At 40.8% G+C, this 144,179-nt stretch overlaps 4 protein-coding genes across 4 annotated transcripts in view; 3 read left to right on the plus strand and 1 right to left on the minus strand.

Annotated features, from left to right (window-relative positions):
• The first annotated feature begins 24,197 nt into the window (after positions 1–24,197).
• On the plus strand, positions 24,198–48,944 carry LOC142099000 (cytochrome P450 4B1-like). Its single transcript, XM_075182033.1, has 12 exons — positions 24,198–24,496; positions 24,590–24,734; positions 30,495–30,539; positions 32,879–33,006; positions 33,413–33,537; positions 33,864–34,015; positions 35,659–35,765; positions 36,759–36,949; positions 38,952–39,085; positions 42,732–42,796; positions 45,407–45,489; positions 48,584–48,944. The coding sequence occupies exons 1-12, from the start codon at positions 24,299–24,301 to the stop codon at positions 48,753–48,755; spliced, it is 1,545 nt and encodes a 514-aa protein (XP_075038134.1). The 5' UTR covers positions 24,198–24,298; the 3' UTR covers positions 48,756–48,944.
• Positions 48,945–56,838: 7,894 nt separating this feature from the next.
• Positions 56,839–92,233, plus strand: LOC142099983 (cytochrome P450 4B1-like). Its single transcript, XM_075183991.1, has 12 exons — positions 56,839–57,036; positions 57,134–57,278; positions 61,291–61,335; positions 63,626–63,753; positions 64,020–64,144; positions 64,562–64,713; positions 66,265–66,371; positions 67,508–67,698; positions 73,795–73,928; positions 78,369–78,433; positions 85,591–85,673; positions 91,974–92,233. Exons 1-12 carry the CDS (start codon positions 56,839–56,841, stop codon positions 92,143–92,145), a joined length of 1,545 nt encoding a protein of 514 aa, XP_075040092.1. The 3' UTR covers positions 92,146–92,233.
• A 13,686-nt stretch (positions 92,234–105,919) lies between these two features.
• Positions 105,920–125,548, plus strand: LOC142100013 (cytochrome P450 4B1-like). Its single transcript, XM_075184014.1, has 12 exons — positions 105,920–106,208; positions 106,312–106,456; positions 107,315–107,359; positions 110,358–110,485; positions 111,282–111,406; positions 113,195–113,346; positions 114,465–114,571; positions 117,188–117,378; positions 118,113–118,246; positions 120,622–120,686; positions 122,661–122,743; positions 124,285–125,548. Exons 1-12 carry the CDS (start codon positions 106,011–106,013, stop codon positions 124,454–124,456), a joined length of 1,545 nt encoding a protein of 514 aa, XP_075040115.1. The 5' UTR covers positions 105,920–106,010; the 3' UTR covers positions 124,457–125,548.
• A 15,923-nt stretch (positions 125,549–141,471) lies between these two features.
• LOC142100015 (proximal tubules-expressed gene protein-like) overlaps positions 141,472–144,179 on the minus strand; it is a 9,438-nt gene continuing 6,730 nt past the window's right edge. Inside the window, exons 3-4 of the mRNA XM_075184015.1 lie at positions 143,889–143,963; positions 141,472–142,605 (exon numbers count right to left, since the gene is read on the minus strand). Of these exons, the coding sequence (XP_075040116.1) occupies positions 142,527–142,605; positions 143,889–143,963 (154 nt within the window). The 3' untranslated portion in view covers positions 141,472–142,526. The remainder of the gene's footprint in view (positions 142,606–143,888; positions 143,964–144,179) is intronic.

Here is a 144,179-nt window from a genome sequence, read left to right on the forward strand (position 1 = left end):
GCAGCCAATAAGAGAACAGCAGTTACCTGCTGTTCCTGACATGGACAGGGGACAACAAATTGGTATTGTTTGGTCTTAATTCACAATGTAATGTTTGGCAAAAAATCAAACACAGCATATCATCATAAGAACCTCAAACCAACCAGCAAGCACGATGGTGGAAGGGTGAGGATTTGAGGTTGTTTTGCAGCCACAGGACCAAGAAACCTTCCAATCATTGAGTCCAAAGTGAACTTTTCTTTATACCAAAGTAGTTTAAAGGAAAATGTGAGACCACCTATCAGACAGCTGGACCTTCCAGAACTCTGTACCATCTAGGTCCCTTCACCATCTTGGCCCTATCTAAGCCTATGCACCATCCTAACCTCAGCATCTTACAGATGGCAGCACCATAGTGATCATCACTGTGCTATTCTCTTATGTTCTCCTATTGTCTCTTATTACCTCCTCCCTTTACAATGTAAGTTCTTAAGGGACTGTTCTAATGTTTGTATTTGAGCTAACAGTGAGTTAACTTCAACACCATGCCTTGTATAGCTTGCAACTATCTAGACGACCCCTTGACTTTTACAAGTTGTCCACTAGAGGTCAGCAAATATACGTGACAAGTTATATGGTTTTAAACATTGTGTTTAGAGTAGTCCTTGGCAGTAGATGTAAATCATTCCTGTATGAATAACAGATAAGTAATTATATAATGATAGCAGGTCAGCCTAGGCTGTAGTTTAATTAATGTTTTGGTCAATCTTCTTAGATATTTAATCTTATATTTAAAAACCCAGATGTTTTGAAATATCTCTGTGGGTGTTGCTATAATAAGGTCAGTGAGCCACACTGCATTCCTCAATGACTGCCATGTGTCCCCTACCAGTCCAGCCACAATAAAGTCTCATATAAAGTTAGACACAATAGCAATGGGGATTGTCGTTTCTGCTAGTGATTGTAATGATAACATCTCAGCCAGTGAGGAGGCAACGTGTTATGGTTCTTCTGTTAGTCTCCGAATTACAACTGCACGTATTTGTACTTTGAGCCAGGTTGAAGAGGCTCAGTAGAGAAGGAGAGGAGTGTTTTCATGGCCTTTACTGCTCTTCCACTTAGGCCGGGACTACACCGGATTATTTTATTTTTTTAACTTTATGCAAAACAGGTTGAACGTTAAGGTTCTTTACCAACAATAAAATAATATAAATAATAGCAAAGAGTGGTCTAATTAGAGATGCTTGGGCTCGGTTTTCTGAAAACCGAGTTTGACATGCCTGTTCTAAAACATCAAGAACAAAAAACAAAAACAAAACAACAAAACACAACAAGGTAACTTACAAATCTGGAAGGCATATATCCTCCTATATGATTATAAATGTGAGCAGGAGGTCCCGGAGACAGCGTCTGGAAATATCCATGATGAGATACTCATGGATGCCTCAGGGAGGATCTGGCTCTCCTGGCCGGTGCCGCCTAATATGGCTTTCTCTGATGTATGGGAGTTCCATATGGCATTAAATTTAGGCTGTTTGTTGTGGGGGTGATAGACATATAGTGGTCTCCATGTATGTGATATGCCAAATTAAGTTTTGAAGTGCTGAAATCGAGGGGAGTTTTTGTCACTTTCACAGGCCCACGATTTTAACATTCTGCATAATGCTGGTCCAAAGTATGAAGGACACTCAGCAGATTTCTCTGCTTTTTATCTGGGCCTCAGATTGCTTTTCCTCAGCCGGCCTCAGATGCTGATGCTTCGCTTTGTCAACTTTTGTCCAATTCCTGGTTGGCCAAGTTGAACGAGCAGGCTATGGAACTATTGCCTCTGGGCCAGCTATTTTTCTGTTTCTTTAACCTTTTTTAAATGGATATTTAATTTATTAGAATCTGGTGAATCCCCAAACTGTGATCATTTCGCTTTGCTATTTTCAAGGGCAGCAGCTGTCACCAGGAGCGTTACCACTGGGCGCAATATGTGTTCTACTGCTCTGGAGTCTGCCTTGGACTGTTATTAACAGGCTGCTCTGTCGTGATGTGGGTGATAGGTGCAGAGCTCTCGTGATATCATCCGTGGAAGCCACCAGGGCCGGCACCCCACTTCTTGCTTAGTGTGCAGTGTTGAGTGGGATGGACAGCATACATCTGCTACTCTGAGTGGGAGTGTGGTGCTGGACTGTGACGTCATAGCCCAGCACCACACGCTCAGCCCATTACCAAGCCCTTCAATGTCAGCGGCTCAGTGTGAGGGCACCATGTAGATATGTACACTGAATAAGTGACATTATGCCCCGAATGTGACACAACACGCCCTACATTAGAGGAGATGTGGCCGTGTGCCAATTTAGGGACTTTATACGTTGTGATGTCATATGCACCTGAGATGTGACCCCGGGACTTAGCAATGATGACAAGGCTAATGGAAAAAGGATGGGGACCGTCCACCTTCAGTCTGTTGGGTTTGATAAATTGCAATACTCGGGTAAAAGATTAAACTCCTCATATTAATTTGTCATTTGAACTACAGTTAGTTGCTCATCTATACTTCTATTTGATTACAGTTGAAATCAACTGTATGTCTCTGTTCACAAACCTAGAATCTGTAGTAAAGCAGGTTCTGAACTCTTTCTCTTCAGTAATGTCTCCTAGAGAGCAGATAATTTATTACTGTATAACTCCAAATCAAATAGTTAAGCACAATGGCAAATACAACACGTAGGTAATAGGTCAAAATCTAAAGATTGGTTCTGATCTACAATCTATAATCAGCAGATAGCAAAGATAGTTTCACCTGTTTAACTATATTTGGAGTCTTTTTTCCTTTATCTTTTTTTTTTTTTTTTTTTTTAAACGTAGATACATGCTGATGGTCATCTTTATCAGCACTTATGTTGCCCCTTAATTGCACGAGTCGCTGAGAAAGATATATCGCAGACATATCTGGAGATGTGGCATGCTATGAGTAGGCCGTATCTCCAGGGGTCTCTGGCCACCATTGGCAGCCATGGTCATGCTAGGTCTTGCAGCTATATAACCACTAGGATGCCTAAAAAGTCAATGACTATCAGGGATTGCTGGAACTTGTTGTTCCATGCACTAAACTCATGATCATCTTACTTTAACTTACTCTGCAACACCCAACAATTTAGGTGGGTCAGGATGAGCACCAGTGCTAGCATAGAATACCTCTATGGAATCCTGGTTTACATTATGACAGATGGACCTCAATCTATGCTGGTTACACTTTAGGAGGGGGGTTTGTTGTTTTTTTAAAATGTATTTATACTTTTCATTAACTAAAGGTAAGTGCTGACATTCATCATCACCAGCATGTATCTTTACACCACGGTAGCCTCAATTTTATAGCTCATCATTTCTGTATTTCAGTTGCGCTCTTCAGGCATTGGGTTGGACCTTATAACTATATAATAATAATTATATAATAAAATAAGATAAACTAAGACCTCAAAGAAACAAAGTCAAAGGGGTAGATCTATCAAGCCTTTTAAAAAGGAAAAGCGGAGGTGTTGCCTATAGCAACTAACCAGATTCTAGCTATCATTTCTATAATATATTAGATAAATGATAGCTAGAATCTGATTGGTTGCTATGGACAAATAACTTCATTTTTTAAGTCACTGGTACAAGAAAACACTCCTCACCCAACTCATTCAACAAAAAGTATTTCAGGATCAAGAATTTCAGGTTAAAACCCAGTTGAAAGTGAAACCAGTCAAACCACCGCAAATGCAAAAGATGACAATTCTGTTCCAAATTCGATGCCTGTGGCTGAAGTTCAACATGTGAATGAAGACATTTGTAGAGAAGGAAATGTGCCAACAGCGATACCTCTGAGTCCACCAGGACACCGAGAGAAGCAGCAGAAGATCCAGCTTACAATCCAGAAACTCTACAGCAAGAATGCTAAGACCCAGAAGAGCAAGAATTCATTTCTGCTGAAAGATTTAACATGATCGATATTAGTATTATCAACAAAGTGATGCTGCCCAAATTAAGTCCCTTCTTAAGATTCCTTGTTTTCCCTTATCTTCTACTTAGGATAAACCTTCCGATTGGTGAGATCTGCCCACGAGACTGGTTATGCTGGAATGTAGCAAAATAATCTTTCCACTGTGCGCCTTGCTTCATTATTAATGAAAGGGCAGCAAATTTTATCTATTCAATCCTGGTGGACCTTGAGGAGAGGTTAGAAGAAATTGTGCGACCGAATAAGAAAAAGAAAATGATGTGGCATGGAAGTCAGCCTTCAGAGCAATATTATCTGAAACTTCAATGGACAGTTTGCTCTTCGCCGAAGTCGCTACAGAAGTTAATTATTGGAAACGAATTCTTGAGCGCATCCGTCATGTTGTTCTTTATATTGTCTGAGCAGGGATTAGGTTTCTTTGCTTCCAGTTCTCACATTGGTGACTATAATATCGGAAACTTTCCAGGTATAATCGAGCTTATCAGCTTTTATGACTGGATTTTATCAAGGCATGTTAAACTTGGACGTGTCACAATAAAGAGTCTGAGGAGTCCCCCTGTTGGCTGCCCATGTTGGCACCACCCACCTAGAGGTGGAGAGTCTAACAGAAAAGGAGGTATTCACCAGGGAGCCACGCAAGAAAGTTTGGACTTCACGGCTCCCTAACTGCAAGTCGTGGCCCTCAAGGAAGGTAACGAGCGAACCCGAGGTGACAGTCAGGGAACAGGAAACAGGAACAGCTGATAGAACAGCTATACATCCAGAAAGCTGTGGATTTAGCAGATTGGGATGCACTGCAACAGCGGTGCTGACAGCGATGATCTGCAGGTACTCGAACATGTGTGTGGCCAGGAAGCTGTGGATTTAGCAGATTGGGATGCACTGCAACAGCGGTGCTGACAGCGATGATCTGCAGGTACTCGAACATGTGTGTGGCCAGGAAGCTGTGGATTTAGCAGATAGTGATGCTCTGCAACAGCGGTGCAGACAGCGATGATCTGCAGGTAATAGAACAGGTGTGCATCTAGTAAGCTGTGGATTTAGCAGATAGTGATGCTCTGTATCAGCGGTGCTGACAGCGATGATCTGCAGGTACTCAAAGAGGTGTGCGTCCAGGAAGCTGTGGATTTAGCAGATAGTGATGCTCTGCAACAGCAGTGCGGACAGCGATGATCTGCAGGTAATAGAACAGGTGTGCATCTAGTAAGCTGTGGATTTAGCAGCCAGGATGCTCTGCAACAGAGGTGTGGACAGCGATAATCTACAGGTACTAGAAGAGGTGTGCGTCCAGGAAGCTGTGGATTTAGCAGTTAGTGATGCTCTGCAACTCCAGTGCGGACAGCGATGATCTGCAGGTGCTAGAACAGGAGCCTGTTTTTACAGGTCTGATCAGGGAACAAGTCTTGAAGATCTGGCACCCTAGGAGTGTAGGAGGAGCTTTAAATAGTCAGTGAGGGGAACTGATTGGTCCACAGAGAGCAACTGACATGAATGAATGAAAAGTACTGACAGCTTCCGTGTCCGCGCATGCGCAGATGCAGCAAGATGGCGCCGGAGAGAAGACCGCTGCGTCTGAGATTGGGGAGCCTGCCGGGGGTTATCGGGAGCATGCCGTGACAGTACGTGAGTCGCAAGATAGCCAAAAACTCCTGCAAGCTCATTACCTATGAATATGTATACTAAAAACTAACTTACTGAGCTGTGTGGGTCATTCGTATAAGAAACAATTCATGATGAAGTTAGAAATGCAAACTACTTTGCTATCATAATTGATGCCACTCCTGATAGTTCTCAAGAGACAGACCACTCTAGTGATTCGTCATGTAAAGATTGTAGAATACTCTTCAATTGAAGCATGGTTTGTCGTGTTTGATAAATAATGACAAAAATAATGGAAAAGAAATTGCTGATCGAGTATTGATAAATTTGGCAGGATTAAAGTTGGATTTTCAATCATGCATTGGCTAAACCTCCGACAATAGATCGAACATAGCGGGGAAATACAATGGAGTACAAGCAATTCTGCTTGAGCAAAACCTTGTGGGTTTTGACTGTGCTGAATCCTGTAATGAGGCAATTACTTTCTTAGGAGTTGTGCAACAAATGTACAATATCTTCAGTTCCTCTCCACAAAGGTGTGAAATCTCCTGCTTCCCTGCTTCACTTCAGAATATATCCATAACTAAACTAGTCTGCACGCATTGATTCCCTTAAACCAGTTGCACATCATTTGCATTCTTTGGGAACAGCTTTCTCAATCTCACTGCACAAACTCAATCAGTCCATTAAGAAGTACTTGTCGAAATTTGAATTTGTTCTAATGTCATCTTTGTGGATAATACTATTACAATGATTGACCAAACTACCCTCCTTATTGAGGCACGCAATGCTACATTGGACGTTGAGCTGGACAATATCAAATGTATTATCAAAGACATTGAACAGATGCGCAATAAATGGGATGAGATTGTCATAAAGTGCAAAACTGTAGCAAGATTCCAAAACTGTTCTCCGCCAGTCGCCAAATACCTACTCAATCCAATGCCAAAAAACACTATAAGGTCAACGTTTTCTATGTAGTCGTAGACTCCGTTCTGCCTGGTCTTCATCACTGATTTACTTCATTGGAAGTAATTTTTAACTTGTATAAGTTTCTTTGGGAGATCAACAAAATGAGCAATGAAGACCTATGCTCTGCAGCTGAAAACTTTCAGCAACAATACAAGAAAGATATTGCCCAAGATTTCAGTGATGAAGTAATTTTATAGTACAAACTTTAAGTTGGAAAGCAAGCTAAAGGAACAACTTTACAATTGCTTAGTGCATTTTGCTCAGTTTGCCAGCATCAGTTGGTTCTGCTGAACGAACGTTCAGTGTGCTGAAGAACGTAACAAACTATCAATGCTCAACTATGGGGGAAGAGCAATTGAATGGGCTGGCCGTGCTCAATATTAACTGTGATGTGGCATGAGAGTTGGATTTTTTCAAATTGATTCAGAATTTGCAGAAAAAAAAGCTAGAAAGTGTCACGAGCCGCGGCGGTATGCCGCATCCTGGCGTGAGGTAGCAGCCGAGCACGTTACAATCAGGGCCGGATTAAGGGAAGGGAGAGCCCCCGGGCTAAGTGTACTGTGAGGGTCCCCCCATGAGGACCCCCAGCCATGAGTTTCCCCCCCCCATGAGCTTATCTCCTTTCGTTGTTTCACTCCCTGTAGCACTTACGCGGTGCGCAGTAATCTCCTTACTCACGAGATCTCCTCAGTTAGGAGATTACTGCGCACCGTGTAAGTCCTAGAGTGACAGCAGACAGCTAACAGCATAACATTTGCTGTTAGCTGCCTGCCATTCTTCTTGAACAGGTGACAGTCGGAGCCAGGGGCGGGGCCGCACCCGACCCGTTGAATGCCGGCAGGCCCCCCAGCTGCCCGAGGCCCCTGGGCTGTAGCCCCTTTAGCCCTATTGTTAATCCGGCTCTGGCTACAATGCACTGTTATCTTTGTGGCATAGAGCAGGAGGGTGTAGCGACATCCTCCAACTCCCGGGGGAGCTCTCGCATGATTCTAATCTGTCATTTATATTTTCATACCTGTTCCTGGTTTGTGATATGACCTAAGCTAGTTCTAAGCTAGTAATTAATTAGCAGCCTCCTGAGGCTGATTGTCAGCCCTGTCCTCCTCCTTTCTGATTTGTCCATCAAAGTATTTAACGCAGTGAGGACTGGGCCTCACTGCCGGTTATAGTCCCTGCTTGCTAGCATACTTCTCCTACTGTTGTTGTACTTGCTGTCTTCTGTGTTACCGTTGCTGACCCCTGGCCTGGATTTTGACGTTGCTGATTTGTCTGTGACCCTGACCCCTTGCTTGGATATTGACGCTGCTGATTCGCCTGTGACCCTGACCCCTGGCTTGAATACTGACTTTGCTGATTTGCTCGTGACCCTGAAACCTTTGCCTGGATACCTGATTCCTCCTCTTTGTAATACCTGCGCTACGATATCAGGTTATCAGCTCCTACTACTAGAGAACAAGACCTGGGGGCATCCGAGTACCTGTGAGTGTGTCTAGCTCTGCGGGAAAGGCGGCTGCTATAGGCGAAGAACTCTTAAGCGGTTCTAGGATTTTATACCTGGGGCGTGAGCCATAACAGAAAGGCACTTCTATTTTGAAATCTCCAATAATCCAGTACATCATAATATGTATATTATATAATATTTTATTTGTATATTTTAATAAAGTTGAGCATTAAACTCAATGTAAAATACATTTTGAATGTATTTTCAATATTTTTATTTTTTTTAAGAAAGAAGGGGAGGGGGCATCTTTATTTGGGTTTCCCTGGGCCTCTATGAACCTCTGACATGTCCTGGCTACTATATTTTATGAAGTATATTTGTATTACTTAATTGATATTTCCATTTGGACTGTAACAGGAGAGAAGATTACTATTTGATTTTTAAAGTGGACAACAACCTATCTTTGTGTTTAATTTAATTTGTATTTTTGTGTTTGCATGTAATTACATTTTATATTGAAAATGTGACTTTAGCATTTCTTAATAACTGTTCAGTCACTATTCTCTCTTGTGTACTTGACTCTTCATTACATTATTATATTGTGTAACATAATGCGACCTTTGCATTTTCTGCTAGCACTCAAGCCACATCTACACACTATAATGGAGCGTAAGTATAAACACTTGTTACTCCAAACATACAGCTGGAAACATCAAGCAATGTATCCAACTGAACATATGCACGTAAATGCGCTTTAACTTGTGTGCGTGTTTTCTTGAGTAGGTTTGGGGTGCAAAGGCATTTAACTTTACATGAGCGTCTTTTGTTCCCAAAATCTTGTCTTGCAGCTGTATGGTTACAAACTGATTATGACTGAACTAAGCTATTGATACTATAAAACGTGTTTGAATTTGACTGTCTGGTCTAAGGTTCAGTTTCATGGGTGTCCTCCGTCTGATCATTTTGAGCACTAAGCTGCTTTGCTATCTGTATAGATTGTAGAGTTGTGAGTGAACCTGTCTCTTAGCTATGATCACTTTACTGATAATGATAAACAAATCTGCAAGGTCAGCAGGTGACATGCTGCATGTGGAACGTTTTTTGAACTGGTGAACTGGGTAATAGGTGACAGAAATAAACTTCCATTAGTGTCTCAGGAGAACTGTAACCTCCGATTAATGAGTCATAGTTAAAATAATATCACATAATTTTTCTATGATTTAATAGAATATCTATATAACATACTGAGCGTTTTTTTCCATTAATGTGCAGATTTTAATATTTATTTTATTCAAGCTCTTTCTTTACCAGTGATGCTGAATGCAAAATAAACATGGGGAAGGATAAAACAGACTTTCTTTGTAAGAGACATGTCCCCCACTGTAGACTTAGGAAGAGAGATGAAATGATAACCAAAAAAAATTCTCATAAACGCATAACCCCAGGGCCAAAGCTGAGCTCTCCAGCGCCCCCTGCTGGAGTGTGCTCATGTGCCACTAAACTAACACATACCCTTGCGGTTATTCCAATCTCTGCTCTGTTCAGAGTCAGGACGGCACATTAGGGAACATGTTGCCCATGCCAAAAGAAATATATTTTTTTTTATGCAGGTGGGCAGGCAGGGTGCTCCGGTAAACACGGCGCCCTACTGCCGCATTGACTGTGCGCCGTTGGACCTGCAAAACAATCCCCCCAATATTGTCCCTGTGTAAATCTGGACAAAGTGTAAGGGCTACTGCACATACATGAAAGAGTCATATTACATTGGATGTATGGTTGCACTAAATTAGGACTTAGATCACGAGGGGCACGTCTACCAGGGATCATCATCATCATTTATTTATATAGCGCCACTAATTCCGCAGCGCTGTACAGAGAACTCATTCACATCAGTCCCTGCCCCATTGGAGCTTACAGTCTAAATTCCCTAATATAGACACACACTCACACATAGACACAGACAGACAGAGAGGGAGAGACTAGGGTCAATTTTGATAGCAGCCAATTAACCTAGCAGTATGTTTTTGGAGTGTGGGAGGAAACCGGAGCACCCGGAGGAAACCTACGCAAACACAGGAAGAATGTTTCCAACAGTTTCAAAGCACGAGGCTACTTGCAACTTCACTCCCCTAGAAAGCCCCCTGCATTGCCACGCTGTGATACTGACACCCGGCGGATGACAGACATAAACAATTTCTTGCTTGGAAAAACGGTGCTTTTTATTGTTCAAGTCCCAAATAACTCAGCAGACTTTTGCCAGGGTGACACCAGGGAACCCTCGCTCTAGCCAGACACATTTCAGCTGCCTAGTCGCTAGCCAACTAGCTGGCGTCAGTCGCCCTGCCCACAAAAACAGACAGTGTTTTATCCTCCAACCAAACAATATAAACCAATCACAAAAAACAACAAATCAATAACACCCATGTGGTGCACCTGTGTGTATGTGTGCTGCAAGGGAAACCAGAGGGAATTTAACACTGTCCTCAGCCTGTTCCTGCAGACTCATGGGATTTTACTTATCCCTCTGCAAGAGAGGTGTTTCAAATAAGTGTCTTATAACAGTGGCATGTACATGTAGTACAGGGGCCTCGGGCATCCAGGGGGCCATTGAAAGTGCTCAGCAGCATTATTGATTGGTCGGGGGCGCCCCCGGCCCGATCAATGCTGCTGAGCACTTTTACTGCGGTTCTTCCCCGGCGCGCTGTAGTCTCCTTACTGAGGAGATCTCGTGAGTCTCACTCTCACAAGATCTCCTCAGTAAGGAGCGTACAGCGTGCCGGGGAAGGACTGCAATGCCAGGAGAAGGAAGGAAGGAGATAAGTGCCTTGGGGGGTGGGGGCGGCTCGGCTCACAGGGGGGGCCTCACCGGGGGGGGGCTATTCGGATTATGGGGGGGGGGGCCCTCTCCGGGAGGGGGGCCTCACGGGGGAATGGCCTCCATTCCCTTTATCCAGCCCTGAACACGATACCCCTGAAAATCTTCGGACAGTTTAGATCCCTTCTATACACTGGAATTGTCAGGAATACGTAGAAGACAATTTATGAAGCACAAACTGTGTGTTGTGCTGGGCAAAAGCAGCTTTGGGCCCGCTGTGCAGTGGCTTTACAGGTGAGGTGCATGAATTTACAGAGCAATATGGTACTGTTTGCGGAGGAGCAGGAGATTGCACAGACAGAGGGGTGAAGCTGGGTGGATTAGATGTAGCGCTCTGCCATGTGTTTCAGTGCAATAAATTAAATTTCCTTTTGTGGAGTTAGATCATTTGAATGAGCTAGATAAGTAGAGAGGGTGTTTGTAGGGGCGCTCCCTGCTGTTCAGAGGAGCACATGACAATTTCCATTCTGTAAAAGGACTTTTGCACTAGTTCAGAGCTGGCAATCTATAAGTCTCCTACTTTGCCCTTAATGGGTTCTGTTTTTTTACTCCATGTTACACTTTGGTGAAGAAGCACAGTTTAGAGACTCTACACACAGAGTCATTAAGGCAAAAAAGGAGTAAATGTTCTCCGGGACAAACCATGCTACAATGAAAGGGGTGCAAATTAGTTTATTATTTTGCACATAAGTTAAATACTGGCTGTTTTTTTTATCTAACACACAAATACTTAATAACTTTATTATTACACTGAAATTTAATGTTGATCTAGGACATGCCCTGCCCCAACTATAAATCTGTCCCCACATTTTAAGTTTACCTCCCCCTCCAATGCAACATGGTTTTGCCCAGGTGCAAATGTTACTCCTTTTTTATGCTTTGCTCTCCTTAAAGACTAAGGCCCAGAGAGTGCAACTCGAAGGGCGGTGCACAGACCATCCAGGTGCATTGAGTGTAACTTTTAAATGTCCTCCATATTGCTTTCATAATTCTCTAAAGTGAACCTGTCATTCCTGCTTTGTTGTGTTATCTGGCCTTGACATTGTAAATATAGTTTTGAACTCATGCCAAGTGTACATAACTACTCTGTACTAATATTCTGTTGTCTTACGTTACACAATAACTGCGTCATACTTTTCCTTGACAGATGAAGCAATTAACAGAGAAAAGAGGCTCCTAAACAAAAGACTAAGCTTGAGAAGATCAAGCAGAAGAGACACTTGGGGTATATTTACTAAACCGAGGGTTTGAAAAAGTGGTGACGTTGCCAACCAATCAGATTCTAGTTATTATTTATTTAGTACATTCTACAAAATGACAGCTAGAATCCGATTGGTTGCTATAGGCAACATCTCCACTTTTTCAAACCCGTAGTTTACTAAATATACCCCTTGGACTCTCTTTATATTTTTTATGTGCCAAGGTTAGTTTTGAGTGACAGCTCAATTACCTTTCTTCTGCACTAATACAACAGACCACAACATGGCGCCATTTAGTTTATGGAAATGTCTTAGTATGAGTAGTTTTTTAAGTGGTTGACTGCTGGGGCGCTGAGGGGGAGCACAAACAAAGTAGGCGACTAGGTGGATTCAGATGGTGCTCCAGCCCATCTGCCACCACGTTAGAGTCAGAATGTGGGTGGGAGTGAATGACTGCAAGAAAAATTAGCTTCCTATTGATCTGCGTGGCCACACCCACCTAGCCGGTTAATCTCTGAATAATGCCATTATGCAATAATTATTTTTTGCTGTATTTAAGTAATGTTTATGGAATTGAATTTATCAGTTCTTGAATGCCGCGGTGGTCTCTTCGCCGATGCTGATAAATCCGGCGCTGAGGACACCTACAAAAGAAAACCGATTTCAGAAGAAAACGACAAGAATATACACAGACTTACCTGATCAGCGATTGTCCACATATCCGATCCTAGCAAAACACTGACAGGAGCTTCTTCTGAATGCACAGGTGTTCGGCAAAAGTGTCTGACATCAGCGCGCCCTCAATGAATTTTTATTTAAAGCGGCAATTTCGGGACCACGCAGGTTAAGAGAGGGATTCCGTAAATTGCCGCTTTAAATAAAAATTGGGGTGGCCATACTCCCCAACACTACAAGAATGTAAAGAACCCATTCTCACTGGCTCAGTACTAGAACCACCGCAAGAATGGTGTCCAGGATTCCCCACAAATTTTGTGGTGTCATAACTTACAGTCGCTCTTTGAAGGAGAGCGCTCCATGACTGCCTCTTGCACCAAACCAAGACCGCTGACCGCAATGCTTTCCCGTATGAAAATAAAGATGTTAGTGTAAAAAAAAAATAACATTTCATAACTATGAAACACTGATATTTCACATCAGGTCCTGCTCCATTGAGGCATACAGTCTAATTCTCTATGCACACACAAACACACAGATTGGTGTTCATTTTGTCAGCAGCCAATTAACCTACTAGGATGGTATGTTATGCATATTTGAGAACTCCCTACAAGTGTATAAAAAAAAATAATATTTTTTTTATTTGAAATCTATGTATATAAAAGAAGTTTGTTTCTTGGCGAATATCTTCGACACCCCTGCACCGATTGGGACGACACCAACGCAAGGTGGTCCAGTTGGATCCTGGCCAGGTTTTAGGGGGTTAGGCTCCTGATTCAACCTCTCATTGGTGTATGCTGGGCAGAACTTTGACCCGGAGAGTCTGTTCTGGGCCTTCCAATGGATGAATTTGGCTTGTTTGTCTGTCAGTTATGCATTCGGGCACCCCTGCGCCGACTGGGATGAAATCAATGCAAGGTAGTCCAGTTCGATACTGAACAGGTTTTAGGAAGGTTAGCATTCCGTTCGCACCTCCCATTGGTGTATGCTGGGCATAGCTTTACCTAACTTGTGGAGCTTGTTCTGGGCCTTCTACTAGATGGATTTGGATGACATATAAAAATAAATATGACACTGGGCAACCACCTCATGGATGTGTTGGAAGAGCTGCTAAGCTGCTAATTATTTTTAAAATGTTGACAGTTACATCAAACTCATTGATAACTTAATAACTTGAGGATTTAAACCCGAGCATATAACTGATATGCATTTATACATATAGGGGCATATTCAATTGTCCACGGTTTCCGCCATGGAAAAACTATTACCGGTATTACGGTAATAGTAAGCCCGGATTTCAGCTCGCAGCTCCCTGAGCCGCGAGCTGAAATCCAGCGAGAAAAGTACCGAAATACCGGTATTTACGCGCACTATTACCGTAATGACGGTAATAGTGCGCGGGACGCGTTACTTTTGGCTGTAACGCCAACAATTGAATATGCCCCATATAATATTATACTGTACATAAATCATTTGATTGGTGTAAAAGAGATTTAATTAACAGGAGAGCGCTATTAGAGCACTTGTCCCCTAGGAATTGTAAATGGAAGGATGCGACGGAAAGTGACAGCTAAAAATGTTCGTCAAATGTCAGCGTTTGCAACCAGATATATATGGCTCTTGGATGTTATTAGGTTAATTGTCTATGTAGAAACCTTCTAGGCGTATCTGTTCTAAGATAATTCATGTGGTTGCTGCATTTAAATGCATTGGAAAGCATGCTAATCCTTACAATGGTACTGTCGACCTGGAGGGGGAGGTCAATTTCAAGGCTAAGGGGCATATTCAATTAGGGTTCAGGTCCGCGGTAACGCGCATTACCGTGGAAAGTGCGCACTATTGCCGGTAATACGGTATCGCAATAACGCGGATTTTCGTACGCAGCCCTATGGGCTGCGAACGAAAATCCATGTTATTGCGGTACCATGAATTAGCTTCGCGGGCCGTTCCGGCGCGTTACCGCGGACTGGAATCGTAATTGAATATGCCCCTAAATTAGTCTCATCTGTTCTAAATTACAGTGAGTCATGTTCTCTCTTCAGGGTTACAGATCTTGGCAAGGTCTACTAGGGGTTGATTCGGGGAAAACCCAAGACTAACTCACAATAATTAACTGATGAAGACTAATATAAATAGGATGGTAACTGAAAAGCTAGCCGTAAGAACAAAGGTCTCTGTCCTTGACAAGAATTAAGAGTCTGAGATAACTGTAACCATGAAATGCAAACAACGGGATGAGACAATAAAACAATATCAATGTGAAGGATTAGCTGGACAATAACACAATAATATAGCATTCAACATGTCAATCAGGACAGTGATAACCAATGTGCTTCCACTCTTGACATAAACCACTCAACGTAGGGCATGGGTGTTATGGAGCCCCTTTGAAATATCAGCAATGGTGAATATGACTCTCTCTGGAAGTAGGTGATGCTGGGGGTTGTAGACTCCATAATAAAGCTTATAGTTAGTAAGAAGAAGACATTAATGTGGCTAGTTGCCCTTGACAAGAATAAGCATAGATATCTGCAGAGGATGAGGGGAGGAGTAATTCCGGCTGTGTCTGGCTATTCAAAGCCAGAACGCTAACTGAGGCAGGCTGCAGTACTGGTGAATAGACCTGTGTATGGACCCTGACCAGTTCTGGAAACTTGGTGGGATGATGAAATACAGATCAAAGGCCTGGATGGGTCCCTAGTGGCTCCCTAGGTACAACAACTGGGCGCAACGCTGAAGGGGGGCACAATTTAGGAATATTTTAGGTTAATTTCTTTAAAATTGAGGGCTAGGGGGGCGGCATTTGTCTTTCTCGCCCAGGGCACTAGAATTCTAAGTTACGGCTTGGACTGTATCTGAACTCCTGCTTGACCTCTCTACTGGACCTGGAAACACTGGAATGGACTCCTCTGGACCCTCTGAACTGGAAATAATTACAAATATTTTTTCTCCTGTTGATTCTCTCCTGCTGTATTCTATGGTTTGTGTAATGTGATTTATCTAATGTGGACATGGCTTTAAACAGCTATTGCCATTTATGAAATGTTTTTATTTTAAAGAGCAATAAACATATTCAACACAGTACCATCTGACCAGTATTCAATGCAGAGCCTATTCTAGTGACCAATATACAATACTGTGAACATGCCACTTACAGATATACAGTACAGACACCCCATTTAACCAGTCTGTTGCATGTGCATCACAAAATCATCATAATTTATTTATATAGTTCCAGCAACATTGGGGACAAACACAGTTATAAACAATACTGGGTAATACAGACAATGAGGTAAGAAGCCACTGCTCGCAAGCTTACAATCTATAGGACAATGAGCTTAAGTCTACATATTGCATTTTGGTCCAGCCAGATTGCAAAGGTAAAAAGTGAATCATATGCTATATGATCCAGTCACTCAGCAATGTTAGTCAGGGGTCAGAGGGTTGTTGTCTTGTGTGAATTGTGTAAAGGGTAACCTAGGATAACCTAGTGAGGTTAAGAGGGTGGTTGAAGAATATTATAAGCGTGTCTGAAAACGTGGATTTCCAGAGAACGTTTGAAGATCTGCAAGAGGGTGCATCTCGAAAGAGTGGGTGTATCCCCAAAAAAGTCCTGTAACTGGGAATGGGAGCATGTGATGAGAGTGGAAAAGAAGCGCAGATCTTGTGCAGAACGGAGGTGTCGAGTTGGTAGATATTTTGAAACAACTGAGGAGATGTATGTTGGTGCAGATTTGTTGATGGCCTTTTAGGTTAGAAGTATTTTATATTCTGTAAAAAAAACAGGCAACCATTGTAGAGATTGAAGGAGTGATTCAGTAGAAGAAGAACGATTTTCAAGGAAATCTATCTAGCCGCTGCCTGCAAAATCGATTGTAGGGTTGAGGTAGAGAGCCATATAGTGAGGAATACTGCTGCAAAGGGGGATCCCCACCTTTAGGGGTACCCCAGATGTGGCACCCATGTAGAATGAGAGAGAGCAGGGAGAGGTGCAGCACTGGTATGACAGTAGACGAGAGGGGAGAGTCCCCTACTACAAAAGGATTTAAAGATGGTAGTACCTTTGGCTGAAACGCTACTGGAGAAGTGTGCCCGGAAGAGAGAGGCATGGATGATTTTCAGCCAGAGATCCTGGATAGAGGTGAATGAGTGGCAGCTGAAACAGAGAAAACATTTGTGTTATAACAGGGAGTGAAAAGAGTCCCTGAATATAGTCCCGAGGAGAGTCAGCACCTGATGAGAGAGTTATGTGTCCCTAAGCCGGAGGGAACGTGCCATGAGTAGCAGTGCGGCTGGATCCTGCAGTCAGGGGAGTACTGTGATTCTGCGCATGACTACATGTATGTAGAGCAGAAATTACTGATAATCGGGATGTGCAACATCTGTAAAATAAGCCAAAAGTGTTCCCCCGAATAGTTAAATGCAGCTTCAGCAGAGAGTTGAAGGGAGGTCCCTGGATAGTGACTCAGATTTCTTTGCATTCACTTTGCATTTTGTTAATTGATAAAAATAAACTATTAACACTTCTATTTTTGAAAGCGTTCTTACTTTGCAGCATTTTGCAGCAACTTTTGCACATTATTGTGTGTTTGTGTACATATATATATATATATATATATATATATATATATATTTACATATAGTGTATTTAAATAGAATCGGTTCAGTATGGATTCAGTGAGTAATCTCTCTCCACAAGATCTTTTGGAACACTTATCGGGCGATGTGGAGATGTGGAGGAGAAGGAAATGAATCAAGCCAAGCTGCAGCAATTCTTACAGAAGCTTACGGCTCACCTGGACACGTTCCAAAACACTGATGGCTCCACTGGTCCCTCCAACTTCTGCCCCAGCCCTTCCAGTCTTTCCAGGAACTGCATCTCAGCTTTGTATTCCAAATCCACCTAAATTAGATGAAGACCCTAAAGCTTGCAGAGGTTTCCTAAACCAATGCCCTATACAATTTGAGCTTCAACCTGCAAATTTTCCCACTGACAAAACTAAGGTGGATTATATTATTTCCCTCTTGTTCAGCATGGCGCTGTCCTGGGCTTCTCCATTATGAGAGCGCAATGATCCAATATTGCACAATAGCTCTTCTTCCTTGGAAACATGACATTTTTGATGAACCCGGGATGGTCTCCACTGCTGTCTCTGGCATTCTGTATCTCCATCAAGGTGCACAACTACTGGGACAATATGCTGTCCAGTTCCGGACCATGGCATCAGAGCTACAGTGGAATAATGAGGCATTTGTAGCCACCTTTTTGCAAGGGCTCTCTGAAGGGATCAAGGATAAACTGGTTGCCCGGGAACATCTATCCACATTAGACAATCTTATCTCTCTTTGCAACCAAATTGATATCCGCTTTAGGGAGAGAACTAAGGAAAGAGAGCAGTCGCAACGTTCTGGTAATCGTTTGGCTCCCCACTTCCAAACACCAGTATTAGCCTCCGAAGAGCCAATGCAACTGAGGTGCACTTCCCTCACTCCCAAAGAGAGAGGAAGATGGTTCAAGAATAAATTAATACTTTTATTGTGCTGAGTCTAGCCATCTTCTGGACAATTGCCCCAAGTTCCTTGGAAATGGCAAAGCCTAGCCAGTTCTGGAGAGGCCATGTTAGGCACCACTTGTGGCTCTCCTTCTGAACCCACTTTTGTCATAAAAGTGATACTCCATTTCCCGTCAGGCCAAGCTTCTCTTTCGGCCTACATTGATTCTGGTGTTACGGGGAGTTTCATTTCCACCGTTGCCAAGTTACGGCTAACCACAGTCTCCCTTTCATGCCCCATTTCCATCACCACCATAGACAACAGCAAAATGGAAGGGGAAATTACTCAACTTCGTACCTCCGCTTTTTCTTTGCAAATTGGCATTTTACATATGGAATCCATTTCCTTTTTAGTTACTCCCAAAGCTGTCAGCCCTGGAGCAGGGTTTTTCTTTATCAAGAAGAAGGATGGTGGGCTTTGTTCATGCGTAGATTTTAGGGGTCTTAATGCCATCACGGTGAAGAATAGATATCCCATAACTCTAATTTCTGAATTGTTTTCGACTGGATAAAGGCAGATGTCCTGCTCATCATGTTAGACCTCAGAGGGGACTATAATTTAATTCTTATCATAAGGGGTGATGAATGGAAACCCCTCTCAATACCTGGGAACATCTGTTCATGCCCTTCGGATTATGCAATGCTCTAGCTATCTTTCAAAATTTTATCAATTAAATATTCCGAGTCCTTTATCTATATGTGGTGATATATCTAGATGATATTCTTATTTTCTCCCGTGATCTTCCTACCCATCAGACACATGTAGCCCAAGTACTCTCTTGCCTATGCTACCATCATTTGTACTGCAAGTTAGAAAAATGCATCTTTGAGAAACCATAAATTAATTTCCTTGGTTACGAAGTATCGGGTACCGGACACTAAATGGATCCCAAGAAACTTAAAGCCATCTTGGATTGGCCTCAACTCACTGATATGAAGGTCATACAACATTATAGGCTTTACCAATTACTATTGGCAATTTATCAAAGGCTTTTCTTCCATACTAGCTCTGATTACAACATTCACCAGGAAGAATATTGTCTCCAAACATTGGTCATTTGAGGCAACAATTCAGCTTGCTCCTCTGCTCTGGTTCTTAAACATCCCTTAACTGGCCAATCTTTCTTTTTAGAAGTGGACGATTCTTCCTATGGGGCTGGGGAAATATTGTCGCAATAAGCCCCCTCAGGGAAATTATCCCTGTGTGGGTTTTTCTCCTGGAAATTCACTTCCACTGAGAAAAACTACGCTACTAGGAATAAGGAAATCCTAGCCATCAAGTTAGCCTCGGAGGAATGGAGACATCTGTTGGAGGAGGCTCAATTCCCTGTGACTATTTATATGGACTACCAGAATTTCCTTTATTTACATACTGCATTATGTTTCAATGCACGTCAAAAGAGATGGTTATTATTTTTCTTCCGCTTCGATCATCTCATCACCTTCCGTCCGGGTTCTAAAAACCAGAAAGCTGATGCACTGTCTCGATTCTTTGCTCCTTCAGATATGGAACCTCAGATAAGAGAAAAATTAATTTTAGAACCTAGATGAATTCTGGCAGTCTCCACCTCTTTCAGTCCTAAGGTTCCTCCAGGGAAAATCTTTATCCCTGCTCATCATTACACCAAAATTCTTAAGTGGGCTCATGCGTCATGGTTCTCTGGACATGATGGCTTTAGGAAGACCAAAGAGCTCATCACTCGCTGCTATTGTTGGCCCTCCTTACACTTTGATGTAAAGGAATTTGTCGCTACTTGCTCCATTTGTGCTCAAAACAATGTACCCCAACAGGCACCTTTTGGGCTATAGAATCCTTTACCCACTCCCCAACACCCATGGACTCATCTGTCAATGGATTTTATTACTGACTAACTTGTAAGTTAACTCCAACTTGCTGTAGGAGACGAGGCAGTTTGATTTTACTCAGGTTGGCAGTGTCTGAACTTGCCTCATTTGTTACAATTTCAAATGGTTTTGTGTAGTTTGCATAAAAAAAGGAAATGATTCTCCAGTGTGCTAGAGTAAGGTAACACATTTCCCCTTTCCCCAACCCATGGCTTGATGTGTAGTTCTTGATAGCTTTTTGCTGTTCCAGTATAAAGTGTGAAATTCCACCTCCGTACTATCTTTTGATTCAGTTGGTGGCATGGCAGAAGATTTATTTTTTGCAGCTGCTGAAATGTTCTACATACGGTCATTGAATGCTGAAGATGCCCAGAAATTTTCTGGGCCACAGACAGCATCTCCTGCACTGACCTTCTGAATTCTGAAACACACTTATTGTGAGTGTAAAGCATGGTACGTGTTGAAATCCACCCAATTGTAATGCATACACAATCATGAGCAATGAGGGACCCTAATGAGAGTCTTAGGGCTAGATTTACTAAGCTGCGGGTTTGAAAAAGTGGGGATGTTGCATATAGCAACCAATCAGATTCTAGCTTTCATTTATTTAGTACCTTCTACAAAATGATAGCTAGAATCCGATTGGTTGCTATTGGCAACATCCCCACTTTTTCAAACCCGCAGCTTAGTAAATCTAGCCCTTAGTGTGGTAGGCCATTTTATTATGACATTACTGAGTTTTTCCAACATTTTGACATTGTTATGTTTCTTAGTGTAGCTTGCCTGTAGAATGACCTGGTATTGTGTGCTAGCACTATTATGCTGAAATGATGAGGCGTAGGATGATGATGATGCTACAGGTGCTGCTGCTGCTACTGAAGGTGATACACCTACCCAAACTACCGTCACGGCCATGTAATTGCTGTTCAGGAGCAATGGAATTGAGATTACATTTGGTAGCATGGACACATGACTTCAACGAGTCTGCTAAAACCTGATACATTGATGGCAGAATTTGGATGCACATCCAATGCTAACATAGCTGTCATGGCATTAGTGATCTGCTGTGCTACAAGATGCTGATTGTCATACTTGGCTTCTCTGGCAAATACTTGCTTCACAGACAATTGTTGTTACAAAACTATGTATACCCTTCTTGGTACACTTCTGTATAGAAGTTTCATCCACAGTAGCAGCAGCAGCCATAGCGCACAAGGATGCCTCTTGGGAACCATGGATTGCATTAGGGGGGAGTCAATTTGCATTTGAAAACTGGATGCTGGGCTAAGTACTAATAATGAAGAGGTTGATGATGAAGGTGTTGACAGTGAAGATTGCAAAGGTGTTTATCCATTCATGCTCGCTGATGCCGGACTGCTTGTTACTATACATGAGTTTCCACCTTTTGGTAAACCATTTGAATGAACTTTCTGCAAATGACGGCACAGGGAGGAGGTGCCTAGGGCAACATCCCTACCTCTACTTATAGTATTCTCACAAAAGCTACAGATGCCTTGACAAATGTTGTCTGGGTTGGGATAAAAATATTTCTACATGCAAAAGATGTATTTTTGGTCTTTCACACAGGTATAGCAATGCACTTATCATGGACATGAGGTGGTACCATTGGTGGCTGCCTAATTGGACACAATCAACATCATTGTCAAATCAACAATTATACTCTAATCCTCTTGCACATTAGCATGTTCTAAAGTAGCATCCTCACATTTCCAAATGGTTGAGAAATTTTGGAAGGAGGCTGCTTAAAACTTGTCAGACTCACACTTAGCTTAGACTCTCCTCAGGATTCTGTGAGAACCCAATTTGTTCTTCAGCCTCAGCATTCTTTTCATGCACTGGCTGTTTTGGTGACAGTCCTGCACTGAGAGAAGGTGGTCCATGAGAAGAAAGATACATGGGAAGTTAGAGGTGCAAGGACAAATGGGAGGAGACTTCTGTCAAATCTCCACTGCAAAGTGTCTCGCGGTCGTTCCAGAGACACTTCCCAGCTAATTGAATTCCCCAATTATGTATCAAAATGGTGTTACTCTCACCTACCTGTTATTGCAGCTTTCACAACCTGGCAATGGATTCTTGCATTAATCCTGGAATGTTGGGACCTGTTTGAAACGTAAATATGGAAAACTGAGCAATAAGTTGTTATGATCGCAGCTATTAGAACCGGACTAGTAGAGGTCTTCACCTATAGCAGCCGCCTTTCCCAAAGAACTTTATATGTTTGATGGTTCTCGGATGCCCCCAGAACTTATCTCTATGGTAGTAGAGGCTTATCATGATAACCGCGGCGCAGGCCAGGGTAACTGGAAGACTGGAGGCAGAGGCGGAGGCCAGGCCTGGGAAGCAGGTCCAAAGCCAGAGGTCAGGGCTGGTAGCAATCAAGCAGGTTCAAAATTCAAGCGAAGTTCATAAGCAGAGAAGCGAGATCCAATATCTAGGCAAAAGGTCAGGGCAACAGGCAATCAGGCACGGTCTAAAAGTTCAGTCAAGGTCACAACAGAAAATCAATCAGGAATGTCAGAAGACAAGCAGGTCAGCCATACACACAGGCAGTGAACGCTATAACCGACAGGGAGGCTAAGCCCTCCCTGCCTTAAATACATGGAAGGGCCAATCACAGATAGGGAGCTCAGCAGGAGGAAATTATCCCCAGGAGAAATACATTTAATTTAATGAAGTAGTGCACACGTTCGGCTGCCCAGCTGGTCGGGTCGCAGAGGTGAAATGAAGCGCGTCCCGGCCATTACCATGGTGAAGACCGGGATGAGAACCAGAAGTGACGTACTGGTCATTGTGACAATGGCCGGAAAGCAGCCAGGGAGCAGGGGTGCTTCGGCCACACCCAAGCCACCGCGGCTCTTGACATAAGTGACCACCGTACATAACACAGATCGTGCAGTATATAATACATACATTACAATAAAATATTACATTTATCAGACCCTTCCCAGACACATCACGCCACCCCCCAGCCACATCACGTCACCCCTCAGCCACATCATGCATTACGCCATTCCCTGCCACATCACTCATCACGCCTCTCCCTACAACATCACTCATCACGCCACCCACCAGACATACCATGTCAACCCCCAGACACACCATGTCACCCCCCAGACATATCATGCAACCCTCCAGTTATATTATCATGCGACTCCCAGACACATTATGACCCCACCCAAGACATATTATAACACTAGACACATTATAACCCCCAGACACATTATAACCCCCCAGACACATTATGCCCCCCCAAACACATTTTGACACCCCCAAGACATATTATGACTCCCCCCAAGACATATTATGACTCCCCCCAAGACATATTATAACCTTCCATGACACATTATGACACTCCCCCAGCCCACTATACTTACCAATGCTGCTGACAGAAAACTTTCTGCAGAGTGAGCATAGAAGCTCCTGACTTGCTCTGGAGGCTGCTGGACAGTGTGTGATACTGTTATCTCACACCCTCCGTGGACGGCTCCCTCCCTCCCTAATTGAGGGTGGCGCACACAAAAAAAGTACTTTAAGATATATACATTTAACTATAGTGCTCCAGTGGGGCCTCAGGCGGGCCTGGGCCCGGGTAGTTTGTACCCCGCTCTCCTCTCTGGCCGCCCCTGCCAGCACTTTACAACTTACTTTACGAGCACAGAATTGCAGCAAACGTCCTCCCCACATGCTATCACTTTTAAAATGGCAGCTGAGAAGAGAAAGGAGGAGCTCAGGATCATGCTCTTAATGTATATGATTCCATTCTTCTGAATGTTGTCAGGGCCCTTAAAATTTGCTTATGTATATATATATATATATACACACGTATATCTATATTGACACACATACTTCCATTCTGCCCCAAATTACAGCAATGATTAAAAATACAAGAGCTCAATGCCCAGCTACACAATCAAACACAAAAAAAGGTTGAAGTTTTAAAGCCGAACTTCTCTTATAATAATACAAAAGATTCCCTTCTGCCAGTTCTCCTGCCCCCCTTCCTTCCTTTCCTCCCTGTAGATCCTCCTCCATTAGCACATATAGAATTGGCTATTCCCATCCCACTAATTCCTTCCCACTCCTCTCCTGACAGCCAGCTTGCACCAGCTCTAACTGTGTCTCTGTTTACAGTCAGTGTGCATTATCCTCATCATGGGTTTGTCTGATCTACTACCTGTTCCTTTCCTCTCCCTGAGTGTCCCTGAGGTCTGTCGCTGGGCTGCCTGGCTCTTTCTCCTGACTTTGCTGTTTAAAGGCTTTCAGTTGTATCTGAACTGGAGAGAACTGGACAAAACGTACAACATTTTCCCAGGTCCTAAGTGTCACTGGCTGTATGGCAATGCCCGTGAGGTAAGAGGTTCCGTTTAGTATCACATGTCTATCCTGTAGTATTATATTATTTACCTTACCGCTGATCCTGGACAATGTTTTTATTGCTTATAGTTCCTGAAGGCTGGAAAGAATATGGAGATCTTTGTAGAATGGGCTCAGACTTATAAGTATGGCATGTCCATGTGGCTCGGAAAATTCTTTGCAGCACTTCTAATCACACACCCTGATTATGCAAAGGCTATTCTTGTCAGGCACGGTAAGAGATTTGATTGAACCCCTTAGGCTATGTCCAGATGTATGTTTATTGTTTGCAGTCTGAAGGTTCAGAGTTTGGTGTTTCAGACAAACTCATAAAACACTTATAAAATGTTTCTCCACTCACTTGAAAAAAAAAAAGTTCAGAAATGCCTGTGCATGTCTTTCTTTATGTACTGCGGAAACAGATGGAAGTAAATTAATTGTCTCATCTTCCACAACAGCAGAAACAACATTAGGGGAAAAAAAGCCTTTGGCATTTATAAGGGAATAAAAATTCAAGGACATAGCCGTAATCTTTATATTGCTGTTGATTACTTTCTTGAAACCCCTGTTTCCTACATATCTTTTAAGTAGTAAACTGTTTGAGCAGCCTTTTTATTCATATTATCTCATGTTTGTGCATATGATAAAAATCATGTAATTGTTATAATGTCCTGTATGAATTATTTATTATGTACTGGTCTGCATTATAATAATAATATTATATAATAATAATATTGCTTGCTGAGTAAGCAGAGGGTGTGTCTCCGATAGTGGATGGGGGCGCGTTTGCCAGCTCTGATTGGTACATGCGTCTAGCACATCAGGGGGTAAATGTAAGAATCTCCGGATTCTTCATCTCCGGCGAGTTCAGCCTCTTCAGCGCTTAAATTTAAAGCGGTGCTGCCTTGTAAAGGGAAGTTTCCCTTTACAAGACAGCGCTGCTTTAAATTTAAGCGCTGAAGAGGCTGAACTCGCTGGAGATGAAGAATCCGGAGATTCATACATTTACCCCCAGAACCCTTAACTCCCCAACACCTCTCCTAAAAAAATAGAAAAGGACATGTGCCCCAGTGGAAGGTGTACAGAGCACCTGCTCACCATCACTTTATGATGCACAGCAGCAGTGAGCAGACACACCTCCTAACAATTTTGGCAGTTGGGACAAAAGTCCCAGGTGTCGGTACGTTGGTCATGTTCCTTAGAATCATACTTGCCCACTCTCTCGGAATGTCCGAGAGACTCCCGAATACTGGGTAGGTCTCCTGGACTCCCGGGAGAGCAGGCCATTCTGCCGCCCTAATGAAGTGGGCAGGATGGGAGTCTCCATGATGCGATTCAGGGTGAATCGCGTTTTTTTGGCTCCACCCCTACTGAAAAATGCAGATTTCACATCATTGCGTCGTGGGGCCAAAATGAAGCGATTCATCGCGTCCCGCCCCCTCCGTCCTCACAGTTCACGTGTCCTCTGGGATCTCCCGGAGGGAAAGATAAAAGAGTTGACAAGTATGCCAAAAACCAGGGCAGTCCTCACTAAATCAGTTAGGTAGTATGCTATTGTGAATGAATGCATCTATAAATAAATAGATGATGATGATGATGATGAATACATCCTAATTAGTAATTAGGGGAAACAGATGGTTATTAAAGTAGCAAAAAAAAAAATTTGAAAGGAAAAAATAAAATGAACATAAAGGGCCTGAGTCATTAAGGAGAGCAAAGCATAAAAAGGGAGTAACTTTCCACTTAGGTAAAACCATGTTGTATTGGAGGGGGAGGTAAATTTAAAATATTGGGACAGAATTATAGTTGGGGTAGGGCATGTCCTAGATCAACTTTAAATTTCAGTGTAAAAATAAAACTATCAAGTATTTTTGTGCTACATGAAAAAACAGCCAGTATTTAACTCGGTGGTTGTCAGCATATCGATGCTGACTACACCGACACCACTTACCACGACGTGTACACCGAAACGCTGCTTGACCGACGTGGATCGATGACGACTGGTGTTGGTCGCGACTTCAACCAATGGCGATTAACAATAATCCGACGCGACTTCATGACGTCACTTACGTCCGCGGCTCTGTTACCGCTGCTGTTAAGGGGGCCATGTAAGTATGCACCCGTATACAATGTGCAATGCTTTGTAAAGTCATCAGATGTGGCCGCCGGGGAAATTGTTGGATATTGCATCCGAGGGGCAGCTGGCCTACCCCCCGGCCCTAATAGCGGTCTGACTGAGCGGCCCGGGGGGCCGCTGCCCCCCTGCCCCCCGGGCCAGCCCGCCCCTGATTGTAAGCTTTCATCAGTAGGCACCTGAACGCAACAGGGGAGAGGGACTTTGTCTCGTATGCAGGGCACTCGTTTTGCTGTAAAGGGGGTGGGGTGAAATACGAGGAGGGCAGTTCTGTAAGGTGAGTGCACCACGGGGAACAGCCCTCGCCAGACTATACTCACAGAAAGGGGTACAGTATACAACACAATACGGCGATAAGATATACTCACTACGGCCGTTAGGCTAGGGGTGACCTACTCAGCTATTCACAGGGGTAGGTGATACAGTCTGGTGGCCTAGCGGAGCCTAGGGATTGCCTGGGGCTCGGTGAATCCTAGCTGCTGCCTGGGGCTGGGAAAGGCCTAACTGCCGCCTGGGGCTGGATGAGGACTAGCTGCTATCTGGGGCTGAGTGAGGCCTAGCTGCTGCCTGCGGCTGGAAGAACGCTGGTCCCGGCTCTCACATGCCCCTGCTTTATCCTTTGTAGTCCCTACAAAGAGAGGGTACGAACACACATAATCCGCATACCGATTGCTGGGGCAGCCCAAGTTCGCCCTCTGGGACCTTCTGGGAAGCTTGGTGGTAGGAAGGGGGCAGGTGGGACTGTCTCCTACTGGGACTGGGAGAGAGGCCTAGGTGACTGCATTCTAGGGAGGGAGAGGAATAAGCACATCCTCGATGGGTGGGGGAACGAACCAGAAGTCCGCCATCTCCACACGTGCGTCGACCCTCCACTGTTGGTACCACAGAGTATGGTTTCCTGAATAAACAGCATGCATGTTCCTGTGTATTGCCCTCACCCGTCCATCTCCATGTTCCGGCACCACCTCGTACACTGGTCCATCTGGATACACGCGCCTCCGGACTACCTGTGGTGTCACCTCCCAGCGCTCACTCAACTTGTTGCCTGGCCTCTTCATCCGGACCAGCACCCGCTGACCCACGTGGAGTAGGACTGCTTTGGCAGCCGTCTAACCTGGGTGCACACGTGACTGATTCTGATTCTTAACCACATTGTGGGCTATCCCCAATCGCTGTCACTGCTCTTCCACGAAACTGGCCGGGTTCCATCCTTATTCATATTCCGGGGGATCGAGTGACAGTTCCTGCATCTCCCTGCCCGGGCGATCGAACAGTAAGAAGTATGTAGTGTACCCAGTGGTAGGGTACACAGAGTTGTTGTAAATCCACACCATCTCTTGTACGAAGTCTGGCCACCGTTGTCGCTGATCCACTTCCAAGGTCCGCAACATCTGCAGCAGGGTCCGGTTAAACCTCCCGCATGCTCCATTCCTTTGTGGATGATATGGGGTAGTCCAAGACTGTTTGATGCCATAAATCCAACATAGCTCCTTTATCATCCGTCCTTGGAAGCAGGCGCCTTGATCGGAGTGGATCCGCTCCGGGCACCCATACCGCCTAAGGAACTGCTGCGTGATGGCTTTGGCAGCAGACTCCGCAGTCTGATCACGTGTGGGCACTACCACCATGAACCTTGTGAAGTGGTCTGTCCTCACCAGGGAGTATTGGTGACTGCTGACGGACTCCCCGATTGATACATAATCTATCATCAGAATCTCCAGGTGTCGGCTGGACACAGTGGTCTGCACGGGCGCTCTTTGTTTGCGGGGCGTTGCTAGGCCGCAGGGCCGGCATTGCCTGCAGACCTCCTCTACCACATCCTGCAATCCAGGCATAAAGAATTGCCTCTGGAGCCAGTGGTACGTCTTGCCAGATGTGCTCCTTGCGTGTGGGCCTCCACAACCAGCTGTTTCGCTGCGCTCTACGGGACCATGATTTTCCACACCAGGCGTCACTCCTGTTCTAGATATGCACACCGGTATACTACTCCTTCCTGCACTTCGAACCAGCCCCAGTTGTGCAACAGTCTCCTACCCATTGAATTCAAACGACTCCGCTCACTCGTATAAGGCCAATGCCCCTCCAGCCTCCATTGTCTGATGATCTCGACACTGGCATCCTTTTTTTGTTCTTGAGCTCACTCCATGACAGACTTCCTCGCTGTGATGGCATGTACCATGTTAGCGGCCTCTCCCTCAGCTATTCACGGGGTTAGGTGATACAGTCCGGCAGCCTAGCAGAGGCCTAGCTATTGCCTGGGGCTGGGAGAGGTCTAGCTGCGGCCTAGGGCTGGATGAAGCCTAGCTGCGGTCTGGGAATGGGAGATGTGTTGCCCGATGATGTCACCATGGCATCACCCCTCAACTGGGAATGCAACCTAGCAACACTAGTCCCGATTTGGGAGTGTTTACGGTATGGGGTTACACACGATCCCAGCACTTAATCTCATTCTCACAGGTTACAGATTTGCTGGATCGCCCCCAAACAGAGCTCACACAACCACACCCACTTCAGTCTTGCCACCACCTATTGAATAGAGCAATAGGACCCTACTATCCTGTCCTACACTGGCACGCAATGAGCACTCCTTGTAACACACAGTTATCAAGGCACCAATGATCAAAGGGTTAACCCTTAACCCCTCAAGACACTATGACACAAATGTACATGCAGGCACACACTAGGCTTGGTATACAAGTGAATTTGCAATTCACACCTCAGCAATGAAAGGTTTTAGCATGGTCAAGCAATCTTATCTCTTCTACAGAGACAATGAATTTGTTAAGAGCAATAAGAAGATGAACTATTACATTTTTAGATTTAATATACAAAAAGTACAATGCTTATAGGTTAATTAAAAAAAGCAATTTAATAAACAATTGACATAACATACACAAGCAAAACAGTTTAAAATAAAGGGATCCCAAAACCCATCTGATCCCACCCCCTCCTGCGCCCTTTCCCAGTAACTGAATATATTTTATTTATCCTTTCTGTGTGGAACTGAGACAACCCCATAGGGTTTGGGGCAGCATCCTTATACCCCTCCCCTTCCAATCGGTTCCAATCTTGTCTACCTATCAGGGGGTGAAAAGGAGGAGCGGAGCCTCCGGAGGTATAATGGGGGGGGGGGGGGGACATGTGTCATTTTGAGGAGGGGGAGAGGATGTGTTCTTTTTTGCTTTTTGAAAATACAGGGTAGGTACATTAACATAAACATTTGTCACGCGACGTATGCCCAATTCGATATTACTGGGGGACTCACGGTACTCATAGCCCAGGGGCCTGCAGTGTCTTAATCCGACCCTGTACCTATTGAAAGGAAGTCAATTAGGAAGTGGAATACATGCTCAAACCAATAGATGTCTAGGATATGCATATCTTAAGCTGGTCACAAAGGGTCTGCTCAACCTAATTACCTCCTACTGAGCTAAATGACCACATTTTTAAAAAGGAATCAAACATTTATCTGAGAGGAAAATCATGTTCATTTCTATGTAGCAATGCAAGATTTTATTTTGGGCCCTGACATTTAATATTCTATTTCATCCTATTGTATTTATGCTCTCATCCTGACATCATCCATTGTCTTAATTGATCCTTGTTAATGTGTATATTTTATATGTTTAGCCTTTATACTTGCAATGTGTAGTAGATATAGTTTTCTGCTGTTGGGAATTGATTACTAATACAGATTCCTGTCTCAATAGGCTGTTAAATAGTCACTTGCTTTTTTTTTTTTTTTGTTCATCCATGTTTGGTACGTACAATGTTATGCAGATTGAGACTGAGTTTTGCATTCTCTATTCCAAATTGTATTTATTAGAAAATAACCTTGTCTTCTCTCTTGCATCTTTTCAGATCCTAAGGATGACGTAGGCTATAGATTTATAATACCTTGGGTTGGTATGTAATACATTAAATTCTATTTTTAGATCTTTCGATTAGGCATATAACTAAGAGGATAATATAAATCAAATATCCAACCAATTCTATAAATAAGTATATTCTAATAGTGACACAGAATTGACAATTGCAGGAGCCCTGTGACCTTTGCACATGCTGATTTGCTTGCTGTGCGTGATGTACAATTATACCAAATGCCCTAGATGTTATGGATAGAGCACGTCTTCTAATTGCCTTCCCTAATTCTTACCATGTTTGTTAATGTTATACAAAACATTGCATTGTGCTTTAAAGAGTTATAATCATTTGTCAGCGTCAGGCAAGTGTGACTTCACCGCATCATGTTTTGCAGATGACTTGGCGTTTTATAAATTAATTCACAGTCAGACAGAGGGTGCTGATTGCTGCTGATACTCACATATTACTCTTTCACCCTACACCATACATTGTATTGCAGAACCTTCTATTGGACAACCATGAGCTTCATTCTGCGGAATGTATTGCATTGTATTTTTAGCAGTGCCCTCTTGACAATTAATGAATTTCATCCTGCAGAATGTCAATGCCTATAAATTTCTTCTTAAAAATATTCAGTGCACTGTGCTGCAGGGAAGTTTCTTCAGCACATCAGTTTTCATTTACAATTGTTTATTTAAAAAGCTGAAGGTGAAACATGATGAAATGAAGGGTCATCAAATGACACTTCTCACACTCCTCTCACTTGTTCAAAATTATAATAATTCTAGCAAACTATAATGTCTAGTGGGCTTCTGGTGAATGAATCTGAGAAATGATGATGTCCCCAAATGTTAGCCATATTCTTTACATATGTAATCAAACACGTGCCAAATGTTATATTGATCCAGGATCCTCACATTTTGTAGACTGGTTTTCTTTATAATTTTTCTAAAGCTACCACTCCCACAAACATAGTGCCCTCTAGTTACTCTGTCTTGTGTCTCATTTGTACTTTGTACTGTGTTATCCGCTGATCTAGTTACACAAAAGAGGAGAGATAATGTTCTCTTTTTTGTGGGTCACAGGTTATTTTTTTAGTTTTCTTTACTCTGGGATCCGTGCCTCCTGATTTTTGGCCATCTGACCGGAATAGAATGGTCTGAAATGTTAAAGTGCATTTTAACTTAAGATAAGGAATTTTCCAGAGCTGCTCTTCTTCTCTGTAATTCTCTCCCATGCTCTATTAATTTCCCAGTTTCACAATCTAAAGGAGGTCACTGAAAATGTATCTTTTTCAGAGAAACTTACCCTGACTCTGCTATGACCATCAATGTCACACTTACCATTCATCACTTGTTCCACTTTTACCCTATTGAGTGTAAACTATAAGATGGAGAGTCCTCTTCATCCTTTTGTATCTGATTGTTCTTCTAATGTAATGTATGTGTTTCTCTTAGAAATTGTACACTATTGGCACTTTATAGATACTGAATAATATTATTATTATTATTAATAATAATAATAATAATAATAATAATAATAATAATAATAATAATATAAGATAAATGAAAAAAGTAATCAGTATGGAGGTAATTTATGAAACACACCCAAACTTGGTTTTGCACCTGCACACTTGGATAATCCACTTAGAATTTGAACTAAGACTATATATTTACGAAACTGCTGGTTGAAGAAGTGGAGGTTGCTACAGCAACCAATCAAATTCTAGCTGTAATTTTGTAGAATATACTAAATAAATGATGACTAGAATCTGATTGGTTGCTATTGCCCACATCTCCACTTTTTCAAACCCGCAAATCTAGCCCAAGGTCTTCGTTCACAGTGGCCAGTGTGGGAAAAAGCTTGTGATTGGCCAGTCAGTGGAGCTCTGGTGATCCTTGCTATAATTATTTTGCATCGACCGGCTGTAGTCTGGTGGTCGGTCATATTTTTAATGGGAATTTTTCAAGTGTTTGGATTTTTTCCCCAGCTTATTATCTATCTCAGGAAAATAAAATCTAGTTTCTGCATATCTCCACAAAATAAAGTGTACCGCTGTGCCAACTCTGTACTTAATTAACTCCATCACCCCACCCAACTTCTGCAGGGATCTTGCTTCACAAACCTATGCGAGATGCAAATTGAGGCATACGGCGGATCCAAAGCTGTATTTACACTGCATTCATAAATGACCCCCTTAGTGTCACTGTCCCTTCATCACTGACATTGCGGACAATGACATTTTGGACATTGTGGCGGGGCCCATTGATCCGTTGAATAAATATGGTGATTTCATAAGCACAAATATCAAGATGAAGACTGCTTTTGCATTCTTATTAACTTACTTGTTCTTACTATAATATTTATGTAAATTACATTAGGTGATGGATTATTGGTCACCTCTGGCAAAAGGTGGTTCCATCGCCGGCGATTGCTGACTCCTGCCTTTCACTATGATGTCCTAAAACCGTATTTGGCGATAATGGGTGACTGCACGAAAACCATGCTGGTAAAGGCCTGTTTCTACAATTCTCACATAATATTAGTGTGAAGCTGTGGGAAGCACAGATTCAGTGTACACAGCCATTTGCAAATCGATAATATAAATCCTGATAATTTGTTCTATAACCCTCCAGCCAATGAAGGTTCTCAACTATGTTATACACAGGTGCTGGTCATGCAAATGCCTGTAAGAGCAATCGCAGAGTCACAGACAGGGGGTAACTAAGCAGCTACTAACACGGAACTCTGCTACCCATGCAGGTGTACCAACAGCTCCCTATAGGTTTATGTGGATGTCCAAATGGGGGGAATCCCATTGACAGGTTATGTTTGAGGAGGGGTAAAAGCTACCTAACTAGAGGAGTTGTGTAAAAGTGGATTACCCCTTTAATGAACATGTTATCATGTTTCAGGACAAATGGGAACGGCTCATCCCAGATAAAAAACCAATAGAGGTTTCCAATGATATCAGCCTCATGGCACTAGACACCATCATGAAATGCGCCTTCAGTTACGATAGCAACTGCCAGACGGAAAGGTAATCGTTGTCAATGTGCTACATTTCAAATCCTAATTCATTCAGATTAACAGAATTTGTGGGACTATACACTGAACATATATGATCTCTGTGGTACAAAGTAGGGTTAACTTTCTCTCATGTTCATTTCAAAATGATAAACCTTAGCGCCATCTCTGGGAACATATTTGTGTTTTCTATACATATTACAAACAAATATCCTGCATACTCCACATTTGAAAAGTAAAGTGATGCTTTATGATGCATAACATGTAGTATGGTTCAGCGGAGTGATATGCAGTCTATCAGCTGTTACACCTTCCATCTTGCCTTTTTTTTGTTTGCAGTGAAAATGCCTATATTAAAGCTATATATGATGTTTCTTACTCGGTAGACCAGAGGTTCCGTAACTTTATGCATCATAGTGACTTTTTGTACTACCTGAGTCCGCAAGGAACCAATTTCCGTAAAGCAGTGACCATTGCACATGACCATACAGGTGAGTTTGCTGTTAAAACATAATTTATAATCAATCCATAACCTTCAATGATGGCACTGCATCCAAACTTGTAGCTATTTTAAATTTATTCATATTAAAAATACCTTACATGCACTGATATAATTCATACTTCCAAACTTTGGCAAGTTGGCCTCTGGGAGATCTGGGGGGGGGGCATGTGAGGGCAGGGCTCGGTGAATTGCGTCATTTGGCCCTGCCCCCTAAACTGACATCACAATTTATAGCCTATTACAGCAGAGGGCGGGGCCAGGAATGTGGAGCTTGTCTTGCTCTCCCGGGAGTCTGGGAGAACTTCCAGAAATTTGTGAGTCTTCCTGACATTCCTTGAGAGTAGGCAACTACGGTTTAATTAGAAGACTACTGTATACTAGTCAATAAGGTAAAGTTAATATGGCACACAAAGCAGTAATTCTATAGCTCAATAATAATAATAATATAGCAAAATAATGGGCGTGGTTATGCTTATTAGTGGGTGTGGTTTACTTGCGAGTAAGGCTGGCTAGTCTGAAAATGATCATGTAAAAAAATGTTACATATGCAGGTTTGTAAATGGGCTTAATTCCTGCTGCAGTATATAGGCAGCAGCACAGCAATCGGCTCCCAGCACTGTAGCAGCTGGTCAAAGTTCCTTCACCAGCTGAGACACCATGATAGTTCCTAGTTACGCGATTCACAGCAACCACAGTAAAAGTTTGTTTGTATAGTGCTTTTTGCTGTGAGAGAAAGAGAGGCAGAAGAACATGGTAGTGTATAACAAATAAATATACAATGGAGGTTATTTTTATGAAGCGTGCCTGATGCACCAGTACACCTGTATGGTCAGCTCAGTACACTTCAAGGTGCGTGCCTACCGTGCTCTCTGAGGCTCCATAACACGCAGTAGCCCAAACAGATATTGGCAAATAAGTCATTCAAATGGACGGCAGCGTCTTGATATAATATAGCCGCAGCGCTAATGACTTATACTACATATTAAATAATTCATTCATTCATTCATTCATAGATTAACGTGCCGCATGCTCGTGAACATTAGTACAGTCCACAAAACGAATGCCTCTACTATGCGAGCACTTTCGTCTCTTAAGATGATCCTGCTCAGTAAATGGACCGACCAGTCTACCAATATTTTACACTTTTTCATGTCTTTTTTTATTTTCCTTGCTACCTTTCTACTTTCATGTATTATTTTCCTATGGTTGCTCCTACATTGTGTGTGTGTGTGTGTGTGTGTGTGTGTGTCAGGGGCGGATCTAGATAATTGGTGTACCGGGGGCGATTTAGGGGGGCGATTTAGGCCCCGCCCCCTTTCTGCCTTCTGATGCGGCCGGCGGCTGCACACTATGTGCAGGTCCGTTCTGCAGTGACAGTGTGCTGCCCGAATCCTCTGATTGTTTAAAACACAATCAGAGCAGCCGGGCAGCACACTGTCACTGCAGAACGGACCTGCACATAGTGTGCAGCCGTCGGCAGCAAGCCCCTGCTAGGGGGGGGCGATCGCCCCGATCGCCCCCCCCTGGATCCGCCACTGGTGTGTGTGTGTGTGTGTGTGTGTATGTGTGTACATATATATATATATATATATATATATATATAAAACATTTATGTTTTCTTTCTTGAGCTAGATAAAGTAATAAAACAGAGGAAAGAGTCACTGAAATGTGAGAAAGAGGTGGGAAAAATCAATCAAAAGAGACATTTGGATTTTCTTGATATTCTACTACAAGCAAAGGTAAGAGATCGTGTTCTAAGTTACTACTACATCATATACTGCTGCTTCCTGTAAGCTCGTAAGCTCCAGCATGACCCAAGGTCAGCTTCTGGTCTCGTTACTTATTTAGCAGTTGCAGTAACTGGTTTTAGATTAATTAACTACTGTTTTTAAAATAAATAAACCATCCTAAAAATGATGTATAATTTATATTAAGCTATATAAATATAATTTATATTATTTATGCTCTGCTCACAGGGGTGGATCCATTTCGATGGTGTTATTGTTGTGACAGGGATTTGGGATACTCTGCTGAGAGTTGGTCTGCATATCAGTCTGGGCACCAGTTAAGGATCTGTATATCAGACTATGCAAATATGCATTTTAGGCAACACATCAGATATGGTTTTCTGTATTAGACTGGGCACCATCAGATTTGACACCAGATAATGGTCAGCATATCAGATTTGACACTAGATAATGGTCAGCATATCAGATTTGGCACCGGATAATGGTCAGCATAATGGTCAGCAAATCAGGCTTGACACCAGATAATGGTCAGCATATCAGACTTGGCACCAAATAATGGTCAGCATATGAGACTTGGCACCAGATATAGGTCCACATATTAGACTGGGCACCAAATATGGAATACTAGACTGGGCAACTCTCTGCATTTACTGTAGGTTTCTTCACCAGATAGGGCTTAACATATCAGACTGGGCACCAGATATTGGTGTGACATATTATACTGGGAACCAGTATCACAGACAACCTTTTATTCATAAATTGGTGTGAAACTAGACTTTCTATTACTGATAGCATTAAAGAAGAATTCCACTCATATATTTTTATAGTAAACCCACCTCTCTCAACTAGCAAGTTGGGGTTGGGTCATATGCCCAGGAGCCCAACTCACCTCTGCTACAGCACGCAGTCCTCAGATGCTCATTGACTCATAACCTGAAGTTTAAATGCAACTCTATTTATACCTTGTATAATGTGTCTTTTTAGGATGAATTTGGTGAGATTCTTCCTGATAAAGACCTGCGTTCAGAGGTAGACACATTCATGTTTGCGGGACATGATACGACGAGCGCTGGAATCAGCTGGATATCATACTGCATGGGCAAATATCCTGAGCACCAGGAGAAATGTTATGAGGAGATCAGTGAGGTCATGGGAGATCGGGACACGGTGGAATGGTGGGAATCTAATGACTATTTCTATTAGTTTCACACCGTAAAATTATGTAAAAAATGTATACAGGTACGGAATATGTTTAGGACTTAAATACGTCCTAAATATATATTTACTTTGGAGCAACATGCCTAATATATACTAAATTACATTAAAAATAACTCCTTTCCCCTTCGCATTTCGCTCCATATTATTAGCAGTGCTCCTAGCAGTGTTTCTAGGAAGAAACACTCAGGGACTGTTGCTGAGTTGACATCCAAAATTTAAGCGCTAATAAGGTTCACATAAAAATATTGTATTTTATGCTACGCAAACAGGTGTATGTCCAATTCGGCACCAGGCCCTTAAGCTGAAACGACTGAAAGTCCAGATGAGCCTGCAGATTTATGTGTATATACCTACACGATTTACCGCCAGATCTGTGATCTTCATCTGTCATAACCATCTGCTGAAAATATCATGACTCAGTAAACTCTATGGAGATCTATGGACACTGCTGGTTGTGAGTGCGTACACACTTCCACAATTACCCGACATCGTTCCAGCGTTGATAGTGATTTTTAGGAAGTTAATCAAATCAAACGATTTGGTACGATAAAACATGATCGTGGGAGCGTAGACACTAATGGGCTATCTGCCCTAATAGTCATTTATCGTGTGATTGGCCCAATGGTTGGTTGAAAAACCTGTAGTGACATGACATTATTACCAAAGAGAGGAAATTATTAATCTTTTACTGCAGTTTTTTGCCATTATTATTATTATTATTATCGTTTATTTGTAGGGCGCCACAAGGTTTCCGCAGCGCCGCACATAGTACAAACAGTAGACTATACAGTAGACTATACAGGGTAGAACAGTACAGAACAATGAACACACAGTACCAGTACTTCAGAAACTCCGGGAGGGCAGATACAGTAAAGACGGAGCAGAAGAACAGGTATGGAGACTGGAGGGAAGAGGGCCCTGCTCATTCGAGCATACATCCTAAGGGAGGGTAAACAAAGTCAGGCACAAAAGGGAGCCAGTGAATCAAAGGGGAGAGAGATGAGGGGTCAAGGGAGGATGAGCAGAGGAGATGAGAGGTTAAATTGATGGTTGGTAGGCATTGAGGAACAGGTGAGTTTTAAGTGCCCGTTTGAAGGAGCACAGATTGGGAGAGAGACGGATGGAGCGAGGGAGGTCGTTCCAGTGAAGGGGGGCAGCACGGGAGAAGTCTTGGATTCGAGAGTGGGAAGAGGTGATCAGTGTGGAGGAGAGGCAGCGATCATTGGCTGAGCGCAGGGAGCGGACAGGAGTGTGAATGGAGAGGAGGTTAGAGATATAAGGGGCAGTAGACTGGGAGAGAGCCTTGTAAGTGGTGGTAAGGAGTTAAAAAAGGATTCTGTAGGGGAAGGGGAGCCAGATAAAAAGATCTTGTACCTATAATTAGTATCGTTGAGATGTGGTACCTGTTGCCACTCTTTTTTAGCTAGATTACAGACACAGTACTCAATGACTGATTGCATTTATTTGTAATAATACTTGTTATGTTTTCATAGGATTGAGACTATTTTATTCTTAAGCAACATACGTTTTATGGGAAATAGTTTTTTGCTCAGGGCACCTTTGTGTCTCACTTTGTTCTGCTGTTATGACATCTAGGACCACTCTATTTTATTATGTATTATAGTTTATTTTGTAATATACAGGTCATTTTTTCACATTTCCTTTTTACAGACTATATGCAATTTAATTTAGATATTTAGAATTAGGATAGAAAAGTAGGTGTAGCTCACAGCTTTTCAACACTGCACTGGAATAATTACCAATGATCGCTATGGGTTACAGCACTTTTTTTTCTGTCTACTTGTTTTCATAAATGACCCCCTACTCCCCATTTTCATTGATCTAGTAAAATTACATTGGGAAACTACACATTTAGCAGCATTATGGAATTATCAGGTAATTATTGTGCATTAAAGGTAACAGGCTTCATAAGTGTTCTTGCTCGATATGTGTCACTAGGGAAGACCTTGGAAAGATGCCGTACACCACAATGTTCATAAAGGAGTCTTTGAGACTTTATCCCCCGATTCCTGGAGTCGCCCGAAAGCTCAGCCAACCAGTCACTTTCTTCGATGGGCGGAGTCTTCCTGAGGGTTAGTTCATCATTTCCTGTATGTAACAAAATACATTTCTCCCATAATGTGACAGTAGAGACATTTACTAAGAGCAGAATTGTTACAAGCAGTGGTGCAAAGGCAAAGATGTGTGGGAATGCCTATGATTCCTGTGGTAAAATAAATGCAGGAACCTCATTCCTTAAAAATGCAGATATTCAGGAATTAAAGGATATATCCACTTTCAATCGAGTGACTGATATTAAATATTTTAGTCCCAATCATATTTAGAGTATGTTTAGTTTGGTTGCTCTGAATAACAGAAGTATTTGCAGCCTTTGAGACAGTCTGACTGCCCTCTTGCACTTCAAACTCAGTTTTGTGTTACGTTCTCTGCAGGTGTTAGTTCTGTGCATAATTTAAATTAGCTGCTGTATCCAGGCTACAGAAAGTTTGGTGTTGCTGATGGTATCACAGGGTAGAGACAGATACTGTTTAGTGCTACTACTGGATTCATGCATGTAATGTATGATGGGAGTTGTAGTTTATTGTCACAATCGCTACACTCAGTGTTGTCACCTTACGCTACCTTTTTACCACTGGGTTACAGTTTTAAAGAATACAAAGCCAGAAGACTGCAACTAGGATCAACTAAAGCTCCAATGAAATGTATTCACCCTTTCCTCATCTCCTTTATCTCTCTCCCCCCACCCCCCTCCCAAACACACTCTCACTCAGTGTAATCTTGACACTCTGGATCCGGCGCTCTTTCCCTCCTCCCTTAAAACTCTTCTCCCCCCTTAACCAATCTGACTTATCCCAACCTGGTGACCTCACTGCTGTTTCCCTCTGTTGTTCCAACCGCCAACCTTCGCACTTTACAGGGGCGGACCTAGACTTCAATTTTAGGGGATGCAATCTAGCATAGTCATGGCCCCTTCATTCTGATTGGCTGGTCCTGGTTGACCCCACCCATTGTCCCTATTGTCCCCTTCCATTTTTATCAGCGTCTTGGCAATTTAAAATGTATGCTTGTGCTGCTAGAGGGGGTGATTGTCCCGATTGCCCCCTTTCCCTCCTGGATACACAACTTGCACTCTAAACTCACACATTTCATTAAATTATGTTCACGTACTGCTGAACGCCACTGGATGAAATCCCATTCCCTTGCATATTTTCTTCACTTCAAGTTCAACCTCTCCTCCTATTGCTCTGCCCTCGCTGTAGCCAAACGATCTTTCTTTAAATCCCTCATTATTTCCACATCATCCAACCGCCGTCGCCTCTTTGCCACTTTCAGCTCCTTACTTTCCCCTCCTCCCCCCATTTCTGCCTCTAAATTTTCTATGTTCTTCTCCACCAAAATGTATGCCATCAGAACTGTGATCTCCTTCCACTTCTCTCATATCCCCCAACATTGCCCTCCAACCATCATCCTATGTGCCCCTTCCACCCCACTTCGGGTGAGGAAGTCCCTTCTCTACTTTTATCCTCTCCCCCTTCTACCTGCCACCACTTCCACCTCACCAGATACCTCTCACCTACTGCCTGCTCTCTACTCAACTTATTCCGCTCCTCTGAAATTCTCCTATCATCCTTCAAAGATGCTCTAGTCTCGCCCATTCTAAAAAAAGCTAATCTTGATCACACCACCCTGTCCCATTACCACCCCATCTCTCTCTCCTCCCTTTCACCTCTGAATTGCTTGAATAGCTAGGCTACAGCCTTCTCACTAACTACCTCGATCCTTTCCAGTCTGGTTTCCGCACTTCCATTCCACAGAAACTGCCCTAGCTAAAGTCATTAGCAAACTTTTATCCGCCAAATCTAAAGGCCACAACTCCATTCTCATATCTACAGCCTTCAGTACAGTCGATCACTGTCTCCTGCTGCACACCCTTAGCTCCATGGGCCTTTCTGAGACTGTGTTGTCTCTTGGTTCACCTCCTATGTCTCTAATCGCTTTTTCTCTATTTCTACCTCTGGTTCCTTCTCCCCATCTTCCCCACTTTCTGTAGGAGTCCCTCAGGGCTCCGTCTTTGGGCCGCTGCTCTTTTTTCTCCACACCTCTTCACTGGGTGATCTTATCAGTTCATTCAGCCTCTAGGACCACCTCTACGACAATGACACACAAATCTACCTCTCTTCTCCTGTCCTCTCCCCTTTCCTCCTCACTAAGGTGTCCTGCTGCTTCTTTGCCATTTCTCCCTGGATGTCCTAACATTTCATCAAACTCAATATGGCCAAATCTGAATTTATAGTTTTCCCTCCCTCAAGAGACTCTTCCCCTCCCATCCTCTCCATCACTATTGGTAATACCAAGATCTCCTCTTCTCCCCAAGCTCAATGCCTGGGTGTCATGCTTGACTCCCCCCACCCCACCTCCCACATACAATCCTTTACCCAATCCTGCTGCTTCCTTGTCTGCAATATAGCCAAGATCAGAGCTTTCCTCTCCATTGATGCCACCAAAACTCTCATCTACTCTCTGATCATTTCCCACAGTGATTACTGTAATCACTGTAACCTCATCACTGGCCTCCCCTGGCACCCGACTTGCTCCTCTTCAGTTCATACTCAGTTCAGCAGCCTAACTAATCTTCCTCTCTCGCTGGTTTTTATCTGCCTCCCCTCTCTGTCAAGCTCTACACTGGCTCCCCCTCCGTTACAGAATCCTATGCAAACTCCTCACCCTCACCTATAATGCCCTCTCTAACTGCACTGTTCATTACCTCTCCAACCTCATCTCGATTCATACTCCTTCTCGCCTTCTACAGTCAGCCAACGACTGCTGCCTCAACACCCATCTGGTCACCACGTCTCACTCCCACATTCAAAATTTCTCCCATGCTGCCCACCTTCCTTGAAATGACCTCCCTTGTTCTATCAGGCTATCCCCTAGCCTGCAAGTCTTTTAAATGCTCCCTTAAAACCCATATGTTCAGGGAATCCTACCCTTCCTCTCTCTAACCTCTCCCCTGCCCTCCTTTTCCTCTCATTATTCTTCCGCTCCTACTTTCTCTTGAGTTCTAATCCCCTCACCTTATCTCCCAACTCTGTTTCTCATGTCAGTCTCCCCCTCCCCTCTAGATTGTAAGCTCCCTTGAGTAGGGCCCTCTTATCTTTATGTCCTCTTCCTCCTGTTTGTCTTTGGCTCCCCAGCCTCTTCTCTACACCTCCACACTTCACTCCTGCCCCTGTCTCTCCTCTTCTCCCTTGCCTTTGCCTTTGATCACTGCCCTGATCCTGTTAGTGGCGCCCACACTGTTGATCTGCCTCCTTTAGTTCACTCACCACCTCCCTCCACCCCTTTCCCATTTTCTCTTTGTTCTGGAACTCACGTTGACCTCTTTGCTCTGTGCACCTGTTATCAGCTGAATTTGTATTTATTGCACTTTGTTTTTGTACTGCCCTGTATACTGTGTTCTGGTTTATCTCCTGCGCTATGTATGGCACTACGGAGCCTTTGTAACGCCTCATAAATTAAAAATTATAATAATAATAATTTTCTAGGGTCATAATAAAACAAAAATATACATTTCCAGCAAATATTAGCTTTTTTAGATTTTGTAACTGGGCAATATTATAAGGCTTCCTAGAAAAGTTAATAGTGACAGGAGTATTGAGCAATAAACTGTTGTTCAAATTGATATCCCCTGTTTTTATGTTTTCTTATTTCTGGCAGGTTCGTTGGTTATAATAAGCCTCTACTGTATAAATAGAAGCGCCGATATCTGGAATGACCCAGAGGTGATGTAATGTACAATTATCAATTATCAATTACTATTATGTCTAGGGCATCAACTTAGGGACCTGGGGGTAAATGTATCAAGCTGAGAGTTTTCCGGCAGGTTTGAAAAGTGGAAATGTTGCCTTTAGCAACCAATCAGATTCTAGCTATCATTTTGTAAAATGTACTAAATAAATGATAGCTAGAACCGGATTGGTTTTTCAAACCCGCCAGAAAACTCTCTGCCCCTGGTCTAAGATGATCATCGGGTCGTGTCATTAGGTAAAAATGTTTCCTAGGTAGTAATGTGGCTTTAAGTAAAAACTGTTTGCTCAAGTTCTTCTTGACTCATTTACCTGTTTCTTTTAAGTTGCATATATCATAAAATACTTGTAATTCAAAACAGTATATTAAAGATGTGTAAATTGCATCAAGATAAACTTAAAGTGGCCACATACTAGACACCAGTCATTACCATCAATTGATGATGAGGGGACCCAGGACATGTCCTGACCCCCCCCCCCCCCCCTCTTAATCCAACTCTTCATGTCTCCAGACAGGCATATCTGTGGCTGTATCCACCTTTAATTACAAAGGCAATTATGTACTCGGCCTACACGTGCACACCCCCATCCCCTATTCCAGTGTTGACTAACCTGTGACACTCCAGGTGGCTCAGTGGTTAGCACTTCTGCCTTACAGCACTGGGGTCATGAGCTCAATTCCCGACCATGGCCTTACCTGTGTGGAGTTTGTATGTTCTCCCCATGTTTGCGTGGGTTTCCTCCGGGTGCTCCGGTTTCCCCCCACACTCCAAAAAAACATACTGGTGGGTTAATTGGCTGCTAACAAAAATTTACCCTAGTGTGCATGTTTGGGAATTTAGAGAGAGAGAGAGAGAGGTATAGGTATGTGTGTGTGTGTGTGTGGCAGTGTGTGTATAGGTATATATATATATATATATATATATATATATATATATATATATATATATATTTTGTGAATATAGGGAACTTACAGTTATTTATAAGGGATAAATCATAACTGCAATGTAAATATGTTATATCAAATTAATCCATTGATAAGTTTAGCACTAAAGTGTAAAATGTGAGGACAGAAAGTGTGATGTAAATGAACTGGAGGGCGTTGCACATTCCAGTGTGAGAAGATAACAGTGCCACCTATGGCAGCTTCAAATGGCTCTTGCCTTGAGATATATCCTGACACAAGTTAGTTTTTGGACTCCTGAATAGACTTTGTGGGGCCAATCACAGCTGGACATCCTTGCAGCCCAAGGCAGCATTTTGAAGGCCTATACAGGTATATAGAAATATGAGCTTCCAAGGAAAATGCCTTCATAGTTCATATTTTGGGAAATCCGGGTGCAACTCAATACTGAGGAGCAGAAATCACACCAGGGTTGTGAATGACAGGTACTGGTGGTATCTGGGAACAGCTAAAATCACATATCTTTGGAAAAGGTATGTCACATTGTCAAGATTTCATCATATTTGGTATCAAAAGATGGACATATTTATAAGGGATTTATTAATGATAAAATTGTTTCTGTGTGACGCTACACAGAAAAGTTAGGTCACATAGTAGAATTGGGTAGTAAATCAGGCAACATGCAAATGGTGATTGAAAAAAGTATCACCAACACAACTCCTGGGGGCGGGGACAGGTGGGGAAGTGTCTTTAAGAAACTGAGACCAGTTACTACAAATTGTCAGACTTCACATTGATAAGCTGTCCATCTTCCCTACCAATTTCCCATGGCACAGAGTATGCAATTCATGTGACACTCTGAAGGTAACCCCTTTTATTTTAAACTTTTGTTTGTGTATGTTATCTCAATCTATTACCGTAATTGTCTATTAATTATTTTTTATATCTGAATGCCCTGTACTTTTGTATATTAAATCGATAATTTAATATGTTGTGTCCTTGATACTCTAACTAATCCATTAGCCTGTTAAGAAGAAAATAGCTCGACCAAGTTAACCCTTTGAATGCCAGTGTGTGATTTGTTGATACATTTGATTAACAAGCTTAGTGTGTGCTTGTATTTACATTTATGTAACAGTCTGGAGGTGTGAGGAGTTAGCCCTTTGCTTGCTGGTGTGGGTCTTCCTAGTCTGTGGATAGCTAGAAGCCTGTGTGCCAGTGTGGGACAGTATATTAGGGTCCTATTGCCCGTATTCAATAGGTGGTGGCAAACCTGAAGTGTGTGAGGTGTGAGCGCTGTTTGGGGGCAATTCAGTAGGTCTATAACCTGTGTGATAGGTAGAGAGAGACTGCGGGCTGGAATCGTGTGACCTCATATAGCAAAAACCCCAAAGTCACGGCAGCTGGGAGCGTGTTTGTGACATATATGTATATATATATATATATATATATATATATGTAGAATGTGATGTCCATGTGTTTTACCAAACATTTACAAAGAAATACAACTTTAATAAACCTTATTTATAAACCCATTTAAATAATAGCATGCATAGTTATCTGGATATTACTGTAATTAGGCCATATTTTTTTAATTCTGCTTGTATGTAATACTATACTTAGTGCCACAAAACTGCTACTTGTTATGAGAAAGTTATCTCTAGTTGTTCTTTATATGTTAGGTGTTTGACCCGTTACGGTTTTCCATGGAGAATACATCAGATCGACACCCCCACGGCTTCCTTCCTTTCTCAGCTGGCCCAAGGTAGGACAATACCACAACTACAATCTTTACATATTATGGGGTAGATTTATCAAACTTTCTAAAAAGGAAAAGTGGAGGTGTTGCCTATAGCAACCAATCAAATTCTAATTATCATCTAGTACAGTGATGGACAACCCTAAACACTTCGGGGGCCCCATGGTGAGGCCCTTTAACTTTCAAAAGAGCCGCACATTACCCGTAATCTCAGTAATAAATCAGAATAGTACATTTCATAAAAGAAAGAGACACTTATCTGTAAAAACATACTAACAGGTATTTTAAACACGTGTTACAAGCTATATCAAACAAATCTAACAATAAAGCACGGAGTAGCTGGGGTCACAGGTGAAGGCTCGGAGGGCCTGGTGCCCACCACTGTTCTAATACATTCTAGAAAATGTTTTAGAAACATTTAGAAGGTTTGATAAATCTACCCCTATATGAAAAAGTGCTTCATAGTATTGGGTGAACAAGTTGGATGTATAGGATTTGTTTCACATATTTTCACATACCGGTGTATTTCATATATTTCTTAAGCTGGATTCATATTTTTATGTATGGTTATAATGATCATTGCCAGAACATAAAAGTTTTCTAAACAGAGTACAGCACATTATTGGGAATGCTTTAAAGAGTTTATACACACTTTTTTCTTGGTGCTTTTTCACATTGAAACGTTGACTGATACAGAAACATTTTACCCAAAAATGAGAATGTTGTTTTGGGTGGAATTTAATAAGTTTTGCTGTAATACATAAGGCAACATAACTGGGGTCTGGTGTTCCCTAAATCTGATGGGTGTCCCAATGATCCAGCTCTTCTCTCCTACTACCATTTGCCTGTTTCATTCCATGGGAGGTGAGAGTCGATAACACTGATATAAATTACAAGATGGAGCAATGAGTGGAGTGCTGGGCAATTGATATCCTGGTGGGACCAGCCTAATCGGATGGAAAGCCGGAACCCAGGTAAGTATCATTTTGTATTATAGCATCACGTGAACTCCACCCAAAACTACAGTCACCCTTTATATTAAGGGCCTGATACTCTAACTGGCTACAGGTTGATCATATCCTAAATTCTTGGCACAACAAACGGTAACTAAAGTAGGGTGTGTGTATATCTCTCCACAATCATCATTCTTCCTGATCACCAAATAGCTAGATCAACCCAGTTTGACTACCTGCATGAGTAGCCATAATGATAGATTGATCAAACCTTCTAAAAAGGAAAAGTGGAGGTGTTGCCCATAGTAACCAGTCAGATTCTTGCTATCATTTTCTAGAATGTACTAGATAAATGATACCTAGAATCTGATTGTCTGCTATGGGCAACACCTCCACTTATCCTTTTTATGTGTGATAAATCTAAACATATATGACCAGCTTTACACGCAGAATTCCAGAATCACATGCTGCTTACATTCTGGTGAAACATGCCTAAAATTACTTACTGAAACGGGATCAACCCTGAAGTAGTAAGCAATTATTTTTTTTCTATCACAATTAAAACAATATATATATTTATTTAGGCTTATTTATGTAGTGCCTACATAATATGCCTCAAACACATTAATCCTTGCTGGCATGGAGCTTACATTCTATATTTCCTATCACATGAACACAAGGACACACTAGGGTTGATTTTGTTGAGCCAATTAACCTACCAGTATGGGAGGCTGGGATCACAATTTAGTTAGTTTGTTTTTTATATTGTTAAATGTATTTACACACCCTACCTCTTGATAATCGTTATGTAGATACGAAATAGTGTATCTAATATTACTTGAAAAATGTTAAAAAGCACCATAGTAATCATCATCGAAGCAGAAAAATTATAACTCCCCCCTCCAACACCTCCATTGCCGTGTGCACCAGATCGGGCAGCACCCATTCACCGCTGCCCTACTGTGCAGAATTGCAGTGAGGTTTCCCACCTGCAGGACAATGCTGTCCCGATCGGATGGCGGAACAAAACCCTTAAATCGGGACTGTCCTTCTAAAACTGGGACAGTTGGAAGGTATACATACGATGCTGTGCTCCTTGGGAACTGTCATTTAACAATTGGTGGACATATACTTTAGGAGATAGGATTCTTATACCTTATGGAATGTATGTGATTTATTTTAAACTTTGCATCTAGGTGTAAAACATGCACTGTGAAACAGCAACCAATCAGAAATTAGATTGTATCTCTCTAGTCGAAGTTAGGCTAGGTACACACTAAAGAAATTTCCAACCGACGTGTTATCTCAAAAGATTGTACCTATGGCTGAAAGTCCGATCAGTCTGACGATTCATGCATACACACTGACACGATTTAACTTCAAATCTGTGTTCTCCATCTGGTCCTTCATCTGGTCCTCTAGTCTTCAGAGAATGACAGCACAATATTCATTCATTCATTCATTCTTGTCACAGCCTTGTTATAGCTTTCCACATGTCCTAACGAATTTCGTTAGCTTCTGTGACTCTGAAACAAAACATTCTGTCTCAGAGCGAACAAATGAACTATTCCTTCTACAGTACTCTCTACATTTATTCACCGGGATATTCATTGCTAGTATCGGCTGAAAAGAGCACAACTCTGTAAACTCTATGGAGATTGGGACCATTAGTGCATACAGACTACATGATTGGTCCGAAAATATCAAACAGTACAACCAACCAAATGAGCCAATAATAGACACTTTGGAACGACTTTTTACCATCGTGTCACTATCCACACTAACCCGACTTCCGACTGAACGGTCGTATGTCGGCTGATTTGCCCGGACGAAAACGTTCCAGTGTGTACCTAGCCTTAGACATTGAAAGAAAGTGTCCAATTGGTTGCATTGGTTTTGTGCAAATATTGTACTTACACGCAGTTTTAATAAATGAGCCTTAATACTTAAAGTGCAATTTACAAAATTTGCACTGCCAGGTAATTATATTTGCAATGTGAATGCACATGCTTATATTTATTTGTATTTTTACAATTTTTGTACATTTTTAAAAATATAAATCTCTATGTCTGCAGATGAAAATATGAGAAGTGAGATTAAATTGATAATACTTCCTGTCAGCTAACTTGTATTGTTTTTTTCCTCAGAAATTGCATTGGGCAGAACTTTGCTATGAATGAGATGAAAGTTGCCACTGCCCTGTTATTAAAGAGATATCAGATACGTGCAGATCCTGAAAATGAACCTCACGTAGCTTCTCAAGTACTTCTCAGATCACTGACTGGGATTAATCTCTACCTGAAAAAGCGGGAGGAGTGAATGTGTGATAAGACTTTTACAACTTGGAATACAGAGGACATTGTAAAGACCACAGACCATACAAAGACAGACTATAGACTATAGCAGTGATGGGCAAACTACGGCCCGCGGGCCAGATCCGGCCCACTTAGAGGTTCTATCTGGCCCGCCAATATTTTAAAACATTTCATTAAAATATGCATAAAATTATTAGGGGCCGACCCTGTGTGCCAGAACCTTCATTTTTATGCCTTCCCAGCTATTTCCTCCATTACACTTCATCCTCCTTCCTAAAAGGACACTTCTTATGTCAATCACTCAAACACCTGCCCCGCCCCCTAATGGCTGAAAGTCATATGAGAAGAGATGGGCTGGGCCATATACTAAGGCGGATTTCGATTGGCTGCTGTGTTGTCAGTTAGTGGCTAACCAGAAAGACGGATCTGCAACAACCTGCTGAAATAAGTCCTGTGTCTGTACGATCGCTGCACTTATAGAGGTAACACTGCTATATAACACCCTTCCGTCCCATTCAAAAAATTTGTATTATATATTTCGATATTTGAGTTTTTTAATAAATTATATTGGCCCGCCTAAAGTTTTTAATTTTTATTTGGCCCGCTCCTGAAAAAGTTTTCCCATCACTGGACTATAGCAACTAATCATATTCTAGCTATCATTTATCTAGTAAAATGATAGGTAGAATCTGATTGGTTGCTATTGACAATACCGCCCCTTTTCCTTTTTAGAAGGTTTGATAATCCTAGGTAAGAGAATGGAAAACTCTACTGTTCTCTGAATTATCATAATATTTAGGGGGGAACTCAATTGGCCGCGTTACTGTAAAAAGTAACGCGACCTACGCACTATTACAGTTATTACGGTAATAGTGTGCTTAAATACAGTTATTACGGTAGTTTCAATGGCGGCTTTTTGCGTGCAGAAAGCCGGGCTAAATTTACTGTAATAAGGGTAATAGGTTTAGCACTGCGATAATTTGGGGGAAATTGAATTCCGCCCTTAGGGGCATATTCAATTGTGAGCGTTAACACTGAAAAATGAGCGCTCTAAAAATATTACCGTTTATACGGTAATATTGTGCGCGAAAAGCGTTAATACGGTAGTCTACTCACGGAATTTCAGCTCGCAGCTCAGAGAGCAGCGAGCTGAAATTCCGCGAGTAATTACCGTATTAACGCTAAGATTTTTCAAGCGCTCGTTTGTTAGCGTTAACGCCAACAATTGAATATGCCCCTTAGAGTCAGAGTATTCAGAATACATTTTATGAATCAAGCAGCCAAAATAACTTACTATCTCTCAAACTCAAGCAATATCTGTATTTTACCTGAAAGATGTCGGTGACAATAACTGATACAGTAAATGCATAATCTGTGCTTTCACCAACATTAAGCTATATTGCTGCTTTAGGAGGATATTCTCATTTCTGTTGGCGAAAAGTACTGCAAACTGGCAGAATATACTTAATTTGTGTTTTCCTCTGTATATTGCTATAAAAAACTGCTATAAAACCAACATGAATATCAAACTTACATTTTTACTTTGAAGTGGGCATAATTCAAAAAACATCAACATTATAAACAAAATATTGGACCAATAACTCAACCAATAACTCATATGGCACTGGATCCATATTTCCAACGATCTCTTCGAATGCGGTCAGAGAACTCAGATTACTCAATGGCACTAACTAGCTGAGGCCCTTCTCCAAATGTCACTTTAAAGCTGTATTTTCTTTTCATTCTAGTTTAATTTAACAGAAAAAAATATATTTCCTGGAGTGAAAAATATATTTAACATTAACTTTTTTCTGTAAGAAATGTAATTTTTTAACGTTGTTTTCCACAATCAACATTTTGGAGAATATTACCCAGTGTGATTCCCTGCTACAACCAACCGAAAAGCCTCACTCACAACTCTCTGTGATGTCACATTTCCTGGCGAACTGATAGGCTGCACTCTTACGGATATTAGTTCAGCTCACAAAATGACTGCAATATCTTTTTGCAGGCGATACATAGCCCTTCAGCTGATAACGATTATACTTGTTCATTGTAAGAGAGAACATGTCTACTAATTGACCATATAACCCCAATTGTGATTAAGCAATCAAATAGAATACTCCACCATAAACTGAAAAAGGAACAATCCAAAGGACAAGTAGGATGTTTTCATAATAATTGAATGTTTATTACTACATTTTAGTACAATAAAAAATATAAGTTGCATATGTCCAATATAAAGTCTCATCGGAACACATGCAAAAAACATTATTCTATAAATTAAATGAACAACTCATAAAACTATAAGCATTAATAAAAATGTGTTTTGAGAAAAAAAGTTGTTGTTTTTTTTAGCTATTTCACACAAGATGTGGCATACAAAGGGACTTACGTCCGAACATGAATCTTCTATACACCAATCACTCTGTAACTTACACAGGTTCTTCTGATTAAAGAATAAACATAATCTTTTCCATTTTATTACACATTTCGTCTTTTTAATACAATTATCTCTGCAGTAACATTCATCATATATATGTTCTTAAAAAACATAACATATTGCACATGTCTGATCTTGGAAGCTAAGCAGGATTGGGGTGGGTTAGTATTTGGATAGGCGATTACCTGGGGATAGCAAGTGCTGTAGGCTAAAGTATAATGAATGAAATTCCGTTGTTGCATAATGTAACAATAGCGCACAATACACTTTATTTGTTTTTTGCATATATGCAACATCTCATGTTTTAGAACAAACTGGTGGCTTTATAGACAATTGGATAAATGATCAATTATGGGACACATGAGATCGCATTTTTGAAAACAATCAGATTAATAACTGTCACCACACATTATAACGCTTTTAGACTTTTAATGCTTGATTATAATAATACACACACGTAAAATAACTTCAATTCATCCACTTCCGATTAAAAAAGCACTCTGCGAGATGTAGTTTTCTGAACGGATGCATGTGTTACTCGCTGTGCCGATCACGGCATCCCAGTCGTCATGGAGACGCTTAAGGTTTTTATCCCGGCCGTTGTTAGGGAAACGGTCAGAACGTTCAGCTGTTACCGCCGCATCACGGCAAGAAGGGCAGCCCTCTTTTTTACTCGTTTCAAGTTCTTAATTACCTTTCGAACAGGCTTTAAGAACCTCAAGACCAATGCACTCTCTCGGAGTTTCATGTCCTGTCATGCTCCGCCTCCGGATCCTCGGCCCATCATTCTGTCCTCCTTGATTCATGTTGGTTTGACCCAAGACCTTGGAACTACGCTTTGTCAACTTCAAAGAATTTCCCTTGCTGAAACTCCTGCCAACAGGCTGTTCATTCCATTTCATCTTAGAAAATCGTTACTTGCTGAATGCCATGAAAAAAAAATCTGCTGGGCATCCAGGGATATCTAAGACCATCAAAATCCTCTCATGTTGGGTTTGGTGGCCCACCCTGTCTTCTGATGTTCAAAGTTATATCCTTTGCTGTGAAGAATGTGCCAGAAGCAAATCCTCAAGAAAGCTGCCCTTTGGGTCAGTTGATATCCTGTTCTACTCCAGCTAAATCATGGACACACCATTCAATGGATTTAATTGTTGATCTACCATGGTCATCTGGTCACAATACCATATGGATGGTCGTGGATCACTTCAGTAAGATGGCCCATTTTGTACCATTACCTAAACTACGTGATGCACGAACACTGGAATTGTTGTTCATTCAACATATTTTTCAGTTACACTGTCTACCTGAGGACATCGTCCCTGCCTGTGGTTCCCAATTTGTCGCCCACTTTTGGAGATCTTTCTGCAGCCTGCTGGGAATGAAGGATAGCCTATCATCCGCTTACCATACACAATCCATCGGCCAGACAGAGAGAACTAATCAGTCCCTGGAACAGTTCGTTCACTTGTATATATCCAAATTTTCATGATAATTTGTCCTCTTTACTTCCGTGGGTTGAATTTACCTATAACAATTCTTGTCATTCCTCAACCCGCATATCTCCGTTTTTCTCCAACCTTGGTTTCCATCCCAGGGCAAATTCTTTCTCCTCTATAACATCTCCTGGTGTTTCCGGAGCTTCTGCTACTGCTTCATGGCTCAGAGTTATCTAGAAGAAAGTCCACTCTGCTTTGCTTCAGACCTCCTTCAGATCCAAGTCCTTGTCGGATTGTCATCGTAGAGCTTATCGATGATAAAGTTTAGCTCTCCGCCCGGAACATCATGCTCAAACAGTCTTGTAGGAAACTAGGACCCAGGTTCATTGGACCATTTACTAGTCTCAAGAAGATCAATCCCGTGGCTTTCAGACTTAAATTGCCTCCGTCCACATCCACAATTCTTAAGATATAACCGTTAATAAAATGACATACAAATGTAACGGTTTCCTATTAAATAAATGGATGAAACACAGAATTGATAACTCACATATAATCAAATTTCTGGTGCCGGGAGAAGCAGAAATTTGGACATTCTTCAGTATTAGATTGACTCTGAAAAGTGAGCAAATCCTTAGAGTCACAGTGCCGTTTTATAACCAAGCTGCAGGGCCCACTACCCCTCTTCCTGTGATGTCAGAAGTAAAAGATATGTGTGAATGCAAATTAGGGTTTTATGACTCCTGTCATGTCTGAGGTTTCCTAGAGGTGTGTTAGATTTCACTGTCTAGAAAGAGATATTTTCAAAGACTTTCTCTTTTGCGACCTGCTATAAATGATACATGGTGCTACAATGGATCTGGGCTCTTATCTACCAGCACCCTCTGGGGAGTTTAACATAATCAAACACATTGATTTAGACAGCTCCTCTGAGCCATGTCACACTATTTCTAGGAATTAATTCACAAACACATATTTGCAGATTTATATATGTAGAAATAAGCTTGCACATGACAAACAATGTCTCATTCAGATACAGTGTTAGTATGGGTACCCAGCCACTGTGCCACCCCCACAGCCCGGTGCCCTAGGCAGCTGAGTAAAGCTGCCAAATGGTGGCACCGTCCCTGTGCAAAAGTTTCCCCAGCAGTACACAAAGGGGCAACTGAGCGTCACTATAGGGCTTAACACATACAGTTTTATTTAAAAACCTACACACTATAAGGGGTAAATGTATCAAGGTCTGATTTTTTTCATCGATTTAAAATCACTGCAAATCATGAGAGATAACCTGCAATTTGAGTCCCCAAGTCACCAAATGTATTAAGTAGCGATTTTAGTTTGATTTTCAAAATTGCTGTTCATCTCCGGCGATTTGCTGCCCTTCCAAACTCTCTCGTGTTTCGCAAACTTGCCCGTGTTTAGCTGAAAATCGCCATTTGCAAACCAATACTCATTTTTGATTGGTTGCAAGTTTTACATGCAAAACTCTGGTGATTTTAGCCTGACTGAAATTATATTATTAAAAAACACACAATACAAAGCATGGTGGATAATCACACAATGGATGTTCGCTCATTGATGGAACAGGTTGATGACCTTGAAAACTTCCACCGTAGAAATAATTTAAAATTCATAGGACTCCCTAAACCTGATAAGGGAACTCACTTATTTGAATATTTATCTAAATCTATTCCCAGAACATTAGAAATACTTGATGATATAGAAATCCAGCACATTGAATGAGGTAACAGAATAGGAACAGATAGAACTGGTAGCAATAATAGGCCCTGCCCTGTTATAGCTCTTGGACTATAGAGCCAAGGAATATCTCTACTAGCCTACTGTAGAGCACCTCAACACTCTACTAATGGACAAAAAATGTACATCTTTCAAGATTTCTCAGTTTTAGTATCGCAGAAAGGCAAAGAATCTTTAGAAGTTTGTCGCATGCTGCACAATAAAACAATCGCTTTGCTTTGTGTCACCGCTCCGGACAAAACCGCACCTTACCCAACAGGGCAAGCCTCTTCTCGCGGCTTGCCCTCCACTACCACCCTTTTGCCTTCACCTGTCTTCACCTGTCATGCTCAGGCTTCCCATCGGAAGTTGCGTGTGGCTTCCTGCGTTGCTTGGCAACCCTTGACAGTGGTTCTGCACATGAGCAGAACTTCCAAGTAACTCTGAAACTTTCCTGTTGATGTCATCAAGATGCAGCTACAGGGACTATATAAGGGACCCACTGTCATGCAAACATTGCTTGGTAATTGTGTTACTATCCTGCCTGTGTATTGTTATATTCTTCTGTGCATTCACTTACTTTTGGACTTTATGGACTTGCTACTGTTTAAGCCCATGGAACCCTGCTTACTGACTTATGTCACACTGTGTACCGACTTGGCTCTGAACTATTGGACTCACTAGTGCTTAACCCTTTGGAACCTCGCTTTCTCCATAATACTAAATAGTCTGCCAACCTGATTGGATGTCTGAACTGTTTCTCTTTATCCGTAAAGTCTAATTCTCTTTATTTTCTCCCTATCTGTATTATCTGGTGTTCATCAGGAACTACACTTCTGAAACTCATCCCAACTCCACTCTGGACCATCACCACTCCATTCTCTGGATCCACCTAAAACCAGGCATTGGAATCCAACCCGCGGGGACAGGTAACTAAGTTTCCTTTCTTATTTGTTATCGTGACATTTTGCTTTATCCAGCAAAACTGAGATTGTTTTTACGTATTGCAAATCCAAATGAGGGGAAAGCATAACTTCGTAACCCTTTGTCGTCTCCAGTCTATCTGAACCATGATAAAATTGGCTGATCCTACTACATCTAACTAAAAGTAAATTTGGGGATTTAAGTAAAAATACTGTATTATGTTACAAAAAGCAGAACCAAACCCTCTAAGACTGAGGGCTAGATTTACTAACAGGCGTGTTTGTAAACCCGTCGACTTTCGGCGGGTTTGCCAGCGGATTACCCATCGCCGGATTTACTAACGCTAAACCCGCTGTCCAAATGGCCAGAAATTATTTTTTCAAAGCCGCCTCTTTAGAAAGCGCCATGACGGTTTCAACAATGTTCCAAATACAAACAGCCGGATTTACTATTAGGGGATTTATAAATCCGCCGGAAAACCGCCATTCAAAAGACCAAAAAGAAAGAGCTGCTTGTGAGCAATCAGAACATAAGAGAAAGGCCTATTTCATGTCCAATGATTGCTCCATTAGGACTGTGTATAGAAAATGGCCAAAGTGTCATGTAATTTCAGGGTACTGTTAATTTTTTTTTATTTTTGTTTTCACCCTTTATGATTGCATAGTAAATTCTCATTTCAGCATTCCATTTCTATTTGTTTTTTCCTTTCAACAAATCCACTATAATACTGGTGCCTCAAAGAAATTAGGATGCACAATGTTTCATTACATAGTTAACCCTGAATTTTATGCTAATGCAATCCAAGGGCTAGATTTACTAAGCTGCGGGTTTGAAAAAGTGGGGCTATTTCCTATAGCAACCAATCAGATTCTAGCTTTCATTTTGTAGAATGTACTAAATAAATGAAATATAGAATCTGATTGGTTGCTATAGGCAACATCCCCACTTTTTCAAACCCGCAGCTTAGTAAATCTAGCCCCAAATGTGAAAAATGTTTTTTCTGGATGAAGAAATCACAGTCAATCACAGTCTATTGGCCAGCAGTTAATTATGATGCTTAAAAAAAGGGCCCCTCATTATATTTCAGGTGTGGGTTTGTTGGAGAATGCGGGTAATGTGGTGCATTCTTGCCAGTGTATGTTTGCAGCTTTTTATCTGATGGAGGCACAAAGGCGCCAGGAGGAGGAGGATGAACAGCAGTTGCCATCTGTTCCGCGGAGCCTGCGAAATACCCGCACTCCACGTGCATTTCCAGTGCGTTTGAATCTGGAGTCTTTGGCTGATGTGGAGGTAGTACAAAAGTTTCGCCTCAATCGTACTAACCTCATGGCACTGTATGAGCAAGTGAATAATACAAAGATTCCCTTCTGCAAGTTCTCCTGCCCCCCCTCCCCTTCCCTCCCTCCCTGCAGATCCTCCTCCATTAGCACTTATAGAATTGGCTATTCCCATCCCACTAATTTCTTCCCACTCCTCTCCTGACAGCCAACTTGCACCAGCTCTAACTGTGTCTCTGTTTACAGTAAGTGTACATTGTCCTCATCATGGTTTTGTCTGATCTACTGCGTGTTCCTTTCAACTCCCTGAGTGTCCCTGAGATCTGTCGCTGGGCTGCCTGGCTCTTTCTCCTGACTTTGCTGTTTAAAGGCTTCAAGTTGTATCTGAATTGGAAAGTACTGGAGAAAGCGTTGAAAGATTTCCCAGGTCCTAAGTGTCACTGGCTGTATGGCAATGCCCTTGAGGTAAGAGGTTCCGTTTAGTCTATCACATGTCTATCCTATAGCATTACATTATCTATGCCTCGCCGCTGATCCTGGACAATGTTTTTATTGCTTATAGTTCCTGAAGGCTGGAAAGAATATGGAGATCTTTGTAGAATGGGCTCAGACTTATAAGTATGGCATGTCCATGTGGCTCGGAAAATTCTTTGCAGCACTTCTAATCACACACCCTGATTATGCAAAGGCTATTCTTGTCAGGCACGGTAAGAGATTTGATTGAACCCCTTAGGCTATGTCCAGATGTATGTTTATTGTTTGCAGTCTGAAGATTCAGAGTTTGGTGTCTCAGACAAACTCATAAAACACTTCTAAAATGTTTCTCCGTTCACTTGAAAAAAAAAAAAAAAAAGTTCAGAAATGCCTGTGTATGTTTTCTTTATGTAATGTAGAAACAGATGCGGTCAAATGAATTGTCTCATCTTCCACAACAGCAGAAACAGCATGAGAAGAAAAAGCCTTTGTCATTCATAAGGGAATAAAAATTCAAGGACATAGCCGTAATCTTTATATTGCTGTTGATTACTTTCTTGAAACCCAAGTTTCCTACATATCTTTTAAGTAGTAAACTGTTTGACCAGCCTTCTTACTCATATTATCTCATGTTTGTGTAGATGATAAAAATCATGTAATTGTTATAATGTCCTGTAAGAATTATTTATTATGTACAGGTCTGCATTATAATAATATTATATAATAATAATATTGCTTGCTGAGTAAGCAGAGGGTGTGTCTCCGATAGTGGGTGGGGGCGCATTTGCCAGCTCTGATTGGTACATTCAATGCGTCTAGCACATCAGAACCCTTAACTCCCCAACACCTCTCCTAAAAAAATTAAAAAAGACATGTGCCCTAGTGGAAGTTGTGCGCTGCACCTGCTCACCATCACTTTAGGATGCACAGCAGCAGTGAGCAGACACACCTCCTAACAATTTTGGCAGTTGGGACAAAAGTCCCGGCTGTCGGTACGTTGGTAATGTTCCTTAGAATCATACTTGTCCACTCTCTCGGAATGTCCGAGAGACTCCCGAGTATTAGGTAGGTCTGAATACATCCTAATTAGTAATTGCACCACACCCCACTACTCTCCAGCATATTTACTGGGGAAAAAAACAGATGGTTATTAAAGTAGCAAAAAATGAACATAAAAGGCATGAGTCATTAAGGAGAGCAAAGCATAAAGTCGCGACCAACACCAGTCGTCATCGATTCTTGTCGGTCAAGCAGCTTCAGTGTACATCTTCCCCTAATGTCTTCCCCTAATCTGTCCTCTTTCAAACGAACATTAAAAACCCACCTTTTCCTTAAAGCCTTCCAGTCTCATGCCTAAACTCCCACCGGTCGGCTACCTCTCTTTCTCATCCCTTCTTCCCTTCTCCCCTTTCCTCCACTCCGTCTCCGTTTCTCCCGTCTCTCCGTCTCATCCATGTGTCTGTCTGTCTTCCCCTCCCTTTAGATTGTTCGCTCCTTTGAGCAGGGCTCTCCTACCTTCTGTTTCCATCACTTTTAACTGCGCTCTCCAGCTACTCAGCTCACCTCCTCTCAGTCCCTCTGCCCTCTGTCTCCTCTCGCTTCTCTCCACTCCCCTCAGTGACTCTCAACCTGTCATCCGTGCCCACCCTCTTGGGCCATAGTTACCTGCCTGTACTCACTTTTCCCCTCCCTCCCTCTCTTTCATGCTGTGCCTGAGCCCCCAGAGTTATAGTGCTTACTGTTACTTGTACTGTGCTGTTTCACCTTGTACTGTGCCATTGTTTGTCCTTGTACGGCGCTACGGATACTTTGTGGCGCCCTATAAATAAAAATGAATAATAATAATAATAATAATACATATGTCGTGGTAAGTGGTGTCAGTGTAATCAGCTTCTTTATACCGTACCCGACCCATTTAACTCATGTGCCAAATAATAAACTAATTTGCAACCCTTGGATTGTAACATGGTTTGTTCCGGAACACATTTACTCCTTTTTTTGCTTATTTTTCTTAATGACTCAGGACCAAAATCTTTTTAATCCAGTACATTGTAAGCTTTCATTAGTAGGGACGTCCGTTCTTTTCACATCCACAAGTATTTTGTCTACAGTCTCTGTTCCTGTGTTAGTTAGGCTGTTTCTACCATTTACTGATGCTGTAAATACAGCACCAACTGTCTCCTATGGAGTCACACAGACAATATACTTCATACAGTACATTGTTTTTATTACACAATAACTACATTCTACTTTTGAATGAAATTGGCTATAACAGTTTATTATAAAATGTGATTTGATACTTTTTATGCTACTGGCTTATATCTGATTTCATCTGTCAGGGATAAGCCCCACTAGCTACTCTCTATTTAATATCAAGCAATCTTATATCTTCCACACAGGCAATTAATTCGTTTAGAGCAATAAGGACATGAACTATTACATTTTTAGATTTAATATACTAAAAGTACAATGCTTATAGGTTAATAAAAAAACAATTAATAAACAATTGACATAACATACACAAGCAAAACAGTTTAAACAAAGGGATTCAATTCAGAGTATAATTTACATTGAAGTGTTATATTCTGAGCCAAGGGAAATTTGCTTGAAGATGGACAGCTTATCAATGAATGATTGATATTCCAAAAGACTGACAATTTTCCCCTTCACAACACAGGTTTTTTTAAGCAAAATGAAATGGGGCAGTCGGAATGTCCCCTGGGTATCATTATAGTTTGCTCACAAATATTTCAAAAGTTTAGACCTTTGGTAACTCTCCACAAACATATCCCAGAGACATAACTCCCCCTTCAATAAACCAGTCCTAATCTCCCGCACATTTAAATACCAAACATGATGGAATTATATCAATCTGACATCCCTTTCCAAAAGACAAGTGATTATAGCTGATCCCTGTTACCGCTAGTAAGTATAATTCACAACCCGTTGTGGTTTTTGCCCGCCAGTATTGAGTGGCACAAAGGTTTTTTCCAAAATATGAAATATGAAGGCATTTCCTTTAAAGTTCATATTTCTATATACCTGCATAAAGAACCTTCAAGTTTCACCTGGGTCTCCAAGATTCTCACCTAGGCATATGGGTCTCTAATTTATACCTAGTGGTTATTTTGTGTTTACAATACCTATTCAGGGCCGGATTAACCGCAGAGGTTTATGGGCTATAGCCCAGGGGCTTTGGGCAGCTGGGCTATATGGGCAGATGGGGTTGGGAGTGATTTATATATATCACTCCCAACCCCATCTGATCCCATTCCCTCCTGTGCCCTTTCCCAGCAACCAAATATATTTTATTTATCCCTTCTGTGGGGAACTGAGACAACCCCATAGGATTTGATGCAGCATCCTTATACCCCTTCCCCCTCCCCTCTCCCCTCTCAATCGGTTCCAATCTTGTCTACCTATCGGGGTAAAAAGGTGGAACGGAGCCTCCGGAGGTGATACATTTTTGGGGAAGGGGGGGGACATGTGTCATTTTGAGGAGGAGGAGAGGGCGTGTTCTTTTTTGCTTTTTTGAAAATACAGAGTAGGTACATTAACATAAACATTTGTCAAGCGACGTATGCCCAATCCGATATTACTGGGGGGGCCCCAGTAATATCGGATTGGGTATACGTCGCTTAACAAATGGGCCTCATAGTACCCCTAGCCCAGGGGCCTACAGTGTCTTAATCCGGCCCTGTACCTATTGAAAGGAAGTCAATTAGGAAGTGGAATACATGATCAAAACAATGATGTCTAGGATCTGCATATCTTAAGCTGGTCTCCTCAAAAAGGGTCTGCTCATCCTAATTACCTCCTACTGAGCTAAATAACCAAATGTTTTAAAAAGGAAACGAACATTTATCTGAGGGGAAAATCATGTTCACTACTATGTAGCAATGCAATATTTTAGTTTGGGCCCTGACATTTAATATTCTATTTCATCCTATCATATTTATGCTCTCATCCTGACATCATCCATTATCTTAATTGATAGTTGTTACTGTGTATATTTTATATATTCAGCCTTTATACTTACAATGTGTAGTAGATATAGTTTTCTGCTGTAGGGAATTGATTACTAATATAGATTCCTGTCTCAATAGGCTGTTAAATATTCACTTGCTTTTTTTTGTTCATCCATGTTTGGTACGTACAATGGTATGCAGATTGAGACAGAGTTTTACATTCTCTAAATTGTATTTATTAGAAAATAACCTTGCCTTCTCTCTTGCATCTTTTCAGATCCTAAGGATGATGTAGCCTATAGATTTATAGTACCTTGGGTTGGTATGTAATAAAGTAAATTCCATTATTAGATCTTTCAAATAGGCATATAACTAAGAGGATAATATAAATCAAATATCCAACCAATTCTATAAATAAGTATATTCTAATAGTGACACAGAATTGACAATTGCAGGAGCACTGTGACATTTGCACATGCTGAATTGCTTGCTGTGCGTGATGTACAATTCTACAAAATGCCCTAGATGTCATGGATAGAGCACGTCTTCTAATTGTCTTCCTTAATTCTTACCTTGTTTGTTTATGTTATACAAAACATTGCATTGTGCTTTAAAGAGTTATAATCATTTGTCAGCATCAGGCAAGTGTGACTTCACCGCATCATGTTTTGCAGATGACTTGGCGTTTTATAAATTAATTCACAGTCAGACAGAGGGTGCTGATTGCTGCTGATACTCACATATTACTCTTTCACCCTACACCATACATTGTATTGCAGAACCTTCTATTGGACAACGATGAGCTTCATTCTGCAGAATGTAGAATTTGTATTTTAGCAGTGCCCTCTTGACAAACAATGAATTTCATCCTGCAGAAGGTCAATGCCTATAAATTTCTTCTTAAAACTATTCAGTGCACTGTGCTGCAGGGAAGTTTCTTCAGCACATCAGTTTTCATTTACAATTTTTTATTTAAAAAGCTGAAGCTGAAACATGATGAAATGAAAGGTCATTAAATGACACTTCTCACACTCCTTGCATATGTTCGACTTGTTCAAAATGATAATTACTCTAGCAAACTATAACGTCCAGAGGGCTTCTAGTGAATGAATCTGAGAAATGATGATGTCCCTAAATGTTAGCCATATTGTTTACATATGTAATTAAACACGTGCCAAATGTTATATTGATCCAGAATCCTCACATTTTGTAGCCCAGTTTTCTTTATAATTTTTCTAAAGCTACCACTCCCACAAACATAGGAAAAGTGCCCTCTAGTTACACTTGTGTCTCATTTGTACTTTGTACTGTGTTATCCGCTGATCCAGTTACACAAAGGAGAAGAGATAATGTTCTCTTTTTTTGTGGGTCACAGGTTATATTTTTAGTTTTCTTTACTCTGGGATCCGTGCCTCCTGATTTTGGGCCATCTGACTGGAATAGAATGGTCTGAAATGTTATAGTAAATTTTAAGATAAGGAATTTTCTAGAGCTGCTCTTTTTCTCTGTAATTCTCTCCCACGCTATATTAATTTCCCAGTTTGACAATCTAAAGGTGGTCACTGAAAATGTATCTTTTCAGAGAAACTTACCCTGACTCTGCTAAGACCATCAATGTCACACTTACCAGTCATCACTTGTTCCACTTTTACCCTATTGAGTGTAAACTATAAGATGGAGAGACCTCTTCATCCTTTTGTATCTGATTGTTTTTCTAATGTAATGTATGTGTTTCTCTTAGAAATTGTACACTGCTGGCACTTTATAGATACTGAATAATATTATTATTATTGTTATTAATAATAATAATAATAATAATAATAATAATACAAGATAAATGAAAAATGTAATCTATATGGAGGTCATTTATGAAACACACTCAACCTTAATTTTGAACCTGCACACTTGGATAATGCACCTAGCATTTCAACTAAGACTCTAGGGGTATATTTACGAAACTGCTGGTTTGAAGAAGTGGAGATGTTGCCTATAGCAACCAATCAGATTCTAGCTGTCATTTTGTAGAATGTACTAAATAATGATAACTAGAATCTGATTGGTTGCTATTTGCAAAATCTCCACTTCCAAACCTGCAGTTTAGTAAATCTAGCTCAAGGTCTTCGTTCACAAGTGGCCAGTGTGGGAAATAGCTTGTGATTGGCCAACCAGTGGAGCTCTGGTGATCCTTACTATTATTATTTTGCATTGACCGGCTGTATTCTGGTGGTGGGTCATATTTTTAATGGGAATTTTTCAAGTGTTTGGATTTTTTCTCCACCTTATTATCTCACTCAGCAATCAATAAATAATAATAAACTCCATCACCCCATCCAGTTCTGCAGGGATCTTGACAAACCTATGCAGGATGCAAATTGAGGCATACGGCGGATCCAAAGCTGTATTTGCACTGCATTCATAAATTACTCCCTTAGTGTCACTGTCCCTTCATCACTGACATTGCGGACAATGACATTTTGTCCATTGCGGCAGGGCGCATTGTTCCGTAGAATAAATATGGTGATTTCATAAGCACAAATATCAATATGAAAACTGGTTTTGCATTCTTATTAACTTATTTGTTCTTACTATAATATTTATGTAAATTACATTAGGTGATGGATTATTGGTCACCTCTGGCAAAAGGTGGTTCCATCGCCGGCGATTGCTGACTCCTGCCTTTCACTATGATGTCCTAAAACCGTATTTGGCGATAATGGGTGACTGCACGAAAACCATGCTGGTAAAGGCTTGTTTCTACAATTTTCACATAATATTAGTGTGAAGCTGTGGGAAGCAGAGTCCCAGACAGGGGGTAACTAAGCAGCTACTAACACGGACACTGCTTCCCATGCAGATGTACCGGAAGCTCTCTACAGGTTTATGTGGGTGTCAAAATGGGGGGAATCCCATTGACAGGTTATGTTTGGGGAGGGGTAAAAGCTACCTAACTAGGGCAGTTGTGTAAAAGTGGACTACCCCTTTAATTAACCTGTTATCATGTTTCAGGACAAATGGGAACGGCTCATCCCAGATAAAAAACCAATAGAGGTTTCCAATGATATCAGCCTCATGGCACTAGACACCATCATGAAATGCGCCTTCAGTTACGATAGCAACTGCCAGACGAAAAGGTAATCGTTGTCAATGTGCTTAATTTGCAATCCTAATTCATTCAGATTAACAGAATTTGTGGGACTATACACTGATAGACACATATGTACACACACATACAATTATACTTTATGCTCCAGCAGAGCCATCAAGTCATTGACTTGCGTGAAACATGGCCCATTTATTTATACACATATATGATCTCAGTGGCACAAAGTAGGGTTAACTTTCTCTCATGTTCATTTCAAAATGATAAACCTTAGCGCCATCTCTGGGAACATATTTGTGTATTCTATACATATTACAAACAAATATACTGCATACTCCACATTTGAAAAGTAAAGTGATGCTTTATGATGCATAACATGTAGTATTGTTCAGCGGAGTGATATGCAGTCTATCAGCTGTTACACCTTCCATCTTGCCTTTTTTTGCAGTGAAAATGCCTATATTAAAGCTATATATGATATCTTGTACTCGGTAGACCAGAGGTTCCGTAACTTTATGCATCATAGTGACTTTTTGTACTACCTGAGTCCGCAAGGAACCAATTTCCGGAGAGCAGTGACCATAGCACATGACCATACAGGTGAGTTTGCTGTTAAACATAATTTACAATCAATCTATAAGTAATCTATGTACCATAACCCCTTCAATGATGGCACTGCATCCAAACTTGTAGCTATTTTAAATTTATTCATATTAAAAATGCCTTACATGCACTGATGTAATTCATACTTGCCAACTTTGGCTAGTTGGCCTCCGGGAGATCTGGGGGGCATGTGGGGGCAGGACTCGGTGAATTGTGTCATTTGGCTCTGCCCCCTAAACTGACATCACAATTTATAGCCTATTACAGCATGGGGCGGGGAATGTTACATATGCAGTGTTTGTAAATGGGCTTAATTCCTGCTGCAGTATATAGGCAGCAGCACAGCAAACAGCTCCCGGCACTGTAGCAGCTGGTCAAAGTTCCTTCAACAGCTCTTCACCAGCTGATACACCATGATAGTTCCTAGTTACGCGATTCACAGCAACCACAGTAAAAGTTTGTTTGCAAAAACAAACTTTTATTAGCCCTCCATGTCCACACGTATAGTGATTTTTGCTGCGAGAGAAAGAGAGAGGAGCATGCTAGTGTATAACAAATAAATATACAATGGAGGTGATTTTTATGAAGCGTACCTGATGCACCAGTACACCTGTATGGTCGGCTCAGTACACTTCAAGGTATGTGCCTACCGTGCTCTCTGAGGCTCCATCGCAACCTAGAAGTGCGCCCAGAAGTGCGCCCAGGCGTATGGAGAGGCAGAAGGCTGCCATCAAAAAGTAATTTAAAGTAATGTACTTGGAAAAAAATATATATGCAAAAAGCAAAAAGAATAGTTCATGTTGAGTCTGACATATCAATATGCTCAATAACAGTAGAATTTGCGTCAGGTGTACAAATGTGTATACCTAAACCCAACAAAAACGTAGAGATGTGAGTGTTAGTAGTAAATGCTAAAGTGACATTATCCTATTTGTAGACAATATAATAATGTAATGAAGTGTCAAGTACACAAGAGAGAAGAGTGTCTTGACCGTTATCAACAAATGCAACAGTCGTATCTTTTATATAAAGTGCAATTAAACACAAGTGCCTCCACATCCATTGTTTACTCCTTTAAAAATCCAGTAGGAATCTTCCTTCCTGCAGTAGCCCAAATAGATATTGGCAAATAAGTAATTCAAACGGACGGCAGCGTCTTGATATAATATAGCCGCAGCACTAGTGACTTATACTACATATTAAATAATTCATTCATTCATAGATTAAGGTGCTGCATTCTCGTGAACATGAGTACAGTGCACAAAACGAATGCCTCCGCTGTGTGAGCACTTTCGTCTCTTAAAATGATCCTGCTCAGTAAATTGACCGACCAGTCTACCAGTATTTACACTCTTTCATGTATTCTTTTATTTTTCTTGCTACCTTTCCACTTTCATGTATTATTTTCCTATGGTTGCTCTTTACTATCTACATATTGTGTGAGTGTGTGTGTGTGTGTGTGTGTATATATATATATATATATATATATATATATATATATATATATATATAATATATAAAACATTTATGTTTTCTTTCATGAGCTAGATAAAGTAATAAAACTGAGAAAAGAGTCACTGAAATGTGAGAAAGAGGTGGAAAAAGTCAATCGAAAGAGACATTTGGATTTTCTTGATATTCTACTACAAGCAAAGGTAAGAGATCGTGTTCTAAGTTACTACTACATCATATACTGCTGTTTCCTGCAAGCTCGTAAAATTCCAACATCACCCAAGGTCAGCTTCTGGTCTCATTACGTATTTAGCAGTTGCAGTAACTGGTTTTAGATTAATTAACTAATGTTTTTAAAAATAAATAAACCATCCTAAAAGTTATGTATAATTTATATTAAGTTATATTAATATCATTTATATTATGTATGCTCTGCTTTCAGTAGTGGATCCATTTCAATGGTGTTATTGTTGTGACGGGGATTTGGGACACTCTGCTGAGAGTTGGTCTGCATATCAGTCTGGGCACCAGTTAAGGATCTGTATATCAGACTATGCAGATATGCATTTTAGGCAACACATCAGATATGGTTTTCTGTATTAGACTGGGCACCAGATAATGGTCGGCATATCAGATTTTACATCAGATAATGGTTGGCATATCACACTTGACACCAGATTATGGTTGGCATATCACACTTGACACCAGATAAAGGTCAGCATATCAGATTTGGCACCAGATAATGGTCGGCGTATCAGATTTGGCATCAGATAATGGTCGGCGTATCAGATTTGGCACCAGATAATGGTCAGCATATCAGACTTGACACCAAATAATGGTCAGCATATGAAACTTGACACCAGATAATGGTCAGCATATCAGACTTGGCACCAGAGAATGGTCAGCATATGAGACTTGGCAGCAGATATAGGTCCACATATTAGACATATTAGACATATAGGGCACCAAATATGGAATACTAGACTGGGCAACTCTCTGCATTTACTGTAGGTTTCTTCACCAGATAGGGCTTAACATATCAGACTGGGCACCAGATATTGGTGTGACATATTATACTGGGAACCAGTTTCACAGACAACCTTTTATTCATAAATTGGTGTGAAACTAGACTTTCTATTACTGATAGCATTAAAAAAGAATTCCACTCATATTTTTTTTATAATAAACCCACCTCTCTCAACTAGCAGATTGGGGCTGGGTCATATGCCCAGGAGCCCAACTCACCTCTGCTACAGCACGCAGTCCTCAGATGCTCATTGACTCATAACCTGAAATTGAATTTAACTATATTTATACCTTGTATAATGTGACTTTTTAGGATGAATTTGGTGAGATTCTTCCTGATAAAGACCTGCGTTCAGAGGTAGAAACCTTCATGTTTGCGGGACATGATACGACGAGCGCTGGATTCAGCTGGATATCATACTGCATGGGCAAATATCCTGAGCACCAGGAGAAATGTTATGAGGAGATCAGAGAGGTCATGGGAGATCGGGACACGGTGGAATGGTGGGAATCTAATGACTATTTCTATTAGTTTGACACCGTGAAAGTAATTATGTCACAAATGTATACAGGTATGGAATATGTTTAGGACTTTGGGAAATATATTTACTTTGGAGCAACATGCCTAAAATATACTAAGTTACATTTAAAAATAACCCCTATACCCTTTGCATTTTGCTCCATATTATATTGGCTATCAGTGCTCCTAGCCTCTTCCTTAAAGCCTACCAACCTTCCGCATAACCCCTTCATCTCCTCCACTCGCTCTCTCCCTTACCTCATCTAGCTCCCCTTGTGCCTGTTCTGTTTTCCCTCCCTTAGGATGTAAGCTCACTTGAGCAGGGCCCTCTTTCCTCCTGTCTCCTCACCTGTTCTTCTGCTCCGTGTTTATTGCTTTAACCTGCGTGGAGTTCCTGAAGTACTGGTATCTCTGTTTATTGTTTTGTACTGTTTCATCCTGTATAGTGTACTGTCTGTATGTATGGTGTACGACGCTGTGGAAATTTTGTGGCGCCTAACAAATAAAGGATAATAATAATAATAACAATAATAGGAAGAAACGCTCAGGGACTGTTGCTGAGTTGGCATCCAAAATTTAAGCTCTAATAAGGTGCACATAAAAATATTGTATTTTATGTTACGCAAACAGGTGTATGTCTGTCAGGATTCACTAGGATGAGTGGGATCCTTCTGGTCTCAGCTGAGATTTGCGGTACTCCACCCAGAGGCGCAGAATTTAACAAAGCGGAAGGTTTTCCCCAGAGATTCCTGCAACGGAATTTGGGCTTTGCAGCTTCTACCCTGCAGGCCGTGGCCCTCTAGGGGAGTTCCCAGTAAGCAGTGATAGAGAACCGAGTACAGAGAAGAAGGTATACACTAGATAGCCACTAATAAGCGGGAGGGCCGAGCGATGCTCTGCGAAAGTTCATAGAGAGATATATGTGATGGTCTGCGGTAGTTACCACTAAGTAAGCAGAGCAGGTAAGCGATAATCTGCGGCAATACACTTGGAGCGATGATCTGCGGTAGTTACCACTAACGAGTGGCGCAGGTAATAGGTGATTGCAGCAGCACACTTGGAAAGATGAGGGCGATGATCTGCAGTAGTTACCACTAACGAGTGGCGCAGGTAATAGGTGATTTGCAGCAGCACACTTGGAGAGATGAGAGCAGTGATCTGCAGTAGTTACCACTAAGGAGTGGCGCAGGTAATAGGTGATCCACGGTAGCACACTAGGAGAGCTGAGATCCAAGCGGGGGTACATGAGCTGCTTCCTGGCCAAGAGTCTGATGAGAAGAACCAGCACTAAGAGGTGCTGGGAGGGGCCTTATAAATGAGAGGCAACCAATGGATGAGCAGAGCAGGTGAGAACAGGTGAGATGATCACTCGCCGTTGCGCAGAACCGTTGCCGGCCCGACAGCCAGAGGAGAAAGCGGAGAATCTGGAAATGAGTTGATGCTCAGGTTATAGGGTGGCAGCTGCGGGAGAGCGACGTGTGACAATGTCCTAATCAGCACCAGGCACTTAAGCTGGGTACACACTACAGAAAATTGCTGAAACGACTGAAAGTCCAGATGAGCCTGCAGATTTATGTGTATATACCTACACGATCTACCGTCAGATCTGTGATCTTCATCTGTCATAACCATCTGCTGAAAAGATCGTGACTCAGTAAACTCTATGGAGATTTATAAACACTGCAGGTTGTGAGTTCGTACACACTTCCACAATTGCCCGACATCATTCCATTGTTGATAGTTATTTTTAGGAAGTTTATAAAATCAAATCAAACAATTTGGTACAATAAAACATGATCGTGGGAGTGTAGACACTAATGCACTATTTGCCCCAACAGACATTTATTGTGTGATTAGCCCGATGATTGGTTGAAAATCCTAAAGTGACATGACTTTGTCACTACTGGTTACATCTCTCCAGTTAAGTTTTTTCCTAGCAGCAGTTGAGTGAGAAACTGAAGGAGGAGACGCCGTCCTGTCACGTAACACTTGAGCTGTCATCTTGCTCACCAGGCGCTCCTTGCATCTCTTCAGATCTGGGTCAGTTGGAAACAAAGAGAAGACATAGCTCTTAAATCAAAGATCAAGCACAGTCGCCAAAATGAAGTGATCCGATTTCAAGATTTTGATAACTCTTGGATCCTGGCGAAGCGAATAAAGTACTTGATCTACATACTTTGCGGAACTGCTTTGTTTAATCTCCTTCTTCAGTTTCTCAAGCTGCTTTTCCAAAAGTCTAATTAAGGGAATCACTTGACTCAAGCTAGCAGTGTCTGAACTCTCTTCACAGGTGACTCCTTAAAATGGTTTCAGCACCTTGCACAACACGCATTTTCCACTGTGCTTGACTAAAATACATCCCCCCTCCTTTCCCAATGTCATAGCTTGTGGAGTAAGCGTGGATGACTTTTCGCTGTTCCTCTATCCGCAGAAGCATATACAGGGTGGAATTCCACCTTTTCACCACCTCTTGCTTCAGTTGGTGGCAGGGCAAATTAAATTGCTCTTGTAGCTGCTGCAATCTCCTACACGCTGTTGCCGAATGTCGGAAATGTCCAGATATTTTACAGGCCACAGACAGCATCTCCTGCACGTCCCTGTCATTTTTTAAAAAGCTCTGCACCCCCAAGTTTATTGTGTGAGCAAAACAAGGAATGTGATGGAATTCACCCTCTGTAATGCTCTCACAATATTTGTGGCGTTATCGGAAATCACATATCCTCAGGAGAGTCCAAGCAGGATTAGCCATTTTGCAATGACATCTCTTAGTTTTTGTAACAGATTGTCACCTGTACGCCTCTTAGTGAAGCTGGTGGTACACAGAGTGGCCTGCCTCTGACAAATGTGACGTAGTTGGGTACAAGCTGCTGCTGTTCCTGCTGGTGAAGGCGAATCACCAACCCAGTGGGCTATCACAGTCATATAATCTTTAGTTTGCCCAGTTCCGCTTGTCCACGTATCTGGGGTTAAGTGTACAGTGGGTAGAAATGCATTTTGCAGCCAAATAATAACATTTTTACAAACCCTCTGGTACAGGTTAAGAATAGCTTTTCAACTGAAATGGTGTCGTTATGGAATTTGATAACGGGGACACAAGACCTCAAGTAACTGTCTAAAACCGGCTGCATTAATAGTGGATATTGGACACAGATCTAATACGAGCATAGTCGCCATGGCGTCTGTGAACCGCTTTGTGACTGGGTGACAGCTTTCATATTTGCTTCCTCTTGCAAAGGTTTGTTTAACAGTCAATTGTTGTAAACTACTAGTAGTCTTCTTCTTGGTCTGCTTCTGTGATGAAGTTTTACCCCCAGCAGCAGCAACAGCAGTGGGAATAACACTCAAGAATTCTTCAGAGGAATCAAGGATAGTGCAGGAGTCATCTAGCCTTAGCAACTTGGATGCAGGACTAACTCTGATCACTACTGAGGATATTGATGAGGATGGTGTTATGGGTGTAGATTGCAGGCGTTGGGATGTAGGTGAGAGAAGGGTCCTAGTTGATGATGGACTGCTTATTGTTATTTTTTTACCATAACTTTCTGATTGGTTAAGGTCCCTCCCTGTGGCTTTACATACACTACAAATGGCTAGACAACTGTTGGCAGGATTTGCGTAGAAATAATTCCACACATAAGAAGCTACTTTTTTGTTCTTATGTCCAGGCATGACAATGGCCTTCTTCTTATCACGTGCCAGAACTGCTTCCACTGGTGCAGAACTTGCACAAACAACATCATCCTCATCAACATCCTCATTAGCGCCCTCGTCGGCTACACAAATATCCCCCATATCCTGTTCCAATTCCAAAGTGGCATCCTCAATTGGTGTATCACCGGCTACACTCGGGCTGTTCAGGTACACATCAGCAGAAATGCTGAAAGGGGCCTTCTTTATGGGTACACTATCAGAATGGACACGATTACACATAGCACTTGTGGATGGACTCTCCTCAGGGATTGGTGTCATTTCTGAATCTGAGCATACATTTTCCTATAATGCCTTACTGTTGTCTTCCAGCTCGGCTTGTACACGTAAAATTATTTGGGCACCGCTTTTGGAGTCCGAATTACTTGTTCTTGCTTGGTCATGAATGACCTAACAAGAAGATGCTTCAGTAACAGTTTTAAATCTCGCACTCATAGAGAAAGATGAAGGCCTCATTCTTTCTCTGCCACTGCGTGTGTAGAATGGCATGTTGGCAATTTTTTGTTTCCGGCAGTTAACTTTTCCTTTATTACAGCTCTTTTTCTCTTCAACATGGTAAAAGGTGTTTTTTTGTGTGTTTTTTTCCCTGACTTCAAATGAATATGTACTTTTACATAGGTTTTACCAGATGACGTACAGGGAAGACTACCATCAGGACTGGTGGCAGCAGCTGCTTGCTGCTCCTGCTCTTCTGTGTACTGCTGTGAATCCATTTGGATAACACCGTACACTTTTTGGTGCAAATTCAGAAGAAAAAAAGCAAGGACTAGTATTTGTATTTCAGCAATGACAATTGGCAATGGAGTCTTTGGGTGTATATAACATCGTACACTTTTTGGTGCAAATTCAGAAAAAAAGCTACTATTTGTATTTCAGCAATGACAATTAGCAATGGAGCTCTTGTCTTTGGGTGTATATAACACCGTACATTTTTTGGTGCAAATTCAGAAGAAAAGCCTGCAAGGACTAGTATTTGTATTTCAGCAATGAAAATTAGCAATAGAGCAATAGAGCTCTTGTCTTTGGGTGTATATAACACCATACACTTTTTGGTGCAAATTCAGAAGAAAAGCCTGCAAGGACTAGTATTTGTATTTCAGCAATGACAATTAGCAATGGAGCTCTTTTCTTTGGGTGTATATAACACCGTACACATTTTGGTGCAAATTCAGAAGAAAAGCCTGCAAGGACTAGTATTTGTATTTCAGCAATGACAATTAGCAATGGAGGTCTTTTCTTTGGGTGTATATAACACCGTACACATTTTGGTGCAAATTCAGAAGAAAAGCCTGCAAGGACTAGTATTTGTATTTCAGCAATGACAATTAGCAATGGAGCTCTTTTCTTTGGGTGTATATAACACCGTACACTTTTTGGTGCAATTTCAGAAGAAAAGCCTGCAAGGACTAGTATATATATTACAGCAATGACAATTAGCAATGCAGCTCTCCTTTTTGTGTGTTACCTATATAACACAGTAGAATTGGACTGCAGAATTACATCAACCCTGTAAGCACTATTATTTGTATTTTTTTGCAAGGAGATTTAACACTGGGGCTCTCCTATCTGTGTGTTACCTATATAACACAGTAGAATTGAACTACAGAATTACACCAACCCTGGCAGCAGCACTAGTATTTGTATTTTTCTGCAATGAGATATAACACTGGAGCTATGGAGCTCTCCTGAATGCCACTGATTACTTTCTTTAACACTGCCACCACCCTCCTCTTTCAGTTCTCTAATTTTGCTTGCACAACTGCTCTACACTCTATGCTACCCTTTCTGTATCCCTCTCTCAAATGGCGCTAGATTGCCGTGGAGGGCGGTATTTATGGATTCCAAAACTTTTTAGTTTTCGAATCCGAAAAAGCGCGAAAGTACCGTGCTGAGTCGGCTCGGTACTCAGATCCCCTAAGTTTCGGGTCTGTTCGGTTTCTTTAGCGGTTTTCTTTCGGTTTCGGAGCCTTAGCATCTCTAATTATTACCAAAGAGAGGCAATTTTTTTTTTACTGCAGTTTTTTCCATTAAAAGATCTTGTACCTGTAATTAGTATTAAAAATACAGGTCATTTCCTTTTTACAGACTATATGCAATTTAATTTAGATATTTAGAATTAGGATAGAAAAGTATCTGTCACACACAGTTTTTTTAAACGGCACTGGAATAATTACCAATGATCGCTATGGGTTAGAGCACTTTTTTTCTGTCTACTAGTTTTCATAAATGACCCCCTACTCCCCATGTTCATTGATCTAGTAAAATTACATTTAGAAACTACACATTTAGCAGCATTACGGAATTATCAGGAAATTATTGTGCATTAAAGGTAACAGGCTTCATAAGTGTTCTTTCTTGATATGTGTCACTAGGGAAGACCTTGGAAAGATGCCGTACACCTCAATGTTCATAAAGGAGTCTTTGAGACTTTATCCCCCGGTTCCAGGAGTCGCCCGAAAACTCGGCCAACCAATCACTTTCTGCGATGGGCGGAGTCTTCCTGAGGGTTAGTTCATCGTTTCCTGTATGTAACAAATTACATTTCTCCCATAATGTGACAGTAGAGGCATTCACTAAGAACAGAACTGTTAGAAGTAGTGGTGCAAAGGCAAAGACGTCTATGATTCCTGTGGTAAAATAAATGCAGGAACCTCATTCCTTAAAAATGCAGATATCCAGGAATTAAAGGATATATCCACTTTCAATCAAGTGGCTGATATTAAATATTTTAGGCCCAAACATACATATTTCTCAATACAACCCAGTAACTATGACTCTTAATTTAGAAGACCCAACAGTGTCCAGGGGCAAACGCAGGATTCGAGGAGGGGGGTTTCCATGCCACGATACAAGTGGGCGTGTTCAGTATGTGTAGGGGCGTGGCTACAAACACACTCGGTGTCAAACACACAGATATGTAAGCTGCCCCATACACAGACAAGCACAGCCACACACAAACACACAAGATCAAACACACAAACATGTAAGCTGTCACATACACACACATACACATACACACACATACAATAACACACACATACATAAACACACAGGATCAAACACACAGATATGTAAGCTGTCACATACACACACACATACATACATACATACATACATACATAAATACACAGGACCAAACACACAGATATGTAAGCTGTCACACACACACACACACACACACACACACACACACACACACACATAAATACACAGGATCAAACACACAGATATGTAAGCTGTCACATACACACACACATACATAAACACACACATGCTTAAATACACAGGATCAAGCACACAGATATGTAAGCTGTCACATACACACACACACATACATAAACACACACATACATAAATACACAGGACCAAACACACAGATATGTAAGCTGTCACATACACATACATACATACATACATACATACATAAATACACAGGAACAAACACACAGATATGTGTCACACACACACACACACACACACACACACACATAAATACACAGGATCAAACACACAGATATGTAAGCTGTCACATACACATACATACATACATACATACATAAATACACAGGATCAAACACACAGATATGTAAGCTGTCACATACACACACATACATAAACACACACATACATAAATACACAGGAACAAACACACAGATATGTAAGCTGTCACATACACACACATACATAAATACATACATACATAAATACACAGGATCAAACACGCAGATATGTAAGCTGTCACACACACATACACATACATACATACATACATACATACATACATACATAAATACACAGGACCAAACACACAGATATGTAAGCTGTCACATACACACACATACATACATACATACATACATACATACATACATACATACATAAATACACAGGATCAAACACACAGATATGTAAGCTGTCACATACATACACACACACATACATAAACACACACACATACATAAATACACAGGAACAAACACACAGATATGTAAGCTGTCACACACACACAAATACTTACATACATAAACACACAGGATCAAACACACAGATATGTAAGCTGTCACATACACACATATACAAACACACACATACATAAATACACAGGATCAAACACACAGACATGTACACTGTCATATACACAGATAAGCACAGACACACACAAACACACAGACATGTAAGCTGACATATACACTGACACACACAGACTCACACACATACACACATTCTTACCTTCTGCTGCTGCTGCCTCCTGCATCACGCCCATGCTGGCCATGTGGGAGGAAGGGGCGGTGCCAATCTGCCAGCAGAGAGCCTGGGGCGCACGCAGGATTGTCAGGGGGGTGCCCTGACCCCCCCAAAAAAAACCCAGAGAGAGAGCTGCAACCCCCTGCGTGCGCCACTGAGAGCTGTGCTCACACAGCAGGGGACTAACTGGGAGATTATTACAAACAGTAGTGGCTGGTCCAGCCACTGTGAGCATACAACACCCCAGGCAGGACAGGGGTTTCTGGGGACGAGGAAACCCCCCCCCCCCCCTGGGTGCGCCCCTGAGTGTCAGGCATTCTTAAGAGTATGTTTAGTTTGGTTGCTCTGAATAACAGAAGTATTTGCAGCCTTTAAGACAGTCTGGATGCCCTCTTGCACTACAAACTCAGTTTTGTGTTACGTTCTGCAGGTGTTAGTTCTGTGCATAATTTAAATTAGCTGCTGTAACCAGGCTATTGAAAGTTTGGTGTTGGTGATGGTATCACAGGATAGAGGCAGATACTGTTTAGTGCAGCTACTGGCTTCATACATGTAACGTATGATGGGAGTTGTAGTTTATTGCCACAATCGCTACACTCAGTGTTGTCACCTTACGCTCCCTTTTTACCACTAGGATTACAGTTTTAAAGAATACAAAGCCAGAAGACTGCATCTGGGATTCACTAAAGCTCCAATGAAATGTAATTACCCTCTCCGGGGGGGAAATGTATCAAGCTGATTGGTTTTTCAAACCCGCCTGAAAACTCTCAGCTTGATACATTCAGCCCCTGATCTCCTTTATCTCTCTCCCCCACCACCCTCCAAAACACACTGTCACTCAGTGTAATCTTGACACTCTGGATCCGGCGGTCTTTCCCTCCTCCCTTAAAATTTTTCTCTCCCTCTTAACCAATCTGACATATCCCAACCTGGTGACCTCACTCTATAACCACACTGACTCTGCCTGCCCCACCACTGCTGTCTCCCTCTGCTGTTCCAACCCCCAACCTTGGAATTTTACAGGGGCGGACCTAGACTTTAATTTTAGGGGGGGCAATCTAGCATTGTCATGGCCCCTTTATTTTGATTGGATGGTCCTGGTTGACCCCACCCATTGTCCCTATTGTCCCCTCCCCTTTTTATCAGCGTCTTGGCAATTTAAAATGTATGCTTGTGCTGCTAGAGGGGGCCAATTGGCCCGATTGCCCCCCTTTCTCCCCTGGATACGCAACTGGCACTCTAAACTCACACATTTCATTAAATTATGTTCACGTACTTCTGATCACCACTGGATGAAATCTCATTCCCTGGCAGAATTTCTTCACTTCAAATTCAACCTCTCCTCCTATTGCTCTGCCTTCGCTCTAGCCAAACAATCCTTCTTTAAATCCCTCATTATTTCCCTATCATCCAACCGCCGTCGCCTCTTTGCCACTTGAAGTTCCTTACTTTCCCCTCCTCCCTCCATTTCTGCCTCTGAATTTGCTACGTTCTTCTCCCCCAAAATTTATGCTTTCAGAACTGAGATATCCTCCTCGCACTTCTCTCATATTCCCCAACATTGCCCTCCAACCATCATCATATGTGCCCCTTCCACCCACCTCGGGTGAGGAAGTCCATTCTCTACTTTTGTCCTCTCACCCTTCTACCTACCTCCACTTCCACCTCGCCAGATACCTCTCACCTACTGCCTGCTCTCAACTCAACTTATCCCGCTCCTCCGGAATTCTCCCATCTTCCTTCAAAGATGCTCTAGTCTCGCCGATTCTAAAAAAAGCTAATCTTGATCAAACCCCCCTGTTACATTACCACCTCATCTCTCTCCTCCCTTTCACCTCTAAATTGTTTGAACAGCTAGTCTACAGCCGTCTCAATAGCTACCTCCATCCTTTCCAATCTGATTTCCGCCCTTCCATTCCACAGAAACTGCCCCCACTAAAGTCATTAACGAACGTTTATCCGCCAAATCTAAAGGCCACAACTCGCTTCTCATCCTCTTGAGGATATCTACAGCCTTCAGTACAGTCGATCACCGTCTCCTGCTGCACACCCTTCGCTCCATGGGCCTTCTTGGTTCACCTCTTATGTCTCTAATCGCTTTTTCTCTATTTCTACCTCTGGTTCCTTCTACCCATCTTCCCCACTTTCTGTAGGAGTCCCTCAGGGCTCCGTCTTTGGCCCTCTGCTCTTTTTTTCCACACCACTTCACTGGGTGATCTTATCAGTTCATTCAGCCTCCAGGAACACCTTAACAGCGATGACACATAAATCTACCTCTCTTCTCCTGTCCTCTCCCCTTCCCTCCTCACTAAGGTGACCTGCTGCCTCTTTGTCATTTCATCCTGGATGTCCCAACATTTCATCAAACTCAATATGGCCAAATCTGAATTTATAGTCTTCCCTCCCTCAAGAGACTCTTCCCCTCCCATCCTCTCCATCACTATTGGTAATACCGACACCTCATAAACTAAACTTTGTGACACCTCATAAACTAAAAATTATAATAACAATAATAATTTTCTAGGGTCATAATAAAACAAAAATATACATTTTTAGCAAATATTAGCTTTTTTATATTTTGTAACTGGGCAATATTCTAATGCTTCCTAGAAAAGTTAATAGTGACAGGAACTGAGTCTTGAGCAATAAACTGTTGTTAAAATTGATTTTCACTGTGTTTATGTTTTCTTATTTCTGGCAGGTTCGTTGGTTATAATAAGCCTCTACTGTATAAACAGAAGCGCCGATATCTGGAAAGACCCAGAGGTGATGTAATGTGCAATTTCCAATAATTACCATTATGTCTAGGGCATCAACTTAGGGAGACCTGGGGGTAAATGTATCAAGCTGAGAGTTTTCTGGAGGGTGTGAAAAGTGGAGATGTTGCCTATGGCAACCAATCAGATTCTAGCTATCATTTTGTAAAATGTACTAAATAAATGATAGCTAGAATCTGATTGGTTTTTCAAATCTGCTGGAAAACTCTCTGCTTGATACATTTTCCCCCTGTTCTAAGGTGATCATGAGACTGCAGTTGTTTTGTAATGTGGAGAGAGGCAGGATGAATAGAGCATGCATGCTAAAGGCTTGTCTATACTGCTCAGCAGGCACACAAAGCTCTACTTCACTCAAGTAGAACCACAAACAAAATTAGTTTCTACCTGACACTATAACAGGCTTTTGTTTTTATTAAGCATTGTGTTAGTTTGTGTCATTAGATAAAAATGTTTCCTAGGTAGCAATGTGGCTTTGAGTAAAAACTGTTTGTTCAAGATCTTCTTGACTCATTTACATGTTTATTTTAAGTTGCATATATCATAAAATACTTGTAATTCAAAACGGTGGTAGTTGGTTTTCCAGCGCAGACAAACCCAACACAGTAGAGAGCAACGAAAAGATAATGATGACAACAAGACCGTTCATGTAGAAATTGCGACTTACCAAGTTAATGACAAGTGGTGTTTGCGGCAGCTTCGATTTCCTGACACTGATAAAACCGACTTTGCAAAAGCTGGGCGCTACGAAATCACGCAATTTCTAATGCTCCGAATGCAAGATGCAGTTTTAAAGCGGCAATGGCTGGACACACAGCCTGGATTACACACACACAAGTGTGTGTGTGTATATATATATATATATATATATATATATATATATATTGTAACAAAACGCCCCTTTCTCATGGCACTTTTGTCACCTTCTGTTGCAAGAATACCCAGTAGACTTCAGCAACACAAAACTTCTTTGTGGATATATTTGGTTTATTATACATATACAATACTGTTGTGAGCGCCATCTGTTTATTATTGTGTATTCTCTATCTATTGTCTCTGGTTATATTAAAAACAAGGCAGCACCGTCAGATTGTATCTCTCCACATAAACATGTGGAGGAACACAGACAGAATTTCTCAGAGGACCAATCGGTGCCTAAAGATATTTAATGAAAATATTGATTTATTAGAATCTGCATCTGACCTAGATGGTCTATTTTGGGATATAGAAAAACTACTTGTGAAAGAAACACGCATTTGGTGGGACGTGAAAGGTCTAGAACACTATATTGCGGTTGATCGTATCCCTAGGGGCTTGCGGATTAACAAATCCCACACTTTTGGTAGTAATAATGCAGATTTTATGAAAGAATGGGACCAAGTCCTACATAATTGTTCTGTTAACCTTATGAAACTCATCATACACGAAAATAAAAAAATATTCCATCAGATTGAGGAAGAAATTAAGACAAATGATTCATTGTTAGAACCCTATAGAGATAAGGAGGACTATCGCATTAATGAACAAGTCCTCAATAAAAAAACTTGCAAAGGTAGAAACGGAAGTTGTTAGAATCAAAGAGAAAAAATTCTTGAGAGATAAACAGGATTATGATACTAAGAATATTAAACAGTGGAAAAGGAATAAAGTTCAACACACTAGTAGAAATATTTCATGTCCTGAGAGTGTGCCCAAATCTGATACCAACTGGAAAACTGTCCAACACACACATAAAAGACCACGACCTAGTCCACTAACTAGGAAACATCTTTCAACAGAACAACTACCACTTAGAAATAGATTTGTGACACTAGACAGAGCTGACGCTAGCAATAGTGATGATTTTTTGTCCCCAGTCCGATTGCTACACGAAAGAGGGGGAAACAAGAGACATGTGAGAGAGAATATAAAAATAGCCTCACCAATGAAACGCAGATACACGGAAGAAGAGAAAAATGAGGGGGTATTCAGAAAAATAAGGAGAAAGTAATGATTGTAGATAATGATAAGCTGAAAGAAAATGGCATCTTTAATCTTTCTAAACATCAACTTAAAACATCAGAAGTTTCACTACTTAGTAAGGGCCTCACTTTCGCCCCACTCAGAAACCAAACAAGTTTCAAATGTTCATTGATATAAACAAGTTCAGTAGAAAACTAACGCTCAAGAGACATTTCACTAGAAAAGAAACTGCTATAATTACCAACTATGAGAGCACATCCAAATCAGGTCTCAAACCAACCTCAAAATTTTATCCATTGGAATCTAGAAGCAGCCACATAGATCTATTCCAGGAACTACACTAACCCTAAGAATCCTAATTTATCTAAACAAGAACTGTTAGCTGTAGACACTCTAACAAATAATAAGGAAATTATCAAACAAGCAGATAAAGGGGGAGGAGTTTTATTGCTTGATAGATCAGCCTACATTGAAGAGGCTGAGAGACTTCTAAATGTTGAGAAATCTTATATTAAATTACAGAATGATCCGACCAGCGACTATATATCTATTTTGAGAGATACACTATTAAAAGGTCTACGTAAACATATACTCACGAAAGATGAATACCAGTTCCTTCTTGTTTTGAACCCTATTATTCCCATTTTTTATTATCTCCCGAAAATTCATAAAACTTTGAATAAACCCCCCGAGAGACCTATTGTTGCGGGAATTGACTCTTTAACGTCTCACTCATCTGAATATGTTAATATATTCCTCAGTAAATATGTAACAAAACTAGAGTCTTATCTAAAAGACACCACCAGTGTGCTGCATATTTTTAAAGATTTTAATTGGAATCCCAATTATACTTGGCTCAGCATTGACGTGCAATCTCTCTACACAGCAATAGAACACACTAAAGGCATTAGTGCATGCTGAGAATTTTTAGACCCAGACCCGGAATAGTCTTTGGAACATAAGGATTTTATTTGTGATTTGATTCATTTTATTCTCACCCACAATTATTTTACATTTTTAGATACCTTTTATCTACAGGTGTGCGGAACCGCTATGGGTACAATTTTTGCACCGAGTTTCGCTAATCTTTTAATGGGAAGCTGGGAACAAATGCATATTTTTAACCCTAACCCATTTTCCAAACATATAAAAATCTATAAAAGGTACATAGATGACATCCTAATGGTATGGGAAGGTGATGATGAATCTATAAACTCATTTTTAACGTACATTGATAGCAATGACTACAATCTTAAATTCACTGCTAATTGTAGCAAGGATAGGATAAAATTCCTGGATCTAGTACTAATAGGCTCTGACAGTAAGGTCGAATTCCAGAATTTTATTAAGACAGTTGACACAAATAGTTATCTACATTTTAAAAGTGGCCATGTTAAAAAATGGAAGTCCAATATTCCCTTTTCACAATTCTCAAGAGTTAAAAGGAATTGCAGTAACGAATCACAATGCGAAGAACAGCTTTCCTTGTATGCACAACGCTTTTTAGATAGAGGCTATCCGGAACAGCTTATTTCAGAAGCCCTAGCCAAAACTGAAAGAGTAACAAGGTCAGAACTAATGACGTATAAGAATAGGGATACCAAGACAGCCTATATCCCTTTCATTACGAACTACAATGCATGTGAACATAGGATCAGGTCCACACTATCTAAACACTGGAACATTTTAAGGATAGATCCCATTTTAGTGAACATTCTACCCACAAAACCTGATATAGTCTTTCGCAAAAGTAGGAATCTGAAGGATACTCTGGCTCCCAGCATGATACCCGAAAGGAACCTAAATGTTAGGCAAACCTTTTTGGAAATTAAAGGTTTCAATAAGTGCAATCACTGCAATATATGCAAGTTTACTAACTCCAACAGAAAGGTGTTTTATAATTACAATAACAGTGTGAAATACAACATCAAACAATTTATGAATTGCCAGACAACCTCCGTTATCTACTTACTTGAGTGTACCTGTGGCCTAAAGTACATAGGCAAAACCAAAAGGCCATTGAAAATATGCATACAAGAGCATATTCGCAATATTAAAAATAAGATTGAATCACACTCTGTCTCTAGACACTTCAATAGTGTACATAACTCTGACCCCAACCACCTAACGTTTAAAGGAATAGAAAATGTCAGTCTGGGTCCAAGAGGCGGTGATATTCAGATTAAACTGTCTAGACAGGAGATGTTTTGGATATTCCAACTCAACACTTTGGCCCCGGCCGGTCTCAATGAAGGATATGAGATTGCAACGTTTTTATGATCTTATGATTTTATGCACATAGTTTTCTATTATGATGTTAAGTTTTTATGCTGCCTCTTTGATTATTTTACATTGAATATTTTATATTGATGCTCTTTATGCTTTTTATGTTTTTTATATGTTTTTTATGGTATGTTTTTTATGTGCTATATAGGTTTCTTTTTGGGCTTGAGACATCCCTCATCATTTTATGTATTGTTTATTATTAACAATCTGCTATTTATGTACATGTTCATGTTCAGGATATACCTGTAGTTTTATACCTCTTTATGTCTGCAAACACTATAACAGTTATTACTTTCATTATGATCCAACTGTTTTAATAAGCATATGTTTTTCAATGTTAGAATGTTATATTGAAACAACTGGCAAACTATACAACATTGCTTAATATTAAGAGAATATTCTTCCCTTTTTCCCTTAATTAAAATGGCCCCCATAATGAATTACTATCTACACACTCAACTTATGGGTAGTTTTGCCCAAAAACAAGATGGCCGCCGGCTAAAATCGCCGTATAAAACACTATATATACCCTCTCTGGTGCTAATCACCAGTCTCTCCGTGTCCCCATGTACCTATTGCTACATTCCCTTGACAAAGAAAGGGATTGTTGACCTAGATACCAGTATAGCAATCGCGGCTAGGCCGCACATGCGCAGTAGCGATTGCGCAATGCGCATGTGCAAAATGGCAGCCCCCATATACAAATACACTCCTATGATGATATAATTTTATATAATTTTATATGAACCTTGAATTAAATACCTGCTATTTGAAATACTACACCATATGGCACATTATCTTGTTTCCCCATATCTGATGAGTGGAGGAGAGCTTTTGTGAGTGGTGTATGACTGAGAAGCAGATATACAGATGTGCTGATTCTGCGGTTACTCGGAGAAATATCGTGACACCTGTGAAGCTGGGTTTACTATATTGGAAGCAGTATGCAGCTAAACATTTCCTGCTTCTGAATAAGAACATTTTATGCAGATAAGCAATTTATTTATTCCCTGGTGTATTTATGGTGATGGGCTATCACAAGTATACACTAGTCCTCTGATTGTTCTGTTTTTCTGTCTTTTGAATACTTACAAGACTGGACTTTATAATCTTGGTCCAAGAGGACTATCCAGAATCTTGAGACACTGTCCCGCTATGACTCATATTATTATCCACTGAACTTTGGGCTTGTTATCCAATATTATCACACCCTGAGCGCCGATTCCTGCATTATATCTATCTATATATATATATATATATATATATATATATATATATAATAGTTATATATTCCTAGTGTATACATGCATGGTATGAAAGTGCATACTTTAATACTTTGCATCCAACGCTAAATGGGACCCTAAGAGTACTGTTATGTCTGAACATTGGTGTTTTTAAAAATTTTGTATAATCAAGTCAGTACATTAATATTTTTCATTATAATTCTGTCATAAAAAGTTATTGTATCTGTATTTTGTAGAGTGTGATGTCCATGTGTTTACCAAACGTTTACAAAGAAATAAAATTAAAATAAACCTTATTTATAAACCCATTCATATAATAACATTGGATTTCAGTATCATCTCTATGCGGATGATACACAAATGTATCTATCCTCTCCCGATCTTTCACCATCTGTGTTGTCTCGCGTTACTGACTTTCTGCCATTTCATCTTGGATGTCTTCTCGCCAACTCAAACTAAATCTTTCAAAAACTGAATTAATAATATTCCCAACCAAAAACAGAAGCTTCCTGCCTGACATTTCTATTTCTGTTGATAACATGACCATAAATCCCACCCCGCAAGCTCGTTGCGTAGGTGTAATCTTTGATTCACAACTGTGATTTATTCCCCACATCAACTCTATATCTAAATCATGTTACATACACCTAAAGAACATTTCCAAAATATGCACATATCTGACACAAGACACCGCAAAAACATTAATTCATGCACTCATCATCTCCCGCATCGACTATTGCAATTCCCTCCTTACTGATCTTCCCAAAGTCAGACTTGAACCCCTACAATCTATTTTGCATGCAGCGGCTAGATTGATTTTCCTTACTAACCGTTTTTCCTCTGCTGAGCCACTCTGTCAGTCTCTACATTGGCTGCCTGTATTTCAACGAATCCAATATAAAATTCTTCTACTAACATACAAGGCCATCAACAAAATTGCACTGACATACATTTCCTCACTTGTCTCAAAATATCTCCCCACTCGACACCTCCGTTCTGCACAAGATCTGCGTCTCTCTTCCACTCTCATCACATCCTCTCATTCTCAGTTACAGGATTTTTTTCCGGGCTGCACCCACTTTGTGGAATTCCCTCCCTCGCACAGTAAGACTTTCCTCTAGTCTTCAAACCTTCAAGCGTTCTCTGAAAACTCACCTCTTCAGGCAAGGTTATGATATTCCTCAACCACCATCTTAATTTCCCTAGATTACCCTATTACAATCCTCTACACAGCTAACGCAAGACAACAGCCCTCTGACCAACATTGCAACACACACAGCCCACTCAATACTTTTACCTTTATGTTCTAGCTGGTCCATTGTGCAATATGATGTAGCACATGCCCTTGTGTTTCTAACTCCCATTGTCCTATAGATTGTAAGCTTGCGAGCAGAGTTCTCTTACCTATCTGTCTGTATGTATTACCCAGCATTGTTTTATCAATGTTTGTTCCCAATTGTAAAGCGCTGCGGAATTTGCTGGCGCTATATAAATAAATGTTGATGATGATGATGATAATGAATAACATGCATAATTCTGGATATTACTATAATTAGGCCATATTACCTAATTCTGCTTGTATGTGATACTATACTTAGTGCTACAAAACTGCTACTTGTTATGAGAAAGTTATCTCTAGTTGTTCTTTATATATTAGGTGTTTGATCCGTTACGGTTTTCCGTGGAGAATACAACAGACCGACACCCCCACGGCTTCCTTCCTTTCTCAGCTGGCCCAAGGTAGGACAATACCAGAACTACATATTATGGGGTAGATTTATCAAAGTTTGTAAAAACGAAAAGTGGAGGTGTTGCCTATAGCAACCAATCAGATTCTAACTATCATCTAGTACAGTGATGGTCAACCTTATACACTTCGGGGGCCCCATGGTGAGGCCCTTTAACTTTCAAAAGAGCCGTACATTACCCATAATCTCAGTAATAAATCAAAATAATACATTTCATAAAAGAAAGAGACACTTATCTGTAATAGCATACTAGGTATTTTAAACAAGTGTTACAAGCTATAGCAAACAAATCTAACAATAAAGCACGGAGGAGCTGGGGTCAAAGGTGAATGGCTCGGAGGGCCACCTGGTGCCCACCACTGATCTAGAACATTCTAGAAAATGTTTTAGAAGCATGTAGAATCTTTTTGGTTGCAACATCTCTTTTTTCCTTTTTAGAAGGTTTGATAAATCTACCCCTATATGAAAAAGTGCTTCATAGTATTGGGTGAACAAATTGGATGTATTGGATTTGTTTCACATATTTTCACATAGAGGTATATTTCATATATTTCTTAAGCTGGATTCGTATTTTTATGTATGGTTATAATGATCATTGCCAGAACATAAAAGTTTTCTAAACAGAGTACAGCACAATATTGGGAATGCTTTAAAGAGTTTATACACACTTTTTTCTTGGTGCTTTTTCACATTGAACCGTTGACTGATACAGAAACATTTTACCCAAAAATGAGAATGTTGTTTTGGGTGGAATTCAGTAACTTTTGCTGTAATACAGAAGGCAACATAACTGGGGTCTGGTGTTCCCTAAATCTGATGGGTGTCCCAATGCACCAGTTCTTCTCTCCTACTACCATTTGCCTGTTTTATTCCATGGGAGATGAGACTCTATAACACTGATATAATTTACAAGATGGAGAAATGAGTGGAGTGCTGGGCAATTGGTATCCTGGTGGGACCAGCCTAATCGGATGGAAAGCCGGAACCCAGGTAAATATCATTTTGTATTACAACATCACGTGAACTCCACCCAAAACTACAGTCACCCTTTATATTAAGGGCCTGATACTCTAACTGGCTATAGGTTGATCATATCCTAAATTCCTGGCACAACAAACTGTACTAAAGTAGGGTGTGTGTATGTCTCTCCACAATCATCATTCTTCCTGATCACCAAATAGCTAGATTGACTCAGTTTGACTACCTGCATGAGTAGCCATAATGATAGATTGATCAAACCTTCTAAAAAAGAAAAGTGAAGGTATTGCCCATAGTAACCAGTCAGATTGCTGCTATCAATTTCTAGAATGTACTAGATAAACAATACCTAGAATCTAATTGTGTGCTACAGGCAACACCTCTACTTATCCTTTTTATGTGTGATAAATCTACCCCTGAGTCTTAACATATATGACCAGCTCCTTTATGGCGCCCAGAACCACGTTCCTTCTGGGTAACTGTCACTCCTAATGTACTCTCGTACTGGTACACATGGGCTGGTGCCCCTGACCGCTTACTATGGATCAGGCTGCTGTGGTTGGATCCCCCTGGCCTATCACACTGGCCAGCTGCTGGGTAGTGGCAGAGCAGTGGTAATGGAGAGCTGGGTCCAAACCTCTGAAACAGCCTTGAACGGATTAGATTTTGGGTCTAATCTGTAGGTCACAGGATTTTCAGCATGGAAGATATTTTCAAGCAGGTCGTTGAAGCAAATTATGTTTATTTGCAGTCACACTGATTGGAGTTACCATTTACCAGGTCAGATGAAATCAGAAGAACAACTTTTAATACAAAACAGTGATGTTTTTATACACATTTGAACACAACCTCACTTGGAAAGCCAGCCCCCTTCCCCCCCAAGGTCTGAGCTATTTTTAGAATCAGGATGTAACATATTTACCAAAACATGGATTTACCTGCAATGCAAAGCTAACAATATTTAGACTTATCTGTGATATCCTAAAAACCTTGCTGTGACTTCCTGCATCTTATTTCAGAGGTAAGAAATTTACTAGCAAGTAAAAGGGTTTAATTAACATGAATCCTTTCTTCAGACAGTTGCAGAATACACATTCCCCAAAAAAAGGTACAAACCCCAAACATGCCATTTCCCAACATCACAATACACAAAAGACTTCCATCCACAAAGGCTTATTGTATCAAATATATACATCAGAAATAAGGCATTTGCTCTAGAAAGGTTAAAACAGAAAAAGCGAATTTCCTCCCCCTGGTCTCAGAAATTAAAGATTTCCCTTACCAAAATATACACAATATAAAAAATAAGTGCAATTATATAAATAAGCGCCCTGTGCTATTTCCTTTAAATAAATTTATACCAGAAGTTATTTATAAGTGATCCAGTCACAAATATATATTTATTTAGACTTATTTATGTAGTGCATACATAATATGTCACAAACACATTAATCCTTACTGGCATGGAGCTTACAATCTATATTTCCTATCACATGAAGACACAGACACATTAGGGTTGATATTGTTGACACAATTAACCTACCATTATGGGAGGCTGGGATCACAAATGAGTTAGTTTGATTTTTATATTGTTAAATGTATTTACACACCCTACCTCTTGATAATCAGTGTTTAGATATGAAATAATGTATCTAATATTACTGTTAAAAACCACCATAGTACTCATTGTCGAAACAGAAAAATTATTCCTCCCCCTCCAAACACCTCCATTGCCGTGTGCATCAGAGAGGGCAGCACCCATTCACCGCTGCCCTACTGTGCAGAATTGCAGTGAGGTTTCCCACCTGCAGGACACAGCTGTAATGATCGGGATGGCGGGACAAAACCCTTAAATCGGGACTGTCCTTCTAAAATTGGGACAGTTGGAAGGTATACATACGATGCTGTGCTCCTTGGGAACTGTCATTTAACAATTGGTGGACATATACTTTAGGAGATAGGATTCTTATACCTTATGGAATGTAGGTGATTTATTTAAAACTTTACATCTAGGTGTAAAACATGCACTGTGAAACAGCAACCAATCAGAAATTAGATTGTATCTCTGTAGTCGAAGTTAGGCTAGGTACACATTAAAGAATTTTCCGACCGACATGTTATCTCAAACGATTGAGTGTACGGCAGAAAGTCCAATCAATCTGACAATTCATGCATACACACTGACACAATTTACCTTCAGATCTGTACTCTCCATCTGGTCCTTCATCTGATCCTCTAGTCTTCAGAGAATGACAGCACAATATTCATTCATTAATTCTTGTCACATTGTCACACTGATTAAAACAGCCTTGTTATAGCTGTCCTAACGAGTTTAGTTAGCTTCTGTGACTCTGAAATAAAACATTCTGTCTCAGAACGAACAAATGAATTATTCCTTCTACATTTATTCACCAGACATTCATTGCTAGTATCAGCTGAAAAGAGCCCGACTCTGTAAACTCTATGGAGATTGTGAACATGAGTGCATACACACTAGATATGGGCGGGCTCAGTTCCCCGAGATCCGAACCCACCCGAACTTTGCCTATCCGAGTACCGAGCCGCTCCTGCCCGTTCGGAATCGAAATCGAGGCAAAATGTCATCGTGACGTCGTCAGATCTCAGGGCTCGGTTCTCGCGATATTTGAACTGCATAAATACCCGTCTACGCAGCAATCCATCGCCATTTGACAGAGGGAGAGAGCAGGGTTAGGTCACAGGCTGTATTAGAGCAGGGACAGAGCAATAATTGTATACTTTATTCTTTCAATTATTATTGCAATTCTGATACAAAATCTATTAGCAATTCTTAGAGGAGGATAAAGGAGGCTTTTTTTTTTTTTTTATATTTTGCACTACAAGTGCTTTGGGGTGTCCCATATTCCCCAGTGTTAAACACTAATTTTTCTGGCTGCCAAAAGTCATATTTAGCAGCAGTATGTAATACAATATTTTGCACTACAAGTGCTTTGGGGTGTCCCATATTCCCCAGTGTTAAACACTAATTTTTCTGGCTGTCAAAAGTGATATTTATCAGCAGTATCTATACAATTTTTTGCACTACAAGTGCTTTGGGGTGTCCAATATTCCTCAGTGTGAAACAATAATTTTTCTGGCTGCCAAAAGTCATATTTAGCAGCAGTATCTATACAATATTTTGCACTACGAGTGCTTTGGGGTGTCCCATATTCCCCAGTGGGGAACACTAACTTTTCTGGCTGCAAAAAGTCATATTTTGCAGCACTATCTATTGAATATTTTGCACTACAAGTGCTTTGCTCTCATTAAAATGGATTCAAAGCAGTCCACATATGAGCAGGATCAGCAAGCAGGTGCTGGCACCAATCCTGATGGTAGTGTTCCCAGCACGTCATCTGGTAAAGCCTATATAAAAGTACATAGTCTTTTTAAATCAGGGAAAAAACATACACACAAAAAAAATTACAGTGTTGAAGCAAAAAAGAAGTGTAACTGAGGAAAAGTTAACTGCCGGAAAAAAAAAAAATTGCCAACATGCCATTCTACACACACAGTGGCAAAGAAAGAATGAGGCCTTCGCCTTTCTCTATTAGTGGCAGATCAAGAAATGTTACTGAGCCTTCTTCTTGTACGGTCAATCGTGCCCAAGCAAGACCAAGTAATTTGGAGTTTAAAAGTGGTGCCCAACTACTGTTACGTGTGAAAGGCGAGCTGCAAGAAAACAGTAAGGCATTAGAGGATAATTTATGCTCAGAATCAGAAATGACACTAATCCCTGTGGAGAGTCCATCCACCAGTGGTATGTGTAATCGTGAGCATTCTGTTACTGTACCCATAAAGAAGGGCCCTTTCAGCAGTTCTGCTGATGTGTGCCTTAACAGCCCGAGTGTAGCCGGTGATACACCAATTGAGGATGCCACTTTGGAATTAGAAGAGGATGAGGGGGAGATTTGTGTAGGCGACAAGGGCGCTAATGATGATGTTGATGAGGATGATGCAGACAGATACCAAATTGCCTTTCTCAATTTCTATTTATATTCTACAGTCTATAACGGCTGAATAGTTTTCTATTTTACTCCTAGTGGAGAGGGGGTCTGATGCAGACAGATACCAAACTGCCTTTGTCCATTTATTTTTATATTCTAATTCTACAGTCTATGCAGGCTGCTTTTTTTCTATTTAACTACAAGTGGAGGGGGGAGGTCATAGACAGCCACCAAACTACCTTGGTCCATTTGTTTTTTATATTGTTCAGTCTATGCAGGCTGCTTTTTTTCTATTTAACTACAGGTGGAGGGGGGGGGGGGTCATAGACAGCCACCAAACTACCTTGGTCCATTTATTTTTTATATTGTCCAGTCTATGCAGGCTGCTTTTTTTCTATTTAACTACAAGTGGTGGAGGGGGGGATCATAGACAGCCACCAAACTACCTTGGTCCATTTATTTTTTATATTGTTCAGTCTATGCAGGCTGCTTTTTTTCTATTTAACTACAATTGGAGGGTGTAATATACACCCAAAGACGATGGCTACATTGCCAATAGTCAAAGATGGAGGGGGAAGACAACCAGGTTTGTCTGTATAATTTGCAGGCAAGTGTTAGATTTAAGGACGGCCTACCAGGGATTCAACTGTTTTTTCATAATTTATTAGCTTTAGAATTACCTCACTTATCCAGGAAACTGATGGAGCACTAAATTAGGTTATTTTAGACCAAAAAAATTGTACTTTTTTTAAAAATATCAAAACAAAACCAAAACACGCAAGAGCGGTTTTGCCAAAACCAAAACCAAAACACAAAGGTAATCCAGATGCAAAACCAAAACCAAAACCAAAACACGGGTGTCAGTGAGCATCTCTAATACACACTACATGATTGGTCGGAAAACAGTACAACAAACCAAATGAGCAGATAATAGACACATTGGAATGACTTTTGACCATCGTGTCACTATCCACACTAACCCGACTTCTGACCGAACGGTCGTATGTCGGCTGATTTGCCCAATTATTGGACGAAAACACTCCAATGTGTACCCAGCCTTAGACATTGAAAGAAAGTGTCCAATTGGTTGCATTGTTTTTGTGCAAATATTGCACTTACACGCAGTTTTAATAAATTAGCCTTAATATTTAACATGTAATTTACAAAATTTACACTGCCAGGTAATTATATTTGCAATGTGAATGCACATGCTTATATTTATTTGTATTTTTACAATTTTTGTACGTTTTTAAAAATATAAATCTCTATGTCTGCAGATGAAAATATGAGAGGTGAGATTAAATTGATAATACTCCCTGTCAGCTAACTTGTATTGTTTTTTTTCCCAGAAATTGCATTGGGCAGAACTTTGCTATGAATGAGATGAAAGTTGCCACTGCCCTGTTATTAAAGAGATTTCAGATACGTGCAGATCCTGAAAATGAGCCTCACGTAGCGTCTCAAGTACTTCTCAGATCCCTGAATGGAATTAATCTCTACCTGAAAAAGCGGGAGGAGTGAATGTGTGATAAGACTTTTACAACTTGGAATACAGAGGACATTGCAAAGACCACAGACCATACAAAGACAGACTATAGACTATAGCAACAAATCAGAATCTAGCTATCATTTATCTAGTAAAATGATAGCTAGAATCTGATTGGTTGCTATCGACAACACCTCCCCTTTTCCTTTTTAGAAGGTTTGATAAATCTAGGTAAGAGAATGGAAATCTCGGCTGTTCTCTGAATCATAATATTTAGCGGGGAACGCAATTGGCCGCGTTACTGTAAAAACTAACGCCGCCTGCACATGTTATTACGGTAATAGTGAGCTTAAATACTGTTGTTATGGTAGTTTCAACGCTGGCTTTTTGCATGCAGAAAACCGGGTTAAATTTACTGTAATAACGGTAATAGGTTTAGCGCAGCGTTACTCTGGGGGAAATTTAATGACCCCCCCGCCCCCTTAGAGTCAGTGTATTCAGAATACATTTTATGAACCAAGCAGCCAAAATAGCTTAATTGAATTCCCCCCCCCTTAGAGTCAGTGTATTCAGAATACATTTTATGAACCAAGCAGCCAAAATAGCTTACCATCCCTCCAACTCAAGCAATATCGACCAATTCTGTATCTTACCTGAAAGCTGATGCTGTAGGTGACAATAACTGATTCCGTAAATGCATACTTTCACCAGCTTTAAGCTATATTGCTGCTTTCGGGGGATATTCTCATTTCTGTTGGCGAAAAGTACTGCAAACTGGCAGAATATACTTAATTTGTGTTTTCCTCCATATATTGATATAAAAAAAACTGCTACAAAACCAACATGAATGTCTAACTTACATTTGTACTTCGAAGTGGGCATAATTGAAAAAACATAAACATTATAAACAAAAAATTGGACCAATAACTCAACCAATAACTCATATGGCACCGGATCCATATTTCCAGCGATCTCTTCGAATGCGGTCAAAGAACTCAGACTAGTCAATGGCACTAAATAGCTGAGTCCCTTTACCTTTACCACCCCAAAAAGTGAGATATGGCCCTGCTGAATGGAGGGTGGTTGGCATGGGCACCCCTTGACTCGTGGGCCCTTGTGCACTGCGCAGCCTGCACCATTAAGGACTTTTTTTCAGTACTTATAAGAAAAAATACTCTTCAGATTTTTCTCTCTACAATGTAAAGAAAATTCCATTGACAATATCACTTCTCCAATTGTCACTTTAATGCTGTATTTTGTTTTCATTCTAGTTTAATTTACAGGAAAAAATATATTTCCTGGAGTGAAGAATACATTAAACATTAACTTTTTTCTGTAAGAAATTACATTTTTTAAAGTTGTTTTCAACAATCAACATTTTTGAGAATATTACCCAGTGTGATTCCCTGCTACAGCCAACTAAAAAGCCTCAATCACAATCCCCTGTGATGTCACAAATTCTGGCGAACTGATAGGCTGCACTCTTACGAATATTAAATCAGCTCAGAAAATTTCTGCTATATCTGTTTGCAGGCGACACATAGACCTTCAGCTGATAACGATTATACTTGTTCATTGCAAGAGAGAACATGTCTACTAATGGACCATATAACCCCAATTGCGATTAAACAATCAAATAGAATACTCCACTATAATGTGAAAAAGGAACAATCCAAAGGACATGCATGATGTTTTTATAAAAACTGAATGTTTATTACTACATTTTAGTACAATAAAAAATATAAGTTGCATATGTCCAATATTAAGTCCCATCGGAACACATGCAAAAAGCATTATTCTATAAAATAAATAAACGACTCCTAAAACTATAATCATTAATAAAAATGTGTTTTGAGAAAAAAAGTTGTTGTTTTTTTACATTAAATACATATGTCAGTACTGTATGTACAATTTTCTCTCTTGCATACAAATGTTCTTTGCTTATTACTGGAATGCATACATGTAACTTTTAATAACAATGGCAGTCATCACTCTCAGTCTGCACTTACATTAATATGGCTAAAGAAGCCTTTTAATTAGCCGCATCTGCATTGGCACACCCTTATTGTATATTGCCTATGTTCGTCCACCACTTCTCTCCCTCGTTCTGCCCCTCAAGTCATCAGTGTTATTTGCGTTCAGACATGTATTGCATCAATTGCATTCATTAGTGTAAGGTCCGTTTCTGTGCATGCGCAGAGCTATTTCACACAAGATGTGGCATACAAAAGGACTTCCGTCCGAACATGAATCTTCTATACACCAATCACTAAGTAGCTTACACAGGTTCATCTGATTAATTAATAAACATAATTTTTTCCATTATATTACACATTTGTTCTTTTAAATACATTTTCTCTGCAGTAACATTCATCATATATTTGATCTTAAAAACATATAACAAATTGCATATGTCTGATCTTGGAAGCTAAGCAGGATTGGGCAGGGTTAGTATTTAGATGGGAGACCACCTGGGGTAACAAGTGCTGTAGGCTAAAGTATAATTAATGAAATTCCGTTGTTGCATAATGTACCAATAGCGCACAATACACTTTATTTGTTTTTTGCATATATGCAACATCTCATGTTTTAGAACAAACTGGTGGCTTTATAGACAATTGGATAAATGATCAATTATGGGACACATGAGATCGCATTTTTGAAAACAATCAGATTAATAACTGTCACCACACATTATAACGCTTTTAGACTTTTAATGCTTGATTATAATAATACACACACGTAAAATAACTTCAATTCATCCACTTCCGCATAAAAAAGCACTCTGCGAGATGTAGTTTTCTTAACGGATGCATGTGTTACTCGCTGTGCCGATCACGGCATCCCAGTCGTCATGGAGACGCTTAAGGTTTTTATCCTGGCCGTTGTTAGGGAAACGGTCAGGACGTTCAGCTGTTACCGCCGCATCACGGCAAGAAGGGCAGCCCTCTTTTTTACTTGTTTCAAGTTCTTAATTACCTTTCGAACAGGCTTTAAGAACCTCAAGACCAATGCACTCTCTCGGAGTTTCATGTCCTGTCATGCTCCGCCTCCGGATCCTCGGCCCATCATTCTGTCCTCCTTGATTCATGTTGGTTTGACCTTGGAACTACGCTTTGTCAACTTCAAAGAATTTCCCTTGCTGAAACTCCTGCCAACAGGCTGTTCATTCCATTTCATCTTAGAAAATCGTTACTTGCCGAATGCCATGAAAAAATCTGCTGGGCATCCAGGGATATCTAAGACCATCAAAATCCTCTCATGTTGGGTTTGGTGGCCCACCTTGTCTTCTGATGTTCAAAGTTATGTCCTTTGCTGTGAAGAATGTGCCAGAAGCAAATCCTCAAGAAAGCTGCCCCTTTGGGTCAGTTGATACCCTTTTCTACTCCAGCTAAATCATGGACACACCATTTGATGGATTTAATTGTTGATCTACCATGGTCATCTGGTCACAATACCATATGGATGGTCGTGGATCACTTCAGTAAGATGGCCCACTTTGTACCATTACCTAAACTACGTGATGCACGAACACTGGAATTGTTGTTCATTCAACATATTTTCCAGTTACACTGTCTACCTGAGGGCATCGTCCCTGACTGTGGTTCCCAATTTGTCACCCACTTTTGGAGATCTTTCTGCAGCCTGCTGGGAATGAAGGTTAGCCTATCATCCGCTTACCATACATAATCCATCGGCCAGACAGAGAGAACTAATCAGTCCCTGGAACAGTTCGTTCACTTGTATATATCCAAATTTCGTGATAATTTGTCCTCTTTACTCCCGTGGGTTGAATTTGCCTATAACAATTCTTGTCATTCCTCAACCCGCATATCTCCGTTTTTCTCCAACCTTGGTTTCCATCCCAGGGCAAATTCTTTCTCCTCTATAACATCTCCTGGTGTTTCCGGAGCTTCTGCTACTGCTTCATGGCTCAGAGTTATCTAGAAGAAAGTCCTCTCTGCTTTGCTTCAGACCTCCTTCAGATCCAAGTCCTTTTCTCATCGTAGAGTTTGTCGATGATAAAGTTTAGATCTCCACCCGGAACATCATGCTCAAACAGTCTTGTAGGAAACTAGGACCCAGGTTCATTGGACCTTTTACTAGTCTCAAGTAGAGATGAGCAGGCTCGGATTTCGCTAATCCGAGCCCACCCGAACAGTGCGGATCCAACGAGATCCGAGCACTGTTCGGGTACTTCCGGCCGCCAAAGGAATCCAAAACGAGGCTATGACATCCAAGTCTCGCGTCGGATCTCGCGAGACTCGGATCTCATAAATGCCCCGCTCGCGGCCACCATCTTCATTCTCCCTGTGGTTACTGAAGAGGGAGGTTGATGTGCTCTGTCCTGCTGATTACTTTAGTCAAGTGGTGCTTTGTCCTGCTGAGTCCATTAGTACTTTGTCCAGTGCTCTGTCCTGCTGATTACTTTAGTCAAGTGGTGCTTTGTCCTGCTGAGTCCAGTAGTACTTTTTCCAGTGCTCTGTCCTGCTGATTCCAGTGGTGCTTTGGCCAGTGTCTGTGCTGCTGAGTCCAGTAGTGCTTTTGTCCTGTATTTGTTTCTGATAAGTCCATAGCAATTTGTTAATTAGCCAAAAATCATTTAAAAATGTAAAAAAAATACCAAAAAAATATCAAAAATTTTTTTTTTAAAAAAAAATATCAAAAAATAATTGAAAAAAGTATAGAAAATATTATAGAGCAATATATTCTTGCAGTCCCAAAAAAGAGGAACTGCCATTTCTATTACTACGTTCATTGTTTCTGTAGTTCCACAAAAGAGGAACTGCCATTTCTATTACAACGTTCATTGTTTCTGTAGTTCCAAAAAAGAGGAACTGCCATTTCTATTACTACGTTCATTGTTTCTGTAGTTCCAAAAAAGAGGAACTGCCATTTCTATTACTACGTTCAACAGCTATGTTGGTGTTAGACGTGCATCCGGTGTCCGCCATCTGAGCAGTGGAATTCAGACCAGTTGGAGGAGGTAGGAGCAGCCATATGTGCAGTGGAATTGAGACCAGTTGGAGGAGGTATTGTGACCCCGGTACCAAATTGGGTACCGGGGCCACTCCACTATGCAGTCCAGAAAGCTACCTCGGTGCAACGTTTTAGACTAAAAACAATATTGTGAGGTGTGAGTTATTTTTTCAAAACAATTTTATCCAACATCCTTATTCTTGTAGCAGGAACTACTAAACTTATATAACATAAACCTGTAGCATTCAGGGGAACCCAAGTATATGCTTTGCAACCACAAATCAAATATACTAAGGATCTTGATACTGGAAATTGCCTGTACCCAGTGGCGGACTGGGTATAAAAATATTGGTTGCCAGGAGACAAAGGGGGCCCACCCACAACTATAAGGCTATCATTTATTTTTTATAAGAAATAACTAACATTTTCAAAAAATACATCAGTGGAAAAAATAATTTCTTTTTTGCAAAATAAATGTATATTGTTTAGTAATTACAATATACATATATTGTACATATTACTGGCAGTATACAGTAGATACTAAATGTAAATACAGATTGTTATAATTGAATTTTTAATTTTATTTGAAATAAATAAATGGTGGATATTTTTAAATAGTTTGCTTGTACTGAACCTTTTACACATTAACAGATAGTTCAAAAGCATATTTCCTGCAATCCACTGTATTAAGAGCAATCGTTTGATATCACTAGATGACTGTGCGAATATGTCAATAATTGCTTCTGCATCCAATTCATCTAACAATTCCTTTTCAATGGATAGCAACATGTATGATTCCAAGTTCCCCTCAGACAGTGAATTTCTTAGCATTGTCTTTATGATCTTTAGCTTTGAAAATGTCCTCTCACTTTGGACTTGAGTAACTGATAGTGTGCAGATGACTTTATAAAGTTCACGAATGTTATCATATGCCTTGTCACGAAGACTGTTGGATGGCAGAATTTTTAGTACACACCATGGGCAAGTGCTACAAATTTGGCACTTGTTGCAAATGGAATCTATATTCTCACCATTATTAAACAATAGCTTTAAGACATTAAAGTTCGAAACAAAAGAAAACAATTCCAATATTACTTGATCTTTGCTGATTTGTGGAGACAGCTTAATAATACCTTCCAATGTTTGATTTTCATCCATATTCAACTGTGAAATCTTGTCATTACATTTATTTACAAATCCCATTGCCTTGTTGTGCACGTTATCAAATGTGCTTGTAAGTTCCTTCAACTTTGTTGTAGCTGAATCTACTACATTCAATGCAGTAAACATATCTAAACCACTTGTCTGTAAATACCTGATAACAGGGCTGTAGTTCCAGATATATTGGGCAGCATGGTGGATCAGTGGTTAGCACTTCTGCCTCACAGCACTGGGGTCATGAGTTCAATTCCCGATCATGGCCTTATCTGTGTGGAGTTTGTATGTTCTCTACGTGTTTGCGTGGGTGTGCTCCGGTTTCCTCTGGTAGGTTAATTGGCTGCTACTAAATTGCCCTTAGTCTCTCTCAGTCTGTGTATGTTAGGGGATTTAGATTGTAAGCTCCAATGGGGCAGGAACTGATGTGAATGAGTTCTTTGTACAGCACTGCGGAATTAGTGGCGCTATATAAATAGATGATGATGATGATATGCAAGTAACTAAATGCTGTCAATATTGTTTCAAACTTTATAAGACTTTGAACTAAAACATTTGCTTCTGTTTTGTTTCTGTGTCAAACTTTTCTGAATCTTGTATCGTTGATAACAATGTCAATAGATTTTCAAAAGTACTGACATCAAAATGTCCAAATTTAGTCGTTGCTGCATTGGATTTTCCTGACCATTTTGTCATAGCAATTAGCGTTAATCGTTTAAATAATTCTTGTCCTAGATGTTTTCCAACGACTTCTGTCTATACAGCCATTCTCTTGTATGATGTTTTCACAAAAGTTTCTAAATTCTGGAGCAACTTGAAAAAAGAAACTGCAGGCACGCAACATTTTGTTGTTTCAGTTATCACCAAATTCAGGACATGCGCATAGCATCATATATGAACATTTTGATCAGCCACATCAATATTTTTACCTTGTAATCCATTATACTGGCAATGATAGTTTGCTGCTCCATCTGTACTATCAGATAAACATTTTTGGGATCAATTTTAAGATGCTGCAATGTTTCAGTCAATAGAACATCATCATCATCATTATTTATTTATATAGCGCCACTGATTCCGCAGCGCTGCACAGAGAACTCACTCACATCAGTCCCTGCACCATTGGAGCTTACAGTCTAAATTCCCTAACACACACACACACACTGACAGACTAGGGTCAATTTTGATAGCAGTCAATTAACCTACTAGTATGTTTTTGGAGTGTGGGAGGAAACCGGAGCACCCGGAGGAAACCCACGCAATCACAGGGAGAACATACAAACTCCACACAGATAAGATCATGATCGGAAATTGAACTCATGACCCCAGTGCTGTGAGGCAGAAGTGCTAACCCCTGAGCCACTGTGCTGCCATATATCAAAAAGTCCCTGTCCTGCACCATCATTGCTTGGCACCACTAAAAGTAGTCGCTCACAGATAACACCTTTAAGCACATACCGAATAATAATGTTAAACTGATTGATGGATGAATCATCTTGTGCTGAATCAACTTGAATAGATGAAGCACACTCAAACTGAAGCAGACACAATGAAAAATATTTGCTGTCTTTGCAATGTATGCAATAGCTCGATGCAAAGTTGGCTCCGGCTGCATGTCACAATCCCATGCTGGGATTCCCAGCTAAGCTTCATTGTACAGTCACAGTAGTAAAGATCCGAGCCTATATAACGTATGTGTCAGCCTCGCATAACCTGAATCAGAATTATTTTTTCAGAGTTATATATTATAATTCTTAAATATAAAGTATCCTTGAAAAGAATATTTTATTAAAATAGTAATACAACGTACATTTTAGATCCATACAGTAATAATATTGGAACTTCTATTATATTTTCAAGCTACTAAAAGGTCATTAACATTTTTAACATAGTGTCTAATGTTTAAGGGGGCCCATTTCATCAGGGGCCAACACCCTGGCCAGTCCACCACCGCCCATACCCTTCTTTGCTGTGATGTCTTTTTATACATATCTGTGATGCCCAATACGTATTTTTCTGCTTGGCAGAGCGAGGGGTTATTATTCTTTTGTGCTTTAGTACTCACTTTTCCTCCCTCAGTTTACAACACATTGCTGATATAAGTCATTTTACTCAGAATCCCTATCAAAGGTTTGCTGCTCCTTTACAGGGTATGTGAACAATCTCAACAATTACATGCATGATATGATTTGGCTGCTTTATGATGCGATATAATCATTCCATTATCTTCCCAAGCATAGCTATTTGATAAGCATAAAGGAAAACGCACTAAAGTCCACACACAATTTCTTTTATGTCCCAATAACTTGTGGATGCCTCCTGCTCGAGGGTTCTGTGGTCTACTCATGTTGTCTGATGGAACCAAAGATCTTTTTTTGGTGTGTTCTGGTCTCAGAAGTAGAGTCCACACAAATCTTTCACATATCTGCAAATATAATAAAGAGTGGGTGCAGTGTTTATTCTTCTAATGCATTTTACTCGTAACCAGTTTACAATGATTAATGTTTACAATTTCTCTATTTTATACCTTAATCCTTTCCTCCTGACACTTTCACCATTAACACAATTGGAGGTTGGACCTGAACAACTGCATGTGACCCTTAGCAGATTGCTTTCCCTGTATTCTTCAAAGTCTCCACCACTTATTAACACTGATTGTTCTCTAAACAAATCTATATTGGATGCCATGGACCATTTGATGGGGGCTTTCTCCTGACCAAGGCCTGATAATTGGACTAAGCTGCAGCCTAGAACGCAAGGTTTTGGGGGGAGTAAGATTTCGGGGGGTACAAAATGGGCACATGAAGTTGCAGAAACTGAAATTCATTTTTAAATATAAGAAAATAGTTGTTCTCCAAAGAAAAGAAAAAACATTAAATAAAAATGTAGTAAGATTATAATCTCGACAAATTTCCGTGGCAAAAGCTAAAGAGATTGAGTCATCCTTGGGCAGGCGCTTGAAGATAAGCGAGTAGGAGAGACAAGGATAGCAAATGGAGCAAACATGACAGCTCCCCTCCACCGTCACGTGTTCATCCTCAATAGCACTAGTTCGAGCCTCTGTTCCACTATACAATTCTGATTTGAAAATTAGACAAACATGAAAATGACACAAAATGAAAATGAAGTGAGTGAAAAGTTTGCAGAGTCCTGTTTAAAAAACAAATTGGAGCTAACTTTCGTGCGAACGTAAAAATTGCTGGGGGGTGAAGGTTGAGTTAATCTTTGTCTACCGTATATATTAGCCTGGCATGGAAGACAAGGGAGCACTAGGGTGACCTGAAACCTTAGTCAGGCCCTGCTTCTGACATGAGGCTTCACTGGTCCTTTTGGGCTTTTCTGAATACAAATGGCACAAGTATGACAAATATTTTGGCAGACTTTGGGTAGCTCTGAATTCCATAGTTTAGTTCTCGTAGCAGTTATTAACCTCTTACATAACGTACGTGTGTATCATAGATTAATTTGCATCAATGGAAAGACCTGCAAATCGCGTCATTTTGGCACCACCCCTGGGACAAGACCATCATTTTATTGTAGGGGCGGAGCCAAAAGGACACAATTCATCGCGAATCGCGTCATTTAGGCTCACTACTAGCAGGTTGCGGGAGAATTGCCATCTCTTCCGAGGGACCGGGAGTCTCACGGACATTCCGGTACAGTTGGCATATATGAACTGGGTGACTAGAAAGTGGTCAGGAGACTTAAAAGTGAGATGATCATCATATTATTTTATTATTATGGTGCCACAGAACACAGACACAAAAATAAACAAAAAAAATGACAGATAGGTAAGGGACAAGAGAAACAAAAGACTCAATACAAGAGACAATAGAGAAAGCAACTACATAAAAAGGCACGACTAAAACAAAGGAAACATTATAATGAAGAGGAGATAGATGGTAGACAGGGGCAAGCTTGTGTGAGTTAATATTCAAGTGGGGTAGGGAATTAAACGGAGACGATAGAGGGAGAGTTAGGTGGAGCGAGTGGAGCCTTTCCTGATGGGGTGGTGTAGCAAATGGACATAAACAAGGGTCAGGAAGGGGCAGGTGGTATGTGAGGAGGGTGGCGCAAGGTAGGTAAGTGTGAAAGAAGAGTTTTGAGGGAGCTCTTCAAAGATTCGAAGGTGGGAACGAGTCTGGTTGGGCATAGCAAGGAGTACAAAATGTGGGGAGCATCTCAGGCAAGTTCTGAAGGTGGGAGTGTGAGGTGATGACATGTGTTGATGAGAGGCAAAGTTCATTGACAGGGTTTTATAACTGAGGGTAAGCAACTTGATTTATATTCTGGAGGGAATAGGGAGCCAATGGAGCCTCGGGAGAGAAAGATTAGTCTCAATGCTGCATTCAGGATAGATTTCTGGAGTGACAGATGTTTGTCAGGCAAGCGGTGGGATATGACAAGAGCATTCAAAATGGTCTTGATGACATCCGGTGAAAGGATTGAATGACTCTTGCCAATGTTGTGCAAGTGGAGGAGACAAGATTGGGCAAGGGACTGCGTGTGGGAAGTGAAATGGAGGGTGGAGTCAAGGATGACCCCCAGGCAGCACGGGTGCTGAAGAATAAAGCCATGGGGAACCCTAATAGATGGAGAGGAGGGGAGCAGGTACAAAAGGAAGAGACTCTGGAGGAGTTATAGGAGAATATGTATTTAAGGCATTGTTAAGGACCAAGGCACAGCTAATAATAACAACAGGCATATTATAGAGGACTAATATGAGAGAAAGGATATACACGATTCAATGGAACTACTAACATCCCTAACATTCCAGTGGGCTGGAATGAATGTGTCTGACTTTCTAGTAACATACCTAATAGTCTAGCAACACATTATAAAGAAACATGTGAAGGTAAAAACCACATTAGAATCAATATCTTAGCCATTGATTGGAGATTGATATAGATTAATTGTTACTTTATAACTGGTTGCTTAATATGCAATCCATAAATAAGTAGAGGCCTATACCTATGAGAAATTGGGCACAGCATAAAATAAATGTACATTAAATTACATTAAAAGACAACTGAAGCAAAGGATTGTTCTTGTTCTTGTTTCCTGGAGGCTGAAAAGAAACAGATTTGTAAACGACCGAGGTAAAATTTAAAAGCATACATGAGGCACAAGATTTCCTACTTACCATCCGGATTAATGTGCATCTCATCCAAATTCTTCCCTTTGAATTCGGCCAGTCTCCAGAGCCATTAAGAATTTGCTGATCTTGGCGAGTTGGAGGTCACCTTCTAGGAGGCGTAAATTTTGTCGTTGCACCCTGATGTCGTGCCCAAGGAAGTCCGCCAACTGATTTAGTTCTGTGTCATTTAGGTTGAGGACCTTTGAGAGAGTAGTAACATGCTTTAGAAGCTTTGTGGAAGACAGCGTGTGGGGATGCTTGGCCCCACATTCTCAGGCAAACAGTCATATGCAATCGGAGCCTCTGAAGTGTGACAAGGCAACTGGTCTGGCAAACGTGTAGACATTACGTTTATCTACTCCACATTCTTCACATTTGTTTGCTAGAATTTCCATTGCAGCTTGCATGTCTGGTGTCAGCAGGATGGGGACTTTTCACCCACGTTTTCCACAGATTTCAATGCGAGTGAAGTGCCGTCAGAGCTTACCATCAACCTTGGAAAGCGCTAGAGCCACATCTTCATGGAGATCCAAAGTATCTCTTATGGATAAGGTAGTCATTAACATCTTGGAAACTTTCCCTTCCCTTCTTTAATTGAACAATATCACCTGTGCCAGGGTGACTTTTACAAGCAGTGCCCATAGGTTAACCGTAGGCTCGGTGGATAGCCCACTTCAGTAGGCTTGCTGCTTCTCATTGAGGTACAAGTACATCTTTTTCACATCTTCCGTTAAAGGAAGAAGCTGAGGCATGTTCCACTTGGACTCGTTAAGAGTTTTCAAGGCAGCCAATGAGATCAACTAGTTCCATCTCGCCTCATATATCTTCCTGAAGTTTTGTGTGTTTTCAACCACAGCACTGCAGCCCTCCATCATGGCTCGGTACTCCACAATGCTCACCATCTTTTGCAGGTCATGCCCGACCTTGAGTGCCAGCGAGGGCATCTTAAATGTACCCGTCTCCTTGTCATAGCCAGCTACCAGGTTCACAGTGTCTAATACATGCAAAAAGTTCAACGGGATGGTAAAGTTTTCCATCCTCTCAAAAGGGATACCTCTTCTGGCATTTACAAGTAGCCTGCCCATTTCTCTATGCTTCTGATTGACGTACTCAGGCCTGCAAACATCTGAACCGACCCGGTTGAAGAGATGCTGCCCCATCCGCATGATACATTGGTCATTTTTGACTGCGAGTAAAACTTCATCCTGGGTCATGTCACTCAAGAGCTTCCAAAAGCCACCACTGATGTCAAGTGGAACTGGATGAGCAAAGGCCCATAGTGACTGCAGTGACTAGACTCTGTTTTTGCCAGGTGTGAGCTTGTTGCCCCCTTGGTTTAGCTTACATTTCTTCAAGTGGCGCCACAGGTATTTCCCTGCAAACAATCCTTGGCAGGCTGCACAGTGCATGAAGCCTTCGGGATCCATCTCTTTGCCTTGAAGTTTGCACGGGACCAGAATGCCATGCTCGTACTCATTACCTCAACGTTGTGTGCTAAGTTGCCCCTATTGCAAAGATGTGCAAATTGCATGCACCTTTCTTTTGAGTGCTTGGGGAATTGCATTCCCCGGGCTACTTCAGTCTCATTGCGGGGAACATGCTCCATGTGACGGCCTCTTTTTGAGAGGGGATTCTCACAGCATAGGCTGTACTGCTTTTTATTATACGCCCTGGATCCATCATTGTTTCTGGATACTGTTTGGATAAACACTACATCGTCTCTCCGACCATCTGTGTTTAAGACGCTGCTGCCACCAGGTTGGGAATGGACCTGCATAGAACACATTACTGGGTACCTGCACTTTGCTCCAATGGGCAATGGGGCTTCACCGCTGGTGTCCAAACCGCTTTCCTCTGAAGCGTCAGGGGCATACTCATCTCCACTGCTCTTCGGGTTATAATCTGAGTCTCCGGTGGGCTCTGTCATGCCACTGTCCGCACTTATCTTTCAGCAGCAGAGGATTGCAACTGTTTCTTTATCTTTTATTGAGTGTAAAATGCGCAGGAGCGCTGCATGTGGCACCAGTCTGGTTACGTATGAACTTCCGCGGTGGCACGCAGACACATACTTTCTCCTCTACACCGGACACACGCACACTGTTGTTCCGACATGCAAGATTTTTATGCCGAGCACATCAGCAAGGTCCCCTGCATTAATTAGCCTTGGGAAGCTTTGTGATGACCTCAATTTTTGTCACTACTACGACTAAGGTCCCCACAGTGTTGGTGTGTAAACAAGTCAATGTCAAAACACACATAGGAATGAAAGTACATATATATACACACACACACACACACAAGTACACTATATGTATATTAACAAACTTACTTTCAGGCTGCTGCAAATAACAGCTATGAATCTAAAAATAAGAGACCAATCCTCAGTTGCACAAAGGGGCTCAAAAAAAATTTGCAATTTTAAAGCCTAACTTTGCTTATAGTAATCCACAGATTCCCTTCTGCCAGTTCTCCTGCCCCCCTTCACTCCCTCCCTCCCTGCAGATCCTCCTCCATTAGCACATATAGAATTGGCTATTCCCATCCCACTCATTCCTTTCCACTCCTCTCCTGACAGCCGGCTTGCACCAGCTCTAACTGTGTCTCTGTTTACAGTGCATTGTCCTAATCATGGTTTTGTCTGATCTACTGCGTGTTCCTTTCCTCTCCCTGAGTGTTCCTGAGATCTGTCGCTGGGCTGCCTGGCTCTTTCTCTTGGCTTTGCTGTTTAAAGGCTTCAAGTTGTATCTGAATTGGAGAGCACTGGAGAAAGCGTTCAAAAATTTCCCAGGTCCTAAGTGTCACTGGCTGTATGGCAATGCCCTTGAGGTAAGGGTCCATTTAGTCTATAACATGTCTATCCTATAGCATTACATTATCTATGCCTCGCCGCTGATCCTGAACAATGTTTTTGTTTTTTTTTTGCTTAAAGTTCCTGGACACTACAAAGAATTTGGAACTTGTTATAGATTGGGCTAAGACTTATACGTATGGCTTTCCCTTATGGCTCGGAAAATTGTTTGCAGCACTTCTAATCACACACCCTGACTATGCAAAGGCTATTCTCTCCAGGCAAGGTAAGAGATTTGAGCTCCGTATGGATACTCCATATAAGTCTCAAAGTTTGAACAACTTTGATGTTTCAGATACGATTATAATACACTTGCCTGTGAGTGTTTTTCTTTATAAAAATGCAAGCTACAGATGGAGAAAATGAGGATGGCCTCATCTTCCACAAGGCTAGAGAGAGCATGAGTAAAAAAAACGCCTATGGCATTTTTAAGAAAAGAAAAATTTCTGGACATAGCCGTAAGCTTTATGCAGCTGATTTTTACTTTTTTTGAAATCACTGTTTCCTAAATATCTTTCAGACTGTAAATTGTTTGAGCAGGATTCTTATTCCTATTCTCCCGTGTTTGTGTAAATGTTACCTGGATGTATCACTTACTCTGTACAGTGCTGCAGCAGATGTTGGCACATTATAAATAATAATAATATTGCTTGCTGAGTAAGTAGCAGAGGGGGGGGGGGGTGTCCGATAGTGGGTGGGGGTGCATGTGCCGGTACTGGTGTGACAACACCAAGAAAAGGCCATGAAGTCAGTTATAACAGTTTATTATACAATGTGATTTAGCACTTTTTATGTTACTGACTTAAATTTGATTTCATCCATTATCTTAATGGATAGTTGTTAATGTGCATATTTTAGATGTGTATCTTTTATACCTGCAATGTGTAGTAGATAGTTTTCTGCTGTCGGGAATTGATTACGTATACAGATTCCTGTCTCAATAGGCTGTTAAATATTTAATTGCTTTTTTTGTTTATCTATGTTTGGTACGTACAATTATTATGCAGATTGAGACTGAGTTTTGCATTCTCTAATCCAAATTTTTAGAAAATAACCTTGTCTTCTCTCTTGCATCTTTTTTCAGATCCTAAGGATGATGTAAGCTATAGATTTATAATCCCTTGGATTGGTATGTAATAAATTAAATTATATTTTTAAAAACTTTCAACTTTTATATAACTAAGAGCATAATATGAAGCAAATATCCAACCAATTTATTCAGTTTATTCTAATAGTTAAAACAGATGTACCAATTGCAGGAGCCCAGTGACATTTGCGCATGCTGAATTGCTTGTTGTGCGTGGTGTAAAAATGTACCAAATGCCCTAGATTTCATGGATGGTGTCTTGCTTCTAAATGTTTCTTGCCACTAATTTTTCCTTGCTCGTTTAAAGAGAATTTATTCAAATCAGTATATGCACTTTCCATCATTTTACGTCATCATCATTTATCAGCATCAGGCTTCACCACATCATGTTTTACACATCTATAGGCGTTTTAAAAGTCGAATTCACAGTCAGATAGCGGGTGCTGCTCACTGCTGACATTAACATATTACTTTATCACCCTGCACCATAAATTGCATTGCAGCACCTTGCTTTGGCAAGTGCTCATTCTGCAGTTTGTGTTATATTGTATTGTAGCAGTACAATCTTGGTAAATGATGAGTTTCATCCAGAAGAATGTGTGGTATTATAGCAGCACCTTCTGTTGATGTCTGTGTATTACTTTTTAAAAATCAAAACAATCAGTACAATGTGCTGTGGTGAAGTTTCTTCATCACATCAGGTTTCACTTGAAAAATCATCGATGACACTTCACACACTCCTCTGCATTGTTCGACTCTGATAAATGAGCTCCGCCAATTGCGCTCCGCCAATGACCGTCGCCTCTCATCCTCTCTGATCACTTCTTCCCACTCCAGAATCCAAGACTTCTCCCGTGCCGCCCCTCTCCACTGGAAAGACCTCCCTCGCTCCGTCCATCTCTCTCTTAATCTGTGCTCCTTCAAACGGGCACTTAAAACTCACCTGTTCCTCAAAGCCTACCACCCCTCCACCTAACCCGCTCATCTCCTCCGCTCGTTCTCCCCTCTCTCCCCCCGGCCCCCCTGTTCTTTCCCTACATACTTCTACTGGCTCCCTTTGTGCCTAAGTTTTGTTTACCCTCCCTTAGGATGTAAGCTCGTTCGAGCAGGGCCCCTCTTTCCTCCTGTCTCCCTACCTGTTCTTCTGCTCCGTCTTTACTGCATTAGACTGCCTGGAGTTTCTGAAGTTTTGGTATTTTTGGTTTATTGTTCAGTAATGTTTCACCCTGTATAGTCTACTGTTTGTGCTGTGTACGGCGCTGCGGAACTCTTGTGGCACCTAACAAATAAAGGATAATAAAGATTAATAATAATAATAATAATAATTGACTTTCACAAACGATAAAGTCCAAACTGGTTCTGTTGTTTGAATCTGAGAAATGGGGATGTCCCCAAATGTTAATTGTATTGTTTACATGTGGAATCAGACACATGTCAAACAGTATATTGATCAAGCATCCTCACATTTAGTTGCCTGGTTTTGTTTTCTAAACTTACCTCTCTCACTACCATAGGAGCTTTCCCAGGCAGTAGAATATCCTCCAGTTACTCTTGTGTCCCATTTGTACTTTGTACTCTGTGTCTTCTTCTGATCTAATCACACGAACAAGTAGAGATAATATTTCCTCTGGTATGGATCAGAGGTTATTTTTTTAAAAAAATTTCTTTGCTCTGGGATCCGTGCCTTTAGATTTTGGGCCATCTGACAGTAATAGAATAGTCTGAAATGTTATAGTATATTTTATGTGATGTTAAATACTTTCGTGACAAAAAGGACAAAAGTATTATAGGAGTGATACCTTTATTGGCTAACCAAAAGAAATGTTTATATTTGCCACCTTTCAGAGCTCAGAGACATATATTTTAAGATAAGGACTTTTCCAGAGCTGCTCTTCTCTGTAATTCTCTCCCACACTCTATTAGATTGCCAGTTTCTCAACCTATAAACGGTCACTGAAAATTTATCTTTTCACAGAAACTTATTCTGGCTCTTCTAAGATCATCGATGTCACACTTAACATTCATCACTTGTTAAACTTTCTTATGAAGGAAAGCCCTTTACATCATTTGTATCTGATTGTTTTTCACATGTAATGTGTTTCTCTTATAAATAGCACTTTATAGATAATGAATAATATTAAGAAGAAGAATACACGGAAAAAATTAACTGTTATGAAGGTCATTTATGAAACACACCCAACCTTGACTTATCACCTCCATGCTTTGATAGTCTGCCTAGCGTTTGGACTAAGACTCAAGGAGATTTATTTACTAAACTGCGAGTCTGAAAAAGTGGAGATGTTGCCTATAGCAACCAATCAGATTCTAGCTGTCATTTATTTAGTACATGATACAAAATGACAGCTAGAATCTGATTGGTTGTTATAGGCAACATCTCCACTTTTTCAAACCTGCAGTTTAGTAAATATATCCCAGAACTTTCTTCACAAGTGGTCAGCGTGGGAAAAATCTTGTGATTGGCCAATCAGTGGAGCTCTGGTGATCCTGGCTACAATTATTTTGCAAAGACTTCCTGTAGTCTGGTGGTCGGTCATATTTTTAAAGGGAATTTTTTTCAGATTTTTGGATTGAGCTGTTTCAGAATTCATGTTCTTTTGGGGATTCTTGCTTGGCTTGCAACACTATGCAAGTCACAAATTGAGGTATACCGCGCGTGCTAATATGCATGTGCACTGTAGAGCTGCCGTTATTGCATTCAAAAATTACCATGTTGTGTGTATATTTACTAAACTGCGGGTTTGAAAAAGTGGAGATGTTGCCTATAGCAACCAGATCCCAGCTGTCATTTTGTAGAATGTACTAAATAAACGATAACTAGAATCTGATTGGTTGCTATAGGCAACATCAGCCTGCAGTTTAATAAATATACCCTTTAGTGTCACTATCACTTTATCACTGTGCTTTATGATATCTTGGACAATGCAAAGTAACATATAGTGCTTATATCGATAAGAAGGCTAGTTTTATATTCTTACTATCCTACTTGTTCTTACTATAATATTTATTTAAATTACATTAGGTGAAGGATTATTGGTTTCCTCTGGGCCAAAGTGGGCCCATCGCCGGCGATTGCTGACTCCTGCCTTTCACTATGATGTCCTAAAGCCATATGTGGAGTTAATGGGTGACAGTGTGAAAACCATGCTGGTAATGACTTGTTTCTACAGTTATCATATAGTAGTACAGAGAAACTGTGGGAAGCACAGATTCAGGGCATTTAAAAATCGATTATATGAGTCATGTCAAGTTCTATAGCCCTCCATCTAAAGAGGGTTCTTAACCACTTTATACACTGGTGCTTGTCATGCCAATGCCTGTAAGAGAAATCATAGGGGCGTATTCAACTAGCCGCGGACATCGCAGCAATGAGCGGCTGCGCATTTTTTTGGCTATTACGGTACAGCAACATCGCGGATATTCCTTCTCAACCCTATGGGGGGGGCAAAAGGGAAATCCGCAATGTTGCGGAAACGCGAAGTGCCTTCGGGTCCGATCCTGAGGCACTTCCCGCTTAGTTGAACATGCCCCATAGGGGCATATTCAATTAGGTTTCCGGTCCGCGGTAACGCGTGTTACCGCAGAAAGTGCGCAGTATTGACGGTAATACGGTACCACAATAACGCAGATTTTCCTACGCAACCCTATGGGGTTCGCACTAAAATCCACGCTATTGCGGTACCGTGGATTGACTTCACGGACCGGAAACCTAATTGAATATGCCTTATAGAGCTACAGTTACAATTACCCCCTGTAACTAAGCAGCTATTAACACTGACACTGCTACCCATGCAGGTGTACCGGCAGCTCCCTACAGGTTTGTGTGGATGTCCAAATGGGGGGAATCCCATTGACAGGTTACGTCTGGGGAGGAGAAAAGCTACCTAGCTAGGGGAGTTATCAGAAAGTGGTCTGCCCCTTTAATGGACATGTTATCCTCTTTCAGGACAAATGGGAACAGCTCATCCCAAATCAGAAGTCAGTGGAGATTTCCCACGATTGCAGCCTCATGACCCTGGACACTGTTATGCAATGTGCCTTCAGTTACAAAAGCAACTGTCAGACGGGAGGGTAAGCTGTAGTAGTAATTGTTACATTTGCAATCCTAATCTATTCAGAGTAACAGAATTTGTGGGACTGTACACTGATAGAAAGACAGACCCATAAGCACACACACATACAATTATACTTTATGCTTCAGCGGATCCATGATGTCACTGACTTGTATGAAAAATGGTCCATTTATAATACAAAGCACATATATGTTCTCTTTGCGGTACAAAGTAGGAATTATTTTCATGTTCATTTCAAAATGATAAACCTTAACGCCATTTCTTAAAATTGTATTCGTATATCTACTGTAGCCTGTAGCACCCCCTTTTCTGACACACAAGAAGGGGTTGTGATAACACTTGTACTGTTCAGGAGTCTCACCTGTGTCTTTGGTCTTCACTCTGCGGAATTTTATTCTTTTTACCACCAGGAGACAATTCGGGAGACCCCTTGTAACCCGACCACAGCTTACACAATAGAATTTTACACAGACACGGGATAGACTCAACTACTGGGGCTCAAGGTTGATGGTGGCTTGATTAATATGAGTAAAGGAGATAAATTTGGGGTGGACAAATGGGATAGGGTTTGGCATAAATCAATCAATGCAATCCAATGAAATTGATTGGCCATAACGGGTATACTTTCACACTATTGGCACCACACTTACAACCCATCAGTAAATAACAATAATCATGTGTTGTCTGCTAGGTGGTACCGGTGGTGCACTTAATGTAAATTGTGGTAACTCAGGTTACTTTTCAGGATTGCAGGTGTGGATGTAAAGTCACTGGGCCTAATTCATTAAGGAAAGTGAAGCACAAAAAAGCAGTAACTTTGCACCTTGGCAAAACCATGTTGCATTGGAGGGGAGGTCAATTTAAAATGTGGAGACAGATTTATAGTTGGGGTAGGTCATGTCCTAGATCAACTTTAATTTCAGTGTAAACATAAAGCTATCAAGTATTTGTGTGCTACATGAAAAAAACAGCCAGTATATTCCTTTTCCAAAACAATAAACAAATTTGCATTGTAACATAGTTTGTCCAGGAGCAAATTTTCTCCTTTTGTTTGCTTTGCTCTCCTCAATGAATCAGGCCCACTATGTCTATCCTGCTTTTGCCGTGCCCCAATTAATACTAAAGTCATGTTATGCAGTAACTAATGTGGGACAAGCCTTTAGCACTTTGTTGAATCTATCTGGGTGGCATCTCTCTCTCTCTCTCTCTCTCTCTCTCTGTCTCTCTCTCTCTTCTCTTTTTCGCTTCAATCGCCTTTGCTGACAGCCCCTCTTTCTTCTTATAGCAACCAGCAATCCTGACTCTCTTGTCACAGGGGCAAATGCAGGATTTGTAAAGGGGGGTTTCCACACCACGCCGCCAGTGGGCGTGACCAGCATGCATGGTGGGCATGGCTATAATTTTAGACAGTGCTTGGCTGCTCTCCAACTCTTCCTATTCCCATAATATACATGGGCAATGCTGCGTGCACTACTGTTAGGTGCACGCAGCTCTCCCTTTTCAAGCAGAGCAGTGTGAAGCGGGAGCAGCATTCAGCCATGTCAATTATAGAGTGCCCCAGGCTTGGAGGGGGTTTTTCCAGGCACTAGAACCCCCCCCCCTTCCTCGGTTTGTCTATGTGTCATACACCCTGGCTACACTACAAACAAATATACTGCATAATACTCCTTTGAGATATAAAATTATTCTTTAAGTTGCATTATGTTGCATTAAATTTATTATGTTTCAATGTGATATGCAGTCTATTAGCTGTTTCAACTTCCATGTTGTCTTTTTATTTTTGCAGTGGAAAGAGCTATATTAAAGCTGTATATGACATCTCTTACATGATAGACCACAGGTTCCGTAACTTTATGTATCATAGTGACTTAATTTACTACCTCAGCCCGCAAGGATTCAATTTCCGGAGATCAATGAGTATAGCACATAAGCATACAGGTGCGTATGCTGTTAGAACATAATTTATAATCAATCTATAGATAATCTTTGAGTCCAAGCTTGTAGCTATTTTGAATTTATTCGTATTAAAAGTCCCTTACATGCACTGGTGTAAGTATTAGTAGACTACAGTATATTAGTCAATAAGGAAAAGATAATGTGGCACACAAAACAGTAGTTATATCACTCATGCAAAATAGTGGGTGGGGCTATGCTTAACAGTGGGTGTGGTTTAAATTAGAGTGATCATGTAGAAGATATTGCATATGCAGTGAGTGTTAAGTGGGCTTAATTCCTGCTGCAGTATATAGGCCATAGTTTCCTACTACGACTTCCAATTTCTAGGGGTTTTAGAGCAACATCCTCAGTCAACAGCAGGGGCAGGACTTAATGACATGATTAGTTTCTGTTGAGCCGGACATGTTTCAAGATGCATGAGTCCAACTCGGTAACAGTAGATTTTGCGATGTCAGTGTTTAGTACTAAATGCTAAAGTGACATCTTACATATATTGGCAGATTCAATTAGCCGCATTGTCCTTCAGAACCTCGCGGTCGTGGTATTTGACAGAGAGCCGCGAGCAAGTATCAGCAGAGAAATTACCATAGTAATGGAACAACGCGGCTGATTGAATCTGCCCCATAAAGTGCAATTAAACACAAACACTCCCACTTGTTTACTTCTTTAAAAGTCCAGTGGGAATGTTCTATCCTGCAGCAGTCCAAGCAAAAATGTCAAATAATGTGAATAATCTTGATATAATATAACCGCAACTCTAATGACTTATACTATATGTTAAATAATTAATTAATGCATAGATTAATGTACCGCAGTCCCATGAGCACGAGTTTAGCCCACAAAACGTATGCCTCCACTGTGTGAGCACTTTCGCCTCTTAAGATGATCCTGCTCAATAAAAGTAACCACTTCATATTATTTAATGTATTTTTTATTTTTCTTGCTAACCTTACAGTATTGTGTATTGTTTTGACATGGTTGCGCTTTACTGTGTATATATATATATATATATATATATATATATATATACACACACACACACACATATATATATATATATAATATGTGACATAACATTTACGTTTTCTATTGTGCGCTAGATAAAGTAATAAAACTGAGAAAAGAATCACTCAAATGTGAGAAAGAGGTGGAAAAAATGAATCAAAAGAGACATTTGGATTTCCTTGATATTCTTCTACATGCCAAGGTAAGACCGTGTGTTCTAAGTTACTCCATCATATACGGCTGTTTCCTGTAAACTCGTAAATTCCAACATGACCCAAGGTCAGCTTCTAGTCTCATTACTTATTTAGCAGTTGGTAAGGTAATTAAAAAGAAACACACCATCAAAATGATGTATAATTTATGTTGCATCCCTTTTCCAGGCTCCTCTGGGAACTGGTCTATGTAAATGGCGTGGGTGTAAGACTTCCCCTCACCTCTCTTATTCAGAACAATGACTTCACCCAAATCTTACCACCTGGCTTCTCATCTGGCACCACGAGCATCAAGGAGAGACTTGGGGGACACCTTGCCCACCACTATAACTATGACCACAAACATGAAAACCAATTTAGCGGGGCATAAGGATGGGGTAGAAGCCACTCCGACACATTTATTAGATGAGGATGGGCAGCAACCACGGTTCTATGTTTTCTAGCAAAACTATACTTTTAATATGACATAATGAGGGCATCAAAAAAATTCAACATACAATAATAAAGGCAATGATTACTTTAATATTAGAAAGCTAACAGTTTAACAACTCAGATAACTCCCTTGCACTACCACCTTTACCTCTCACTCTAAGTACTCAAGCTGGTCTGATAACACGACAAGTACTTCAACTGGAGTCTAGATAGTAGACTCTGCAGTACACTAGGAATAACAAGAACATGGCTTGAATGTAATATTCTCTGCCTGCAGCAGTTTAACTCACACTGCACCACACCCAACCCCTTTAAATATGTAAATGCATATTAATAATTTTAGCTTTGTTGTTGGTGCGTACTGGTGGCTTCATAGGCTATGCATATGCCTAAGCTAGGCAAATATCCTTTAGTTTGATACAGTACTTTAGACAGTTGCCTTTGAATAGAGATATCTTACATCCCGGGTGATCCAGTTATAACTCTTCCCAAGAAACAATAGCACAGCTGAACACTCCAACCCTACGCAGATGAGCATCTTGAATTTTAACAGTCACTTGAATAAATGTTGTGTAATCACACACAGCATGTAACAGGATAAAGCACAAATTTCTCTGTAATCTCAAAATGCTCTTCCTCATGGGCTGAATTGTCTTCACACAAGAAGCAAACTCACCTCTCTCTGTTCAGCATCTTTAGTTTTCTTGTAATCCTTCTGACAGCAATAGCAATTTGTTAGCTCAGCAAACATCTATATCATTTGAAGCTGGTCAAACTCTAAAAGTCTCACAAACCTAACCACCCACGTTTCCTAATCTCTACTGCACTTGCAAAATATATCTCAGTCCAGCACTAGCAAAAGGCCATAACACAAATCCACATCTTCAGGACTCCCCACACTATCCCTAATATCTTTACACTAAGGGGCAGATTCAATTGGTTCCGATGTTTATACAGTAAAAAGTAAATCTTACTAGTGCTCGCATATCTAAGGGGTGTCGTTATGAAAGTGGAGAAACCCAAAATATGATGCAAATGGTGATGGCAGTAGCTAACTCTAGGTATGGCAGGTGATAACCGTCAGCAAGGGGCTTCCTGTGAAGTACAAGTACAGCCGCTGACATCCTATCGCCATCTAAGATAGCAATAGCAATGCCATGGCACAAAATTATGATATATTAGTTAAAGCTAAATTCATTTTTTTTTTCTTCTATTTTTAACATTCGTTTATTTACTCCTTAATTTTCCTTTCAGAAAGAGCACATCATCACTGCCACCTCACCCATGCAAAGAATTTGCCTGCACTGGCCTGGTGAGTGGCAAGAGTACTCTTACATCTGCCAGCCAGTTTTGCCAGCAACCTTTTTTCACAAATTGGTTTGAAACTAAATATTTGCAATGCTAGAAAATCTACATCATCAGCCCATCTTAATATATAGATCCCTAAATCTCAACTTTAATTAAAGATAGCTCATATAGTTATATAGATGAAACCTAGTCTCAACTAGACTTCATAAAATCTATGGAACCACCTCATTTATCTGCTGGAGAGTTTACAGTAACGTTGGATCTGGCCTGGTAATCGTGTCCCACAATAGCTTCTTTCTTTAAAGAGATTTCACAACTTTGCAGCCAAGTTATGCAATACCCAATCCAGAAAGAGACATGGTTGATTGTACTTGTTCTTCCAACAGGAAGTCTTGATAAGCAGGAAGACCAGCTAGTACAATCTCAGGACCTTAATGTAGCAAATTGCCTTAATTACCAATTCTTGGAAACAACCACGTGTCCTTCCCATACCTCTTCTCCACAATAAGATATGGCAGGTTGCGGCAAAGGAAAAATTTACGGCATTCCTAAATAAGACAAACAAATTTGCCCAGGTATGGTTACTTTGGTTCTTATTTAAATGGAATGTCTTGCAGCTCAGCTGCCCACTAGGAATTCCATAACATCCTTGACCACTATGTATCCTCCTTCGCCATGTCTCGTTCACAATCCCCCCTCTACTCATCTCCCATACGCATCACTTCCTTATTTACAATTTTCTAGGAGCCCCATGGTTCTGGAGAAACTCACCTCTGCTACAGCACGCAGTCCTATTATGCTCATTGTTTTGCAACCTGAAGTTTGAATGTAACTCTATTTATATCATGTATAATGTGTCTTTTTAGGATGAATATGGGGAGATTCTTCCTGATAAAGAACTGCGTTCAGAGGTAGACTCATTCATGTTTGCGGGACATCATACAACAAGCACTGGAATGACCTGGATATCATACTGTATGGCCAAATACCCTGAGTACCAGGCAAAATGTTACGAGGAGATCAGAGAGGTCATGGGAGATCGGGACACAGTGGAATGGTGGGAATCCGTTCCAACAGCTATTTTAATTCATTTCACTCAATGAATGTAATGTGAAACTATTTGCCAAATGTTTAGGGCTTGGAATTGAAATATGCATGACATTATTATCAACTACCAGCAATTAATTATACTTTATTGGAAGATCATGTACCTGTATTTAATTGAGGTTTGGTACCTGTTACCAGCTGCTTTCAGTTACACCGCAGTTACAGTACTCAATGACTTATCTTTTATTTGCTTTAATAATTGTATTTGTTTTTAGATTTTTTACATGAATGAGGATATTTATTTTTAAGCAAGTTGCATTTTAGGGGACCCAACTATTTTTTTTGTATAGAGCACCTTTGTTTCTCAGTCCGATACTGGTGTAATGATGCTATGGTGCTATTTGTCATGCATGATCGTTTATTTTGATGTGAAATACAGGCGGACTCATTTATACAGACTATATGCAATTTAGCCTGGATATTCAGCCGTAAGATATTTATGACGTAGATTCCCATCACACATTTGCTTTCATATTCTAAACTGCACTGGAATAATTACCAATGGTCTCTATGGGTTACAGAGCTTCTTTTCTGTGCGCCAGTTTCCATAAATGCCCCCTATGATCATTGATCTAGTAAAATCACATTGGGATATGCAGCACATTTACCAGCATTAATCAGATAATTATTTTGCATTAAAGGTAACAGGCTTTATAAGTCTTTTTGCTTAATATGTGTCACTAGGGAAGACCTTGGAAAGATGCCATACACTTCAATGTTCATAAAGGAGACTTTGCGACTTTATCCCCCGGTTCCTGGAGTCGCCCGAAAACTCGGCCAACCAATCACTTTCTTCGATGGGCGAAGTCTTCCTAAAGGTTAGTTTATCATTTCCTGTATGTAACAAAAGACATTTCTCCCATAATGTAACAGTAGAGGCATTCACTAAGAGTAGAACTGTTAGAAAGAGTGGTGCACATTAGAGATGAGGGGTTTGGATTCCAATTAATCCAACATATCCGAGCTTTGCGGATCAGACCTCCACGGTTTTGTGCGCCATTTTTGGATCTCACGAGTTTTGGATCAATATTTATTGTATTATTGCCGTCCCTCCTGTTCTCATCTGTCATTTTAGAAGAGTTAACTTGTAGGGAAGTAGCTGCAGTGATCTGCTCCAAAAATAGAATGTAGAGAGGGTTAAACAGGGTTTACAGGGTGAAATAGGCAATTTAGATATCAAGAAAGCTGTCATTTTATATGCACTAGTATAGACATCTTAACTAGTATGTAGTGGATATAACAGGGTGTTGTTGCTGTATGACTGTCATGAGCACAGGACCCTACTATCAGATGGGGCAAAAACCAGGGTGTTGTTGGAGTGTGGGCAGCAGCACCCCACAAAAAACACAGATAGTTCTTAATTTCTTTCTTTATAATTCCAAGTGTTTAAAAATGTGTCAAATTGTGTATAGTAGCAAGCATCAGTGAGCAGCCAAAGGGCTAGACAGGTGCACTCCCCACCAGCATCAACACCTTCCTCATCAACCTCCTCATTAGTAGTACGAAGTCCAGCATCCAATGTTCCAATTCCAATGACAGTCAGCATCCTGTTGCACAGCAGATCACTAAAGCCATGACAGCTATGTTAGCATTGTATGTGTGTCCAATCTCCACAATCAATGCATTAGGTTTCAGCCAATTAGTTGAGGTCATGTGTCCATGGAACCAAATTCCATCTTGATTATATTGCCATTGTACCGTCTATCCTATATATTACGGATATGTGGACGAGTGGTATTGGTCGAACAAAAGACTACATTGTATAGTGCCAGTCACTGTCTCTGAAGAGCTAGGTTTTTTAAACTATGTGCATGTCATTTTCAACATATGGGTGGGTAGGTGGAACCAAGGACAATTCCATCTTTCACGTCTTAATAATATGCCCTTGGTCTATCATTATTTGTTAAATGTTTACTGTATGTCACTAATCACCTTACGAGTTAAGTTATCAGAACCTGTCATTGACGAGAGCTTCACCTTTAGCAACCCCCTTTCCCATGGAACCAGATGTGTTCACCGGTACTCGGTTGTCCCCAGGACTTAATCTCGAGTAGTGATAACTTAATTCAGGACCACAAAGGATATGGCAATGGGAGACTGAGCAGAGATCTCTATGGCAACAGGGATGCAGGATGCAACTGGACCATAATATACTAAGCTGCAAAAGGATGTAGTACCAAGCTCCACCAGTATAACAGTTTGGCAGTTTAGAGTAGAATGGAGCTGGGGAGCAACACAGTGCAAGGTTCAGGAGCAAGGTCGAGCTGTCAATCTGGATGGTGAAACACCACTGACACAAGTGCGTCCGATGGAGACGACAGCGGACACCACAATCCTGCAGCTGGGTGGTGGTCTCACAGACGAAAGGTAAAGTTAAACAACAGGCAAAGGGTTGGTCCAGACAGCAATACACATAGTTGGGGTCACAAGGCAGCAGTCAGGAGTGGTCAGATCACAGATAGAGGTAAAAACCGAGTAAAAGTCAGGAGCAGAATATTCTCAGAAACACGTGCACGGAGAAGTAAGCGTGTGACCGGCAAAGCTCAATGAAAGCTGACAGTTATTTACACCAGTGGTAGCCAATCAGGGCAGGTGTCAGATGGAACTGCAGGTAAGTGGAGTTCAGGTGATCACACCCAGGCTGACAGCAACACTGCAGCAGCGAAAAAGAAAACAGCAGTTATCTGCTGTTCCTAACACTGATGCCACTGTCCGTCTAATGACCTCTCATCCTTACTACCTCTTCACTTTCCAATCCATGGTGTATGCTGCCTAACGTTCAAAATTTTGTGTGCGTGGTCTTTCACCATTTTTCTTCTGGGTGTAGCCCAACTTCATCTAGCTACTTGTGTAAAATGGCCATCCTATCAGCCAGTGCTCTGCCACTATTTTTCAGAGGGATTGTAGCATGCTTTGCAACCAAACCTTTGTTGTTCAAAAACATACATTTTTGACAGCTATTAACTTATTTACAGTTGTTATTTAAAGGTGGACGTAATAAGCATAATAAAGGAGATTTTGTAACTGGGTAATAGTCTAAGGCCTTCTAGAAAAGATAACAATGATATCTGAAGACTTAGGAGGAGCAGAGTCTTGAGCAATAACCTGTTGTTAAAATTGATTTCCACTGTTAATGTTTTCTTATCTTTATTTGATATGAAGAAATGATGTATTGTTTTCTTATTTCTGGCAGATTCATTGATTATCATAAGCATCTACTCCATAAACAGATGCCCCGATGTCTGGAAAGACCCAGAGGTGATGTAATGTGCAATTACCAATATGTCTAAGTCACTAACTCACTGAGACCTGGTCTAAGGTGATCATGGGACTGCAGTCATGCAAATGTTTTGTAATGTGGAGAGGGGCAGGAGCAGGGGCAAACTGGGCGGGGGGGCAGGGGGGCATTTGCCCCCCGGGCCGGTCCCATAGGGGGCTACATTGGGCTGGGTCACCTGCATTTTTTTTCCTTTAAAATCTTCCTAATAGGCTGCTAAGACGAGTCTTGCCCTCCAGGCTAAAATTTGCCAACCCTTCCCTGGGCAGGAGGGATGGAGTAGGCATGCTAAAGGCTTGTCCATAGTGCTCAGCAGGCACACAAGGTTCTATTCTCTCAGGTCATTTTCCTTTATATATTCTGTTTTGGGTAACAAATTCAGAGCTGGTTTATGGGCAGGGCATTGAGGGCATTTGTGCTCCCTGCAGTGATCAATATTGCTATTGTTTTGAGTGGATGCGATTTGTGGCCAATTTGATCTAAAACAAAAACCTTTGTTTCCAAATCGTTGTGTAAAGCTAGGTACACACTACATGGTTTTCGTCCAATAATCGGCTCAATCAGCCGACATACGACCGCTCGTTCAAAAGTCGGGTCAGTGTGTGTAGTGACATGATGGTCGAAAGTCTGCCCAAATGGACGATTGTCACCTCATTTGGTTGGTCGTACCGTTTAATATTTTCATTCCAATCTCTTTTCCGACCGAACCACAACAATGAGTACGAAATTGCAATCATTGCTCACGACAACATGGCTGTAAAAAGTCACTAAAGGGACGTCCGCTCTTCCCTTTATCGTCCTAAACAAGGCTAGTGTGTATGCAGTCCATGGACCGAGCGATCGGACCATCGATCGCATGTAAGATCGCTCGGCATAAAAAGTTGGTGGAAATTTCTGTAGTGTGTACCCAGCTTTAGCTGCATATCACCGCTCCCATGAGTATATTCCATGGTCCCAAGTAAGACCACCAACAAAACCAGTTTCTATCTGACACCATCGCTGACCTTTGTTGTTAGTAATGATTGTGTCAAGTCGTGTCATTAGGTAAAACTGTGTCGTAGGTAGTATTGTCGCTTTAAGTGGTAAAAACTCTTTGTTCAAGTTCTTCTTCGATCATTTACCTGTTTATTTTAAGTTGCACATATCATGAGATATATGTAATGCAAAACAGTATGTTACATGCGTCTGCATGAAGGTGCGTTTGAATTGCATCAAGATAGACTTTAAGTGACCATCAATGTAGGGGATAATGCCATAAATTACACACAATGAAATGTAACAGAAGATAAAGATGGCCCTGACCAAATGAACTTCCAAACTGATTAATACAACTATTCTGATAAGCTGGGTTGATTGCATAATGTGATATCCATGTGTTTTACCGAACATTTCCAAAGAAATAAAATTGAATCAGTCTTGACTCATAAACCGATCTCTATAATAGTATATATATATATATATATATATATATATATATATATATATATATATATATATACAAGTTAACCCGTGCATGATACTCATTCATTCTAGTCAAATCAAGCTACTTAAGGTGTTAAAAAGGTTCTTGTCATGCATTTGGGCCTAGCCCAGGCCTCCTCAGGGGAAGAGTGTTACTTCCCTTTTTTAACGTGGTTTTGTCCACATGTCACCACCTCATCATTTTTCTCCATCACTTCATCCTTCATCTTCATCGCCACATCCTTCATCAAGCTACTTAAGGTGTTAAAAACTCCCCACTGTCACCCCCGTCAACCACCAACCACTCCCAACTGTCACTTCTCCTTCAAGAAATATATAGGTCAGTGTATAACTCTGCCCAGCAGGTGGCGCTGCAGCTTGGTTTTTTTTTTTTCCACACACGCCACTAGGCATTTATATAGTAGATGGCACCGAGTGTTGCTAGATGCTACTTGTTACATGACAGTTATTTATAGTTGTTTTTTATATGTTAGGTGTTTGACCCGCTACGGTTTTCCGTGGAGAATACGTCTGACCGACACCCCCACGGCTTCCTTCCTTTCTCAGCTGGGCCCAGGTAAGACAATACCAGAACTACAATCTCAATATATTTTAGGTGGTAGATTTATCAAACTTTCTAAAAAGGTTCTAGGTATCATTTATCTAGTAGAACGATAGGCAGAATCTGATATGGACAACATCTCCACTTTTCCCTTTTCGAAGGTTTGATAAATCTATCCCTATATGAACCAATGCTTTATAGTATTGGGTTAACATCTTGGATGCATAGGTTTGTTTCATACATTTCTTTAGCTGATATTTCTATTATTATGTGGGGTTATAATGAGCTACTTATTGCCAGAAGATACAAGTTTACTTCACAGAGTACAGCATAATATTCGGAATGTTTCACAGAGTTTACCCACACTTTTGGCTTGGTGTTTTTTCATATAATGAACCGTTGACTGATACAGAAAATTTTTACCCACAAATGGGGCTTTGGGTGGAATTTCAAAAAGTTTTGCTGTAGTACAGAAGGCAACATAACTGGGGTCTAATGTTCCCCCAATATTCCACATAGGTATTGTACATATCCTGTAGTGTCTGGCCTAGTACAGCAGAGTGAACCTACACCCATAGTCATCTCCACAAGTATCTTGAGATCTGTTCCTTGCTGACTCCGGGAGTACGCAGAGCCGATTTACGTGCCATTGAGAAAAACTGCACTTTGCGCTCACTATGCGTGACTTAATGACTCAGACCCAGTGGGCCTGAGTCATTAAGGCAAAAAATGGGTAAATGTTCTCTGGGACAAACCATGTTACAATACAAGGGGTGCAAAGTAGTTTATTATTTTGTGCATAAGTTAAATACTGGCTGTTTTTTCATCTAGCACACAAATACTTAATAGCTTTATTACTACACTGAAATTTAAAGTTGATCTAGGACATGCCCTACCCCAACTATAAATCTGTCCCCACATTTTAAATTTACCTCCCCCTCCAATGCAACATGGTTTTGCCCAGGTGCAAATGTTGCTCCTTTTTAATGCTTTGCTCACCTTAATGACTCAGGCCCAGTGTGTCTAATATTACTTAGGCTGAGTAGAAAAAACTCTATTCTGGGGAATAAAAAGTACAGCACCTACTCTCACCATTTTTTTCAGCTGAGGTAGTCTTAGATACACTCTACATCTGAGATTGTTTTAGAAGTGATTGTAGGTATGATGCTGTGCTCCTTGGGAACTGTGACATTTAATAACTGGTGGACATATCCTTTAGGAGATAGGATTCTTATACCTTATGGAATGTATGTGATTTATTTATAACATTTCATTTAGGTGTAAAACATGCACTGTGAAACAGCAACCAATCAGCAATTAGTTTGTATCTGTCTAGTTGAAGTTAGACATTGAAAGAAAGTGTCTAATTGGCTGCACTGGTTTAGTGCAAATATTGCAATTACATGCAGGTTTAATAAATATGCTAATATTTATTTGTATTTTTACCATTGTTTGTACATTTTTAAAATTATACTTCTTCAATATGACTACAAGTAAAAATATGAAAATTGAAATGAAATCCCTGTCAGCTAATTTATATTTTCTTTTATCCCCAGAAACTGCATTGGGCAGAACTTTGCTATGAATGAGATGAAAGTTGCCACGGCGCTGTTATTAAAGAGATTTCAGATATTTCCAGATCCTGAAAAGGAGCCTCAGATCATTTCTCAAGTAGTTCTCAAATCCGTGAATGGGGTTCATCTCTACCTGAAAAAGCGGGAGGAGTGAATGTGTGATAAGACTTTTATATCTGAGAGGACATTATAAAGACCACAGACCTCATGCATTAGCGGAAATGCTGTAAGGAATGGAGTTAACAAGGGGGGTAGATTTATCCAACCTTCTAACACGGAAAAGGGGAGCAACACGCCCATAGCAGCCAATCAGATTCAAGCTATCAATTATCTAGTAAAATGATAGGTAGGATCTATTTGGTTGCTATGGGCAACACCTACCCTTTTCCTTTTTAGAAAGTTTGATAAATCTGGACAAGAGAATGGAAATCTAGCCTGTTCTCTTAATTATCATAATATTTAGAGTCAGTGAATTCTGAATACGTTTTATGAACCAAGCAGATGTCTTTGTATCTCACCTGAAGGCTGATACTGGACTATTTTATTGTCAGTGACAATAACTGATTCAGTAAATGCTTAATCTGCGCTTACACCAGCATTCACTATATTGCTGCTTTATGGGCACTTAACAAGTCACATTGGAGGATATTCTCATGTCTGCTGGCGAAAAGTTCTTTAAACTGGCAGAACAAACTTTGTTTGTGATTTCCTCCATATATTGATTAAAACAATGAGAGAAAACTGCTGTCAAAAGTAACATTTTAACATCATTCCAAGTAAAAGAATGGAGCAATAAGTCCCCTCACCCCCACAAAATATGGTGCCAGATCCTACACGGAGTCTTTGCTGTCTTCTGCGTAGGAGTCAGATACATATTTTCGCAGACCTCTTCGGATGCGGTCAGGAGACTCAGACGAGTCAGTTGATTTTAACTGATCAACTCATCAGACTTGTTGGTACATTCAGTTAGAAGATTACCTCATGTGACCACTTTCGGCCGGTGTGTACAACACTCATCCAACCAAACTGACCAGCCCTAGTCATGCTAGAAATTACCCGTTCATAAGTGTCCACGTTGTTCATTGAATATGGCCACTGATACGTGTGCCCAAATTGAACATTAATAATGATAACAAGCATTTGTCCCGAATATGGGATATGTATCCAGTTTAAGGTATAGACTACATCTCTCAATAAAATTTGAACTTTTTTCAGCTCTTGAGAAAAAAATTACCCTTCAGACTTTTCTCTCCACTGACAATATCACCTCTCCAAATATCATGTTGAAGCTACCTCTATATATATATATATATATATATATATATATATATATGTTATATTATATATTTTTTCAGTCTAGTGTAATGTACAGAGACAAATAATTTTCCTTGGGTAGGGAATATTACATTTAATATCAACATTTTCCTTAAGAAATGTAGTTTTTTTAACATTGTTCTCTGCAATTAACATTTTGTAAAAATTACCCAGTGTGACTCCTGACAAAAAAGCCGCATCTCCGCTCCTCTGTGATGCCACAATTCCTGGGATATTGCTTCAGCTCACAGAATGGCTGCTATAACTGTTTGCAGGCGACACATAGACTTTATAAGGAAAATACTTGTTCATTGTAAGAGAGGAAAGGTCTACTAATGGACCACGTAACCCCCATTTAATTGTGATTAAAAAATCCAATAGAATACACCAGCACAATGTGAAAAAGGAACATTACAATGGACAAATATGATTTTTTATAATAATTGAGTGTTTATTACCACCTGTTAGTACAATAGAAAATATATAAATGGTCTAACGTAGATCTGAACTTTATGAGTGTGTTCTATATTTGTTTGCTGAAGCATTACCATCGCTCTATAAAAAACCTATTACTGAATTCCACCAGTAGGTGGCAGCAAATACTTTACACTACAGTAGAGTTCTGTTTCTGTAAGGCTAACTATATATGCAATGTTTTATGTTGTAGAACAAACTGCTGGCTTTATATTTGGATAAATGATCAATTACGGCACACATGTTGAGATGGCATTTCTGAAAACAATCAGATTAATAGCTATTACCACATATTACAACTCTGCTAGATTTTTGTCGCTTGATTATAATACACGCGCTTCAAAGAACTTCAATTCAACCACTTCAGATTAAAATTTTGCACCATTTACGATAGTGTTATTGAGTCATACACATCTGATCATATGCAATCTATTTTCACCCACTTTTTATTTTTTCATAAAATTCAAATTAGAAAGATCAGATCTTAAGATCAGATTTATTGCATACTTGCCAACTTTTCCTCGTTGACTTCAGGGAGATCCAGGGGGAGGTGGGTGTGCGTGGGCAGGGCTTAAAAAATCGCATAATTTTGGCCCGCCCCCTAAACGGCTGTCACAATTTTGGCCAATTACAACAGGGTCTAAGATGACGCAATATTTTCGTCATTAAGCCCTGATCCCCGTCGCTTATCTATTGTGGGAGCAACAACCGGGAGGTTGCCCTGCTGTCCCGGGGGGCCTCCCAGAAATGCGGGAGTCTCCCTGACATTCCGGGAGAGTAGGCAACTATTCTTTAAAGAAAAGCAGCTAATGAATCTCTAGATACTGAAGTGTCTTTTACATTTCTGTCTACATTACTGAAGTCATGTTGTCTTACCTGTCAGTCTTTGATTAAATCTTGATCTCCATGAAAATGGCCACCTCCATAGGCATCAATACATGGACATAGGACGCAATTTCTGAACTGTGTCATCATGCCACAGATGGCGAAGCCAACCACGTCTTGTACTGGCTCAGCATCAGGGAGAATCCCAGACTCTTCAGGGAGTGAGGGAGATCACCCCTATTTCAGGGAGTCTCCCTGACATTCAGGAAGAGTTGGCAAGTATGATTTATTGTGTATGGTCAGCTTAAGTTAAAGGGGCAGCACGGTGGCTCAGTGGTTAGCACTTCTGCCTTACAGCACTGGGGTCATGAGTTCAGTTCCCAACCATGGCCTTGTACACGCAAACACAGGGAGAACATACAAACTCCACACAGATAAGGCCATTGTTGGGAATCGAACTCATGACCCCAGTGCTGTGAGGCAGAAGTGCTACCCCCTGAGCCACTGTGCTGCTTCAGTGAGATGTCCTGCTGGGGAAACACTGAAACATAGTGAAAACTGGTACGCTGCCTCCCATTAAACCCCATGGCCTTCTTCAGCAACAGATGGGACCAAAGATCTCTTTTTTCCCTCTCTGTGGCGTTCTGGCTCCTGGGGGACGGGGAAGAACTGGGCTCTTTTCCTTTTAAGAAGGGTCCAAAGTCTCAAGCCTCTGCACTGGGTGATTTGGAGTCACGCACCTCAGGCTTTAATAAAAAAAAAAATTAATACTAAAAAAAAAAATGATGGACCAAGGCTGTTATGTACAGTTGACATTGGACCTGATGACCTGGTGATGTCACAACTTAGTTGATTCATCACTATACTATGCAACACATTTGCCTCACACTACTTAAATTTACTTAATTTTGCTTACAAGCCCCCCCCTTAATACCCAAAGTGTGTGATTTAGCTAGACATTGCATATATCTGTCATGTGCTGGAAACCTAGCAGGTTATTCACGAGCAAGACCATAGGTCTGACAAACTCCTTCACCTATTGTCTCAGCTTGTGAATGCAACACTAAATTGTACAAGAGGTGGTTGGATTGTCCCTCGGTTTTGTGACCCCCCCCCCCCCCCCCCCTCTCCTGGCTGATCATGCTCATTACATCCCCCTTAATGTTCCTCGCCCCCCTGTTCTGTTAAACCACCTTATGCCCAGCCGCATGAATTAAAACTTTATTTCTTATTTATTCTTCGATTAAAAGATTAAGATGAATAAAAAATAAATTAACTTAAGAGAATATTAAACAATCAAAATAAAAATTAAAATATCCAAATATTAAAAATGAGTTCATTAATATTAGCATATTAAAATAAAAGAGGAATTTGGATAGTTTTAGCTTAATTTGGAGCTCATGTTCTGTGTGACGTGACACTGATTTGAGGGCATGTCCATTCATTTGGGGTTATCTAATGTAAATATTGATTTATGGGGCAATTTCTCAATCTTTCCATTGGTTATAAGTGGCTCATCCAAAATGCATTCCATGGGCATCGCTGTTTGTCTGTTTGAGAAGGAATTAACCCATAGATGCCACTTTCGCCACCAGTTTAAATTTTGATGCCTGGTGCCCCTTACAAAAAAAAATTCAAAAATAAAAGTCAATCCAGAGATTTAAGGGTTAAATAGCTTGCAGGGGGGGGGGGGGGGGGGAACGCTGTGACGAGATGGTATTTTAGCACAGTACTGGCTGCAACCCCCTGTTTATCACAAGTCATTTCTAGATAGCCAAAGAATTGAAGTCAACGGATATGTATCAGGGAGATAATCACGAACGGCAGTGTCATTGCTACACAGTCCACATTTATTATCTGCTCCTCCAGTCATGTCATTGCCACTGCGCTGGGTCTGATAATTGGGTTCATTCATGCAGATGGTGTATTATCAGCAGCTACAGGAGGAGGATTCAGTCAGTTAGAGATGCTGCATGTCAGCTAAAGATTAGGGCCCCACTAACCCTCCGAGAATAATTAATAGTCCCAAAACCCAGTATTCTACAGGAAAAAAAACACAGACTGATATATCAACTGTAGCAGGTGTAATAAGCAGATAACAGTAGCTCTAGGGATGGGCTCCCCTGTTAGAGATCCTGCACAACAGAGCCAATGATAGATGTATTTATACCATTGCTGGCTCTTCCTACTAACAGCGCCTGGTCATGTAGCCTGCGATAGCGTCAGCCTCAGCGCAGTTCCAGTCGCTGTCCTCTTACTGCATAGGCTGCTCAATCACATCATTCCACAACACAATCCATTCATTGGAGAATGCTGTTTACGTCTCTTCTTGGAATAAATGTCCATCCGTGCTATAGAGCTGCTGTTGTTATCTCTATAGTGCCATCTGTCTCAGTGAGTTGTCACCTATACCATGCTATCGCTAAGTAGCTGATAGTTTGGTCTATGTTCTAGGTATCCTGAGTCAAGCTAATAGAGTGTATGGAACAATTATATATCCCAAGTGACATCTAACTGCTGGACAAGGCTGTAGTGGGAGCAGAAAACATTACTTGCCCATTTTATTTTGTAACAAATATTTTTTTTTAAAGGTTGTTAGTCTACAGTTAAAACTAGATTCTATATTTTATAATGATAGCCTCCCTTCCAACTGAGACTATCATCAAACTTGTGTCATTTATATTTTACAAAATAACAATTCAAATTGTGAACTTGATAACTGTTTTTGTGAATAAACTTTTGGCCAAAAAAAAAAAATTTTTTACCGGTTTATTGTTGAAGCTAAAACTGATTTCTTATGTTGCTTTTCACCTTCAGTCTCTGATTTGTCAAACTGTTGCAAACAATATGTGCTTAATATTAGTGATCGAAGTGCAAATTTATAAGTGGCAGCATGGAAAATGTTAGATAGTTATACAATCAAAGCAGTAGGGTAACTTGGGATATGGCATAACTAGGGCTGTGCAATAGGGGTGACTATCCAGGGCGCAACGCTGAAGGGGGGCGCAATTTATGAATATTTTAGGTTAATTTGGTTAAAATTGAGGGCTAGGGGAGGCGGCATTTTTCTTTCCCTCCCCAGGCACTAAAATTTTAAGTGACGGCTCTGTACCAATATAGCTTAATATTATTAGTATGTAACTGATTGTTTATAGGCTACATGAATATGTGAAGAAAGACATATAAAAGTGAAATCTAGCTGCCCTTGTAGCAGCACAGTAGACAGCAGACACAATGAGTTCAAATTAAGTAAATCTAGAAAGTATAAAACATAAAAAAAAACATGGTACTATCCCTTTAAATGTACTATAAACCTCTTTTTATTTCTTGTTACATTACCCAGTTTCTATGATAGTCCCAGTAATTCATCTTGCAGAGCTCAGCATTCAGTAGAGCTGCCATTGTTTCTGTTCTCTTACCATTACCGTCTTAACTCCTCACAGAGCCACGTTTGTGTGATAAGCGTGTCGGAGTACAATAGTTTGGGGGTAGTACCTAATGTTATGTCACAGATGTAGAATTATTGAGGACGTGTATGATATTTCTTGGAGAGTGGCCAGGTCCATAAAGTACTAAAAATATGACAAAGAGCAGGAAAAAGAGGCTGAGAAATCTTCCTAAGTTTGCCGAATCCTACAGAGAGGTATAACATTATTATTATTATTATTACCATTTATTTATATAGCGCCATTAATTCCGCAGCGCTGTACAGAGAACTCACTCACATCAGTCCCTGCCCCATTGGGGCTTACAGTATAAATTCCCCTAACATACATACACACAGACCAGGGTCAAATTTTTAGCAGCCAATTAACCTACCAGTATGTTTTTGGAGTGTGGGGGGAAACCGGAGCACCCAGGGGGAAACCCACGCAAACACAGGGAGAACATACAAACACCACACTGATAAGGGCATGGTTGGGAATTGAACTCATGACCCCAGTGCTGTAAGGCAGAAGTGCTAACCACTGAGTCACCGTGCTGCCCATAAAACTATATTTCCAAGGAAAAATGTTTTTTTTAGCTAATAGTCCCTTTAAGTTATATGTAAGAAACATGACGTCACAGTGGGACTTTATCAAGAGTTACAATAAAAATCTACACATGCATATGTAGACAGAGTGCAATTTCCGCTCATGGAAAATTATAGCTAGATTATTTTAGTTGTGTAAGAGTAGCTGTATATTACATAATGTTATATATATGGTGCAGTCCTTGTTTCTGATGACTTGTCCAGAGTTTTGCAGCAAGAGTTGTCTCTCCTTTCCTTGTGTATATCTGATGGGAATGGAGCAGCAACAGGTATACTAAACAGAGACTAGGGGGTAAATGTATTAAGCTCCGGGTTCTTCAACACCCACGAGTTTGGCGTCTTCGGCGTTTAAATTTAAAGCGGCGCTGCCTTGTAAAGGGAAACTTCCCTATACAAGACAGCGCCTCTTTAAATTTAAGCGCCGAAGACGCCGAACTCGCGGGTGTTGAAGAACCCGGAGCTTAATACATTTACCCCTAGCTCTAACAATAATATAATTATTTGTTGTAATACATAAATAACCAATCCCCACTTACACAATTATGTCATCCCAGTAAGAGTGTCAATTATGTTTGATAGAACTGAATGAAATCCATCATCTGACTTATGTTTTGAGACGGCCGGTGATGACAAATTGAAATGCACACATGCACGTAATACTAACATAGCTCACACCGCAGTGACAAACAATAGTTTCACCATTATACAAGCAATGTCCACATATTACTAGTAGTGCCCATAATATAACAACATTGAAACATTCCATTATGCCAACAGTCACTCCATCACGCCAGCAGAGCCAACCTTATGTCAGAAATGCCAACGTTATGCCATCAGTGCCAACATTATGCCAGCAGTGCCAATGTTATGCCATCAGTGCCAACTCTATGCCAGCAGTGCTAATGTTATACCAGCAGGGCCAACATTATGCCAGCAGGGCCAACATTATGCAGCACTAATGCCCAGCAATTTCCCAGTAAATACCTGCAGCATAGTGTCCACATTATGCCAAACATTTGCTGGTATATGCCAGCAGGGCACACAGTTTACCAGTATTGCTTTCACTTTGCATGCACCATGACTTAGATGAATGGTAATCAGGGTCAGGCTGTCCTGGGGTGCAAGGGGGCATCTGCTCCACGGGCCGGTCACATAGTGGGCTACCTTAGCTCGGTCACTGGGCCATCTGCATTTATTTTTCCTTTAAAATGTTCCTAATAGGCTAAAATTTGCCAGCCCTCCCCTGATATTAATGGGGAGGACTGTCAGACATGAAGTACAAGCAACAGGTGATAGGGTCCGTCATAGAAATCCACTTATTGTAAGCGAGATCCATAGAATGTGGGAGAAGCAGCACAAACAGCAGCCATACAAGTCTTTGCCTGCACAGTGCACAAATAAACTTTTAGATCTATTTTGACTTTTCCTCTAAATGAGCAAGAAAACTCAAGACTGTAACAGGTACTGTGGCTTGTTGACAGGTATGATCTTGTGTTTTTGCCATCCAGAAACTCACCTGAAAAACCAGATTAAAGGGGCACATGAATATTGTGCAGCTGTCAAAAAAAGGGGCTGGGCGCTAAATCATCCCCCAGTAGCAAAACAATCTAGGTCCGGCCTTGTTTGAAAGATTGAAGGTTGGGGGAGAGTCTGGCCTAGCAAGGTAGGGAGTACTATAATGGGAGCAGCACAGGAGAAGTTTTGGAGGCGGGAGTGAGAGGGGGAGAAGCGTATGTCAGAGGCAGATTGCAGAACGCAGAGGGCCAGTGGGAGCATCTTGTGACTAGGTCAGAGGTGTATGAAGGGGAGGAGTTGTTGAGGGCTTTGGATGTGAGGGTAAGTAGATTGAATTGGATTCTGGAGGTAATGGGTACCAGTGTAGGGATTTGCAAAGTGGATGTGGAGCGGCGTGAGAGGAAGATCAGTCTCACTATGGTATTTAGAACGGATTGCAGAGGGGGAAAGATGGGCGAGGGGAAGACTGGGGTTGCATCAGTTGAGGCAACCAAACCCTCACCATGCTTGCACAGCATTAGCTGAAGGATTCCAATTGTCTGTGTCTTCCTCTTATCTGGATCATCCATGCAGATAACGTGGATCATCACTTATCTGGAGATGTGTGTTTGCTGACAGTTCAGACTCAGGAGCTGTTTGTCTGCCAGTCTCCTTCCAGCTGTGCGGCATGCACATACAGTAGCACCCTCCTTAATCAAGACACTCAACTTTACTTGCAAATCCCCAGACAGCACACTCCGGTTTATGACTCTGATAACACAGTCTTTAAGGTAATGAAGCAGAACAGACTGCTGCTATGATAACTGTTTATCATCATGATAAATGCAATTAGCAATAAGGAGTTCACAAGACACATTTACCAGTCATCTCTGTCCAGGTTTCATTGGTGTCTACTAGGAAGATATCCCATTTTGTTCAAATGAGAGCTGCAGAAATGGGTTGGTGGGAGAGAGAACAATATGAGTTGGCCAACATTGGTTACACATTGGCGATCTACGGCTGGGTACACACTATGCAACATATTATCCTTAATGATTTTACCAGCTAATAAATAAAAGTCACAGTCAGCATGCCGATTCATGTGTACACACTATACACGTTTTACCTTCATCTGTCATACCCATCTGCTGAAAAGATGGTGACTCTGCACACTCCATAGAGATCTATGGACACTGCCGGTCCTGAGTGCATACACACTGCAGAATTGGAACTACATCGTTCCATCGTTGAATAAGAATTTTAGTTATGTTTAAAAATCAAGTGAAACGATACAATCTGCTTTGGAACATTAATCGTTCATCGTTGCAGTGTACACACTAATGCGATATCGGGCCAAGCGGTCGTTTTTTGTTGGATGGCCTGATAACCGGCTAAAAACACTGTAGTGTGTACCCAGCCTAATTGTTCGTTTTTTTTAATTGCATTAAAGCATAGCAAACAAATAACAATTCATCCAATGATTTAAAGTCATGTATACATTTTCTCATGCAACCCTCCAAATTTCTGGTGGCCGCGGGTGCCTGAAATAATTGTATAAAGGTTTGTGGTTTAACATTTGTTATTTTCTAAACAATAATATGCATATTGAAATTTATGATGATGTCACTACGTCTGTCACGTGGTGCGCTGTCAAAACGTTAAGCAATTGGGAATAGTGTTCTTTTAATGGTGAATAATAAACCTGTTTCATATGCTCCATATATCATTGATGTGTTCCTGTATGTAAGTGTATACAACCTGCTTTGTAACACATGTGAAAATATTTATTGTGGCTATTATATTAAAATAAATTGTAATAATTGTGCAGGTGTGAACGGAGTTGACAAACGTGTTAGCATCCATGGATACGGTGTAATCCCCGGTTGTCTAGTGGAGGCAGAAGTGGGGCGGAGGACAATCTATTTCCGTTTTGCGCTACTGCGCATGCTGGAACCCTGTAAACCGAAAGTCCGGCTTTTTGCACTGGTTCTTCCATCGGGGCTTGAGAAAGACGGGCGCTTTGTCAAGTGATGCGTACCATTGCTCATATAAAATACCTCAAACTGATTATACAGTGACCGGAGACTCCCTGTGTCATATTAGGAAAGTCTGTACCACCACAACATACTGTGTACAACACACAGTGTGTATATATATATATATATGTGCCTGCATCCATATGCATACAGTATAAGAGTGTACCACCATATACAACAGTATAGCTACTGCAATACAAGGACCCAGAGCCATCATAGCAACATTATGGGCCCCTGGGCAAAGCAGTGCATCATGGCCCCTACATACATACTTCATATATATAATCACTGTTTTTTTAAATGTACTCGCTCAGTGACCCTTGAAGTGCAGCAACTAAACAACCAAATCCTCCCTTCACCTACCTTTCAATCGCCTTGTTCTCCGATTGCATCCCCTTCTTCTCTTCTCTTTGCTTATTCTGTTTCTTCTGCTTCTTTGAATCCTCCCTTTCGCTTGCTTCTCCGTTGTTTCTCGCGTCGTGGTTCCTCTGTGCTGCGTTCCTCAAAGATAATATCGGACGTGATGACATCACGCCCGACATTCAATGCGAGCTCAGCACAGAGAAGGGGAACAGGGAGGGAGCCGGATTGCCATGTGACCTGACGCAAAAGGTAAGTTGTTTTTTTTTGCAGGATTATTTATTCTAATTAAGAGCCCTGCCTATGGGGCCCCCTTGCCCATGGGGCCCCCGGGCACCTGCCTATTGTGCCCAGTGGAAAAGACGGCCCTGCAAGGACCTGTACTGCATAAAGTGTATTCTGCCTGCTGTACTACAAGCAACTGTGAGTAACTGTATTTATCTGTTGTTATCATCTTTAAATAAACAGCAAACTCTAAGTTACAAAAGCATTGTGGCTCAACATCCACATTAACACCACCGAACAAGTTTAGTAACATCAGAAGGTATAACCAACAGAACGTACACTATACACAAAGCTGTACAATAGAATGAATGGTAATAATGTATTTCTTTTTCCTGAATCCTTGTTTGTGGGTGTTGTGTCCACTGAGGTTCAGCCTTTTATTTATATCTATTGAGCAAATTGCTGTTGGGAGGCCATATACCTGCGCAGTGTGTACGTGAGTCACAATCTTATGAGACGATGGTTATGACAGACAAAAATCACAGCTCGGTCGCGTAAAAATAGTTTAAAACGTGTATAGTGTGTGCACAGGAATCTGCAGCTGATCAGACTTCAGTCATTGGTGAAACCACCAACGATATCGCAGGGCTAGAAATTTTCTGTAGCGTGTACCCAGCCTAACAAAGCATTGAACCGTTATGTTAATGACTATAACATTTGTAAACTGTTTTCTTTTTCTTAATCTTCCCACCTTTTCATCAGTTTGTGTTGCAAAACATTGCGTTATCAGCCTGCGATGTTATCTGGGGGTCCCGCGGGGGCCACAAGTGCTGGGTTTTACACGGTATCAGCGTCTGGCACAGCAGAAAGATACTTTCACAGTTCCTATCTCCCCGTCAGGAGCCTCCATTCCCTATCATTACAATGCACACGACGTGTCCCTGCGATACTGGAGATAGGTGAAGCTGATTACCCACCAGTAATTTGGCAACACACAGAGCTTGTAACAAATGAGTCTGCACTTGAATTAGCCCATCAGGTTTTCTGCACTGTGGCTTAGAATCAGCAGGACATCCACAATATTCTCTTCCCTGATGGAGGGATCGCTCTCTATTCCTCTCTTTTTCTCCTCCAAGAAATGAAATAAAACAGTTACAATGTTGTAATATTATTCCTAACGTTTGTTAGCCTCATACACGTTGCATATTAGTTACTATATGATACGATCAGGCCAGAAGATCTAGTCAGTTGGTCCTTATCTTTCAGGAAAGGAGAATAACTGCTGACTTTGTCTCACTGCGATAGAGATTACAGGACCCCGAGCCTGGGCCTGGTATAGTTTTGCAACAAAGTTTTGCACATAGATTGTAACGGTATCCGATCTACAGGTTGTTTTGATTGTGACACATTGTATTTGATAATATCAACTTCCATGTATCACCATAAGCTGCCAGAGCTAAATATTATATATTAGACATTCATTTTAATAAATATTGTCTAGACTGTAAAAGAAATACCGCCATGTATATTCTCTGTGTACATACACTGTATTTCAGTGCATTATGTTTATTAGCTATGTCTTTAATATTAACGGAGACGTAGACAATAATGTTATTATTTAGTGCAGAGTAACTTTTGCATTGTACAGTTGTGATGTCAGAAGCAAATACGAGACTTTGACAGGGAGGAATCCAATTTTACCTCTAAATTGAATATTTATATTAAGTGCAGGGGCCTACCTGTCATGGGTTCAGAGCGCGCTGGGGTTACGGACAGAGCCGCAACTTAAAAAGGTAGTGCCTGGGAAGAGAAGGAAAACTGCTGCCCCCGTAGTCTTCAATTTTAACCAAATTAACCCATACTTGCCAACTCTCCCGGAATGTCCGGGAGACTCCCAAAATTCGGGTAAGTCTCCCGGACTCCCAGGAGAGCAGGCAAATATCACGCAAACGGCATCTTGTTGTCAAAATGACGCAATTCATCCCACCCTCCAACCACGCCCCCCTGCCTGGAATCTCCCGGAAAGAAGTTTAAAAAGGTTGGCAAGTATGAATTAACCTAAAATATTCATAAACTGTGCCCCCTTCAGCATTGCGCCCCTCACACACAGCCCTAGTTACATTGTTGTTTACGGGGTCCGTAGTTGCTGGTACAGGGTCCGGGTTGCCCCCACCTCTGAGACCCCCGCCCCCCTCTGACTCCCCCACTCTGCTCTTTTGAGGCCTGTTCTGATGATGCCACAGTCCGGTCAGTGGGCCCGCTGTCCAGCACATGCTATATTGAGAGGGGAGAGGGGCCCTTGGAGGAGAGAACAGCATTGACATTGCACTGTTTCACCCCTGATTCTGTGTATATTCATACTGACAAAAATAATACACATATAGTAAATATTATATGTATATATGTCCTGCTCAGGATAACCCTACGAATCACACAGCCTTGCCAGCAGGAGTGAGTATAAGTCATTGGGATGCTAGAAATGGCAAAGAAACAATTCCTCTTAATATTTTAATCTATAAGTTTTGCCTAGATTGGGGGACTCTGGGTACCTGGAATCCCCCCTTATCCATTTTGATGCTTTCACCACACACCTGTTGAGATGTCCTTATATTAAGGGGTTCTTAGTCTGCACAACACATGCTGTCTAAATATAATTATTACATTTCTCCCAACAGGTCTCTCCCCGTCCGCGGGATAGGGGGGCGAGACAAGGTCATGACAGGAGCACACAACCCTTTCACTGCTCATCTATGGAGGAAGGTGGGGGGGGGGGGCAAAAACTAACTGTACCAGGGCCTTAAATTCCTTTTGACGGCCCTGGTTACACCAGAGAGGGATATATAGCCACTGACAGAATCAGACAAGTGCAAAAGGGGCTTTTTGAATCTGTTAAAACAGATCTACTGTAAAAAAAATGGTTTATACTTAAATACATTTCCCATGCCGTTTCCGCCTCCTTTCACATTACACTATGTTGCCTTGTATTTTAGTTTTTATCTTTTCTTGTTTAAATAACCTTAAATTGTATGTATTTTTAATATTTGTGTGTGTATACTATAGTATTTGCATGTATGTGTGGGTTTTATTATGTTATTTTCATAGAAAGAAATACTTTAAAAAAAAAATATCACAGATCATCCATCACCAATACAGTGCCACACTCCAAAAACCTACAAGTAGGTTAATTGGCTACTATCAAATTGACCCGTGTGTGTGTGTGAATTTAGACAGTAAGCTCCAATGGGGCAGGGACTGAGTTCTCTGTACAGCGCTGCGGAATTAGTGGCGCTATATAAATAGCTGATGATGATGATGATAGTGCCAACATATTCTGTAAATTCAAGTTATTTCGGGCAAATTTGCTGCACAGTACAAATATTGATATTGTGAGCATCCGAACCCATAAAAGAGAAAGCAGAAACAATGATAAATATATTAACCTACATTAAAAAACTTAACAAAGCATCATACTGAAATATGGAACAACTTTCAATGCTTACACTAAAAAAAATATATATATATATATATATATATATATATATATATATATATATATATATATATATATATATATATATATATATATATATATATATATATATATTATACCCACACGTGTTCCAAAACTAGAACAGACCAGCACCAGCCATGAGAAAAACATTAAAAATTGAACGAACAAAGCTGAAAATACATTACCATGCCGTGCCCTAAACAATGAGAATGCTGGGACGTTACATACTCATTTTCTAGAACACTTAACAGCAAATGATAAATTAAAAGTCCCATCTGGATTTAATTAATGCAGTTCTTTAAAGTTCATGGTTTACTCTCCAGTTTATAAAATGATCACTAGGCTAAAGTAACAAAGTGACCCTCAGTCAAACTGCAAAGTCTTCACTTATCTCATCGCGACATGTGCTAAAAATATCACTTAGGTCTCGTGCATAATTTTAACCAATTTTAAAGCCTATAAAACGCTCTTCGACTCTGTTAACCCCAAAATGATGTAAGTGAATGGACCTGTACACAGACACTTTATGACAAGTATCCTCTTCAATACGCTTTACTTAAATGACAATGTTCCCTTGAGCTTTCAGATATGTCAACACAAGGTAGAATAGAATGGTGCTCTATGAAAGATCTCATTATGTGTACATTACACTATGCTGCAAGGAGAGCCTTAGAACATGCTTGTAATGCTCTGTTAAAAGTGAGGGCAAAGTACAAGGTTTTGTCGATGCTTCTAACTAGTGTTTATTTCCACCCCCATGTGTTTGAGAACTTACACTGTTATTACTGAATCATGTACTGACATTGGGTGAGCGGATGCTGTTTTCAGCTGTACTAAGCTATACCATACACAGTTCTATCAGATCACTGTCTAGTTCTCCATTCTATTATTTCAGTCAAAGACATAGCTGTATTGTACATTACATTAGTGTGTAGGCTACTTTATGAATCATTGGCATACTAAAGTCTTGGTGATAAAGACGGTTAAGGGACCACATTGTATATCAGTGTCATCGCTTGTGGTGTGTGTGTCTTTAATACAGACAAGTCATATTTATAGATTTAATGACCATAATTTACAGTATACAGTTTTCCATCATACAGCCAGTTTCACACAACTGCCAACATCTTTGTTATAGGGAGAGTGATATTATATTAGAATGTCATTAAATATTTTAAAGGACATTAAAAAATAATTACACTTCTTACGTGGAAATTGTATAAAAGGAAACATCCACCCCCTTTACCTTAACTGTAGGGTTCATCCTCTGGGACCTCCATCTCTGGAGTAATCGGGTCCCTAAGACAAAGGGCCACATTTGGAGTATGAACCAAACATAGCTCTATATTGGCCCCGTCTTTTGCTCCAGTCATCAGGATACACAATACTATCATCATCATCAATATATTTATTTATATAGCGCCACTAATTCCGCAGCACTGCACAGAGGATATTCATTCACATCAGTCCCTGCCCCATTGGAGCTTACAGTCCAAATTCCCTAATAAACATACACAAACAGACACGCAGAATAAGGTCAATTTGATAGCAGCCAATTAACCTACCAGTATGTTTTTGGAGTGTTGGAGGAAACCGGAGCACCAGGAGGAAACCCACGCAAACACGGGGAGAACATACAAACTCCACACAGATAAGGCCATGGTCGGGAATCGATCTGTGAGGCAGAAGTGCTAATCACTAAGCCACTGATACTACTTCCATGCAGCCACAATCCTTATTGCACTGGGATCATAGCATTGGCTGACTAAAGATGATATAATGATGGCAGCTGCAGGGATGGCAGACTAGACCGATCTCCTAGGGCGCCTGCAGCGCTGAAGAGGGGATGGCTCAGTCAAGGTCACAGGAGTCAAGAGGAGTGGGGTTCAATTTTAGACCTTTGCAGCCATCATTTAATTAAATAAATAGATATGGTAACATATCACTAGGTACTATACATAATGATAGAGGTATTGATGTTGAGCATTTCTGGAAATTGTCATAATCAAATTTCTAAACGGAGAAGTTTTTTCCCCTTCTGACCTACCACAGAAGAGCTTTAATAAACACTGCTCAATAGCTGATCTGTTTCTCTGAACCTAGAAGAAAGTGCTGACAATGCTGGGAAAGTTCTGAGACGCAGGGTTACTATTAACAGATTATTAGGTATCTGGGTAAACTATTTACCATCCTCCTCTTATAACCAAACCTTGTCATTATATAGCTGATCTATTGCGAATTCCTTCTTGTTTGTTGCGCAAGTAATTGTTAGAAAAAAAAAAAGCTCTAAGGGTATATTTTATCAAACCATCTTACAAGCAAAAGTGGAGGTGTTGCCCATAGCAACCAATCAGATTCTAGCTATCATTTTCTAGAATGTACTAGATAAATGATAGCTAGCATCTGATTGGTTGCTATGAGCAACACCTCCACTTTTGCTTTTTAGAAGGTTTGATAAATATCTAAAACATAAGAAAAAAATAATAATAATACACATTCTGTAATAAAAATCCTTGTTTACAATCCCATTGACACTATTAAAGAGGTTTTTCTCCACATCATCTTCTGTGATGAAAACTCTTCCCTTATTCCTCATTTGTACTTAGTACCGGTTGGAATCCCTCATCTAGGGACCCTCTCCATTTGCTCAATGCACCAGTGTCCTGGGGCCTGATTCATTAAGGATCTTAACTTGAGAAACTTCTTATTTCAGTCTCCTGGACAAAACCATGTTACAATGCAAGGGGTGCAAATTAGTATTCTGTTTTGCACATAAGTTAAATACTGACTGTTTTTTCATGTAGCACACAAATACCAACTTTAAATTTCAGTGTACAAATAAGCTATCAAGTATTTGTGTGCTGCATGAAAAACAGTCAGTATTTAACTTATGTGCAAAACAGAATACTAATTTGCACCCCTTGCATTGTAACATGGTTTTGTCCAGGAGACTGAAATAAGAAGTTTCTCAAGTTAAGATCCTTAATGAATCAGGCCCCTGATTTTTAAAGGGGTAATCTTCTTGGATAAACTCTCCTTAAATTAACACTCCATCCATAGAACTCTATTGCAGTTCTGTGGTCGGATGGAGTCCTCCAAAGCACCGAGCTTAAGGTGAAAAGGAAGGCTTCTTGCTATATGTGGGTTTATATTTGATTAATAAGGGCACAACTTCTTAATGGTCTATGAGAGACGGATAATCCGACAGGTTGTTAGAAATGTTAGCTGGCTCCTGATTGGGTGCTTGTGGAGCTGTCAATTCTAGCCGTAAATCACATGACTCACACTACCAATGCCCATCTTTCATAACAAAAGGTGAAAACCCACTGTCAGTGTGAATTCTAGCTGTACAAATAACATCTTAAGCATAGGTTTACTGTATATTTATTACATGACTTATCATCATCATCAGCTATTTATATAGCGCTACTAATTCCGCAGCGCTTTACAGAGAACTCACTCACATCAGTCCCTGCTCCATTGGAGCTTACAGTCTAAATTCCCTAACACACACACACAGACTAGGGTCAATTTGATAGCAGCCAATTAACCTAGCAGTATGTTTTTGGAATGTGGGAGGAAACTGGAGCACCCGGCGGAAACCCACGCAAACACAGGGAGAACATACAAACTCCACACAGATAAGGCCATGGATGGGAATCGAATTTATGACACCAGTGCTGGGAGGCAGAAGTGCTAATCACTGAGCTACTGTGCTTTTATAAAAAACATGATTTAGATACCAGTCTCCTTTAAAATAATCATTAACGTGTCCGATGAATACAGAGACAGCAGAGACCTCGAGTGGTAAGGTGAAAAGTTTTCCAGTTCTTTTCTAACGGAATTGTGTTTGTTTTTTTCTTTAATCATTATCAATGTTTCCACATCACCGCCATTGCGGTAATCCGTTGTTCCAAATACAGGTCGAAAAAAGAAATACCAGGAGGCATTATTACATAGGAGTAGAGAGTTCAATATCATTCTCATAAACTGCAGTTGGGTTGTCATACACGTGCTCGTGTTCACTAAATCTGAAATAAAAATGAGGAAACATCAATATTTGATGTTGGAACTATTAGCAGACTATTTACTGGAGCCAACTGAACCTACAGTGACCAGTGCCATTGTCAAGTAGGTCAAATTCTATATGTGTGAAAATCATCTCTAGCTAGGAAATATATTAAGAAGGCAAGATATATAGCATTTTTTGAACAAGTATTAGCCAGTATGTATGTATGTATGTATGTATGTGTATATATATATATATATATATATATATATATATATATATATATATATATATATATATATAATCATTAAAAGAGAAACATTTAAATTATAGGGCCTGAGTCATTAAGGAGAGCAAAGCATAAAAAAGGAGCAACATTTGCACCTGGGCAAAACCATGTTGCATTGAAGGGGGTGGGGGGTAAATTTTAAATGTGTGGACAGATTTTTATTTGGGGTAGGGCCAGGCCCGGCGCTCCCATTAGGCAACCTTAGGCAGTTGCCTAGGGCGCCGGGACCTGCAGGGCGCCGCTGACTAGATTTTAAAATCTAGTCAGCGGCTAGTGAGAGAATTGCAGCGGCGGTAGGCGCTGTTTTTTAACTGTCCGCCGTCCTCTTCAGTGAGATGCGCCGGCTGCCCGGTGCATCTCACACATGATCACTGACGTAAGTCAGTGATCATGTGATAGTCTGTCCGGCGGCGCCTGTCTTCAGGTTCACAGTCGAGTAGGTAAGGGCCTGTGAGGAAGGTATTTGGTGTGTTCGCGAGGAAGGGGGGGGGGGGGGGGGTGGTATCTTGAAATTTTGCCTAGGGCGCCGAGAACCCTAGCACCGGCCCTGGGTAGGGCATGTCCTAGATCAACTTTAAATTTCAGTGCAGTAATAAAGCTAGCAAGTATTTGTGTGCTAGATGAAAAAACAGCCAGTATTTAACTTATGTGCAAAATAATAAACTAATTTGCACCCCTTAAATTGTAACATGGTTTGTCCCAGAGAACATTTACTCCTTTTTTGCCTTAATGATTCAGGCCCATAGTGTCCATTTGTACAACACACCCCTTCCTTTTTTTTTAGTTGGCCCTTTCCCTATGAAATACAACTGTTAACTGAGCTTTGGAAAGCCAAATTTGGCAGTTGGGTGAAGAGCGTAACTGACATCCTGGTAGTCAGGATGGAGGTTTGTAGTGAATTTAGCACCTAGTTGGGCAGGACCCACAGGTAATGTAATCAGGTGTTGCATTCTATGTCTACATACCTATGGTGGATTGCAGGCAAAAGCTATAAATTGCTTTGTTGTAATACATACCCATTTACATGATGAACAAAAGTACCATTAGGAACAGCCACATCGTCATAGTCTGCTGGTTTTTCCATGGACCCTCTGGAAATAAAAAAAATAGCAAAAGGAAAACATTAGAAAGTCCAGCAACTGCAAAAGCTTCATGAAAAATATACAGCACAAATCCAGAGTTCTTTGAAGCTTCCACATTCTGTGAAGGTTCAGAACATTCTATAACCTCCATACGTGGAGCTCAGTGTATGTAGCACTATGTAAAACATGGGCTTTACATGTGTTCATGTCGCACTGTTGAGGAGA

This window comes from Mixophyes fleayi, chromosome 8 (assembly GCF_038048845.1).
Source record: "Mixophyes fleayi isolate aMixFle1 chromosome 8, aMixFle1.hap1, whole genome shotgun sequence".
NCBI classification, from domain to species: Eukaryota; Metazoa; Chordata; class Amphibia; order Anura; family Limnodynastidae; genus Mixophyes; species Mixophyes fleayi.

Bases quoted from the DNA above. Each gene is read 5' to 3' on its own strand.
- LOC142099000 (XM_075182033.1), top strand. From the start codon at position 24,299: ATGGGTTTGTCTGATCTACTACCTGTTCCTTTCCTCTCCCTGAGTGTC. The intron at 24,735-30,494 runs GTAAGAGATTTG...GCATCTTTTCAG, and splicing joins GGCTATTCTTGTCAGGCACG to ATCCTAAGGATGACGTAGGC. The intron at 34,016-35,658 runs GTGAGTTTGCTG...TTCTTGAGCTAG, and splicing joins CATTGCACATGACCATACAG to ATAAAGTAATAAAACAGAGG.
- LOC142099983 (XM_075183991.1), top strand. From the start codon at position 56,839: ATGGTTTTGTCTGATCTACTGCGTGTTCCTTTCAACTCCCTGAGTGTC. The intron at 57,279-61,290 runs GTAAGAGATTTG...GCATCTTTTCAG, and splicing joins GGCTATTCTTGTCAGGCACG to ATCCTAAGGATGATGTAGCC. The intron at 85,674-91,973 runs GTAGGACAATAC...TTTTTTTCCCAG, and splicing joins CCTTTCTCAGCTGGCCCAAG to AAATTGCATTGGGCAGAACT.
- LOC142100013 (XM_075184014.1), top strand. From the start codon at position 106,011: ATGGTTTTGTCTGATCTACTGCGTGTTCCTTTCCTCTCCCTGAGTGTT. The intron at 106,209-106,311 runs GTAAGGGTCCAT...TTTTGCTTAAAG, and splicing joins TGTATGGCAATGCCCTTGAG to TTCCTGGACACTACAAAGAA. The intron at 122,744-124,284 runs GTAAGACAATAC...TTTTATCCCCAG, and splicing joins CCTTTCTCAGCTGGGCCCAG to AAACTGCATTGGGCAGAACT.